The 137660-nt window shown below is 34.3% G+C and overlaps 20 protein-coding genes, 1 non-coding gene and 1 pseudogene across 22 annotated transcripts; 8 read left to right on the top strand and 14 right to left on the bottom strand.

The window, feature by feature from the left end:
- Nucleotides 1-11121: 11121 nt before the first annotated feature.
- On the bottom strand, nucleotides 11122-11955 carry LOC145562971 (uncharacterized). Its single transcript, XM_081623383.1, has one exon. The coding sequence runs from the start codon at nucleotides 11953-11955 to the stop codon at nucleotides 11122-11124; it is 834 nt and encodes a 277-aa protein (XP_081479509.1).
- Nucleotides 11956-15150: 3195 nt separating this feature from the next.
- LOC145561986 (uncharacterized) lies at nucleotides 15151-17740 on the top strand. 2 transcript variants are annotated; one of them, XM_081622129.1, is made up of 5 exons: nucleotides 15151-15307; nucleotides 16032-16280; nucleotides 16384-16480; nucleotides 16830-16934; nucleotides 17415-17740. In XM_081622129.1, the coding sequence occupies exons 1-5, from the start codon at nucleotides 15284-15286 to the stop codon at nucleotides 17432-17434; spliced, it is 495 nt and encodes a 164-aa protein (XP_081478255.1). In that variant the 5' UTR covers nucleotides 15151-15283; the 3' UTR covers nucleotides 17435-17740. The 2 variants fall into 2 exon arrangements, with proteins under 2 accessions (XP_081478255.1, XP_081478254.1); XM_081622128.1 differs by having other exon boundaries at nucleotides 16826-16934.
- Nucleotides 17741-17899: 159 nt separating this feature from the next.
- On the bottom strand, nucleotides 17900-21557 carry LOC145561985 (ras-related protein RABH1e). Its single transcript, XM_081622127.1, has 6 exons — nucleotides 21242-21557; nucleotides 19806-19876; nucleotides 19427-19515; nucleotides 19022-19133; nucleotides 18667-18757; nucleotides 17900-18356 (listed from the first exon to the last, which is right to left on the bottom strand). The coding sequence occupies exons 1-6, from the start codon at nucleotides 21356-21358 to the stop codon at nucleotides 18213-18215; spliced, it is 624 nt and encodes a 207-aa protein (XP_081478253.1). The 5' UTR covers nucleotides 21359-21557; the 3' UTR covers nucleotides 17900-18212.
- Nucleotides 21558-24085: 2528 nt separating this feature from the next.
- Nucleotides 24086-27944, top strand: LOC145563200 (BTB/POZ domain-containing protein DOT3-like). The gene is made up of 6 exons (XM_081623639.1): nucleotides 24086-24220; nucleotides 24423-24492; nucleotides 25053-25942; nucleotides 26313-26577; nucleotides 26658-26786; nucleotides 27158-27944. The coding sequence occupies exons 1-6, from the start codon at nucleotides 24093-24095 to the stop codon at nucleotides 27524-27526; spliced, it is 1851 nt and encodes a 616-aa protein (XP_081479765.1). The 5' UTR covers nucleotides 24086-24092; the 3' UTR covers nucleotides 27527-27944.
- A 462-nt stretch (nucleotides 27945-28406) lies between these two features.
- LOC145563199 (uncharacterized) lies at nucleotides 28407-29345 on the bottom strand. The gene is made up of 2 exons (XM_081623638.1): nucleotides 29173-29345; nucleotides 28407-29082 (listed from the first exon to the last, which is right to left on the bottom strand). The coding sequence occupies exons 1-2, from the start codon at nucleotides 29293-29295 to the stop codon at nucleotides 28654-28656; spliced, it is 552 nt and encodes a 183-aa protein (XP_081479764.1). The 5' UTR covers nucleotides 29296-29345; the 3' UTR covers nucleotides 28407-28653.
- A 731-nt stretch (nucleotides 29346-30076) lies between these two features.
- On the bottom strand, nucleotides 30077-35036 carry LOC145563198 (UDP-N-acetylglucosamine transporter ROCK1-like). The gene is made up of 7 exons (XM_081623636.1): nucleotides 34813-35036; nucleotides 33037-33085; nucleotides 32732-32958; nucleotides 31969-32167; nucleotides 31746-31889; nucleotides 31076-31150; nucleotides 30077-30601 (listed from the first exon to the last, which is right to left on the bottom strand). Exons 1-7 carry the CDS (start codon nucleotides 34953-34955, stop codon nucleotides 30440-30442), a joined length of 999 nt encoding a protein of 332 aa, XP_081479762.1. The 5' UTR covers nucleotides 34956-35036; the 3' UTR covers nucleotides 30077-30439.
- Nucleotides 35037-37540: 2504 nt separating this feature from the next.
- On the top strand, nucleotides 37541-44220 carry LOC145561983 (asparagine synthetase [glutamine-hydrolyzing] 2-like). The gene is made up of 14 exons (XM_081622126.1): nucleotides 37541-37874; nucleotides 39145-39283; nucleotides 39642-39743; nucleotides 39882-40023; nucleotides 40373-40468; nucleotides 40572-40666; nucleotides 40962-41123; nucleotides 41573-41653; nucleotides 41753-41974; nucleotides 42052-42186; nucleotides 42672-42752; nucleotides 42925-43011; nucleotides 43123-43230; nucleotides 43433-44220. The coding sequence occupies exons 1-14, from the start codon at nucleotides 37795-37797 to the stop codon at nucleotides 43571-43573; spliced, it is 1671 nt and encodes a 556-aa protein (XP_081478252.1). The 5' UTR covers nucleotides 37541-37794; the 3' UTR covers nucleotides 43574-44220.
- A 406-nt stretch (nucleotides 44221-44626) lies between these two features.
- Nucleotides 44627-48008, bottom strand: LOC145563197 (oxidation resistance protein 1-like). Its single transcript, XM_081623635.1, has 8 exons — nucleotides 47696-48008; nucleotides 46758-47332; nucleotides 46574-46646; nucleotides 45934-46014; nucleotides 45790-45853; nucleotides 45422-45509; nucleotides 45065-45149; nucleotides 44627-44933 (listed from the first exon to the last, which is right to left on the bottom strand). The coding sequence occupies exons 1-8, from the start codon at nucleotides 47807-47809 to the stop codon at nucleotides 44850-44852; spliced, it is 1164 nt and encodes a 387-aa protein (XP_081479761.1). The 5' UTR covers nucleotides 47810-48008; the 3' UTR covers nucleotides 44627-44849.
- Nucleotides 48009-48137: 129 nt separating this feature from the next.
- On the top strand, nucleotides 48138-48210 carry TRNAR-ACG (transfer RNA arginine (anticodon ACG)). The gene has a single exon. It is a non-coding gene; the product is annotated as a tRNA-Arg (tRNA).
- A 474-nt stretch (nucleotides 48211-48684) lies between these two features.
- On the top strand, nucleotides 48685-50865 carry LOC145563196 (annexin D2-like). The gene is made up of 5 exons (XM_081623634.1): nucleotides 48685-48831; nucleotides 49020-49165; nucleotides 49528-49746; nucleotides 50059-50271; nucleotides 50359-50865. Exons 1-5 carry the CDS (start codon nucleotides 48756-48758, stop codon nucleotides 50653-50655), a joined length of 951 nt encoding a protein of 316 aa, XP_081479760.1. The 5' UTR covers nucleotides 48685-48755; the 3' UTR covers nucleotides 50656-50865.
- A 312-nt stretch (nucleotides 50866-51177) lies between these two features.
- On the bottom strand, nucleotides 51178-57967 carry LOC145561982 (uncharacterized). The gene is made up of 5 exons (XM_081622125.1): nucleotides 57729-57967; nucleotides 57490-57563; nucleotides 55964-56096; nucleotides 55555-55866; nucleotides 51178-51741 (listed from the first exon to the last, which is right to left on the bottom strand). Exons 1-5 carry the CDS (start codon nucleotides 57846-57848, stop codon nucleotides 51466-51468), a joined length of 915 nt encoding a protein of 304 aa, XP_081478251.1. The 5' UTR covers nucleotides 57849-57967; the 3' UTR covers nucleotides 51178-51465.
- An 855-nt stretch (nucleotides 57968-58822) lies between these two features.
- On the bottom strand, nucleotides 58823-59461 carry LOC145562970 (uncharacterized). Its single transcript, XM_081623382.1, has one exon. The coding sequence runs from the start codon at nucleotides 59459-59461 to the stop codon at nucleotides 58823-58825; it is 639 nt and encodes a 212-aa protein (XP_081479508.1).
- Nucleotides 59462-71029: 11568 nt separating this feature from the next.
- Nucleotides 71030-72756, bottom strand: LOC145563195 (uncharacterized). The gene has a single exon (XM_081623633.1). It carries the CDS (start codon nucleotides 72606-72608, stop codon nucleotides 71328-71330), a length of 1281 nt encoding a protein of 426 aa, XP_081479759.1. The 5' UTR covers nucleotides 72609-72756; the 3' UTR covers nucleotides 71030-71327.
- A 1767-nt stretch (nucleotides 72757-74523) lies between these two features.
- LOC145562969 (uncharacterized) lies at nucleotides 74524-76596 on the bottom strand (annotated as a pseudogene).
- Nucleotides 76597-77331: 735 nt separating this feature from the next.
- LOC145563194 (uncharacterized) lies at nucleotides 77332-80235 on the bottom strand. The gene is made up of 3 exons (XM_081623632.1): nucleotides 79888-80235; nucleotides 78342-79093; nucleotides 77332-78234 (listed from the first exon to the last, which is right to left on the bottom strand). The coding sequence occupies exons 1-3, from the start codon at nucleotides 80173-80175 to the stop codon at nucleotides 77820-77822; spliced, it is 1455 nt and encodes a 484-aa protein (XP_081479758.1). The 5' UTR covers nucleotides 80176-80235; the 3' UTR covers nucleotides 77332-77819.
- A 7897-nt stretch (nucleotides 80236-88132) lies between these two features.
- On the bottom strand, nucleotides 88133-90158 carry LOC145563193 (uncharacterized). The gene is made up of 2 exons (XM_081623631.1): nucleotides 89827-90158; nucleotides 88133-89683 (listed from the first exon to the last, which is right to left on the bottom strand). The coding sequence occupies exons 1-2, from the start codon at nucleotides 89828-89830 to the stop codon at nucleotides 88380-88382; spliced, it is 1308 nt and encodes a 435-aa protein (XP_081479757.1). The 5' UTR covers nucleotides 89831-90158; the 3' UTR covers nucleotides 88133-88379.
- A 5362-nt stretch (nucleotides 90159-95520) lies between these two features.
- Nucleotides 95521-99284, bottom strand: LOC145563192 (mediator of RNA polymerase II transcription subunit 30-like). Its single transcript, XM_081623629.1, has 4 exons — nucleotides 99016-99284; nucleotides 97604-97976; nucleotides 96171-96251; nucleotides 95521-95822 (listed from the first exon to the last, which is right to left on the bottom strand). Exons 2-4 carry the CDS (start codon nucleotides 97967-97969, stop codon nucleotides 95718-95720), a joined length of 552 nt encoding a protein of 183 aa, XP_081479755.1. The 5' UTR covers nucleotides 97970-97976; nucleotides 99016-99284; the 3' UTR covers nucleotides 95521-95717.
- Nucleotides 99285-99855: 571 nt separating this feature from the next.
- Nucleotides 99856-101433, top strand: LOC145563191 (succinate dehydrogenase [ubiquinone] iron-sulfur subunit 3, mitochondrial-like). Its single transcript, XM_081623628.1, has 3 exons — nucleotides 99856-100191; nucleotides 100683-100921; nucleotides 101012-101433. The coding sequence occupies exons 1-3, from the start codon at nucleotides 99865-99867 to the stop codon at nucleotides 101394-101396; spliced, it is 951 nt and encodes a 316-aa protein (XP_081479754.1). The 5' UTR covers nucleotides 99856-99864; the 3' UTR covers nucleotides 101397-101433.
- Nucleotides 101434-102910: 1477 nt separating this feature from the next.
- On the top strand, nucleotides 102911-109200 carry LOC145563190 (protein HCC2-like). The gene is made up of 8 exons (XM_081623627.1): nucleotides 102911-103144; nucleotides 104905-105052; nucleotides 105218-105284; nucleotides 105959-106156; nucleotides 106242-106331; nucleotides 106451-106583; nucleotides 106667-106783; nucleotides 108763-109200. Exons 1-7 carry the CDS (start codon nucleotides 103080-103082, stop codon nucleotides 106779-106781), a joined length of 816 nt encoding a protein of 271 aa, XP_081479753.1. The 5' UTR covers nucleotides 102911-103079; the 3' UTR covers nucleotides 106782-106783; nucleotides 108763-109200.
- A 1833-nt stretch (nucleotides 109201-111033) lies between these two features.
- On the top strand, nucleotides 111034-115710 carry LOC145563189 (TPR repeat-containing thioredoxin TTL1-like). Its single transcript, XM_081623626.1, has 7 exons — nucleotides 111034-112188; nucleotides 112298-112493; nucleotides 112617-112789; nucleotides 113885-114218; nucleotides 114684-114891; nucleotides 114987-115087; nucleotides 115244-115710. The coding sequence occupies exons 1-7, from the start codon at nucleotides 111134-111136 to the stop codon at nucleotides 115394-115396; spliced, it is 2220 nt and encodes a 739-aa protein (XP_081479752.1). The 5' UTR covers nucleotides 111034-111133; the 3' UTR covers nucleotides 115397-115710.
- Nucleotides 115711-117103: 1393 nt separating this feature from the next.
- On the bottom strand, nucleotides 117104-117968 carry LOC145563188 (PLAT domain-containing protein 3-like). The gene is made up of 2 exons (XM_081623625.1): nucleotides 117769-117968; nucleotides 117104-117677 (listed from the first exon to the last, which is right to left on the bottom strand). The coding sequence occupies exons 1-2, from the start codon at nucleotides 117838-117840 to the stop codon at nucleotides 117213-117215; spliced, it is 537 nt and encodes a 178-aa protein (XP_081479751.1). The 5' UTR covers nucleotides 117841-117968; the 3' UTR covers nucleotides 117104-117212.
- Nucleotides 117969-133928: 15960 nt separating this feature from the next.
- On the bottom strand, nucleotides 133929-136683 carry LOC145563187 (putative trehalose-phosphate phosphatase J). The gene is made up of 10 exons (XM_081623624.1): nucleotides 136351-136683; nucleotides 136111-136251; nucleotides 135836-136000; nucleotides 135637-135693; nucleotides 135427-135528; nucleotides 135217-135294; nucleotides 134956-135025; nucleotides 134689-134759; nucleotides 134502-134594; nucleotides 133929-134377 (listed from the first exon to the last, which is right to left on the bottom strand). Exons 1-10 carry the CDS (start codon nucleotides 136573-136575, stop codon nucleotides 134309-134311), a joined length of 1071 nt encoding a protein of 356 aa, XP_081479750.1. The 5' UTR covers nucleotides 136576-136683; the 3' UTR covers nucleotides 133929-134308.
- Nucleotides 136684-137660: the final 977 nt, after the last annotated feature.

The following is a 137660-nucleotide window of genomic DNA, read 5'->3' as shown; positions in this document are numbered from 1 at the left end:
TTTATTTCGATCACCATTAGTGCATTGTCACCGCATTTTATAAATGGACCAAATCACTAGCCAACCAAAATGGACACACTAAAAGGAAAATAAAAATATAGAAAAAGTATGATCACTAAGGACATACACTAACTAAAGATAAAAGAGGTGTATTGTTTTCTCAATATATACTTTTAACATGTATGTATGGTATTAAAATCCATTTTGATCACTCATCATATATTATACGCAGTAGTTTTTATTCATATCATTTGAATTTGGCCTCTTTTATGATGCACGGGTTCTAGTAATTTTAGATTTTATTTATCTTTTTAGTTTATACAATTTCAATCATATCACACGTAGATGTAAAGTAATAAAATGTAAGTTTTGTTTCGTATTATCAGTAAATTCATATAAGTTAGTTGTCTTACATCGGAGAAAATGGAAAATTTTGAGATATAAGAAACATAATTTAAATGTGTAAACCGTAAATGATTCAACTTTTGTAAGTTTGATTACCACTTTTATTTTCTTGCATGAATAAATTTTGAGATAGTATAAATGTATAAAATGACAAATGATCAACTCTTTCCCTTATACAAACTACTCTCTCCTTGTTTTTTAAGTGTTATAGTTTGAGCGGCACATAATTTTAGGCAATTTAATTAACTTAAATAAAAAAGAGGTAAGTGGGGTAGTTGGAGTATTAAAAAATTGTAAAAGAAAGATAGTGGGGTTAATAGTTTATTGAAAAGTAATGAATGTGAGAGGAAAAATATAATAAAAAAGTAGTAGTGGCTTTGGATGGGGACCATGAGAGGAGAGATATATAATATTTTAATGTAGTTTTTTGCCAAAAAAGGAAGTGTAACACTTAAAAAAACACGGCCGAAAATGGAAAATGTAACACTTAAAAATACACGGACGGAGTATACACAAAAGTTTAGCCGCCCACCCCCAAAAAACCCACAAAAACCAAAAAGTTTGGGGGCTGCCATGGATGAAAAATTCCATGGTAATAAGCCCCAAATCTCCTTGTTAGTTTATTGTTAATGCAGTTTTTTAGTCCTATGTTGGTTAATAATTGAGTCTCTCATTATAAGAGTTAAAAAGTCTTTTTTTTGGGGTAACGAGTCCTTTTTTGAGGGTTTGTTGTGTTCTGTCTTTATGGCAGTTTTGTGATACTGTTTCTTTTTATAGGGTTAAAGTAGTAGAGAAGATGATGATGGTTCAAGAAGGTATAATTTATGGTACAATTCTCCGTTCAAGACAGCTATAGCACAGGTTGTGAAGATCTCTGCCCATAAATTAAAGATGCACAGACATCAATGTTAACGAGGATTTTCATCTTTGAATCCATCCTCTTGGAGTTGCGCTCGAGTAGGCTTTCATTTAATTGTATCTTGTTTCCGTTTTTTAGATCTTATTGATTTATGTACTCATATCCAATGTAGATACCGTATGACTACTTATTAATGAAAAGTCAAAAAAAAAAGAAAAACTATACACAAAAGTAAGAGGAAGACACATTTTAAAAACGTATGATAAAACTTAACCTCGACCATAACGACCATAAACAAAGCTAAGTAAACCAACAGTGTCATGCACCCCTTAACTTCCTAATAATACTCCATAACAATGAAACTCGACAAAGACAAACAATTGGTAATTTGATCGGTAGATTCCTGGTAGAAGAATCAACGGATTTAGGCGTTGGTAATCACACGACTGAAAGAAGGTGACAAAAGATATTCTCGAATAGAAACAACTCACGGATTAAAAGTAAGACAATAAACAGGTAATTGTGTTGGTGTTTTGTGCGTCTAGGAGGACAAAAAACAGTAGGCAACCCGTGAGTGTTGTTACTACTGCTAATTTACACATTTTTAAAACCTTAATGTCATATTCTATGATTCAAATGCAGCCCAAATACTACCTCCGTTAACGGTTATGTGCAACATTTGCCAAAAACAGGTGCTATCTATTATGTGCAACAAACTGATTTTTTTCCTCTTTTGGTAATTTTTTTTGTTTGAAATGACCAAACTGCCCTCACTCAACCAACTTACTCCTTTAATTATTTCACTAATTAACTATACTCTATTATAACCCTAACTTAACTCATCTAATCTTCTAAAGAAAAAAATCAAATCTGTAAAAAAACCAAACCTCTCAACATTCATCTAGTTCATCACATTTCTCACTCCTCATTCATCATCATATTCATCAAAATCTCACTCCCCCTTCGTGGTTCATCAACAGAATTTCTCTTTCCTCCTTCATCATCAAAATCTCTCTCCTCCACCATCAAAATCTCACTCCTCCTTCATCATCCCCATCTTCCATGGAGATCTAAAATTAGAGGTGGTTTTGGGCGGCACAAGTATCATGGATATGGTGGTCAAGGTTTTGTGGGTTTCGTGGGTGGTTCTAAGTGTCGAGGGTCTAGGTGGTGTTCAAGGTTTTGTGGGTGTTGTGGGTGGTCTAGGTGGTGTTGGGTTTTATGGTGGTAGTTGGGATTAATTCAATTCGTGGTGGTGGTGGTTGGGATTAATTCAATTCGTGGGGGGAAGGGGGTGGTTCGATTGGGGATTTTGTGGTTTTGGTGGTTGTTTTCAGTGGGTTTGGTGGTTGTTTTAGATAGGTTATAGTGGTGGTTTTCAGTGGTGGTATTTAGTGGATTTTGGTGGTTTTCAATGGGTTTTATGGTGGTTTTCTGGGTGTTGGTGGTATTCGGTGGTGGTGGTTTAAGTAGGTTTGTTGGTGGTGGTTTTCGGTGGGTTTTGGGCGTCGGTGGTGGTGGTTTTCGGCGGGTTTTGGGTTTCGGTGGTGGTGGTTTTTGGTGGGTTCTGGTTTCAGTGGTGGTGGTGAATTTGGGTTCTGAGTTTGGTGGTTTATTGATTTTGGTTAATTGTGGTTTTTCAAAAATTAGATTAATACTTAAGTACTACCCTTATATTTCAATAATCATGTTTTAAAACTTTTGCCTAGGAGTCCGCGCATGTCCCTTTCGTTGCAAATAACTGTTAACGGAGGTAGTATTTGTTGTTCTAGTTTAGCGTTCACATGGATTTAATAAAGCTTGAATGCAACATCTTATCAAAATGACAATTTCGTGTACTAGATTACCCCAATTTCAACAATGACTCTTGTTCGTTTTATAATGCATTAGCCATCAAGCTACGTAAGTTGATGTGGTTAGTAGGTCGGGACCAATCCCTCAAGTATGTGCAAATAAAATAATGGAAAATTGGAAACTAATCATCCCACCTTCACCGTTTCTGCTCAAAATAATCCCACCTTTTCGAATTCTCAGAATAATCCTATCTTTAATCTTCATCTGCTCAAAATGAGCCTTGTACCGATTTGTCAAATTAGTAACTTGTTTGCGAAGGTGACTTGACACGTGTCACCTTCTTATTGGCTTTCTTTTTTAAAATATTTTTTAAAAAAAGGATAATTAAAAAAAAAAAATTAAAAACCCCTTCCCACTTCCCACCTGATCACCTCCCCTTGCCGGAGCTCCTCTAGCCGCGGCACAAGCTCAACCAAACCAGCAACCCCTATGTCGCCGGAACCCTTCTTCACCGTTGATTTTAATGGTCGTCAGTCTCGTCACCCCCACCCCACCACAACTAACCAACAATGTCAACGACATCAGCAAGCAACAACACCAACGACATCAACAAGCAACAGCATCAACGACATCAGCAACACGACCTCCAAACAACAACCAAGTAGAGAAGTAACTTGCTCCGTCCACAAACCCACAACAACTACACCATCACTGAACCCACGACAGTCCACAAAACTCCATCGTACGTCTCCAGTCTCCGGACTTGAAGAAATTAAAAGGACATTAAGATCCCAACGGTGATGATTTGATGATGCCAATTTCGATGATTCAATTATAAAGATTGATGATGGATTTTGATGGTGTTTGAAGCAGGGGATCAAAGCCCAAGTTGGAGCAACCAATTCAAATTGAAAAGGAAATCGGGGGCAGGTTTCGTGGGTAGTTGGGGTACGGTGGTCGGGGTTTAGGATGGTTGGGGTGGTTAGTGTTAGGGGGTTTTGTGGGTGGATGAGGGTGGTCGGGTTTTAAGGTTAGCTATGGTGGGTGTTTAGGCAAATCTCAACAAGGACATATGAGAATCTGCTAGGTTTGAGGAGTAATAACAATCATACTACCAAAAGCATATAAATTAACAATAAAGCAATTGATAGGCAATGAACAAACAATAAACAAACAGAATGAACTCTATTGTGAAAAGAGAATAAGTTTAGAGATACAATACTGAATAAGGATAAGCCTCCTTCTTCAGTAGGGATGAAGCTCCGTAGGTAAATGCAGAGTAATTCTATTGTATTTAGAGTATATGTGCGTACATGAATGTTCAAAATGTCTAATTACACTTATTTATACCTAGGGATCTCTAGGGTTTACAAATATATTCGGAATATATTTAAAATGAGGAAGATCCTCTTGATTTATCTTCTTCCCTGTTCTGTAGGTGTATCTTTGGCAAGTATCTCCTTGATTGATATCCTTGATGCTGCCTTCCTTGTTTGCTCCAATCAAGCCGTTTGCTTATTTTTGCTGGATTATTGACCTTGGATTGATGCCCTAAATGTAATGGGTCGTATTATAATACGGGCCCAACAATTGCCCCTAATTTTTATTTCCAAGTATTGGAAGTGAAAATTACCTAAAGAAAAGCTTTAGAAAATATTTTGAATTTCAGAAATTATTCCAACGGTTAGCAAAATAGAAAGTGGTGGCGGTTTTAAGGCAACTTCCTCGACAACTGTGAAGGGCGGTTTATTTCCGTCTTTGGTATTTATTGGGTGTGCAGGCTCTTGTCTAATCACTTTAATTGTTTTGCCCCAATCAGGTACTTTCTCTCTCCTCTCTATTTGTTCTGTTTTTTACTTTGTATTTTTTCTCTTGTTTTTGCGATGGATGATCATGTGAGAGTGATGTTTGCTGGGGTGGATGAGGGTGCGAAAAGGCCAAACTTGGTGGCGCAGAACGTCTTTCCTACCAAAGATGTCTATCCTTCCACCATTACGAAGGAGGAGGTTCAGAACATCGCTGCAATTGCGCGGTTTCCTGATGGGGTTGTGGTGAAAATTCCATCTTCTAGGGAGAGGGCTGACTGGACTGCCCCTGGTTGGGTGTGTTTCTTTGAGTATCCCTTTGTAATTGGGCATAATTTTCCTTTTTCTGCTCTTGTTCGTCAATTTCTTTCTAGAGTTAGGGTTTCACCTTGTCAATTACTGCCCCAAACTTGGAGGGTGTTGAGAATTCTGGATTTACTGAGTGCAAAATTGGGTATAGAACTTGATGTGAGGGATTTGTATTACCCTTATACTATCAGGACCAGTGGTAAGGGTCGAGTTGGTCTTCGCCTGAAGGATGGTGTTGGTCCTTTGGTGACTGACTTGGAGAAGGCGTTTGACAAGAAGTGGTATCACAAGTTCTTCTTTGTGAGGATTGACTCGTTGGGTGATGATTGTGATTTTTTGATTGACACTGTTGAGGCTGAAGGTATTTTGTTTTCTTATTCTTTTATGTTCTTCTCTCCTTCTTTGTTGATTTGGGCTTATTTGCTTGTTGGTTGCAGTGAGTAAACTGAAGCAGCGCTCTCAGTCTCCATCCTTGATAGACAAGTTGTATGAGTTGAGTGCAGACGAGAGATCTTTCATCAAGTTGACACAGCCTGAAGCAGTTATTCAAATTAAGTCCTTGGACGAATCTGATTCTGAACAGAAAGTTGCCCCAACCATGTCTCAGGGTGTGTTTTCTTTCTTTCTTGTGTGTTTTGATGCTTTGTTGTACTAATAATTTTGTGGATGTGTGGTTGATGCCAGTTTGTTTCGCTTTTGATTGGCTTAGTTTTGTGGGTTTTTAATTTGTTTTGAATCAGCTGTATCCTTGTTGAATATACTTGTATACAATTGTTAATTTATTTGATTCAATTAGCATCCTTGCTGTATACATTTGTTGTGTTCCTTGTTGTGCTACCTTTGAATTCTTCTATGTTCCTTGTAGATACATCAAGGTCACTAAGGTCTCATGATCTTCTTAGTTCATCTTCCATCTTGTGTCGTCTCAAGTCTCGCTCGTCCCCCCAGGCTTCTGAAACTGTTCCCATCAAGATGGTTGCTCCCAAGGGTGTCCCTCCTCCACCTCCGCCTCGTTCTAGTCTCAAGAGGAAGTTGGAGATGCCTATTGATGTTGACGCTGCTGAGTTTTCTTTTGACTCTCTGGCTCCGCATGTAGATACCCTGCTGTTTCCTTCTTTCAAGGATCGCCAATCCTCGATGACTTTTGCTGACTTTTCACAAGAGGCGACCGTACAGTCTTTCCAGGTATAGTATACTCCGAAATTTTTTTAATAAAATCAACATTATTGAACTATGCTTCTTACACTTCATCTTTGCTTTGCAGAGCCTTCAATCTTGCCTTGGTGTCTTAGGCAAGGTGTCAGAGTTTACTCGGGTGTATGAGGCTATGAAGAAGGAGCGTGATGCTCTGTCTGACAAGTACAAGGCTGCTACTGAGGCTCTGAAGGCTGAACGGACTAAGCATCGGGACTGCATTTCTGAGCGGGATGGGCTGAAGGGTACCTTGAAGGAAGCTGCTGACGAGGCCATTGATGCTGCTACGTACTATTACGGGAAGGCACGTCTTGAGATGATGGAGGAGTTTCAGCAAGGGAAGCATAAGGCTTGGGACTATGATGGTGACAAGGCTTCTTTCGAGAAGGCGTTTCCTGAAGGGACTGCTGCTCCTGGCTCACTGCTGCTAAGCTTTGCTGATGAAGAAGTGAACTCTCCTCACAATGAAGAAGTCAAGGACGCTCCAGAAGTGATGGAGCCTGTTGCTGAAGAAGTGGCACCTGCTGACAACATAGGGGAGAATTAGTTTGGCTGGTGCTGCGTCACCTTTTAAAAATGTAAAACTTTTGAATGATGTTTCTGTTTACTGCCTTAGTGCAGTTTGGATAATTTGTTTTTTGTGCTACGCTTCTGTAGCTGGATGACTTGTTTAATTTTGTTGCAATGTAACTAAGTATTTCTGTCCTTCTTGCTGTGTGGATTATGTTTCTGTATAGTGTGTTGTGATTGTATTGTAGTTGTATCACGATTGTATTACAGTTGTATTACGATTGTATTACAGTTGTATTACAGTTGTATTACAGTTGTGATGCTACTTACATGTGTTTGTATGCCTTGTAAGGATAGCAGGTTTGTCCTGTTCAATAATGACTGGTCATCGTTCTGTGGTGAAGGGACTTGTTTCATTCTTGCTCAGTAATGTCAGTCGTGCTCCTTGCAAAACAGAAGAAGGTGAGGGGTGGCCGTGGGTTTCCCCAACGGCCCTCCGATGCCAAAGTTAGTACTCGTAATGATCATAAATCAAATTGACAAAGAATAGGGAGAGATGAGTACCTTTCGTGCTGATTTTGGCTGTTGGAGGTTTTTGTGTTTTTCTGTTTTCTTCTTTTTTTTTTTCTTTTTGTAAATTAAAAGACAAAATTGAAATAATAACTACGTACTTTTCTTCAGAAATGATATAGTTTTAAATGTGCTGCGTTCCAGCTTCGCTGCACGTCTTTTCCTTCTGCATTCCTGAGTCTGTATGCTCCATTACCTACTACCTTAGTGATTTCATAGGGTCCTTCCCAGTTGGGTGCTAGCTTTCCTGCATTGACTTCTCTGGTGTTTTCGTATACCTTCCTGAGAACCCAATCTCCTAGCTTGAAGACTTTGATTCTGACATTCTTGTTGAAGGATCTTGCCACTTCCTGCTGATATGCTGCCATTCTCATTTGTGCGTCTTCCCTGAGTTCCTCTACTGTGTCTAAGTTGTGAATTAGTTCTGCTTGGTTTCTTTCTTCTGTCATTAGCCCGTACCTTGCTGTAGGTACTTCTACCTCTGTTGGGATTACTGCTTCACATCCGTACACCAGTGAGAAAGGGGTATGACCAGTAGCGCCTTTAGGAGTTGTTCTGTCTTCCCACAATATGTTGGGTAGCTCATCTGCCCATTTTCCTTTGGCTCCTTCCAGCCTTTTCTTCATGTTGCCTATAAGAACTTTGTTGCTTGATTTCGCCTGTCCGTTTGCCTGTGGGTACCTTAGTGTAGATGTGATAAGGGAGATGTTCCATTCTTTACAGAACTTAGTGGTTTTGTTGCTGATGAATTGGGACCCATTGTCTGTAATGATCTCTGTTGGTACTCCGAACCTGCTTAGAATGTTCCTCTTTATGAATGAGATGACGTGCTTATCCTTGATTTCCTTGTATGCTTCTGCTTCAATCCACTTGGAGAAGTAGTCTGTCATTGCTAAGAAGTACACTCTCTATCCTGATGACGGGGGTAGCTTTACTATATCCATTTCCCACTTCATGAATGGCCAAGGTGTCAACGTTGGGTGTAATTCTTCTGATGGCTTGTGTGTCAAGGGTGCATGTTTTTGGCATGCTAGGCATTTCTTGGCGAACTCTGCTGCTTCCTTCCTCATGCTAGGCCAGTAGTATCCCATTCTAAGTGTTCTGTTGGCTAGATTCCTTCCTCCGGAGTGATTTCCGCATTCTCCACTGTGCAGGGATTGTAAGACTTGCTGGGCTTCTTTTCCTTCCAGGCATCTTAAGAAAGGTCCTGCTGCAGACTTCTTGAAGAGTACGTTGTTGATCAGGCAGTACTTGGAGGCTTTCTGAGCGAATGCTTGAGCTGCTACTTTCCCTGTTGGTTTCGTGTTGCCCAAGAGGTATTCTTTCAGAGGCGTTGTCCAACTGTTGTCTTCTTCTTCTGTAGGGCTTGCTTGAATTTCGTAGACACTCATGGTTGACTCTTTCTCTATGGCTGGTGAGAGTACGTGTACTAGTGGGATTGCTCCAAATTCCTCTGGATTGATGTTTGACCCCAAATTTGCCAGTGCGTCTGCTTCGGTGTTGGGTACTTGTTCTATCTTGAACTCTTTGATGAGCTTCTTTGTGACTTCTAGGTAGGCAATCATTCTAGTGTCTTTTGCTGCATACTGCCCGTTGACTTGGTTTACCATGAGTAAAGAATCAGAAATTACTTCCAGGTGTTGTATCTTCATGTCCTTTGCGTGATTAGTGCTTCATATTCAGCTTCATTGTTGGTAGCCTTGAAGTTACACCTTATCGCCTGTGCTATCTTGTCTCCTTGGGGTGATGTCAGTACCACTCCTAAGCCTACTCCGCGTATGTTTGCTGCACCATCTGTATGGAGTGTCCAGTTCTGCGCAGCTTTTGGTTCCTGTAGTGCCAGTACTTCTTTCTGCGCTTCTGCTTCAAGGGTAGGGCTGAAGTCTGCTACGAAGTCTGCCAAGGCTTGAGATTTGACCGCCGTCCTGGGTTCGTACTGTATGTCGTACCTGCTCAGATGTAGGGCCCATTTCTCCATCCTTCCTGACATTTCTGGCTTTCTCATGATAGCTCTGATGGGATAGTTGGTTCGTACTTGTATGGAATGGCTCTCGAAGTATGGACGTAACTTTACTGAAGCAGTGAACAAGGCTAAAATGATTTTTTCTAGTGATGCATACCTTGTTTTCGCACTGAGCAGGGTCTTGCTTACGTAGTAGATTGGAAATTGTTCCTTTTCTTCCTCTCTTGTGAGAACTGCACTGACCGTCCCTTCAGATACTGCAAGGTATAGCTGGAGCGGTTCTCCTTCTTTGGGCTTGGAGAGAATCAACGGGTTGGCTAGGTATTCTTTCAGCTTCTGGAATGCTTCATCGTGTTCTTGTTCCCACTTGAACTCCTTGTTCTTTTTCAGTACCTCGTAGAAAGCTCTGTTCTTTTCTGAAGACTTTGAGATGAACCTGTTCAGTGCTGCGATTTTTCCTGTTAAGCTCTGTACATCCTTCTTGGATTTTGGTCGCTCCAGATCTAGGATGGCTTTGACTTGTTCCGGACTGGCTTCTATTCCCCTTTGTGTAACCATGTATCCCAAGAACTTTCCTGATTGTACTCCAAATGTGCATTTTGTGGGATTTAGCTTCATACCGTATTGTTTCAGGATGGCGAATGCTTCTCTAAGGTCTCTGACATGATCTTCTGCTTTCTTGGATTTAACTACCATATCGTCTATGTAAACTTCTATTGTGTTTCCAATTTGTTCTTCAAACATCTTGTTTACCAACCTTTGGTACGTTGCTCCTGCATTCTTCAATCCAAAAGGCATCACCTTGTAGCAGTATATTCCTTGACTGGTAATGAAGGTTGTCTTCTCTTGATCATCCTTGTGCATGAGGATCTGGTTGTAACCACTGTAAGCGTCCATAAAGGATAGCAACTCGTGTCCTGCTGTGGCATCTACCATGGCATCGATATGCGGTAAAGGGAATGGGTCTTTTGGGCAAGCTTTGTTGATTTCTGTAAAGTCTATGCAGATTCGCCATTTCCCATTCTTCTTCCTTACTACCACCACGTTGGCAAGCCATTCTGGGTACTTTACCTCTCCGATCTTCCCCGTTTTCAGTAGATTTTGAATTTCTTCGTTGATGATCTTGTTCCTTTCTGGCGCGAATTTCCTTCTTTTTTGCTTCACTGGTGTATGCATTGGATCTACGTTTAACTTGTGGGTGATAACCTCTGGGGAAATGCCTTTCATGTCTTCATGGGTCCAAGCAAACACATCTTTCTCTTCTTCTAGGAAATTGTAAATTTGTTGTCTGAGTTCCGCTTTCAGCTCTGATCCTATTCTGACTTTCTGATCTGGATGTATGGGGTTCAGCTGGACTTCTGTAGCTTCTTGCTCCTCTGATATGCTTAGTTTCTCTTGGCCCAGCTGACCCTCTGGTTGCTATGCTGAACTTTTCTATGCAGATGTTGCCTTCAATGCTATCTTGTAACATTCTTTGGCTTCTTTAGGATCTCCTCTGATTTCTTGAATTCCCCACCTAGTAGGAAACTTAATGACTTGATGGTACGTAGAGGGGATGACTTTCATCTCATGTATCCAGGGTCTTCCCAAAATCATGTTGTATGAAGACAGAGTGTCGATTACTAGGAACTTGACTTGTAGGTTGATCCCTTTTGCGTATGTTGCCAATGTAATTTCTCCACTTGTCTTTTTGGTTTCCCCGCTGAATCCTACTAGCATTGTTGATTTGTGACGATATTTTTCTCATCTATGTTCATGTGCTTCAGGGTGTCTAGCATGATAATATTTGCAGAGCTTCCATTGTCAACTAGGATTCGCTTGATCATGCAATTTCCAACCGGGAGTGAGATCACTAGACCATCATGATGACCTTCAACTGCATCGCTCTCTTCAAACATGATAGGGATGTCTATCTTGGATTTTTCCCTTTTATCTGGCTGCTCTTTGTTGCTTTCTTTTGCATGTCGCTTCGCTGCTGAATATGTTAAACTGCATACTTCTGACCCTCCAGATATGAAGCAGATGGTTTTGACAATTGGAGGTGGGGGTGGAGGACCTCCTTGCTTGGACTCTCTATCCTTCCCTGAAGATTTAGATCTATCTGACAAGAGTTCTTTGAGGTAACCCTTCTTCAGCAAGTATGCAACTTCCTTTCTGAGCGCGACACATTCGTCCGTAGTGTGACCGATATCTGAATGGAAATCACACCATCTGGATGGATCCTTCTTCTCCCCAGGCCTATCACTCCTTCTGGGCCATTGAACGGTATCTCCCATCTTGTTTAAGGTCCTTATTACTCCTGCAGGGTTGACATTGAAGCAATACTCATGCAACTTGGGTGGGAGCTCAGGATCTTCCCTCCAATCAGAAAACTCTCCTTCGACGGCATTGACTGATCCTCCATCAAAGCGGGAACGCTGATATGGCTTGAATCGATGATCTCTCATGGGGAAGTTGTTGTTCCTTCTTGACGGACGATCTTCATCCTTTCTGAGCTCTGGAGTCTTTCTTGCATATGCATCTTCCTCAAATCTGACTTGGGCCATTGCTTTAGCTTATACATCTTCAAAGGTTGTGCATGGATATTTGGTTAATTCCTTGTAGAGCTCACTGTGATCTAGCAATCCTCTTCTGAACGCTTCAATGGTTGTAGGAGCATCGCACTTGTGTATTCCAATCTTTTCCCTGTTGAACCTGTTAAGATAATCCCTCAAGGATTCACCATGTCTTTGCACAACACGGTATAAATTCGATGACTGCTTCTCTATTTTCCTGCTGCTGGCGAACTGGACCTTGAATAGGTTTACCATTCCTGCAAAAGATCGAATTGTCCCATTATCTAAATTAATGAACCAAGTTAAAGCTGGACCTGATAATGTGGCTCCAAAGCCTTTGCACATGATGGCCTCTCTGATGTCTCTAGGGATTGAGCTGGTCATCATCTTCTGCTTGTAGAGGGACACGTGCTCATCAGGGTCTGTTTTTCCATCATACATGGCCATGTTGGGTGTGCTGAACCTCTTTGGCACTTCTACCATGGCGATCTCTTCTGAGAAAGGAGACTCTATATAGCCATCTGACGCCTCTTCCTCCATGGGTTTTGGCATTCCAGGGATCTTGGCGATCTTGGCTTCGATTGCTTTGAGGTACTCTTTGACTACCTTCTCTATCTTTCCCTCCTCGGATCCTTCTTGGCTACTCTGCTTAGGGGTTCCTGCATTCAAAGAGTCTAGATCTAGGGCTGTTTCCCTAGTGTTAGATCCTTTTTCCCCATTAGGGGTATGAAAAGTACCTGACATATCAAGCTGCATGGCTATACTTTCAGTGTTCTTTCTGGTATTAATGGTTTTAGAAGCGACTGATTGTATTTGGCTACGGAGGGCTTCATTTTGTTTGGTGAGACTGGTAAGCTTGGCTTCGGTTTGAACCTTTTGGGCCAACAGTGTTTCAATCTGGCTTTTTTGTTGGTCTAAGGTTTGACGGGATGCGTTCATTCCCTCATTGATTTCGGCCATGGTAAAGGGTACTTGGTGCCCAGACATGGTGTTTGTATTGGTTTTTGGCGAATTGGTAGGTTAATTGATTATCAGCCCCACGGTGGGCGCCAAGTTGTTTAGGCAAATCTCAACAAGGACATATGAGAATCTGCTAGGTTTGAGGGGTAATAACAATCATACTACCAAAAGCATATAAATTAACAATAAAGCAATAATAAAGCAATTGATAGGCAATGAACAAACAATAAACAAACAGAATGAACTCTATTGTGAAAAGAGAATAAGTTTAGAGATACAATACTGAATAAGGATAAGTCTCCTTCTTCAGTAGGGATGAAGCTCCGTAGGTAAATGCAGAGTAATTCTATTGTATTTAGAGTATATGTGCGTACATGAATGTTCAAAATGTCTAATTACACTTATTTATACCTAGGGATCTCTAGGGTTTACAAATATATTCGGAATATATTTAAAATGAGGAAGATCCTCTTGATTTATCTTCTTCCCTGTTCTGTAGGTGTATCTTTGGCAAGTATCTCCTTGATTGATATCCTTGATGCTGCTTTCCTTGTTTGCTCCAATCAAGCCGTTTGCTTATTTTTGCTGGATTATTGACCTTGGATTGATGCCCTAAATGTAATGGGTCGTATTATAATACGGGCCCAACAGTGGGGTGGTCGAGGTTAGGAGAGAGAAAGAAGGTGGTGGGGTTAGGTGGTGATGTGGTGGTGCTTATGGAAGGGTGATGGTGGTTATGGTGGGTAGTTTAGGTGGGAGATGAGAGATTGAATAAAAAAAAAATTACCTGTTAACAAGTTGTAAGTTAAAAGGCTCATTTTGAGCAGATCAAAAAAGAGTACAAGGTGGGATTATTGTTGAAATTCGAAAAGCTGAGATTACTTTGAGTAGAAAAGGTAAAGGTGGGATGATTAGTTTCCAATTTTCCTAAAATAATTCTTGTTGGAATTTGAAAAGGTGGGATTATTTTGTGCAGAAAAGGTAAAGGTGAGATGATTAGTTTTCAATTTTCCTAAAATAATAATAATTAATAAGTTAGATATGTTTAGATAAAATAAAGTATGGTTCGTTTACTAAGGGTCTGTTATTTTCAGCTTATTTTCAATTCAGTTCGATTCCAATTAGTTCAGTTCAATTCTTAATTTTCTTCTCTCATAAAATATTCAGTTCAGCTCCAATGAGTTCAGTTCAGTTAATCAGAACAGACCCTAAGTTTGTATAAAGGTTTATCAGTCCATATTACATAAAATAAAATGGATAAGAATTAAAATATGCATTTTAGAACTTCCAATAATAATTGTGCATAATTATATATATATATATATATATATATATATATATATATATATATATATATATATATATATATATATATATATATATATAGAAAACCTATTTCGTTCGTTTTATAATATATAACTAGTGTTTAACTCGGGCGATACCTCGGGTCATAAGTTATATATTATTGAATTATACTTTATAGTTTTCATGTATTATACTTATATAGATGAATTTGACATACCTTAGCTTTCGTCCTAGAGATGTATGAGTTAATAGTTACTAAGTACATTAAATACTCATTGAGTTTAATCTTTGAGTATCTTTTTTTTTAAAAAAAAAAAAAAATTGAACCTTGTGCTCTTCATTTACATTTTTTTTTTTTTTACATATTGATAACGTGGTTGGTAATTAACTTAGACACTTAAATAGTATTATATATAATAAGAGATTGAGTGTTCGAAACTCCTTAATTAAAAAGGATATACGTGGCACATTGATATCTTACTTACCTAATTATTAACATTTAATTTTTTATTACAACCAAAACAAAAAAACGATCAAAGTAATAAAAGTATGTCAATTATCAATGTACAAAACCTACGAAGGCTACAACTACAAGTCTACAGCAGAGGGAGTAGAAAAGAATTACAGTAAAATTGAAGCATCAAATCTAAAATGGAAGAAGACAAGAAGCAGTTGAAGTTTGTACATTAACCAAGTAATTAATATTTGTAATTTCACAAATGATTTGCTAAATACAGTCATGGTCATACAACACACCCACTTGATAATAATTATAATTAATAATAAAAAATAATAATATTTTAATTTTATATAAAAAGAAAGAGAGAGAATGAGAGTAAAATGTTTGTCGTGATCATCAACATCGTGATCAGGAGCCTTTCTGCTACTCTTATTATAAGCTGCACTTCACTTCATTTTTTTCAGAGTAGTAGTTGCTCTTCTAAGAATCCCAACGTAACGTTCACTTCATTTTTTTTTCCACCACTCCATTTTCTCTCTCCTCAATTTCCTTCTTTCTTTCTCAATTTCACCTTTTCTCTCTCCTCTCCCTTCAATGGCGACTGCTTCCGGCGACCAGGTCACATTTCTCAAACTATTTTCATTTTTTTTTTAAAATCTATTTTAATTACAACATTATAGGAGTTGATTTTATTTTATTTCATTTGAGAGAGGTTCAATTGGAAAAATAAAAAGCTTAATTTGGGTCTGTTAGTCTGTATCAATGTATTTGTGCATGGTACATTCGGGGGGTGTATAATAATGCACATCAATTGTATGATCATATCATGTTTGAATTTTGTTCTGTAAAGTTGAATTTTAGCCTTTTTAAGAATTACTCTGTAAATTTCCTGTTAAATTTGAATGTTTCAGATTTATGAATATGATTAAACATGCATTTTCCGGCATGAATTATAAAGAAATAAGTGTATTTTAAACAATTCATTAGATTAGTTTATGGAGGCGGAGTGCTCGATGATTGTGACTTTTGTGTTGTGATTTTCAACTTGCGTTAACAGCTTTTTTTTGAGTTGGACGGTTGGTGTTACAAATTGCAAAAAATGTCAACGCTGAATTTCTGACAACTAGCAATCAATTTTTCTTTTTACTTTATTGAAATATTTATTATTGATTCATTTAATAAAGTAGTAATTGATAGGATGAAATTGAGCTGTTATAATTCATCATCTTGATTGGGGAGTAAGAATTCTACCATAGAAACATTTAGAGACGAAAGGAGTATTATTGAATTATAATTTTATATTGAGTTTGTGAGATTGATTGATTATTGGATTGAATCACAGGATTTTTGTCGAATTTTAGTGCGGAGTGATAATGAGCAAGGCGGCAATGCAAACAGACAATGTGGGTTGCAATCAGATAGTCAGACATGTGTGGATGCTTCAGTGATATGCCACAAAACTGTTGATGATAAGAATTCAGGCTCGTTTCCTTCTTGCTTAGTTACAGTTGATATCGAAAAGGGTATTAACGATGTTTCGAAAATCGACCAAGAGACTTGTGGGAGCATCAAAACTGAGATTTCATTGACTGTAAGTAATCCACAGTCCCACAGACCACAGTGTGTGTGGATATTGGCACTGTTTTCCGCCTTTCGTAAAGGCTAACTATCCTGTATTTTGTCTTGTTTTTCAGAAACCGCTAAGGAGACAGAACAGCATACAGACAGGAGGAGAATCCATACCACCTTTAATGAACCACATCCTCATGTTGCTCAAGTTTAATGCCAAAGGTAAAACCCACATTTTAGCTCCCCACTATTTGTGCTCTGTTAATGATTGCAAAATGCTAATGGTTCGAAATAAGTTTTGATGATCCCTTTAATTATGAGTTTTAGAAATAGAAAACTGTAATTTAGTGGGTTTTTGTACTTCTCTTGTACGGAGCATATGAGTTTTGTAAAGGCAGATAAAGCTTAGGTGCCACTATTCAGGAACTTGTTTACTTTTACATAGCTTTGCTGTATTTTAGATTACGATTATGAGGTTTTGGCGCGTTAGTGTACGAATTCTTCAGCATGTCTAGGGGGTTAATTAAACTCGACTAACTCTTCTTCTTGCTTATTTTCGATATATAGACAGGCAACCAATGGAGAAGGCATACGATGCTACTCATAACCGATGGAGAAAGTATAAACGTCCAGGTTTATTTGATTCACGACGTATTGTCCTCCTGTTCTCCATTCTGTAAGCTCCAAGATCTTACTCTTCCCTTGATACATCGCTTCTAATTACAGTCTTAAATTTGAGTGCGGTTACTTCACATGTTTCTGCTGGCTGTCTGGCACCAACATACAGTATATGATATGATAATGAAGCCTAAAGCATTATGTTCTATTGACAAGCACCACCCATTAAAAATAAATAAAGAGATAAAAAAATAAATAAATAAATAAAAATTAAAAAAAAAAAAAAAGGGGGGGGGAAAGGAAGAATATAAATAGATAAATGAGCATCTTGATCTGCTATCTTTTCACTTTTGGAACAATTATATATTCTGCAAGAATGGAATAATATCTACTATTTGATCTGATCTAACTAAAAGCTATATCTCATACAAGTATAAATTATAAATATGTTTACCATTAAAACCTTAAACTATCTTACACTTGACCAAATACCATATATCTAATGATTTACTGAAGTGGGTTTCCATGTTTTTTCCAGGTCGAGTATGGGTACAATAGTCTTGATTTTTCTAACACTCCGAGTTAGACAAGTCGGTGAAGGCTATATTCATGGCTAAGCGACAGCAGATTTGTTTCCTTATCTTATTTTATATTAAAAAATCTCCTGTTCCTAGTTTTATTTGGAGATTATTGCTCTGTGGCATTTGTGTCTACTCTTGCTTGGGCATTTTCTCAATTTTTTCCTGTGTACATATACCGAGTTTAGTGTTTGCTGCAGACCTGCAGTTTCCTTTCGTTATTTTTGTTCCAATGTTCCACAAGTTGATGGTATAAATCATACTTGTATGTATTAAATTTCCGACATCTAATCGATTTGACAGTCTGTATAGACTATAGAGCACAGAAATACAATCCTATAGATCTTTAGCAGCATACAAATACGGATTCAAAGTGAAATTATGCAGTATAATTTCTATAACTAGAGTGATATATTAACAATCTCAAAGACTACATTACAAGAAATCCTCGAAACAAAACAACAAAATATATAGTTCAATAATGAATTGGTGTAAGTGAAACAATGGGAAAAAAGGAAGCTATAATGTTTACAAAAAGTGGGATAAATGAACGGCTGGCCTCGAAAAGTCAAAGCCAAACCTTTTACAAGATGTACCTTTTAAGTGTAGAACAAGTTGATAAGTATATAGGACATGAAATGGGGCCTGGTGCAACGAACTCAGACCCTTAATTGTCGAGCTTGGCCCTTTATGTTCACCTCCTCTTTCCCTTTTATGAACAGCTTCTTTTACTTCACAAAATCTTGATCTGTTACAAATTAACAAGCGCAACCACCTCCCTGTTGTTCTGATTGGGATGAACTACTGTTAGGTTTCAAATTCACATCAACCATATCTTCTTGTTTGGTGGATGACAGGGTTTCCATCCCTGGCAAGGATGAGGCAATCTTACGGAACAAAGGCTGTGACATATTTAGTCAATGCATTAGTTACGTGAAATTTCCATGCTCATCATTGCTGCAGATTTCTACCGTAATACAGAGTAAATAAAATGGAAACATTTCCTCTGAGCTTATAATCGAGAATATAACATGAGCGTACAAACTTAACTTTGTGATAGTTGAACCAATTCTATTCTCTTCCAATCACTTACATTTAAGTCGTGTATATTTGCTAATTTAGTCATAAATATATTATTCTACATAAGAAAAGATAACCCCTTGTCTGGACATCCTAGAATATTAAGCGACTCTGACTGAGTAATTAACATACCTTTATATTGAATCCTGCTTTTGCACTGGTCTCCAGAAAAATTACCCCAGCATCACGAGCCTTGTTATCTCCTTCCTCTATAGAGACTTGCCTGTTCAAATCTTCAATGTCAAAACATTCTAACATAAACACTTTAAAATGCTATGCAACCAAACCCTGGCCTTATCTTATTATTAGTAAAAAGAGATCCTATCATTCATGAAACCCAGGAAAATATTCTGGTTCTCCCATTTGCCTGATAGCAAGTAGAACTTTTGTGATAGCATTTCTCAAATAATCAATGGTGGATTAACATATAAAAGAGAGAACATAGATCATAGCAAATAGTATACACAGAAGTGAACAAAATCCCCACCTTTTATCGACCAAATCAGTTTTATTTCCAACTAGGACAATAATCACATCACTGCCACGTTCTGTCCGTACTTCATCAATCCACTTTGTAGTGCTGAGAAATGATTGCCTATCTGCATGAAGAAATTGGCTACAGGTTTATAATCAACAAAAAACCAAAGAGAATAACTTTGGTTCAAGAACAAGCAAGTTTCAGCAGAAACATTCCTTAAACAATCATCATAGAACTGATAGAAGTACATTACCAGTACATAGTTTCACCCATGTACGTGTGCATTAAGGAAATGTAGAAATGTAAGAATTTCAGTCAGAAAAATTACATCATAGGTAAATCTTTCATGCGTCCTTAAAGCATTGACGTGTAAAAATGATCAAGTTTGAAGTCATTAGCATACAAAGCACTTACTAGAAACATCATAGACAATAACAGCAACTGAAGAATCTCTTATGTAACTGGGAATAAGACTCCGAAATCTTTCCTGTCCAGCAGTATCCCTGGAATTGGCAATTAAAGGTTCAGAATATGGGATAGAATCATATAAATCATGTGTACAAGATAACAAATTATATTGGTAAATCAATATATCGTTACGACTTATGAGATGGGAAATCTGGATATGAATTTTTCTGCTAGTATAAGCAATGAGCTCAGGGTGCTTAAGAAATTTGTTTGTTACTGCTTTAGCATGAATATACATTATCAATATAAATTTGTTTGTTACTGCTTTAACATGAATACACATTGTCAATATAAGCAATGATATTTGTTTGTTACAGTATCATACCAAAGCTGCAAGCGCACTGTTCGGTCTTCAAGATACATGGTTTTTGACAAGAAGTCAATCCCAATAGTAGCCTGCCATTAAGTTGACAATATTAAAAAAATGTTAATAAGTCAAAACACATGTATTTCCTAGATTTCAATATATATCAAATACACATTAAACAATACCAAAAGCATAAGAGTTGCACATGCGGCTATACCAGCATGATTTCATAATGATGTAACCTGAAGTTTGAATGGCCAAAATTCTTTTGAAGTATTACTATATAGTTTATACTAGTAGGATATTAAGATCTCACTAATTTCCAATTCTAAACTTGTCCATTAAATATTAAGAAATCTGCACTATATATTCTATATATTAAACGGTCCAACTCTAGAATGAGAAAAATATACGGCATAAGTAAAGCATACAAATTTGACAAGGAACTGCAATTTTATTACAGGAAGTTGAACTCGTCTCCTATGACAATGTGGCAGATATCATCATAAAAAATCATGGCAACCTATAACTATATTGTTGGCAATGAAGTGCAAACTATCATTTAGTACAAGTCATGCCTCCCACAGAAGATTTTTTAAAAACAGAACTCATCGGTATCATGCATATTGGTTTCATCAAAGACGTCCTTATTTGACTTTAAACCTTCAAGTTCCTTGATGGTGCAATATACCAAATTACCAATTACTAGTATAATATATAATTACGGAAAAAAAAAATTCAATTTTGATGACCGGTATCTGTATCATACCCGAAACTAGATGATCCGTACCAAATTTATCCTGCCTAAAACTAAGGTTGGGATTGATCCCATTTAACACCTGAAATTAAAGTCACCAGACCAAAACAGAACAAAATGACCCCATTGTCACCTTTAAAAGCCCCTACTTGGAGTCATGCCTCTGATTCTATGATCAGTCAACAAATTACAGAACCATGCACTTGATTGAGGAATGACAATTCTCTTGATAAATTATAATTCTGCTCCATATTATAATAAAATTGCAATTGCATCTTAAATTAATGAAAATTCTCTTAAAAAATTTGTAATTCTAGCGTGAAACAGGGTAAGTTAGGCACAAATACACAATTCAATTAAAAAAAAAAAACAGCAAAATTAGGCATATAACATATCATATTATCATTTGAGAACAATTAGACAAACTATTATCAATTTCAAAAACCTCAAAACTGAAATTCAGCTACAATTCCAGCATGCATCAATCTCACTTTGAACCGATCACAAAGAATTAAAAAAATCAATGACGAAAAACCTAAAACCGACGTAAAATAAATGATCAACCGCGATTTACAATCCAACACGTTTCAATCAAAATGCAATAGAAATTGCAACAATATAAAATTATGATAATCACGATAAAATGATAATAAAGAAATTAAAAAAAAAAAAAAGAAAAGAAAAAAAAGAGGGAAACCTGGTAAGTGGTATCGAATTTGTCGTACATAAAACGAGTAATGATGCTGGTTTTTCCGACAGATTGATCACCTAAGAAGACGAGTTTGTATTTGGCTAATGGTGAGACGACCGCCATTGATGAGTCCTTGAAGCTAGAAATTCAATTTCAATTTCAATTTATTTTTTCTCTCTCCTCCTCTCTCTCTGAAAGGAAGATGGTAGATCTGAATCTGCCAAAAATGGTTGAGAAAGAGGGAAAAAGGTGGACGCGGTGTGCAAAACAAGGTTGGTTTAACGGGGGAATTTATACAGCGTGGGAGAAGAAACCGCCAACGGACGGCATTAACTTCAATTTTTTCAACTTTGACCCCCCTTTTTACATCCTTACTTAACTTAAGTAATAGGAAAATAGTGTGTTTTATGTGCAGCTTACTACATTGTGTAATCGCTTGTAAAAGAATAAAATAATCTCTTAAATACTGATCGAATAACCCCACATAAATATTTCCATCCACTTTTAATAATGGTAATATGGTGAATCGGTGGTGGTGGTGCATGTAAAATTATAGATATTAGGGTGATTAAAAGTGACTCTTGATCTTTCAAATCAAATAAATATTTTTTTTCTTTTAATAGGTTTTGAATCGGATTTTTATAACTCATAAAAGTATTTTTCTTTATCATACATACGAAGAGTATTACTTAAAAAATAACATAAGTTTAGCAAAAATAAATAAATTTGACCAATTTTATCCCTCCGTTTTTTTTATAAGTTAGAGTTGAGATTTTCCACTATTCATATGTCATTATTGACTTAATTTTGTTACTAATATATTATATATAAATATGATCTTATAATATGTTGTCGGATTTGTCATAATGTCTACTTTTATAAATTAATTTTTTCATAATTTTTACTAGGATCTTGCTAACGAACGCCCCCGGGGTGTTGGATAAGCATTTAAAATCTTACCTAAAGTGGTATTAATTTGGGAAAGCATGACAAAATCACGCGTCGATCGGTGTAATTAATGTTAAATTTAATTTAATCTTTCTACTTTTAACAATCTTATCCAATGCCCCCGGGGCATTCGTTAGCATTTTCCTTTTTATTAATCTTTCATTAAAATTGATGATCAAAGTTGTGTTTCGACAAATGTATAAATTTGACTCTAGCTTATAAAAAAAATAGAGGGAATAAGAAAAATCAAATTTTTAAGCAAAAGTCAAGCTTAACAAAAATAAGCTTAGGACAATAGAGCTTTATGCTCATATCCGGTTATTATACATCAAGTGTATGATTACATAAATGGAGAACGAATTGATACAATTGTATAAGTCTTTTCACCTTGGTTTAGGTTGTGATTCCTCTTTATTTTAAAGTCATACGAAGTGATGAAGTATTAAGGAAACTAATATGACTATATGAGTTCAGAATAATCTTCGAGAGCAATGCCAAATCTTTGTTGAGGCTAATAGAGATCATAAAGTATCATTAAAAGATCATACGATAGAATGCGAGATCATTGTAATTAAATAAACTAGTCCATTTTGATCAGTTAAGAAAGTTAAGACTCAACTTGGGAAAAAGCTTTTCTAACATGACGAAAGCAGCTCAAACAAGAGAAACTTGGAACAGTTCAGAAATTATGGATCACTTGGTACAAAATCTTAAATACAAAGTAACAAAATTAGTTTATGAATAATTGTAAAAATCAATTAGGAATGTTAAATGTATGTATCATTTGGTACAAATCTTGACGTGAAGTAACATAATTAGCTTATGAATAATTGTAATATTACAAGTTAGGTGTATTTAAGAAGGAACATCCTAAGCAATGCAACCACGCACACATTCACTACAGAGTAGTAATTGGCAATTAGCATACTATTGCATTATAATTAGACCTTGGATTAAACAAGCCTATATTGCTCTTTTGTTTTCTGCTGTTGTAAAACAAAAAAAAAAAAAAAGGAAATCAGATCGAGTGATTTCTACATAGAGGGAATGCAAAAGCAGCTCCTTGTTATATGCGTTCTTGCATTGCACATGCACACACCTTCAAGACATCTACCTACTTAAGCGCAGTACTAAACAGCAGTAATCTCCTACATGCCCCCCTAAGCTGTAATATAATTGCAATCTACCCCAACTTGTAACCATAACCTGCAAAAACACTCCGCTCAATACCATGCTTCATTTAAGTCACATTCGCAGCATTAGAAATGCCCCCATATCAATAACATTAGAAAACTTCTTCTGGGGTCTCTGAAGACACCAAACTCAAAAAGAACAAGAATCCATCTTACCTAAGCCAAAGCTGGTTTTTTGCTCAATCAGGCGATGTATGACTGTATGAGTCACTATGGACCATATTAATCAATAAATGCAAAGTTTATGACAAAAATGAAAGTTGAACCTTTGAAAGCAAATTTAGTAGAGACAGCATTATCCTATTGTCGACCAACAACCCCTTGCAACATTCTCTAATATTAATGCAGCTTCTATGTGACATTTGAACCACAGCATAATCTTCTGTTGGAACTGTAAATTGTGTGGTGCGCAGCAACAGATGTTCTAAGCAACAATCTACGTTGTAAGTATCAAGTTGATTGTTGTATAACCTCAAAGCCAATACTGACTATACCTAAACCCAAAGAATATTCAAGTTTTCTGTTACTGTCTGATCGTGATCCAATATCTGTGACAGATACAAGTCATTCAACTACCCTCAAGTTGTCTTCCCATCAAATAACCACAAACTCATCAGTCAGACATTTACTACAATCCTATCCCACCCCTGAATTTCGTTCAATAAGACCAGCAAAAATTCCTCATAGTTATAAACCTTCATTGTGAAAAGGTAACCATGAAGAGGCCAGTACCTGCAGTTGATGCAAAAAGCCAGGAGAATGACAGCAATGGCGCAAATCAAATCATACTTCCCACCAGAATCAACAATGTAGATTACACATTTGAGAAGAACAGTAATTCATGGTAAAGACAATAATTTGTTTACGTAACTTGTAGCAGCTGGTGAATTCCAACAATGGCTACAAGAGCAATTTTTCTCACATTTCACAGAACACCACCACCCCACCCCCCCCCCCCCCCCCCCAAATTTCTTCTACATACCATTGTTTTCCTATTGCATTGACTCCCTCCAACAAGTGCTTTTTTTATTTTTTGTTATATGCAGGTTCGTGACTTCTGATATCCCGACTGATCTATCAATTCAAATCGAGGAAAACACCTTTCACATGCATAAGGTAACTAAACATATTGAATGTTGTTTAGAGAAACCAAAAATTTTTATACTAACCAAAATAAATGATTCACAAAAGCTATTAAATCCCAAAATTTTCTTATATCCATAATTAAATGCTCTGTATTATTATCTCCAATCCCCAATTTGAGCTTTAGGAGTGCGCCTATAAAATTGTTGGCAACGTATAAAGCTGAGAGTTTTAAACCTTCCACATTTTGGGTATCTTTGGGGAAAAGGAGAGGGGGGGGGGGGGGGGGGGGGGGGATCTCAGCCAGTAATATTATACATCTCCACAAAGGGTCCACAAATTAAGGGTACAACTGTGATTTGGTATGACACTTAGATTAGGGATGCTAGGAGAGCAGAGTAGAAAAGGTTACCTTAACAGTTTTATATTGATACAGTATGCTAGGGGATGCAAGGGGAGATAAGATTTTCAATCAAGAAAAATAGCAGCACTTTCCAATCCCAGAGGTTCCATTAGATATACATAATCTCCTAATCTACTTCTGGTTTTGATATCAAATTATCACTTACCTTAACAGTTTTATATTGATACAGTATGCACTACTTACAAAGAGTGGTTACATAAGCCGGGTAGAATTTCAGCCCACAAGTTCAAGTTTAGAGCACAACATCAAACTTGACAACTTTCCAGGAGGACCGGCAGCTTTTGAAGAAGTAGCGAAATTCTGCTATGGACTTTCCATAGATCTAGGCCCCAACAATGTAGCCCCTTTGAGATGTGCATCAGAATATCTAGAAATGACAGAGGAATTTGAAGATGGAAATCTAATATCCAAAACAGAAGCTTTTCTGACATTTATAGTACTAGCTTCATGGAGAGACTCAGTTATAGTTCTCAAAGCTTGTGAGAAACTATCTCCCTGGGCAGAAAACCTCCAGATTGTAAGAAGATGTTGTGATTCAATTTCGTGGAAAGCATTTCAAGACAAGAATGAGTTAGTTGATGATGAGGCTTGGTGGTTTGATGACATAACAACCTTGCGGATTGACCACTTTGGCAGAATAATAGCAGCATTGAAATCCAAAGGTACTAAACCAGATATCATAGGTTCATGTATCAAGCATTATGCAGAAAAATGGTTGCCAAGCATGGATGGGAATGTAGAAGGGAAAGGACGGCATTGGTATGGAAAAAGTGAGCGGCACTTCAGTATTATAAGTGGGATGAACCAAGAAGGTGACATAAGCCAAAATAAGGAGCAAAAGATGATTATAGAAAGCATCATCAGTATATTGCCGCCTCAGAAAGAAGCTGTTTCCTGTAAGTTCCTGTTATGGATGCTGAATATGGCTATGATATACTCTGCAACGCCAGCTTTAATCTCAGAGCTTGAAAAGAGAGTAGGGTCAGTCTTGCAAGATGCCGATGTCCAAGACCTCCTAATTCCAAGATATCATAACAAAGATCGAGGGAAGCTGATAAAGTAAGTTCAAGGTTATACTTTATTTTAGAATCACCTTGAAAATTTTAATCTATTGGTAATAACTTAAGATCTTAGACACTTAACAAAAAAATCACCTAATTTAATCTTCATTTAGGCACCTTGATTACTTTTAGATGTCAAGTCATAGCTCAAATCATAATTGATAAAATAAAGACTTAAAAAGCCAAAATAACTCGATTGTCAGATTGAACTAAGAATTTATGATTTGATGTAAGAAATCTTATTTTCTTCAATAACACAGACATAAGACAATATAAGTCATAATATTGCCAGAAACTAGGTTATATGGAGAAGTAATTTGGTGGTTCAACAATTTACATTAAACTAACCATACCAGTGTTCGGCACAGTTCACCAGAGGAAAAGACAATACACAACATAGACACTGTGCAGCGAATAGTGGAATACTTTCTGATGCACGAACAGCAACAACAGCAGCAGCAGCAGAGGACTGAAGAACTAGAAGTCAGTAAGCTTCTAGACAACTATTTAGCTGAAATTGCAACAGACCCCAATCTCACTATCTCAAAGTTCCAAGTTCTGGCAGAAGCATTGCCAGCAAATACTAGACTATGTCATGACGGTCTATATAGATCAATTGACACCTATCTAAAGGTAAGCATTCCAGCCCAACTTCTATGCCAACTTCAATGAGAAGCAATTTATACAGTCTACTTATAAATTCACTGGATCAGAGCCACCCTTCACTAACAGAGCAAGAGCGTAGAAGGCTGTGCAGGATAATGAATTGTCAGAGGCTGTCACTTGATGCTTGCATGCATGTGGCACAGAATGATCGACTGCCCTTGAAAACTGTTATACAGGTACTACCTTCAGCTTTAGAAGCAGCTAGTCTTATCTTTCACACATCACAAGTCACAGGCAGAGAGAGAGAGAGAGTGGAATCCACTTAAGTCTTTGCATAAAACAAAGCCTTGCAATATAGAATGAAAATCAGATAAACTTGAGCGCAAGCTCTATGTTCCATCACTCATTCAACTCAAGCTTCCAAAGGGAGGGAAAAGAAGCAACAGCTTCCAATTTCAATGCCTTGGCAATTGTATGAGGAAAATTTTAAAATCTAGTGCTCTATACATATTTTTAATTTAAAAACTATATAAAGATGTAGGAAGCTCAAGACAATAGCCATGAAGAATCTCAAACATAATTAAGTTTCTATCCAAATCTTCAACAGGTTCTGTTCTCAGAGCAAGTGAAGATGAGGGCAGCTATGCAAAGCAAGGAACAAACAACTGATGGCAATGATCGTGAAAATGATGAAAGCTGGTCAACTACGAAGAAAGAGATGACGACTCTTAGAACTGAGCTTGAGATAGTAAAAGATAGGATGTCAGAACTGCAGAGAGACTACTCTGAGCTCCAACAAGAATATATAAAGCAAATCAACAAGCAACGGAGACACTCAGGCTGGATTTTTCGATGGAAGAAGATAAAGAATCTATCTCTTTTTACAGAAAAGGCCATGGAAGATATTGGAGACCAACAAATATCCAACCAAGAGAGAAGCACACCTAATACTGGGAGAAGACAATCCATTCACTGAGCAATTACCTACGTGAAGCCAGGAGATCAAAAATGTCACTAGAAAAATTATTTTCTCGTGATCATAGTTATCACCAAAAAGTCTTCTCCACATCACTTACAGCCAATGCGTTCATACTACAAAAGTATTTTATCTCCAAGAAGGGAAAGCACAATTTATGTATGATCTTGTAAGTGAACCAAAACAATAAGACAATGAAGAAATTGAGCACAAGATTTTAGTACCAAGCAGATGATGGAGCACTAACTATATCTTGAATACAAATTAAAAAAATTTATAAAAATGGTGTACAATAGTGTAATATCTAACATGCCTATTACAATAGTTTCAGTGACTGGTTTCACAATAAACATCTCATCTCCATGTCAATGATGAGATTGAGGTTTGTTTTTCCTTTAAAAAATAAAGAAATTCACAACACTCATTGCCATTTACACATTAAGCTTACTATTTAATTTTTCTAAAATATGAAAATGGGTTGGACAGTAGTCCCTTTTTCTATATCGAACAGTTCCTTATGACCATTTATATTAGCCAACCCCAAATCATTTTGGGACTAAGGCTTTGTTGTTGTTGTTGTTGTTGTTGTTGTTGTTTGGATAGCCCATCAGACCATGAAGAAAGAGGAGAGTGAATCCACTACATGCCCAAGTAAGCTTCTACCCCAAAACCATTTGATAAATTGCAAGATAAAGGGAGAATTAAGTCTGTAACTCCCAGAGTACAAGGTGGTAAGCTTCTTACCTTCTATCCAATGAGGATAATCTCACTCGTACAACTAGCACGCTTATATGGGATTCAACACTTACAAACTATGTCATAACTATGTACATACTATTAGTAATTCATAATGTAGATAGCATCAACAATTGAGAACAGATTATCAAAGAGAATCACATAGCTGTGAGAACATTATTACTGAACACCAACAATTTGGCAGTTTTTCAACAATCAATATAAGTCGCCACAATCCCAGTAAACCAAAACATCAATGGCAGCATAGCCACTGAAGCAGCAGCAAAAAAAATCTCAAATAACTCTAATAGATAATATCATGATAAAAAACAACCTTATCAAGTTCCTCATGCTTAAAACTAATCAGTAACAAAATATCAAAAGTAAAGCATCTACCTAGAAGCAGCAGGGGTCCTCTTCATACTAGTCCACGGGAATTTCGCCGTCTCGGGAGCACCTCCAGCAGTACGACGAGGGCGAGGAGGAGCAAATCCCCCAACACCACGGCGGTATCGTGGAGTGGCCTTATCGGGTCGGTTTCCATCGCCTTCAAGCCAATGAGACCTCTTCTGACCCTCAGCCTCAACAATGCTAGTCTTAGACTGTTTATTCAATTCCTTTTTATCATCCTCAATCACCTTAATAGGGAAAAGATCAGGCGAAATTGATAAAGGGGTTTTTAGGGTTACAAACGCTTTCTTGTAATCGGGTTTAGCAAGAAGAATACCACCTCTTTGCTTCTTCTTTCCTTCCATATTTAGGGTTTGAACTTTTTCGACTTCGAACCCATACAATGATTCCAAAACCCTCTTGATTTCGATCTGCAAAATTTGAAATTGATCAAATTAAAATCGATAAAATTGGGAAGAAATTAAGAGGAAAAAGAAATGAAGATGAAATTGTGAAAATACCTTGGAAGCAGAAGGGATGGTTTTGAGAGAGATTTCGGTGATGTTGGTGAAGGAAGAAGGCATAAGGAGCTTGATTGGGAGGTTGGCGAAGTGTACTACTCGTCTTCCTAATCTTCCCGCCATTGCTGCTGCTGCTGCTTCTTCTTCTTCGATGTTTTTTTGAGAGAGTTGATTTTAGAGAGAGTTGCAGATGAAGCTGCCAAAAACCCAGCTTAAACCCCAGAAAAATGAGTTTAGTCAGGAAAGATTGGGAATTTGGGAGAGTGACAGTGATGCTTTCAATTTTGATTTTTTTTTTTTAAAAAAAAAAAAAAATATTTTCTTTAGAAGAAAAAGGAAATAATACGGAATAATTAATTATCAATTGGAAATTCCAAAACTATTTGATTGAAATTTTGAATTGGGATTTCATATGATTCAACTCGATTCAATTTAAATTTGTTACAGAGGCAACCCAAATTTCGCTACTTCTTTCGTTCCTTAATTAGATGCTTATTTCTCTTTATTATGTATGTGAATAATAAATAATAGAAATATGTATCTAATAAAGGGATGGAAGGAGTAGATATTTATACAATCACAATCTTGTAATTAATCGTATTGGTTTTCGCACTAAGGGAGAATGATTAAATGTCATTACAAACAACAAAGGAATTAATCCTTAAGTATTCCCTTTCCCTTTTGTAATCACCCCATACCAAACCCCACCTAAAAGAGTAAATGTATATATACCCTATACCACAAGGTCCACGACTTTACTTAAAGAAAGTGAACATAAATTTTATGATGATTACTTGATTACGCTTTAGGCTGGCACTCCTTTGGTAACTTGGTAAGCTTGGCCTGACTTTCTTACCTCTCCCCAATAGTCCCCATAAACAGAGTAAATTGTTAGAGTGAAGACTTGAAACACAGACATACTTGATTCAGTCATATAGATGAGTAGTTACAATTTCCAGTTCTGACACCCAAATGAAGCCTAGATATCCAAAAAGTCATTCGAATGTCAGGTAAAAGACATTCAGCTATACATTCTAGTGAATGAATATTCATCATATAATGGTTCAGGCATGTCCAACAGACTTTAATACAAATTCTAATGAATAGAGAAAAAGAAACACAATGCTTGCATATTAGTTTTTTGCCTACAGCATTGACATCACGTGTCTGCCAGAGGAACTATATTCTGAACAGACCACCATACAAGACATACAGTTGAGGCAAGAAAAATAAAAAATGATCCTCCCCAACTTAGAACGATTTAGGTCTAAGCTTCCTTCTTTTTGGAGCGGTAAGGGTACTTTTGATACATTGAGATGCTTGTAATCACTAGGGGAAGAGCCACAAGGCAGTATGGTGAAGGTGGTATACCATCAAAAATGAATTGCAGCAAGGCTGTCACAAGAAGCGCAGAAACAATGACAAAACCCTGCAAAAACATAATATGAAGTGAGATGTTAAATCTTTTCAGTGGCAAGAGTCTGATACAAATTAGGCAACGAGGACCAGTTGATATAAAACCAGAAAGCTAATATAAAGCTGGGAATAGTGGAAAATAGTGCAGTCTATATGCAAATTAACAAAAGAACATTCTCCTTATTCATTATATTTTTAAGTTTTTTAATATGCAAATCTTACTAAAAACAAACTTCAAAATGGTTCACATGAAGCCGATGAAGGTATTCTTTCCATTAACAAGCCAATGGGAAGGTGGTAATTCAGAGCCTAAAGCTAAACAGAAGTCTTCCCAATTACCCATCTATTTTTTGCTCCAATGTGTCTCAGTAACTTCACAAACACAATAATATTTACTATCATGTAAATGAGAATACATTATTATTAAAAAAATAATAAAATAAAATACTGATTAAAAACAAGTTTTCTTCAATCTAAGCAAACTTGCCTTCCTGACACCACCAGCATAAGTTGTGACAAGCCCAACAAGAATTCCACCAAGGGCATTTGCTACTACAGGGACCTGAAAGAAATAAAAAGAGCAAAATTTCATGTCTAAAATGTTCATGTTCACAATGATACTGTGCCATTGAGCTTTGCACCCAAAAAAAAAAAAATTAATAATAATAATAATTTTGCCATTGAACTCTTAGCTCACACAACATCAAGGCCACCTTATGCAGCGCACCAGGATTCATATCCTGGCTGGCTGGCTGGCCTTACTTGTGATAAGAAAAGGAGAGTGTAATGGCCAACAGGGAATGGCCAAGTCTGCTCAGCCCAAGCCCTGGCCAGCAGGGAACAGGTAAGTGAGGGGAGACGTAAATTAAAGTATAACAGGTGAATACAAAAGGCGGAACCTTTTCATCTAATATCAACATGTGGTTACATCCATCCCAACATTGTAAACATATGAATTTGATGGACTTTGATCAAGTACATCTTAAGAGATGGGAATTGTTATTTTAAATTTAGTGAAGATTCAGGGCCAATGTCCTTAAAATAGATAACGTTGGTGAATTCAATTGTCATTTCACTTATTGCTACAATTTCAGAATGTAGGCAAAGAAGAAGCGTAACTGATAATACATTAAGTGGCCGAGGACAAAAGAAGATACCAGAGTTAAAGGAGTCCATCCATAAAAGAAGCCATGCTTTCTCATAGCATATCCATCAGGGGACTGGGACAAGCTGGCCAACAGGCACAGGCTTCCGAAAATTGACATCTCTATGGTCATCAAATATGAGGAGTGTTTCTTGACCTGAAAAGATTACACAAATATAAATCAAGATAAAAAAGAAGTTCAAGATACCTGAGTGACAAAGAGAAGCTCAAGATACCTGAGAAGCCCATTGACACAAAGAAGAAGCTAGACCTGAAAGCACAGAGGCTATCAAGACAGGAACAATTCCGTAAAATAGCACTTCTTCAGGATTCCGGCTTTTAGAAGCTTTGCTTGTGCCTTCACCAATGCTTAAAAGTACAGCAGCAAAGATCAAAAGGAATAGAGCTCCAATTTGTTGAATTGATTGTTTTTGCCTGTAAATGATTACAATCAGGAATTTGAGCTATCCAAAATAATCAAAGGTCCACGACACAAGGACTGCAATATATAATTTTAAGAGGTAGTATTATTTTATCTATCTCAACAAAATCTAAGCCTTTGTTACAAAGAACCTTTTGTGTAATAAGAGTACTTGTGCCTGATTTTCTTACACCAAATGAATTGACATTAAGAAGTTCAAAATTGACCAAAAAAGAAACAAATGCCCTTACAATAGCGAAGTCCAAGGATCAAACCCTTGGATCAACACCCCATTGCTCCAAAGCAACGTAAATCAAAACATCTAAGGGACTTCACAAATTATTTAAGGACTCAAAGAACAAGTGAGGGTGTTGTGGGCATACCAGAAATGACAAAACCACACAACTAGACCACTCTAATAGTCCAATATAACCAAAATCCTTTAGCTTGAAAAGTAAGCTGCCCCATAAATTACAACCACTCCAACTACAAGCCACAAAGTACCCATTGTACCCTTCTTTGACTCGAAAAAAATCAGAAAATAAGATAGGCACTAATATTGCTTACAGGAATTTTACCTTAGTATCATATACCCAAAGAAGGCTGTGAAAAATAATTTTGTCTGGTTTAGCATTGAAAATGTAAGGGAGTCAAGATTTTTGTAAGAAATCTGAAGTAAACTATTCTGCAGTGCATAAATCGCAGCTGGGAGTCCTGAAAAGGTCAATGCCCTGAGTAAAGACCAATCTTTGCATAATTTTTTCAAGCTACCATTGAATATGAGGACCGTGAAAGCACATATAACCTGAAGGACAAAAAGAATTCAGGATCATAAAATAATACAATGTCATGGTGGAAAGCTAAAAATACAGTAATTGATCACCTTTGCAACTTCACATGCCAAAACTGATGAAGTTACTATTACATCTCGCCTACAAGAAAAACCAACATTCAACAAGTTGATACAAGTGAAGAAAAAATTATGGAGACTGGTGAAACAACAATAGCTGCTTTAGAGTTTAGACAGAACTTTGTTAGCTGCATAATTTAAATTGCATACCAAACAGCACCAAGTGCTATGGTCATGACATGATACAGAGTCTGACTTAGAAATGGGATGTGATGTTTTCATCAAAATTTTGGGATTTGGGCCTTGGCTAGAATTTTTGAAAAATATGTGGGAAAATGACCAAACCAAACATAGACATCGATACATGACAATTACTAAAAATCATAAACTATAAACTGATATTGTGGAGAATGTATAAGTTAAGCCCTTTTTTTCGGCTTTTTTTTTTTTTTTTTTTTTTTTTTTTTTTTTTTTTTTTTGACAGAAGACCTTGTTTTGTTCATTTAGCTTTTGAACCTCAAGTATGAATAGGGGAAATGTTGAACCAATTTAGTCTTTTGAGTTTTGATTAGTTAAACTTCTATGGTCTATGATAATTTTATATAAATAAACGAAAAACGAAAATTAAGGTTTGTTGCTATTTGACAAAATGCCAGGCCGTAATATTATCTATAGGCTTATGTTTAACTCTGTAATTATCACTAAATCAGTCCCAACCACCCCCAACTTCAAAGTTTTTTCCTCCTTATTTGAAACATGCAAGCAAAAGCACATTTTGCACCAAACTTACATAGATTTGATTTAAGAGCATCATGTATATGAGCTAAATTGACCTATATCACACTGACAAAAGTAGAATATAAGACAGCACCCCAATTATGTAGTAATGGTGCCATCCATTACCCTACATGAAAACTTAGTCAAGATGAGTTAGCCTAGTGGCTAAATTTTATCCCTATCAATGTTAAGGTTTACTATGGCTATAGATAGAATTCACTGCAGAGCACAAGCCCACATAATAGGAAAGTCTGACCACATACAAGCTCAACCAAGTTCCATCCTTGAACAAATAGTTGGTTAACTAATAAGTGGAGAACCCTCCCAATCTTATATGTTAGTCAATCTTTCTCTCCTTTTTCAATAGTCTCAACTCACATTTGAATTATTTTCCTAACATAGATTGCACAATTCAAAATCATGTGGGTTATTTCGAGTAGCTATATTGCACATTTAAAATTTCCATTAATTACCATATATGTCTCACTTTGAATGCCAAAAAATGCCCATTAAAGGCATGCGTTGCACCCCAATCGCTATTTGGTGGTGTACCACCAACTAGTCAAAGTTCGGGGTTGGGGGTGCACCCAAGCTCTAGTTTAGGGTTTTGAAGCCAACTTTGCCTTTAAAATTCATGGTAGTATGATACATTGAACCAGATAGGACAGTATAATTGGATTGATGAAGAACATTCTCTGACATTCAACAAACAGCCTACCAACCCAGTACCTTTCATATGTTTATATCCATTCTCCAATGGATAATTCAACCAATTTCATACAAGTATGTTCCAATTGAGCCAACATTATATCAGCAGGTAAAATCATACAAACAGTTTTTAAAAAAACTGTAAAATTACCCATCAACTAATTCTAAAATGTGACACAAAATAAAATTCCAAATTAAGAATTCAGCCCCAAATCCCAGTTACCATCTACTATGGCATATAATTCCTAGATAAAAGACAGTATGTAATCAAACAAATACCATGAACAAAATAAAAAATAAAAAATCAAAGGAGGAGAGAGAAACCCGGTAAAGCGCTTGGAGATCAAAGGCTGGGAACCATACTGGAGAGTGAGCAAAGCAGAGAAAATCCATATTTTTTTGTCAGAGCTTTCTCTCTCTTCTCTTGCGGTTGCCGTGTTGGAGGTGTTTTCTTTGGTGGAATCCATCTGAGGGCCACCCGCGCCAAGTCCTGGAAATTCAGAATTGATGCGATTGGGTGCCGATGTACGCTTTTGCCTTCAATAGTTGGAGACCTTGAGTAAAGTAAAGGCACTCTAGGGACCTTTTCGGCATTAGCTTTTAAGGTACCTGTTAGCTTTTAGACCTAATTAAAACATTACCTTAAAATAATATTAGTGTTTGGTAAAGTAGCTGTTAAAGGTAGAGGTAGCTTTTAAGTAGTTGTTGTTGAAAACTAAAAAAGATAGCTTTTGAAATTGTAAAGTAGCGTTCAATCTTATTATTTTTTTTTGTTTTTTTTTTTTTTTAATTTTCTAATGAACTTTTTTTTTCTTTTCTTTTTGACTCAGTATTATTTGTTTCGGTCAACCATAATATCAAAATTTTTAATATCCTTTTTTCATTTTTTTTTCCCTTTCATTATGAGGAGTATTTTTTTTCTATCTTATTTTTTAAATTGATTATTTATTAGCAATATATGTTATACTATATAATATTTGAAATTATCAAATATATGATACATAACACGTCACACTAATAATATTAATAATAACTGTATTTTATAGTTTCAATCGCTACTTTTACCGAACACTTATAGTATGAACCGCTACCTTGGCAACTGACCTCTAACAGCTACTACTTGACAGCTCACAGCTATCTCTATAGCTCATAGCTACTCAAAAGCTAATAGCCAACAGCTACAGCTAATTTTACCGAACAGACCTTAGATTTGGAGCACGACCAATTTAGGCAAACTTATTGCAAGGCCATGCTTTCTTCCTTTAACATGTTTTTGGAGGTCTTTAATCTTTGAGTGCACTCTAGAAAAGCATGACAAAATCACGTGTCGATTGTTGTAATTAATATTCATTTTCATTTAATCTTTCTACTTTTATTTATCTTGTCCAACGCTCATAGGGAGTACATTAGTTTTGCCTAATTATAATTATGTTATTTGACTTACACTTTTTGTTTATCTTGGATCTATGAAGTTGTAGTTTCTCTTGGGTCTATCTAAAAATTCTTCATTTCTGATATCAACCAGATCAATATGTTATTCGATGAGACCAAATGTAATTTTACTAATGCCCCGATGCAATACACAAAAGTTGAGGGATTGTAGACTTGTGATTTGTAAATGCGGTTATGAAATTCAACTTGAGTCATTATGACAACCCATTCACCGAATAAAGCTTGATCTAGTGGTAAGGTTTGCATCTCCCAACTTTGAGGTGATGATTCCCTTTCCTCCTCTCCCATCCCCCAACCCCCCCCCCCCCCCCCCCGGGCGCTCCCAAAGTGTCTAGCCCAATAACCCAGGTTTGAATGACTTGTGAGAGGTTCCGGCTCAATAGAGTCATTTTCTTTATCAACCTCCTCCCTCCACCAAAAAAAAAGACCCATCATTAAGTCAATAATCATTCATCCAAACAATATAAAGCTAATCTAATACGAGTATACGAGGTATGTTGAGTGGTCACTCAAAATTGGTTTGTTTTGACTCACTTTGATAACTTTTTTTTTTAAACAACGAAACACAAAAAGCTAAAATGAAATGAAACCAATATAGGGTTGAGCCCGATCTCATAAACGAATAGATATCACCAAGGATTTATTAAGACTGTCAAAATTTGACCAACTGGAGTATTTTTTTAGTAATTAAAGTCCATTGATTTCTAAAAAAACCATTTGATGAATTTTCTTACAATCAAAATCTCTATTAGGCCCCGTTCTCTTCATCTTATTTTTGCTGAACTGAAATTATTTTTATTGAACTTAAATTAATTTTACTGAACTGAAATTATTTTTGCTGAATTGAAATTATTTTTACTGATTTTCTATTATAATTCTTCTTTAAGAAAACTGAATTTTACTGAACTGAACTTATTTTTACTGAACTGAAATTATTTCTACTGAACTGAAATTAATTTTACTGAACTGAACTTATTTTTACTGAATTGAAATTATTTTTTTAAGGTGATGAGAACAGGGCCTTACTCAATATAATTCAGATACTTGCAAGCTCACTTTATTATTCACATCAAATATTAATAAATAGATAGATAACTTATTTAAACCATAAATAAAACAAAAATCAACACGAAACTCCCACATAATTTGGCGTATTAAACAAACTATCTAAATGTCTACAGCTTTCAATCTCAACCAATACAACCATTGTTACGATGCATTTGTTTGAAAATAAAATAGGTTATGAGTAAGAAAAGATTTCTCGAAACAAGTAAGGGTTGACTCAACTGATAAGACTTATTATCTCATATGTTAAAGAAATTTAAAGTTTAAATCTTTCTATATAAAAGTATTTGAAGACGAGATTCCCTTACTTTTTTCCTATCCCTCCTACCAAACACCCCGATAAACTAGAGTACCTAGGTAATATTTTCCCCAAAGCTATAACCACTAGCAATGGTCAAGGTTAAGGGGCGCTCAGCCGCTCACTAATCACCAAATAAAAGACAAAATTTTCACATTTGAGAGTGGAGACAGAATCTAAACCCTCTCCTCATCCCAATTGCCTTTTTTTTAACGAAAAAAGGTCCCACAAAAAATTAGAGTTGCCAAAAAGGAAAAACCCTAGTTTTAGAGCAAAAATAAAAAATGAAATGAGAAATAAAAAAGTAGAATCTTTGTGATTCCAGTAGTCATCAACGGCTCCGATTGGCGGGGTTATATATCCTGCACCATTTTAGCATCAGAGTACCTTCATTTTTTCTGACTTGGTAATAAATTAAATAAAACGGCAGATTATTAAGAGAGAGAAAGTTAGAGAGAGAAAGTAAGTGAGAGAAAGAAGCCGCCATCATCATGTGTGGCATACTTGCCGTCTTCGGTTGTCTCGATACTTCTCATATTAAGAGGTCTAGAATCATCGAGCTTTCTCGGAGGTATTACATTGTTTTTTTCACCGCTTTTTTTATTCATTTTTATTAGTTTTTGTGGAGAATATTTTGTTTATTATGTTTGGGAATTATTCGTTTGATGATATGAAATTAGGCATTTTCTGTTAATAATGCTACCAGTAATAGACAATTAGTTTTTATTAATTGTGGTTTTTTTTTTTTTTTTTTTTTTTTTTTTAATGTATTTTTAATTGCAATGTATTGCACTAAGGATGATTTTGTTATCTTTTTACGTGGTAATGATGTTGAATGTATGTGACATTTTGTTAAATTGTTTCTTGGAGATTATTAAGAATTAGGATGTTCATGAATTATGAATTAGGAGTGAAATTGGATTGTTTTGAATTGGCATATATATCTATTCCGAATTGTGAAGTGTTTGGCAGTGAAGTTGATGAGATGAGATAGAAGTGAAATGGATCATGTCAATGAAAATGACTATGAGAGAGTTTTGTCGAAGTACAAGTACTTCACTCGTGAGACCGATTGAGAGTGTCTGCGGCTTGTTTTTATTCTTTTTAGCTTATTTCAGATAGTTCAGATAAGATAAGTTCGGTTTGTTGATTGAAATACACCTCTAGGGTGTGTTTGGTATGTTTAACAGAAATAGGATGGAATGGAATCCAGTGAAGGAGGGAAAGGGTAATGTTAACCATTACTTTTATACATCGTTTGCTATTACAATAGAATAGAATGGATTCAAATGAGTAATAGAGAAGGGAGATTGAGGGAAGTAACACAATTTGTCACTGGTGAGTTGGAGAGGGTAATAAGTGAGCTGACAAAATTATCTTTGGTCGGGAAATTGATACCATACCCCTTAAATCAATCAAACTATGCTAGAAATACTTAAGTTATTACGTTTCCAGCTCTTAAAATCTACATTCTACACATGATCAAATATACAGGGGTTAGAGGGCTTTGTTGATTCAAATGGTTAAAAACAGATATTAGTGGATGACAAATTTTACCCAAGTTGAGAAATGGGGCTTTTAAATGGGACAAGAGTTTTAGGAGAAATGAGGCTATCTAAGGGAGGGAATAGTACTCTTGGGTATCTGTTTTTTCGCACTAATGCCTGTTCTGTTTTATGCCTATTTTGTGCAAGATGCGATGGTTTAGTCAAGAAACTTTGGTGTTTGCACATAGTAAATCATGAACTTGTTTACCTATTCATCGTATCTTTCTTTGGGTGACAAGGACACTAAATTCAGTGTATAACTTTTCCTGATTGTTAGTCTTCTGTTGATGATAGGTTACGTCATAGAGGCCCTGACTGGAGTGGCATACACTGCTTTGAGAATTGTTACCTTGCTCATCAGCGGTTAGCTATTGTTGATCCCACTTCGGGAGATCAGCCACTTTATAACGAGGACAAGACCATTGTTGTCACAGTAATTTAACTTTCCATCCGATCTTTTTTTAAATAAATAAATTAATTAATATATAAATGTGTATCAGTGGTTATTTCACATATCATTGCCTTTTTGGAATGATGTGAACTTTATTACTAAGGGACAATATTTCTGTTTCATCATCTTCATCCGTAATCTGTATTTTGTAATATGTTGTAGCTTGTATATATTATTTACTGTTAGATGCAAAGTATGCACCCAAGCATATATATCTCCTTTGTTGTTAGTTTTCTGAAATCCAGCATCAGGATGCATGGATTATCAACTATTCGATGCAAAGTACACACTTAAGCATATTAAACTCAGCCTTTATACACGGATTATTTATCATTGTCAGGTCAATGGAGAGATATACAACCACAAGCAGTTACGAGAGGAGCTGAAGCTGAAGTCGCATCAGTTTCGCACTGGTAGTGATTGTGAAGTAATTGCTCACCTTGTAAGTACCTTAATGTTCTGTACTCTTTCTTGTTGTTTACCATCCTAACACTCACCAAATTTAATTTGAAGATACTTGGTTATGGGACATTGAATCCTGAAATGTGAGCTCTTTTTTTTTTCCTCTTTTCTTTGGCAGTATGAAGAATATGGAGAAGAGTTTGTGAATATGCTCGATGGGATGTTCTCCTTTGTTCTTCTTGATACACGCGATAAAAGCTTCATTGCTGCTCGTGATGGTATTGGAATTACCCCACTGTACATGGGTTGGGGTCCTGATGGTACGCCAAATTATAGTATATGTTTCATTGATTCATTATGGTGGTGATGCAATCTTATGATGCTTTGCTGATTGCTTTAATGTCTTTAAATATAAAGCTTTAACCTCCACTTTGTTATGATGTTTTAATTGTGTGATACTAGCTGTCAGTTATATACATTTATGGGCATGCTATCCTATAATTGCTTTTTCTCTCAAGAATATTGACTATTACGACTTTTTTGGGTTGACCTTTGTGTTCTTTTGTCCTCCCCCTTCCCTCCCAATTACAAAAATGTAGCAGTAGCTACAGATACTTTTATCTTTCATAGTCATGAGTTTTATTTACAATAAAAATGTTTTCTTTGCAGGGTCCATTTGGTTTGCTTCTGAGATGAAGGCCTTAAGTGATGATTGTGAACGATTTATCACTTTTCCCCCAGGACATATATATTCAAGCAAACAGGGTATGCTATTATCTATTTCATAGACTATCTTGGCTAAGATGTGATTCAAATTTAAAGACTAGGGATTAACGAATTTAATACTGTTTCATTTAACGTGTTGCAGGCGAGTTAAGAAGGTGGTACAACCCACCATGGTTCTCAGAGCAGATACCTTCAGCTCCATATGATCCAATAGTTTTACGTGAAGCTTTTGAAAAGGTATATTATAAATAATAATTGACTGTTCTCTATTTATCAGTACTTAATATTTCGACTTTTTTTTCCTTTGTCCCTCACTTTACTACACAGCCTTTTCTTTCCTTGCTCCTGACTTGACTTCGTTTTTTTTTTTTTAATACTTAAAAGAGAAGAAATTTTTTCTCTTGTTGCAGAATGCAAAATTGTAACTGTTTTATTTGTTAGATTTCTTTTTCCTGTCTGGTTTTTGATTTACTTAGATCTTTTAATAAATTTACATTCTGATTTGCTAACCTCCTCTTATAATTTTATGCAGTCTGTTCTTAAGAGATTAATGACAGATGTCCCATTTGGTGTACTTCTGTCGGGTGGACTGGATTCATCTCTTGTTGCTGCTGTCGCATCACGTCACTTGGAAGAAATGGAAGGAGCATACCAATGGGGTTCACAGTTGCATTCCTTTTGCATTGGTTTGAAGGTAGATATGCCTTTGTACTTTAGATATCAACAGTTCATCTCTTTCAGTAGTGCTTGTTGCAATCACTCGTATCGTAGCAATGTAGCATAAATTGCATAACTATTCATCTTGGGTCTTGTGAAATTGGCTTCCATGGGGGAGTCCAGATATTTGGTTCTCATAAAATTTGTTCTTCTGGATAGGAAAGAAGAAAGTTGACTGGTAACAATATTTCAAGTATCTATGATGTTATGCTCCTATATATACCTAGGTTTTTTCAGATAAATTGATTTAAATCCAATTATATTATGGGGACATTAAAATATTGAAGTAGTGACATTTGGTAGCATAGCATTTTATATTTGGATATGCATGACTGTGTCTATGCGTAGACCAGATGTGTAAATAAAGCTGATCTTTGCTTTAGTCAGTCTGGAATCTTGGAACTAAACTCATCTTTTGTTACTCAGGGCTCTCCGGATCTCGCAGCTGCCAGAGAGGTTGCTGATTATCTTAAAACTCGTCATCATGAGCTTACTTTCACGGTTCAGGTACTTTCTTCTTACGAATTCACTTGATTTAGATATAAGATTAATTCAAGTTTCACTCTATATACACTAGACAACTAAAGTTTTCCTTCTCAAATTTAGGAAGGCATAGATGCACTTGAAGAGGTTATATATCATATAGAAACCTATGACGTTACGACTATCAGAGCCAGCACCCCTATGTTTTTGATGTCTCGCAAAATCAAATCCCTTGGAGTAAAGATGGTTCTCTCTGGTGAAGGATCTGATGAAATTTTTGGTGGTTACTTGTACTTCCACAAGGCACCCAACAAGAAGGAACTCCATGAGGAAACATGCAGAAAGGTATTCCTTGGCTGTGTATATTTCTTTTCATTAAAATATTTTGATTGTGTCTTTGATCTGGTGTTTGTATTGTTCAGATTAAAGCTCTCCATCTGTATGATTGCCTGAGGGCCAATAAGTCAACATCAGCCTGGGGTGTTGAAGCACGTGTTCCCTTTCTGGATAAAGAATTTATTAATGTTGCAATGAGTATTGATCCAGAGTGGAAAATGGTAACTTAAAATTTCTTATACATATTTCTTAATGTTCTATGGAAACATCAACTAATGTCAATTTCTGCTGCCAATATACTTTACTAGTTCACTACTGCTCAAGTCTTCCTTGAGATTGATAATGAATTGCTCACTGTTGATGCACCTGTTGCATATTTGTTATTTTCCCTTTCTAACTTTTGGGGGTGGATTATGGGAAGGGGAAATGGGTATTGTGTTGAAACTATTTGCTTTTACTTATTACATATTGCTTTAGTAAAAAAAAAATTCCCCACTGACTGTTTTATACTTTTATCTGGCTAAAAATCTTTCTGTATGAACCAATCATAAGAGCAATGCATGTGCTTTTTAACATACATTGCACAATGAAACCTTGTATTGGATGGATATTTTAGGAATAAAAGGTTTCATTGTGTTATAATTGATGAAAATCTGTAAGGGTGGAATTTAGTATGCATTTTCATATATGTTAACAAAATTTGCAGATAAAACGTGATCAAGGTAGGATTGAGAAGTGGATTTTACGGAATGCTTTTGATGATGAAAAGAAACCGTACCTGCCCAAGGTGTGTTGCTACTTTGGCTATATTTATTGTACCTTTTGAGTCGATGGGTAGTAGGACATTCGTTCCAACTTCCAAGATTTTTATAGGGTCTTTTCTTGATAATTTCGTGAGGTTACTGATTTATGGGGCACCAAAGAGACTGATGATTATATTCTTGCAATTTTGGCTTTAGCACATATTGTACCGGCAGAAGGAACAGTTCAGTGATGGAGTGGGATACAGTTGGATTGATGGCTTGAAGGATCATGCTAGCAAACATGTATGAGTTTCGATTATGGTGATTAAAGCCTTCAATTTCATCAATTTGGGCCTCTGCCCACTCTATTAGATATCTCACTTGTTAATAAACTTTGACAACAAACCTTTACAGGTTACAGATTCAATGTTGGCAAATGCGAATTTTATTTACCCTGAAAATACTCCAACAACTAAAGAAGGGTATTATTACAGGGCGATTTTTGAAAAATTATTTCCGAAGGTAAGGATAATTAACCTCTTTTGGCCTTCTCTCAATTGTGGATATGGGCATTTTGTAATGTAATTACTATCTAGTGTTGATTGACTCCTCACTTCTATTTTCCCGTGTTGTTCTCATCCATGTTTAGCCCTGGTCTCTGTGATAATTATATATGTATATATATGAGCATTTTAAATGTCTTTTGATGGTTCTGTTTGAGCAGAATGCTGCTAGACAAACTGTTCCAGGTGGTCCAAGTGTTGCCTGCAGTACTGCTAAAGCAGTGGAGTGGGATGCTGCATGGTTGAAAAACCTTGATCCATCTGGTCGTGCTGCTCTTGGGGTTCATGAATCTGCTTACTAGCAAGAAGCTTTATACAAATGTTATTCCAGTCTTTTCGTCAACCGTTGAGATCAAGGAGTCATTAACAAAGACTGCCAAAGCTGTCAAATTGAGAACTCTGGTCGCTGGTGCATTTTCTCTTGAGAAGCAATCTCACGGCGCCTTGTTTCCAAAGGGATATTTTGCATGGACTTTGGGTTGCTCGGGAAGAAAGGGTGGAGCATTCCTTGTTTCTTTTAACTTTAAATGGCGTAAAAGATTAATTCTGATTTGAGAATGTTTTTCTTTGATAATTTGTTCTGCACTTTTGTTATAGTGGCCCTTTTATTTTGGCTGAATTTAGAATCCTCTTCCCCTCAGATCTCTTAGTTATAACATTTTTAGCTGCTTGTAACCTTGAATACAGCTCCTTGGAATTTGTTGTTGCTCTTCTACCAATTTTAGAAATAAGCCTCAGTAATTGAAACTTAAAGCACTTGTTTAAGATTTCTAAATGTGTTTAGATCATAGGTGCTTTCGTGTGTAGTGTTAACATTGTAAGTTCAAGTTTATTATCGAGTTAGACAAAGCAAGCAAGAAGTATATCACACTTCTTGATGGTACCAACTGTGGTTGAAATTTTGTATATGTTCACTCGAAAGTAGTTTTGTATATTTTTCTATGAACAATTTTTTCCCCATTTGTGTTTTGTATATTTTTCTATGAACAATTTCTTCCCATTTGTACTATATGATTACAAGGACTCGTTGCAATATATCCGTACAATCTGGATGTGATGCGAAAATGAAGTCTATCACAATGATAAGCTAGGGTATTAGGCATCCATTCCTTTAATGAATGTCTATAGGAGGGAGAGAATAGGGAGAGTAGAAAAGCAGTTGGTGCTACAGATATGAAATGAGTAGCATAAATTAAATTGTAGGGCAACAGAGTTTGTGCTAAATTAGAGGGAAAAGTAAGTGCATTGCAAACTTTTCACAACATGTAATAGCTAGCTTAATTCATTTGGAATCCTAGAGAAATGAGGACATTGGCTTTAATTTTACTAAACTAAATCAGTAATAAGTAATCCCACAGCAGTAAAGGTTCTTGGTACTCTATACAAACAACTTTATATTTATGTACATAAGCAGTAGCTTTAAAGTGTCTTCCCATTGTCATGGTAAAATAGTAGATGATACAGTTGAATATATACAATGTTGGGCATTAACGCGTTAGTTAAAAAACAACACCTACAACCTGGCAAAATCGTGATTCCAGAAGCTTAATCACTCCGGCATTATTAACTGTTTACAAGTCACCATCTACAAATACCAGGTAGCTCATTCTGACTTAAAGCAAGAATTTCCTCGTACCTCGAAGCATTTACAAAGCCCCATAACTGTAGAAGGTAGAAGCAGTTAGTCAAAGGTTTGGTTTCATTCCAAAACTCAAACTTCACTATGAAACTTGAACATATAACAAAGACATGAATGGGAATGATAAGATTATCCAGGAAAAATCAAATATTACCTCAACTTCTTTCACCACAAAGTCTTCGGAAAGAGCAAGGCAAGAATTCCCATAGGTGTCAGACGCTGCACTTGATCCATTTAATCTGTTCAAGTATAGCAAGAAATTGGAGTTATAACATATTCAGTATTCAATGGAATAATATCTTTTGACTAATATCAAGACATTTTTTTCCTCGTGTTTGAAGACCCTTGGCCGTTAGGTCCTCTACATTCTTTTTTACTTCAATACAAAATTACAAATACATCTTAACCATCTTTACCACCTCAAAATAAATAAAATTAAGTACTACGTATAATAAAATAAGAAATCTTGCAATCTAAGAAGAGATGGCTCTCAACATGAGATGTAACTTACAGGTCACTGTCAAGGTAGAGTGCAAAGTGACGACCACCGCCCATTGCTAGGAAATCAGGAGAACACACTGTATAATATCGATTTACACCTACAGACAAAATATTTCATCTGAATCCACTAAAAAGAAAATTGCATAAATTGACAAGTCGATAACCAGACAGATTTCTAATGCACAAGAACAGTGCTCCAAATCATAGGTACAACCTCACTTTAGTTTATAAGTAAAAGCAAGATAGCAGTGGACTTTTTCCAAAAGTTACTTAAACATAAGCCATCTCTCATGGTAACTTAGCACTAAATTCCTAAATACATACTGATATAGTCAAATGAAGTACTTTAAATATGCAGCACAGCTTCAATATTGGTACCTGTGGGGCGATATATAATCGGGTGGCCAGGTACATCGGTAAAAAGAAATGTGCTATTTGACCCCTGAGTATGCATAGAGGAATTAGACTAGCATTGAAGAAATCAAAACCACGAGCTTAAGAAAGTCTACCCGTCAAACTCACCTGATACCTCCTGCTTTTAGAAGGTTTAAGAGGCGCCTCAACCAATCCGCCAAAAACTGCACCACCTCGATCACCAACCACCTGTCCAATGCCACCAGATCATGATGAAAATAAAGTTTTCAAAGAGCAAGATGATAAGAAACATTCCTAAAGTTACATAAGATGCAACTGGCCAGTGAAAAAGTGTTTGTGAAGATGAGTTTGTGTCCTAATGCTCAATTGTTCACCAGAAACAGTTACTCAAATATAGTGAATGCAATTTCAGGAGCTAAAAGGCTGAAAAGCATCACCAGAAACATATTAAATTTCAACTGTCCAATCAATCTTTCACATAGATGAATCTTTCTTCCGATTTAAGGACTGTTCAAAAGCAAAACTACTCCCATTAAAAGGACACGGCACAGATGTGAAACAAAGCCAGACCGAAGTACTGAACTTTGTCCTTTATACACCAACACACACAATGCAAATTGTCAGATGAATATCTTTGGTGAACAATTAACTTTCTGCGGCATCGGAATGGATGAAAGAGTTTTAGGCTTGTATTGAAAAAAAAGGGGTATACAGGTTCTTCAGATCTTGTTCACTAATAGTATTCTTATAATAGAGATAGGTAAATATTAAGTGGAAAAGAAGATACCAGCAGGCTCAAGCCAGTGCAGAGCATGCTTTTCCGGTACAGGGTTGAGAGTGATATGCCATGCTTCCATGTGCTGCAGGACTCAATAGAACAGTCAGAAAACATATCAACAAACACTAGACAGTGAACCACACAAAATTTTCAGAAACCAAAATCTAAATGCATTAGGACAATGATCCTACACCTGTAGAGCAACACCCATTTCCTCCCTTTGACAAGTGATGGAAGGGAAGCATATAGTATGATCCGGGTTTTCTGCGAAAGAAGCAATGACTTATCAGACATGTCTGGGAGTTCAGCTACACTCTCCATCGGCCTTATATTTCCTCCATCCTGACTTCCATCATTACCATCAGTTTTAGCTTCAGACTTGGGCATTCTCTCCGATGCTTGATTTCGAAACCATGCTAATCTGGCAGCATAATTCATAGCTTTACCAATAGACTGTCTCCCTTTAGAAATCAACCCTCTCTTTCCACCACTCTCTCTCACAACACTCACATTTTCGGGTTCTGCCTTTACAGGTTCAAGTTTAATTTCAGCTCTAATTTCACTTTCAGGTTCAGATTCATCTTTTACAGGTGCGTTAATATTATTCTGCTGCCCGTCATCTCTTTCGGCACTAAAGTAATCATCTTTTAAAAGAGAATAAAGGAATGCAGGGAAAGATGAGGTATCAGGTCCATCAACTGAAGTTACAGAACCCTCTTCACAAATTGATTCAAGCTGACTTTCCTCTGAGTCAATATCATTATTCTCCTAAAAATAAAAACAAAATGGATTAATTAATGCACATTTAAACAAAAACCCACAATAATCCTAATTTCCATTAAGATAAACCCTAAAGCATAAAAAATTACAAAAATACAAGAATTTATGAAATGGGTAAATAGAAATTGCCTCAACTTCAGCTCAAGTACCATCAAACCCATTCAATTAATCTCAAATCAAACAATAAAACCCATGAAATTGCTTCAAATAAGCTCAAATAACAACAAACCCATGATATTGAATTGCAAAAAAATCATAAAAACCAAGAAATTGCAACACAAAACAAGAGAGAGAGAGAGAGAGAGAGAGAGAGAGAGAGAGAGAGAGAGAGAGAGAGAGAGAGAGACATACAGGAGGAGAAGGAGGATTCTTGGAGATTTTATCAGAAATGGGGTTAAGGAGGACAGTGGTGAGGTCTGAGACGAGATTTACTGCTTTACTACGAAAAGATCGTTGCTTTCCCATTTCATTTGTTCAACCCAGAAATTACCAATCATCAAATACCCAAAACAAACATCTCACAAGATCATCTAACAGCAAAGTGATGAGAAAAAAACAATGGATAAATTGTTCCCAAAATTGGAAAATTTGTCTATTATCTAATTGTCAAATGAGATTATCTGACCTTTCTATTTATTTAACTCGAATTTAAATGAGAAGCCCAAATCCAAACCCTGATTAGGTAGCTAGCTAGTCTTCATCAGATTTTCTGTATTGGCTTCATTATAAAGTTATCGAATACTTCGTAATAAAAATTATACTTAACTTAAATTGAGATGCGTGTCAACAACATGACTCCATGGCCCAATGGATAAGGCGCTGGTCTACGAAACCAGAGATTCTGGGTTCGATCCCCAGTGGAGTCGTTTTTATCTTTCGTGGCTCAATCAAATTTTTTAAAAACCATTTAAAAAAATACAAATTGCAATATTACACTCTTTAAAGTCATAAACAAGATATTTCTTTTCATGGTAACATCATAATGTACAATTATTTAGTAAAGCGAAAGTATATTATTGCTACTTATTAGTGATTAATACATTTATAAAAAGAAAAAAAAGAGGTGCCTAAAAAGGTGAATGATCTGTTAGCAGCGATCGCCACGTCAAGCCGTGCAATAAAAATGTAAAGACTTTAAGATGACAATTAGACAAACCCAAACCGAGTAAAGCAATCCCTGCGAAATTGCGGAGGTGTCTGATCGTTACAATTTTGTACTAAAAGTAATATCAATCGCATCATTCATTTTTTTTGTAATAAGTTATTATTCTTAAAAAATTGATTGAATATCCCTACATTCATCCCCTTTAGTTTCCCTATATATATCCCATATCAATAACAGTCAACATCTCAGGAGATCCACATTATTCCATAATTCAAATCACAAAAACAAACTAAGATCTCAACAAAAATGGCTACCCTCTCTGTTCCTGCTGCTCTCCCTGATGTTGCTGAGGATGTTGAGCAACTCCACAAAGCCTTTTCAGGTCTACATTCTTAATCTTTATTATTGATTATTATTTTCTATTCAACGTTTGAAAATTTGTCGTCGTTATTAATTAGCTTAGTTGGTTAAAGTGTTGGTGGTAATGCCTTTGATCAAATCCTTCTACGATTTTGTAGATGGATTATTCATTGATGGGAAATGTGAAATGAATTTGTTATATTGTTGCAGGATGGGGAACGAATGAGGAATTGATCATAACAATATTGGCTCATAGGAATGCTTACCAACGCAAGTTGATCCGTGAGTTTTACCAGGAAACCTACGGTGAAGATCTCCTTAAAACTCTCGACAAAGAGCTTACTAGTGACTTTGAGGTGATTTATTCATTTAAATTCTTTGATTTATATGACAATGATTGAATGATGATGATAAATTTGGGTTTTGCATAAAAATTAATGGTGAAATGTATATATGATCAATTGTTGTTTTGATCTCCTGTATTAGAGGATAGAACTATAAAATTCGATTTTGATCACGAAGAAATTGTTTAAAGTCTTAGGGTTGGCCTAGTCTGGTGTACTTGTGATCAAATCTCGTTTACATCATTATCTTTCATGTGAACTAAAAATCTTGAATAGTTGGTAATATTAGTTTCTCTTGTATGAGTTGGGTGACTTGGGTCTAAAAATCATGTTAGAAGAAAGTATGAAGTAAAATGTTTGTTTGAATGATACAGAGGGCAGTTCATTTGTTTACCCTGGATCCTCCTGAGCGCGATGCATTTTTGGCTAATGAAGCTACTAAGAAGTTCACTTCCAGCAATTGGGTTCTCATTGAAGTTGCTTGTACACGATCTTCAGAGGATCTCTTCAATGCTAGGCGAGCCTACCATGCTCGTTACAAGAAATCGATTGAAGAAGATGTGGCTCAACACACCGCTGGTGACTTCCGCAAGGTGCAGTTGATTACTAATTTTCCCTATATCCTGCATTTGATTGAGTCAGTTTTAAGGAATTGAACAAAATTGTCATATTAAGTTTTATATCATTGCCATTACATATTTACATGTTGTCTTTCTTAAACTTAAATCTCATGAACTACATTTGATGCTTGTATGTCGTAACCAGAAGTTATGGCTACAGTTGTTTAGGATGAAGTATTTCAAATTTGGATAGGAAATTAGACAAATTGATGGAATATTTGGCTGTAATCATGTTCTTATGAGTAAAGGTCTATTAAATTGAAGCATTTCAATTATCTTTTGCAGCTTCTGGTTGCTCTGCTGACCTCGTTCAGATACGAAGGGCCTGAGGTTAACACTCATCTGGCAAAATCAGAGGCTAAGATACTTCATGAGAAGATCTCAGACAAGGCTTATGCTGATGACGATCTCATCAGAATCATCGCTACAAGGAGCACAGCACAGCTCAGTGCCACACTCAACACCTACAATAATGAGTATGGTCACGCTATTACAAAGGTACTAATTAATGTCTTTCAGTGTGCTACTATTATGTTGTTAATGCTGTACTTAAATCTAAGACCGTTTTCTGACAACTATCTGCAGGATCTTAAGGAGGATCCTAAGGATGATTACTTGAAGTTGCTAAGGGCAACTGTCAAGTGCCTGACCTGTCCTGAGAAATACTTTGAGAAGCTTCTTCGTCTTGCTATAAACAAGATGGGAACAGATGAATCAGCTCTAACTAGAGTTGTGACCACCCGGGCTGAAGTGGACATGCAGCGCATCAAGGAAGAGTATCATCGCAGAAACAGTGTTCCTCTTGATCGTGCTATTGCTAAGGACACTCATGGAGATTATGAGAAAATGCTGATTGAGCTGGTTGGTTCTGAGAATGCTTAAACATCTACCTGAGGGCTGAGGATGGTCATTGCTATGGTTGATACTTTATGTTTTGTACTAGCCGCTGTTATGGTTGGATTTTGCTGTTTTATTGTACTTCCAAAATCAGGTTGAATAAAGTTTGAGTATATGGGTTTTATACTTCTAGTCCAATGGAGAATTTGAGACCAATGTACATCAGGCAAGAGAAGGTTAAGTTTTAGCTTACCTGCCTCTATGCATCGACCCAAATCAAACAGTAATATTTTGAAATACTAGGTCTATAAAATAGTACTAAGCTACTATAGACCGTTTTTTTAATTAAATTATAATTTATATTTTACCATAAAATTCTTTAATGGAACTCACAAGAAATTTTAATGAAACATAACATTGTTATTTTATTGTTGAATGACCATAAAATGCTTGTGATATTCAAAGCTAATTTCCTTTAAGATGACCAAAAATTAATTTGTATAACTGCATAGGTTATCACAGGGTTAGATGGTGAGCAACCATTTTGTAATCAGAATACAGCACTCAAACAGCAAGAACTCAAGGTAAACGCATAGTCATACATAAAATCTGATGAAGTCCTAAAATAACTGCAAAAAATGCAGAAATCCTAATAATTAACATAGTGCCATTACATGGCAAGTCTTAAGCTAATTTATTCAGGGTACAAAGTCAAAACCTACTACCGTGTTGGTTAGCTAGCTAGCTAACAAATCCCTCAAGGGGTGCTGCACAAAAGGCAGGAAGAGCTCTTGTCAGTCCTATCAGATAACAGTTGGTCAATATATAGCCATGATTACTGATTAACACAGGATTTTAAACTAAACTAATGCTGCTTTCTCCACCAGGAGGCTTGCGCACACCACCAAAATAATCTCGGGGTTCTACTTTCTCTCCCTCAGCAAATATATTGCTTCCACTCATCTCTCTCAGCTTAGCCTTGCTGAGATGCTTCTCTGCTGACTCTGCAGGAGCATCCCCCTTAAAGATGTCGTTACCTGTCAGCTCTTGGAACTTCTGGTTATGAAGCTTTCTTGTTGACTTGACAGCAGGATCGTCACCAAACATAATATTACTCTGTCCTCCAGCAGGCTACAAAAAGAGAAAATGTTAATGATCTACTTTGCAAGAAAACTTCTCAAATACTAAAATGGATGACAATACTTTAGACTTACAGCTATAAACTTTTATCCTTTGAAAATACTGTCAAGTTTATCAGTATAGTAGTCACTAATCAGGCAATTCAATTAACAATCAATCAATCAATCAATCAATCAATCAAAGCCTTAATCCCAAAAGTGGGGTCGGCTAACATGAACCAAATTTGATTATTCCGTGTAGTCATCAACATAAATCTTTCTCCTCCATCCCTTACGATCCAAAACTTCATCCTCACGTAAATCCATGCACTTCATATCCTTCCTCACTCCTTCCAACCAAGTCATCTTTGGTCTCCCTCTTCCTCGTTTAATCCCTCCATGGTCCCACTCTTCCACTCTTCGCACCGGTGCACCCTCGGGTCTCCGTCTTACATGTCCAAACCAACGCAGACGATTTTCCCTTAATTTATCTACAATGCCCGCCACACCTACTTTCTTGCGAATAACCTCATTTCTGATTCTATCTCTTAAAGTGTTTCCACACATCCACCTTAACATGCGCATTTCCGTAACCTCCATCTTTTTAATATGCTCTTTCTTAGAAGCCCAACATTCTGTACCATAGAGCAACACTGGTCTTATGGCAGTCCTGTAGAATTTTCCCTTCAACTTTAAGGGAATGCTGCGGTCGCATAGCACTCCCGTGGCCGCTCTCCATTTAAGCCACCCTGACTTAATCCTGTGGGTCACGTCTTGATCAATGTCACCATTCTTCTGGATGATCGACCCTAGGTACTTAAAACATTCACTCATGGTCAAATCCTTTCCATCCAAACTCACCACTTCATTGCTTGTCCCCCTCTGAGTGCCAAAACGACATACCAAATATTCAGTCTTACTCCGACTTAGCTTAAACCCTCTAGATTCCAACCTTTGCCTCCATTGCTCCAACTTGACATTAACCCCATCCTTAGTCTCATCCACCAAAACGATATCATCTGCGAACAGCATACACCATGGAACCTCATCTTGAATTGGTCTAGTTAATTCGTCTAGAACCGTTGCAAAAAGAAAAGGGCTTAATGCAGACCCTTGATGCAATCCGATTGTAATAGGGAAATCTTTTGTCAACCCTCCGCATGTCCTCACATTTGTTGACACATCCCGATACATATCCTTAACTAGGTCTACATACCTTCGTGGGATACCTTTCTTCAACATTGCCCACCAAAGTATCTCTCTTGGCACCTTGTCATATGCCTTCTCTAAATCAATAAAGACCATATGAAGATCTTTCTTCTTTACCCTATAAAACTCCATCATTTGTCTTATCAAATGGATTGCCTCCATAGTAGATCTCCCAGGCATAAAACCAAATTGGTTATCTGAAATGCTTGTGCATGCCCTCAACCTTTGTTCAATCACCCTTTCCCACAACTTCATAGTATGGCTCATAAGCTTAATTCCTCGATAGTTAGAACAATCTTGAGCGTCTCCTTTGTTTTTATAAACCGGGACCAAGGTGCTCTTCCTCCAATCTTGTGGGATCCTTGTAGCCGTCCATATCTTGTTGAAAAGGTTTGTTAACCAATCAATACCAATCTTACCCAAACACCTCCACACCTCTATCGGTACCCCATCAGGGCCAACCGCCTTCTTAGGTTTCATCTTCCTCAGTGCAATCTCCACCTCTACTCTCCTAATCCTTCGCACATACTCCATGTTGATTTCTTCATCACTCATAGAGGTATCTCCTATCACAACTCCATTACTTCCATTAAATAATTCATCGAAGTACCCCTTCCACCTGTCCTTGATGCCCTCCTCTTGCACTAGGACCATTTGGTTCTTATCTTTGACACACTTCACCATGCCAATATCCTTCCTTGCCTCTTGTCTTCTCTTTGCCATCTTATAAATGATCCTTTCTCCCTCCTTGGAATCAAGCTTTTCATAAACCTCCTGATATGCCTTTTCTTTTGCTTGGCGAACAGCTGCCTTTGCCTTACTCTTAGCCTCCTTATACGCTGCAAAGGTTTCATCACTCCTACATTTTCCTAAGGCTTGATAGCATTCCCTTTTTTGCTTAATTACTGCTTTCACCTCTTCATTCCACCACGAAGTATCTCTCTGTACCGAAGTTCTTCCCCTTACTTCCCCTAAGACCTCTTTGGCCACTCTTAGGAAACAGTTCTTCATTCGTAACCAGGTCATGTCCGGATCCACCTCTCCATCCCAATCCGCTTCTTCAATTACCTTTTCTGTAAAAACCTTAGCTTTTGCATCCCTTAGGGTCCACCATCTTATCCTTGGTTCTTCTTGTCTAACTTTTTTCTTCGCCTTCTCTTTCAGACGAATAGTCATTACCAATAGCCGGTGTTGGGTGACCACACTCTCCCCTGGGATAACCTTACAGTTTATGCAACTTTGTCTATCTATGCTCCTTGTGAGCAGGAAGTCTATTTGAGTTGCATTTGCTCCATTCCGAAAAGTTATCAAGTGTGAATCCCTCTTCTTAAACCAAGTATTAGCCAAAATTAAATCATATGATTGGGCAAAATCCATAATAGCTTCACCACCGGCGTCCCTCTGCCCATACCCAAAGCCTCCATGGACACTCTCATAGCCATCTCGGCTCGCCCCAACGTGCCCATTTAGATCCCCTCCAATATATAACTTCTCTGAGTGGTGGACACCCTGCACCACCTCGTCTAGGTCCTCCCAAAATTGTCGTTTCTCTTCTGCATCTAAACCCACTTGGGGAGCATAAGCACTGATAACATTCACAATCTCCTTGCCACATAGCAACTTCAGCCTTATCAACCTATCGTTCTTCCGATAGACCTCGATCACCTCTTTTGCCAACCTCTCATCGAGAACCACACCAACTCCGTTCCTAGCTCCACCATTCCTTGTTCTGTGGCTCGTTTCTTGCCCAACATACCATACCTTATACCCCAAAACCAAGCCTCGAGCTCCTTCTCCTGTCCATCTTGTCTCTTGGAGGCACATGATGTTCACGCGTCGTCTTTTCATTACTTCTACCAATTCTGCTGATTTTCCCGTAAGAGACCCCACATTCCAAGAACCAATCCGCAAACTAAATTCTTTTCTCCCACGCTCCCTCCTGATCCCAACTCCAAGTCCTTGATTATTTGACACCACAATTGGGCAATATGGCGCGTCGCTTCTGGGCGACGACCTAGCAACCCTTACATACTTATCACTGCACCCGGGTCTGGGAAGTGCAGCGCGTCGCTCAGTAGGGAACGCCCCAATGGCACGCCCTTGCTCATTTGACACCACACTCGGGCAATGTGGCGCGTCGCTTCTGGGCGACGACCTAGCAACCCTTGCATACTTATCACTACACCCGGGTCTAGGAAGTGCAGCGCGTCGCTGAGTAGGGAACGCCCCCACGAAAATATCTGTTTGGCTCATGTCATGGGATGTGACGAAGTTTTATACTGGCTGTCACTGGCCTACCGTAACCCTCCTCCTTTATCCAGGCTTGGGACTGGCAGCGGGAAACCCACTGGCGGAGTTAGGCAATTCAATTAACATGCATATAAATTTCATATTCAAATGTTCTCTGTTACAGTCCTCTAGAGCCTACCTTCCTACAATCATTGTCCTCCAAACACAGATAGCAAACTCAAGGCAATATGCACAATAAAGGTTATATTTAAACAAGTGATCCCGGATTGCTGACCACACAAACAGAACAACATAAGGGGGAAACCAACTTAGTACAGCCAGAGAATAGAAAAGATTGAATCACGCTCTTAAAACTAAATATACTCACATTAGAAACTCTAACAGATGTCCGGACAGTTCGTGGTGCTGGCTCACCCATGTCCTTTTCTTTTGACTCCAATGAACGTGCAACAGCCAATGATCGAGGAAGATTTTCCGGAGGTGGGCCAAAAATGTCATTTCCACTGAGTTCCTTGCACTTGGCATCTGACAGTCCCTTTTTGATCTTTGAGTCTGCCTCAGCTTCCAGAGTGCCACTCAATTCACGTTGCTTTGCAACCTCTGGCAGAGACGTAGGCTTCTTGGGGGTCACACTTTCATCGACACTAAAAGAAATCTGGCTAATTCCATTGACAGCTTGCTGCAATTGGCAGTTACAAGAGAAAGGGTTAAGAGTTGATCCAGTGTGTCATTACAAGAAAATATACTTTGTATGAAGTATATTAATGAAAATAAACCTGATAAACTCTCAATCCAGTTTTATTCGAATTGGGATTGGCACTCCCAGATTCTGCTGTAGTATCATCTTCAGATCCAGCAAATATTCCACTTCCAGTCATCTCCTTCATTTTATATCCAGAACAAGGCTTCCTGAAGTAGCAAATGAATAGGTCAGTTATGCAGAGAACTAAATGATGCAGAGGTCTCAAGAACCTAATGTCTAATAAAAACAATTAGTCCAGCACTAATATGAAAAGGGCAAGGCTTATTTTGTAAAAATATGAAAAAGAAAAGAGCTGCTGAATTCGGATCATACAAGATAATGAACACAACCAGAATAATGTAGCTGGGTCAGCATAAAGTCCATGTGATGAACTAATAAGGTTTGGGCTGGGCATTCTCTAATGTGAAGTCAATGTCTTTATTGACATATAGTTATTCAGCAAAACAAGATTGCTGTAGGTCATGTAGCTAGATCTACATAGCCAAAATGATGAACAGCTAAAATTACAATTCATGGATTATCATCTAGCTTCACTTACTAACCAATGAGTAATTGTAACACCTATCAATTAGCTTTTGGATGCAATTTGAGCGCCAATATCACATTGCAGTTAGTCCTCTTTGGAAGACATATTGGGTAAACCAAAAACGGAGGTATCAAGAAACTTAGATACATGCATGGCAGGGTTTTGTCTATACGAACAGAAAGGCCTGGTATGGGATGTAACTAACACACATTATAGATTTATAGCCAGCTGGGAGCAATGTAATCGAGTCTTGAATCATTCATACTACTTAGCACCATTATATAAAAAGTAGGAGTTTCCAGTTTCCACAGGTTAATGAACTAGAGCATAGGTTCTATCATACATGCAAGAGGCTTATAGAAGATGGACTTTTATGCTAGATGGACTTCTATGCTAACAGCAACGGCCATGGTCATGAAGCTTCTTAATAAAAGCAACTTTAAATCTATGGAGTTCTATGCTTCCATTCCATGTATTAATAATTAAGTGTGTTCTAGAATTTCAAGTTGTAAATTGAACTTAGGTAGCCCTTATCGGCTAACTTAACTTATCAAAACTTATTAGCCCTCATTTGAATTTGATTTTCACGACATTGACATCTTTTACTCGGGTATCCATCAAAAGGTACAGATGAATCATGCCTTATGCTTTACATAGTTGGCTTACAATAAAAAATAAAAAATAAATTAACTCGAACATCAACTAAGCCATTTTTCAAATCCATTAATTTATATAATTTGGTAGGGTTTATGGAGGCATTACTACATCTAAACAAAATCAAATTTAAATCCAATTCAAGAATTAATAATCCGTCACAACAAGATGTAATGTCCACAAATAAATCCACATTTGTACTGGTTAGAACCTTTTTTTATTTTATTTTAAAATGTATTTTTCAACTATAGTTTTGTTTAAGATTAAACTAATATTAAAAGGAATCTAAGCAAAGAATATAGCAAATAAAAGGAAAAAAAAAAGTAATAAATCTGGAGAAAAACAAGCAGATCGTATACCTCTTAGCAAGACTCTCAGCTTCCTCCTCACTGATCTGACCACCAAACAACACCTTACTCACCGCATCCGACGGCTGAAATTAAAAATTCAAACAACACATTCAATCAATTAATCAATAAAACCCTAAATCAGGTGCAAATTAGATCTTACACTCGAGAGCATGATACGATATCACGAAAAAACATAAAGTTGAAATTAAATGAACAAAAAGTTAAAAAGAAAATTAAAAAAATGGTACCTGGTGAGAACGAGGAGCAGAGGAAGGAGCATGAGAATGAGGAAGAGGAGTTTCAGTCCAAGTAAGGAGATCAGCTGTTGAAGTGTGAGATTTTTTACCAGCTGTTGCTCTTTCCGCCATTTTTTTCTATCTTCTTCGACTTTATCTCTCCTCTGTTTTTTTTTTTTTTTTTTTTTTTTTGAGCTAGGACTGAATGAGTGAAGAAGGTGAGATCATATGAGTTTTATTCTCTCTCCTGGGTTTTATCATTTGATTTTTCAAATGAATTTGAAATTTGTAATGTACTCTAAGGAGCTGCTACTGTATTTTTAAAATATTTAAATTATGGATTGCTTTATTAATCAACTTCAAATTTTATTCTGTAAAGATTTTCTTAGTCAATCAGTCACAAGCTTTTGGTGAATGAAGGAGCTAGTGTACTCTTATCATTTTATTTATTTATTTTTTTTTTCGAAACAAGCTAGTGTACTCTATCTACTTGTTCAAACCAAGTCATTAATGTGATGGTTAGGAATCTTAGGATTTTTACAATTACCTTCCCAATAAAAAAGAAGTTATTTTACGAATTACTCCGTACTTTTTACAAATTTACAACGGAGTAATACTTCCTCTGTTTTTTTTAAAGCCCACCTCGGAAAAGAATTAGGAAGTACAGCGTACTAGATAGACTCCTAATTACTCTACACCATAACAGGCTTTGGTCTCCATTTCTAGCATCATAATGTGGCCCAACATGGTCTTGATAGCTAGCCCAATGGCCCAACTTCTTACTGAGGTACATGCTAAATGGGCAGTCCTAAAATCTAATCAATCTTGTAGTCGAAGAATATTGAGTAGTTGTAATGTTGTAGTAGTGGTATCACCAATAAATTTACAGAGTTGTCAAATATTCAAATCCAATATTGCAAAAGATATTACTCCGTAGTTAGCTTTCCACAAGTACAAGAAGTATATGCAAATCAGAGCCATGACATACATAATAACAGAATTGCATTGATTGATTGCTTCCTAATCAACATCTAAATTAGTGCACTAGTAATTCTATACATGTACTCACTAATCACCTAAACCAAAAATAACAAAGTGTACAATAGCTAAAAGCCATCTAAAGTTGCACCAATCAAAATCAGCTCATTATCAACACAAGAAGAGCAACACCCTTCATTAGATTTGCACCCACACTCTTTCCATCCATTCATACGCTCTCTTCTTCTCATCTTCCTCATCTCTTCCTTCGAAACCACGCTCACCACCGGAACTTCTACCTTCATTGCTATCTGTAACGCCGGTGGCTTAACTCCGTCTTCAAAAGTTTTAAGCAACTTATTACCATCATGATTGACAGTCATAACAGCCCACCTCTGAAATTCCATTTTCGGCGCATCAAAGACATTCTTCCAAGGCATCTCGGCAGTTGCTAGGAGCTGAGACCCACCAATCTTCCCTAGAAAAGCCTTGGTGTTTCGCCACCTAAGCTCGAATAACACACTTGCTTCCTTGAGATTATTGATTGAATCCTCTGAACCATTGCACTCTAGTGAAAAAGTGTCATCCCAAAAGATGTAATCATCTTTTTGATGAGCAGAACTTATTTCTTTTGTGTTAACCTGAATTTTTCTATTGTTGCTTCCTACTGAAAGGTAGCATCTAATGAATAGATTACCTTTGTGTTTTGCTTGTATGTTTTTCGCTCCTATGATCTTTAACTCGCATTTAAGGGAGGAGGAAGCCATTAGACAAGACGAAGATGTAGAACGATAATAATACTCGAAATAATGAAATAGGCTTGGATTGATATGTTTTTGTGTTTAGTTTGAGTTGAGGCTAATAATGCAAAACGATGTATATATATATGGGAAAATAAAGGTGCTTTTAAAGTGATGAGAAGGCAATCAACTTTGAAGTGGGAGGGAGATACACTTGACAAAAAACTAGTGGCAAAGTATACTTCTTTGAATCTTCCAACTTTAATATGATTGAAATAGAGTGGATTTGTGATTTAGGAGATTTTTAGGAGGGATTATATAATCATATAGTTTATAACAGTAATTCACCCCTTCTATCACATGAAGGGATCCAATTTTTATATTGACCCTTGCATTTTGTTGTTAGCTTTTTCATCATACTCCCTATTTGAGTTGTTGAAAGTATGACAGTTTCTTTGTTAGTGGTGGTGGTGGTTTGTGTTAGTTGAGTTAAATCCACCCTGACAGAAAAATAATAAACCCACATGTGAGGGCCTGTTCAGTTCAGTTCAGCTCCAATCAGTTCAGTTCAGCTTCTAATTTCCTTCACTCATAAAATATTCATTTCAGCTCAGTTCAGCTCAATTCAGTTCAGTTCAGCTCAGCTCAGTTCAGTAAATGTGAACAGGCCCTGAGTTGGTAGCACTTATCTAAAATATAAAACCTAATATAAAATTAATTGAAAATGGTTTTGTATTATGTGGTCATATTCTTTTTTGAAATAGGTATGCATATGAATATAGATTACTCAATCCATTACTTTGAAGAAATTGAAGTATACAAAACATGAGATTAACTCTCATTTACAAATCATCGATCACTTTTTAAATCTCTTTTTAAATCAAAAATTATACTTGTATATAAACTTTTAAACGTGTTAAAGTTAAAATTGATAATTCAAATTTGTACTGGATCACGAAAAAAAATGTGGTGTTAATGACCAAAGTAACAAATTTACTAACTAGAACTAGAAATAGAAGGTTTTTGAAATCGAAAAATCTATTTCCATGCAACTATGTCCCTACATAATGAAGAACAAACTTTTTTTTGTGTCTAGCCGAGCACAAACCTCTCCACCAAATTAGAATATCAACATATGCACATGTTGGGTTCAATTCTATATTGATAATTGACTACTTAAGGGGACCAATTTTGAAAACTTTTTTTAGCAATATCATTAGTGATTGGTGAGTATACTCTATACAGGGCGGCGAGTGCAATTGAGGCCAATTATACTTTCTTCATGACATAAATTTTCAAATAATACGTGTAAAAAAATTAACATCCTCCATTTAATAGGTTTTTTTTTTTTTTTCCTACATAAAGAGAACAATTGACCCCAAATAATAGATATAATACCACTATAAATCTATAATCAATGTTGAAGTTTTTTTTTTTTTTTTTATATATATATATATTTTTAATTTAATTATTTTATTTTTGAGGAGTCACAGACTTCACAGTTCAAGTTTATTGCTGATTCTAAGTTATTGAGAAATATATAGCTTTTAAAAGATTCATGACCGATTGAGTCAAGTTTGACCGTACCATTTGTTCTAGTCAATTAGTCATACTCCCTCCGCTTTTTTTAAGTGACATACTTTCCTTAAATGGCCGTTTTTTTTAAGTGACACACTTCTTCTTTTAGAAATTCCTTACATTTTAATAATATATCTTCACCCCACTATCTCTTACTTTATCATTTCTTACTCCTTTCATGGTCCCCACTTCCTCTCACATTCTTTTACTTTATCATTTCTCACTCCTCCAACCTACCCCACTAACATCTTATTTTATTAAAATCAATAAAATCTCCTAAAACTACGTACCGGTCAAACTGTGTCACTTAAAAAAAAAACGGAGGGAGTATACAAAACAAAACTTATTACGTGATATCTTGTACTGTTAAATACAAGCAAGTGAATAGAACAAAAAAGAACATAGAGTGTACTTGTAATAACTTGTATAATTAAAATTTATCCAATTATTATTAATAAAATTATAAATATTCAATATCATATAGTATAAAACATACACCCAAGTGATACCTTGTATGTCACTCTAGACAAGGCTTTTGGCTCACTTAGTTAGTAAGGTCTTTTCTCAAATTTTAAAGGTATAAAGTCTTATCTTGTTAAGTGAACGTGTTTAATTTGGTGTTACTCTCAAAGTCTCAAGTACCTGGATCACACATACTAGATCAAAGAGTTGTAAAAGTAAAGGTCTAGCTTAGTTAGGGTTCTCCTTAATCCTTAACTTATTATCACTAAAATAAAATTATAAAATAAATAAATAAATAAATAAATCTAGCTTGTCATATGTGCACCTTGCTGCGTAGATGAATTATTGAATTATGAGTACATGATCCACGAATCTGAAAGCACCATATAAAATTTATGTAATACGGAGTATATTTTTATTTATTTTTTTTTTTCAAAAATAAAATAAATAAATAAATGAGTAATATATTCCCATGTACTGTATGTAACTTCACAATTTGCTCGATCTTATCAAATCATGCTCAACAGTCACTAGTCATAAACTAACTTGTTGGTCCTCTTTTAAAACACCTAGCTAACCAACGAGCTTAAAACAAACATAATATAAAATCACAACCACTTTACTTTTTGAAATAAGAATATACGCTTTATGTCTCATATGAAGAATGTCCATCTGCTATAGGAACGTAAAAATCCGCCTTGATTACACAATATATCATAAAATCGTTGGGATAACAAAGAATTATACTCCACTATATAGTTTAGTAATATACAAGTACAAATTATGCCATTAATTAAAATGCATGATAATGGAGACTAAGTTGGATCATACAAGGCTCAGCTAAGGACGGGGCGGCTGCAAGAAATGCTGAAATTCAAAAATACTACACGTAGTACAGTCAGGTATATACGAATATTGTATGCAATTGAACATATTTCTCAGTTTTGGATTAAATACAACAGTTTGATTGACATATAATTACTTAGATATTATTTAATACATATATTTATAAAAAAAATTGATGTATGGAGATAAATCTAAAAACATTTTACAAAGTATCTACTACCGTTTGTCTTTGTGTATTAGTAAAATGTATAGTCAAATAAAAAAGGTTATCTGAAATAAAAAAGCGAGTATATTATATGGTCATTAAATTAGTATTGGTTAATCATGCAAGTTAAAATTAAGGCGGCAAACACTTTATTTACTATTAGATTAGAGGCATATTAAAGTAATTAAACACAGAATTTAGATAACTACAATGACGAAGAACACATCACTTTAGTCCTCAGCCATATATATATAGTTGTTATTTATTAACATGTACTTCGTATTATATCATTTTTACTACTAAAATGCATACTTTTAGGGGGTTCAAATGGATTAGGCTCCCTTTCTACGGGCAGCCGTAACTTTCCCATTTTCTTTTATCTCTTCAACTTTTCTTATCCATGTTGGAGTATTATTATATGCCAAATTATAGAGAGAATATGATAAATAGAATAAACTCAATCACTTGATTCATAATGATGATGGCCATGGCCAATAAATAATACACCGTTTTCCTAACCCGATAGAATTAGGAAATAATAAAAAATATCAAAAAGATATTATGCTAAGCATAAAATATATACTAAGCATAAAATATGGAAACTAAATATATCCAATTAATTTCCTAAAATATATCCTCCAATACCCCCCCTCAAGTTGGAGCATGGGGATTGTAAATGCCCAACTTGGAAAGAAGATGATCAAACTGAGACTTCCCAAGCGCCTTAGTAAAAATATCTGCAAGTTGCTCCTTAGTGGAAACATAGGAAGGAGCAATTAAGCCCTCTGTAATAGCATCACGAACAATGTGACAATCAATCTCAATGTGCTTTGTACGTTCATGAAAAACTGGATTTCGAGCTATATGTAAAGCAGATTGATTATCACAAAATAACTTGATCGCCTTAGGGTGTTGGACACCCAAACTCAAAAGCAAGGCCTTCAACCATTTCAACTCATGTGTGGTTGAAGCCATGCAACGATACTCAGCCTCGGAAGAAGAGAAAGAGACCGTGGGTTGCTTCTTGGTTTTCCACGAAATAGGAGATTTACCAAGAAAAACTAGCCAACCAGTCAACGAACGACGAGTAAGAGGACATGCCGCCCAATCTGAATCACACCAACCCTGCAATGCAAAGTCAGGTCACTATCTGCACTCAACAAAATACCCTGTCCCGGAGTACCCTTTAAATAACGAACCACCCTAAGAGCTGCTTCCCAATGCTCAATCCGAGGTTCGTGCATAAACTGTGAAAGAATATGAACCGAATATGCCAAATCTGGTCTAGTCACTGAGAGATAAATCAACCGCCCTACTAGTCTACGATAAGACTCAGGATCCTTAAGTAACTCACCACTAGCAAGACTTAGCTTGTGGTTCTGCTCCATCGGAAAACCACTTGGTTTCGCACCTAATAGCCCTGCTTCAGAAACAATATCCAAGGTGTATTTTCGTTGACACAAAAACAAACCTGATTTACTACGAGCAACTTCAATGCCCAAAAAATATTTCAAAGGACCAAGGTCTTTCATCTTAAAACAATCACCAAGATAAGCTTTGAACACATTTAATGCAGCGGAATCATTCCCAGAAATAATAAGATCATCAACATAAACTGAGACATTAATTTGAACATTGCCTTTAGTGTATGTGAAAAGAGAATAATCAGAGTAAGATTGAATAAAACCGTACCCTTTCAGAGCCGTAGTGAGCTTTGCAAACCAACATCTTGGAGCTTGTTTCAACCCATACAAAGACTTTCTCAAACGACACACCAAACTCGAATCCGAGCTCTCAAAACCAGGAGGTAATTTCATGTACACCTCCTCTTCTAGATCACCATGTAGGAAAGCATTATGAACATCCATCTGCTGAATCTCCCAGTTTTTTGAAACTGCTATAGCAAGAAAAGCGCGAATAGTAGTCATTTTTGCAACCGGAGCAAAGGTCTCACCATAATCAATGCCTTCTCTTTGATGATTACCAAAAACAACCAAACGCGACTTGAGACGTTCAATATCACCATTAGACAAAAATTTCGTCTTATACACCCATTGACAACCTAGAGCTTTCTTGCCGGGAGGAAGATGCTCCAATGTCCAAGTCCCATTATCTTCCAATGCCCTTATTTCTTCTTTCATAGAATTTCGCCAACCTTCGGATTTCATCGCTTCTTTAAAGGATTTTGGATCCTTTCCCAAAACAACAGCTGCAAGAAATTTGCGATAATTCACAGAAAACATGTCACAATTTATATAGTGTGCTAGAGGGTAAGGCGTACCTGAAGGAGGGATTGGAGACGTAGTGGACGGAGACGGACTTTTAGCAAAAACCGTATGTGTCACAAAATCACGATGCTTAACATTTGGAAACTTTTGGCGGAAACCACGACCCAATTGTTGATTATTAGAGCCATTAAAATCATCTTGCTCAAGAGGACCGGATTGAATAGTGGACTGATCTGAAATAGCTGAATCGGGCTGCCCAAGAGGCCCAACATGCGCTGAAGACTCAGCATGAGCAGTGGGCTGCTTGCCCGTGGACCCATCGGGCGATGGAAATCCATCGGTCTGGTCAGAAAGTAAACCGGGCTGATGGAAAGGAGGCCCAACGTGCGATGGGTAGTCCGTGGCTGCTGAAACTGGGATTGGGCTTGGTGAGTGAACTGCTTGCTCATCCAGTAAATCCCCAACCTCTAATTCGTCATAGATAATTTGTGAAAAATCATCATGAATATTATGTTCTTCATACTCATTATTTGCAATGTTCACAACCTCGGGACTCACAAAAGGGAAGACTTCTTCAACAAATTTCACATCCCTTGAAACAAAAAATTCTTTTGTAGCCAAATCAAACAACCTCCATCCCTTTTTACCAAACGGATATCCTACAAACACACATTTTCTACTGCGACTAGCAAATTTGTCTCCATTTGTTTTCTGATTATGAGCAAAGCATAGACATCCAAAAGTACGAAGTGCATCAAATAAGGGTGGTTTATTGAACAAAATTTCAAATGGAGTTTTATTTTGTAACAAGGGAGTGGGTATACGATTAATTGGGTGAGCAGCGGCAAGAACACATTCCCCCCAAAAATAAATAGGCAAATTAGCTTGAAACCTCAAAGCTTTCCCAACTTCAAGAATGTGTTTATGTTTTCTCTCGACCCTTCCATTTTGTTGTGGAGTCCCCACACAAGAGGTTTGAAAAATAATTCCAGTAGCACTAAAATAATCACGCAAGCAATTAAATTCAGTGCCATTATCACTTTGCACAACCTTAATGGTTTGAGAAAATTGTCTATCAACCATTGCAACAAATGCTAAAAACATTCGAAAAACCTCAGTTTTATCAACCAACAAGTAAATCCAAACAGCTCGAGAATAATCATCAACAATAGTCAAAAAATAACGAGCTCCACATGAAGAAACATGTCGATACGGACCCCACAAATCACAATGTATTTTCTCAAAAATCCTAGAAGCTCTACCATCACTCAAAGGAAATTTATCTCTAGGATGTTTAGCACGCATACATACCTCACACCCTTTAGAAAGATTATGTTTATTGCCATTAACATGAGGAAGTAACTTAACCACTTTTTCGGAAGGATGACCCATTCGACGATGCCACAACTCCAAGGTCGACTTTGCATTGTTCACATCAACATGATTCACCGAATCTGAATTGCTAAAATAGTATAGTCCGTCTCTCCTAGCTCCCATTCCAATCAACTCCTTCGTTTGATCCTGTACAACACACATATAAGAATTAAATTGGACAATACAATTAAGGTTATCTGTAATTTGTGACACAGAAAGCAAATTGCAACTCAAATTAGGAACATAAAGAACCCCGGTTAGGATGAGCTTGTCCGACAAACGGACAGAACCAATTAAAGAAGTCAATACGGTGTCACCATTGGGAAGACCAACGGGACACTCAAAACTCTGCGTATCAAACAACCAAGATTTGTCTCCGGTTACATGATGAGTTGCCCCTGTGTCAATAATCCAAGAAGTAACGTCAAATTTTCCATTCAAACAATTGTTTGGAACATTAACATTACCAACACAATCCCGTAATTGCATTAACGTCAGAAACCGAATACTTCCCCCCCTGGACGCAAAAATCCTCACGGCCGTATTTGATAAGGGGTGATAAAAATGATGTTTCATCATCTCCAGTCATTGTATGAGTTTGTAAAAAAAAATTTAACCTGCTCTTGATACCATGCCAAATTATAGAGAGAATATGATAAATAGAATAAACTCAATCACTTGATTCATAATGATGATGGCCATGGCCAATAAATAATACACCGTTTCCCTAACCCGATAGAATTAGGAAATAATAAAAGATATCAAAAAGATATTATGCTAAGCATAAAATATATACTAAGCATAAAATATGGAAACTAAATATATCCAATTAATTTCCTAAAATATATCCTCCAATATTATATAATGCTCATTAAAAGCTACACCAAGTAAACTATTTTTCATTACTTATTATGTTGTTGAGGTGCTCTATAATTGTTGAAACTCATTATACCCTACTTGTGAGTGTCCTACATTAGAGAAAAAGGAGAGATGCTTCCACTTTATAAGGTAGAACACTACCTCCTACTATTGTCAATTGGTTTTAGTATGGAAGTTTCTAAGCCTTGTTTGTAGATCAAACTCTCCTCCTCCTTATTTCGAGTTGCTTGGCCCATTTCATATTATCTCGAAATTTAACAAAATTAATTAAATACTTCCTCCGTTTCTCTAACTAAAGAGAACATATGTAACTAGTTTAAATTACGGACTCCGTTTATTCTATCTATTTATCAATCAATCAATAACTTAATACTATAACAGACACCGGGAGTGACACATGTCACATCCTGGTGCTGTTTTTTCCCTCCAAAACTCCCCTTTTCTTTTTACATTTTTTTTTTGTTAACATTTGATTCTATAATAATATCATTCCAAATATTTTATGTTATTTTTATGATATTTTTTTTTTTTTGTAAATATTTGATTTTGTTTCTATATTAATACCATTCCAAATCATTTATGTTGCCTTTATGACAAATATATTCCTTTATTTTACTTGGTGTTCATAATTTTTTTTTATACACAATCCTTTTTAAATGTCTTTCAAATGGAGTATTATTAAATTTTGAAAAAAAAAAGTAATAATAAATTGATTCATATAAGATGTTAAAGAAATTACTTTAAAAAATACTTAATTTTTTTTTTCCAATTCCGCAAGCTAATATTTTATTTCTATTTCAATTTCAATATGACTATAAATTCAAATTAATTATAATTTTGTTTCTGAGATTTTACTACTACGTATATATTATTACAAATTAAGGACTTATAGAGTATAATATAACTATAAAATAAATGTTATGTTTGACAATTATATCATATGTCTAATTGTAGGAAAAGGTAAAATATCAATTAATTGTAGTCTAATTATAGGAAAAGGTAAAATATCATATGTTGTTTGATTAATTTTTGATGTTTATTAAAAATTTATTTATAAAAAAGTATTTACTAATATAGCCACTAGCTAGACTAGATCAAGCCAAGCCTCACCTGAAAAAATACTCGGGTTTAGGCAGCCCAAAAAATCCATTTTTGTTTAATTTTTTGCTTGCTTATTAATATAGATAGATTATGACACTATAATTTCTATATTTGATGTGTATGTTTTATCAAATTTTATTTGTTTGATATTCTTACAAAAACTAGATTTACCGTGCATGGCACAGGCCTTAAGCTGGTAACTATATACTAAAAGGCACACCAATGTCCTTAGTATATATATATATATTTTTAAAAAAAATTGATAGAGAATATACGCAAATATTTTTTTTCCTAAAACTTAGGTAAAAAAATCATAAAATAATATATCTACCAACTTTGAAATCTCACCATATCTTTATATTAATTCCTTGATTCTTTCAAACATTATATTAATTCCTTGATAAACAATTACTTTTTAATGTATAATGATTATTTATAGCAAAAAATCATGAATATATATCTTTCAAACTAACATAATTAGTGAATGAAAAATTATCAAATACTCCGTATGAAATGAAAAAACAATATTCCATCATGGTTCAAAAGAAAGCTTGAACAAAAAATACAATATGTAGTCATAAAGGATAAATAAATTTTTTTTTTTTTTAAAAAAAAAAAAGTTGCTTGATTGGGGATAAAATAAGAAATAAATTTTGGACCAAATTATTTATTATATTTAAATATAATTTTAAATTTACACTCCGTATAAAGAGTGAAAACCCGTGTATAGCACGGGATCTAACTTAGTATCTAGACTAAAATAATAACCACTTAACTCATCTTTTCCCTCCGTAACAACCGTATTATCTCGCCCAAATTATTTCTTTTTTCATGTAGATTTCCACCAGCAATTTAGGGTTTTTTTTTCTTCATTTCTTCCTTTCTCCTTCCCTGTAGTCAAAGAAATTTTTGAGTTGTTCTACCTTAAACTTGGCGGATACGAATGGTTTGTTATATTTAATTTTCTACTTTTTGCATTATAAAAAAAAAAAATGTTCTCAATATTCATACCAAATTTATGTTAAAAATTACTCCTTCATATTCAATAAAAAATAATTTTTCTTATATTAGTTCAGAAAGCCAAAACATCGCTTGGGGATTAACTAGTTTCGAGGACTGAATTATTCCGTATAATTTTTTTTTTAGAGTTTAATACCAAGGGTAAAAGACATTTATTTTTATTTATTTTACATAACTATTCTGTATAATTAAACCTTGAAAAAAAAGGTCCAAAAAAGATTGTGCAAGACATACGGAGTAAATTTTTTGGTAGCATGCAAAATTGGGCTAAGCCCAAAGAATAAAAAAAAAAAAGGGACCAAAGCTTATTAATATTGGATTTGTACACTAGTGCATAATACATATGCACATACTGGACGTCACTGGATTCATTACATCAAGAGACCAGCATTAGCGGATCGGTGAAGCGGTACTCAAAGCAGAACAATCATGTATGTAAGCCACGATTTATGCCTTGTTTAGTTTATCTTATTTTTACTTATTTGATCTGGTCTGGTCTAGTCTGATTTGATCAAACTTTGATGTTAAGTGTACGATCTTGTTAGATTCATAATAATGTATATTTTATTAATATGTATTTTTCATAATATTTTTCATTACAAAATTTAAGATATTTAGCTATAAAAAATTGCACATAAAATGATGATCTGATCTGAACTTATTTTTTCTAAAATAGGTAAAAATAAGGTGAACTAAACAAGGCCTTAAAGTAAGAAGAATTGGGGCGTTAACTTTGGGCTAAATTGTTATACGGAGTACTTCATTATACACTTTATTTTTGCTTGAGATAATATCTATTGATTTGTTCAGAAGAATTTAAAACTATCTAATTGATTAAAAAAAAATTGAAAAGACACAAAAAAAAAGAAAAAAAAAAAACAGTTATCTTTTTTTTTTTTTTTTAATTAATCTTTTTTGAAAAGTTTATGTCAAGCCAACTTTTCAATCAGAAATATTTCCTTTTTTATTTAGGAACTAGAAATACTTCCTTTGTTCTATGATTATTGCACCATTTACAAATTTACGATACATTTTAAAAGCTACCTCTAACTTGAAAACCTGATATTTCTACCTTTTGATAAAAGTTACTTCAGCCACTAAAAGCTATCCCAATCACTGTATTGTCAAACACTCATATTTTTTATTAAGTTGTGGTTTGACTTGTTCAAACCATTAAAAACTACCTTAAGTCCTAAACATTACTTAAAAGCTACTGCCGAATACGACCATAGTCATATGGAGTCTCATACTCTCATTATATTTGTCTCGATATATAATTATATTTTTGTAATAATATAAATCTCCTCATGATGCACTAGTAGTAGAACAGAGGAAGAAAAAGTTTTCAAAAGTTATATCCAACTTTTTTCTAAAATGATATAATTATGTTGTTTGTAATTATTTAGAACTAATACGAGTAATATTGTTGAGCGTTACAATAAACATTCAGAATTAATTATTACTTTTTGTAACAAACATATTTCTCACCTGTGGACAAGTTCCAAAAAAGAAAAAAATGCACATAAAACAAATAATTAGGTGCTCTTAATAAATCAATCAAATGTATCCAAATTCCAAAATGGACAAGATGAAAGTGATGGATCTAAACAGCACTTTTAAACTACTTGATAGGTTATTAATCAAGTGCTATTTATTATCTTGCTACAATTACTTTATAAAGAGCTTGTATAAAGAATACTTCATATTTATGAAGCCTTTATAGAATCAGGACTACATTTTTTAGTTACAACGTTTAAAATATACTTTCTTTAAGACTTCGTCCTTTTAATCATTGATTAAGTTGGTGGATCAAATATAATAAATAGCGGTGGTCTTTTATTCACGGTCATAAATTTTTGTAAACTTAAACAATCGAACTAGCCAAAAAAGGAATTGAAGAAAGTAAAATCATTTATGCATGACATTTATTAAAAATACTATACAATACAGTTGGCAAAGGTATGATCTAAGTACAATTGTAAGATCTTAATACTAAGAAGCTACAACAATAATTTATAATATTACTCAATAGACCATAGTAGTAAATTATTAAAAATTAAATTCTAACAAAGAAAGTAAGGAAAGCGAATTTTTTTCCCTCACTTTTATAAGACCCAAAAAAAAAAAAAACACTATTTGACTTTATAAATTATGAGTAAAAAAAAAAAAAAAAAAAAAAAAAGAGTGTAATAGTAAATTTCTAATTAATTTTGCCTTCTTCAACACCCTCTTCATCAAGGTAAGCTTTCTTCGTGCGATCAGCACGTGCAAACAGACAAATAACAAGAAAACACGTGGCATAGATCCCATGAACTTTCCAACTAGTCTTAGGGGGTTGATGCAACACCGCACGATGAAACACCGTCATATAATAATGAAACCCAACAGCAAAGCCCACAAAAGTCTGGGCCAAGCCCAAGAACTTCTGGCCCAACCCAGATTCAGTAGAAAACACAAGAATCAAGTACATCATCAACATCAACAAATACATTACATATCCAAGAGTCTGCAACACTTGCAACCAAACATAGGTTGATTGCGAAGTAGCGTAAAAAAACCTCAACGGCTCTAACCCAGTAATTAAACTAGAGAAGCATAAGATTGAGAAGTAAATTGAGAGGTAAATTTGGATAAAAATGATGAGTTTTTGGAGGGAGAAATACGCAGTAATGCGGTTAAAAAGTAGAGATACCAGTAAAAATGGAAGAATGATAAAAGCGAATGAAATAGCGGTTGATGCTGAAGAATGATATTGTTTACCTACATATGGTTTGATGTAATTGTTTGTGATCTCATTGTTTGCTTTTGCTAAGTAGATTTTGGAAGTTGTTGAGAATTTGTGTAAATCTGGGATGAATGTTTTATGGAATTTGTTTGTGAAATCTCGGAATTCTGCCATGAAATCGTAGTCGTCTTCATCGTTGTTGTTATTTAACATTGATGGAGGTTTCTGGGTTTTTTGTTTTTGGTTTTTTTTGGAAGGATCGGATGAGGGTGTTTTGGTAATTTGGGTTGATGAAGTTTTAGGTTTGGGTAGATCTACTGGTTTGGGTTTGGATTTGGATTTGGAGGAGTTAAGGTTGAGTTTAGTGAGAGTAGGTGAAGCACCGACATTTTTGGAGGAGGTTTTATTTTTGGAAGAAGACGAGGTTTTTTGTGTTGTATTTAAAATGGGTTTAGTTTGGTTTTTTTTGGAAGAATTATTAGTGACTAGGTTTTTAGAGGAAGAAGAAGAAGAAGGAGGAGGAGGTTTGATGATTGGTTTAGTTTGGTTTTTAGTAGAAGAAGAAGTGGGAGTTTTCTTGATTTTGATTTTGGGAATTTCATCTTCATCATCTTGGATTAGTGTTTTTTCTAGCAAAGCTCTTCGAGGTAGAATTTGATTTTGAGAAGTGGCAAAAACTAGAAATGAAGATGAAATAAATAGTAAGTAGAAGAAGAAGACATTTTTGAAGAAATGAGGAAGTGGAGACATAATCATAGAAATGATTATGGATCAAATGGTGATGAAATAGTACTGTAGTAGAGTGTACTATGAAATAAGGAGTGATAGTTTAGAATTGGATCTTAGGTTAGAGAGAGAGAGAGAGAGGGGAAGAGGAAGGAATGAGTGATGAAAGAAGGGTGGATTTAAGCTAAGTAGGGAATCAGGAGAGAGAAAGAAGGGAGTGACGGCAAAGATTTTAATGCAGAGAGAGTGGCAGAGGAGAAACTGAGATGGGGTCACACATGGTATACATACGCGGTTTTATGGGGAGTGTGGGCTAATCTTTAGCTAAAGTGCTTGTGTAAAGTCCATAATTATGTCATTCAATCACTTAAATTTAGGGTTGTAAAGTCGGGATGAATCTAACTACGCTTTTATTTATTTTGATTTATTTGAACTTATCTTAATTTAATTTGTTAAATTTTTGAGTTGTTGTAAATTCATTGTTATTTATTACGAAATATATTTTAGCTTCTTTGTTTTGATTGTTTAACATACAATGCGATTTTTTTACTCGTTGTACATCTTTTGCGTTTCACAAAGCATGATTTTTATGTACACTATTTGTTGATGTTACTGAACAAGATTTCTATGCTTATGCCTAACTTTCATTGTTTTGTTGTAGGTGAACTAAAAAATGGAGACTAGGCCTCTTTGTATTATCAGTCAAAAAAAAAAACATTATTCGTATTACATAACAATATAGTTTTATAGTTTTATGAGGTTAGATATGCAAACTAAGGGCGTGTTCGACGCTAGCTTTTGAGTAGCTTTTAGTGGTTTGACTTGGTCAAACCACCCTACTTAACAAAAAATGTGAGTGTTTGGCAAAGTAATGGTTAGGGTAGCTTTTAATGGTAGATGTTGCTTTTATAAAAAGTTAGAAATATTAGCTTTTGAAATTAAAGGTAGCTTTTGAGGTAACTGTTGAAAATTTAATCTACAGTTTTAAAAATAAAATATTGATTTTTATATGTAACAGCTAGTCAACCGCTACTTTACCGAACATTCATATCTAAATTATTTATCTTCACAGCTAACAGCTTGTTAACAGCTAACAACTACCTACACAGCTAACAGCTACCTCCACAGCTACATCAACCTTCACAGCTATATTTTACCGAACACGCCCTAAGGTAATTAAGAACATTAGTAAGTTATGCAGATTAGTCAAAAGTCAATAGACTCTTTAAAACTCCATACTCGAGTATCAAGGGAGTGAGAACTTTGGTTAACTTAAAGTGTTAAACACTTAAACTCCACAGTTGTATGCTGCGTCTGGTGGTAACAATAAAGGGTAGACATTAGACAGTCAAGTAATGACGGTGTTGACTGATGAGTGTGGACAAACACTAATAATAGTCCAATCTATTGACTTTTTATTCACTTATTATTAGACCCAATAAGTGCTTAAGCCAGATCTTTCCTAGTATCTTCTGCTTTATTGATCTTCAGTTAATCAATTCCATAATCTTTGTTATCAACACTAATGACTTAACCTTCTTTTTTAATTCTTTTAATCCAAACTTTACTCATACTCCAAATCATCTACTGTATATAATTAAGCTAACCTAGATTTGTTTGTTAAATTAATTAAAATAAATAATTCAGTAGTGTTTCCCATTACAAGTAGATGCATGTTATAATAACAGAAAGAATCAGTAGTATATTAAATGAAAACACATGTGAGTATGTGACATGATGACAGCAAGTGAAGGGAGCTACTCAAAGATATGCTTAGCTACCACATGAATAAAGAAAGAAAGGTTGAAGAACGTTTTCACATTTCCCTTTCTTCATATATGATAGTCTTTACACACGGCATCTATTATATGACGAAGCCAGGCTTATTTAATTTACTCGATTAATTACGATAGTTATGTTGCAAGGGCTTATTTATTACCGCTTATCAAATAAGTCGTGATTGTACCGAGATATTTACACTTGGCCTGAAACTTGTGATAAAAAGCAAAGATGCCTAGAATTAGAATTAATGAGTTAGCTTAATAAATAGTGATAGTATTTGCACTTTACATTGCCTGATATAGTGATTTTCATACATGTACCTGTGTTGCTAGAAGGGTCTTTTCATCCTTTGAATCATCATCATAATCTTGCTTTTCTAGTTTTGAAAATTGAAGCCTGTTAGAATGACTGCCATCTATTAGTTGTGTTTCGTATTCTATTAAACTCTGCATCCTTGCTCGTTCTCTGTCTCTAGGATAAGTGCAGTAAAGGAAGGAATAGATAGCACAGCAAACTGTCATTGTGATTGTGAAATTGATGTTAAGAGCTTTTGCAAGCGCGGTAGCATTCTCCCTGTCAGTTTCTTTCACTGCAGACTCTGATGATCCTTCTGGGACAGGCTTGTAGCCGTATACATGCTGAGCTAGTACACCAACTAGAGGTGGAGCAAACGAGTTGAGTACCGACTCAAAGGAACAATCCAATGCATAAATGCTCGTTCGATGTTTCTCAGGTACTATTTCTGCAAAAATTGGACTGACAATAGGCAGTAACACATTCAGTTTTTTATGTTCAAATTTCATATTATTTACTCAAAATATGAAATTCGTAACAAAAACATACTTGTTTGTGGCTGGTGCGTTCCATGAAGTGGTGAGTCCCATGATGAACAATACCAAACCATACTTAAAAGAGCTTGCAGGATCATCTGGTAGTCCTAAGAACAAAATTGCTGCCAAAGGAATTGCAGACCCAGAACTTATCTGAGACAGAATAATTCTCCCAGAGTTTGGTAATCTATTAGATAAGATATCTCCCATTTTCCCACCAAATAAACCTCCAAGAGAATTACCAATCACATACATGGTTATGAGGAACGCGGTTGTTTCATGGGAGAAGCCAATGAGTTCTAACCACATGGGAGCGAATGAGAATAGCCCTGACCAAGGAAACGTTCCAGCAACACCCTGAGCTACAATTATCTGAAAAGATGGAATTCGGATAACAGATTTTGCTTCCAAGAGTACCTCCTTAAGTTCTGAGGAGAAGGACATGTCTGAAGTACTGTCACTTCTAGTTTTATTTGCAAAGCGCGGATCAGTGGCAAAAACTTGGACTAATATGCCAACTGCTACGCTTATGATTCCGACTAAATGGAAGGCTAGCCTCCATCCTGGTATTCCCATGAAAGATGTAGAGGCTATTATGACAGAGAAAACACTTCCTAGGATGGCTCCCATGTTTCCTGTTAGTTGCAACCATCCAAATGCCATACCGCGGGTGCTCTCTTCTGTAGAGTCTGCAACAAGTGACTGAATTGCAGGTATTACAATGTCCTATACCATTTAGTGCTCTTGATACCGCCACCTATGTAATTAGCAAATCTTAATTAATACTTTCTGTAGGCTGCTATATCAGTTATGTGGGACTAATTATGATTATGAATGGCAAAAGTGCAGCTTATTAAAGATTTTTCTATTGATCATTTGAAGGCTAATGGATAGATCACATTTGACATTGAATTAATGATACTATAAAAACAGTAACAAAATTTGTGCTCCCTATTTCATTTCAATTCAATTTTAGCAAATTATTTCTACTACTAACCACCAGCATCAGTCAGATTTCAGAGATAATTGCAAAAGAAAAAGAAAAGAAAAAGTCAACGCAAGCAACATAACCACAAAACTTGAAAATTAACACCAAGAAGGAAGAAAAGGAGGTAGACCTGGAAGAAGGTGGAGGAGAAGGCGACTAGAAAGGTGGCAGCAGCCCAAAGATATGCACCAAGAGCAATGACAAAGGTTCGATCATGGCGTGTAGCAAGGTAAGCAGCAAGAGGATAGCAAGAAGACTGCACTATGCATCTGAAGAGTGTGAGGGAGCCGAGACCGGTAGGATCAATATTCAGGGCTGCTCCGACTTCTTTGTATACACCTGGCATTAATGACTCGTCTGCTCTCTCTAGTATACCTGCTATATTTGCCAGCAGCAGTGTTACTGCCTCAGGACTCATTTTTGTAACACTTTTTCTTTTGCCTCTCTTATGACTTATGGGAGTAATATAATTTCTTGTTCTAGTGTTAGCAACAAGTTGGACTTACACGAGGTTTGCCAATCGGTAACTTGGGAATCTATAGGACTTGTAGGTAGTGATTTGGCCCATTTTTGGGAATAATACCATTATTTTTACATGAAAAAACACTATAATAACTTTTGAGTTCCAGGCTTTTCACTGTCTTTTAGGCTCTGATGAGAGCCTAAAATAGTTTCTTCCGGAGCTGAAGCAACGGGTCAACAGAGAAAATTCGCGCCTTTTGACATTTAATAAACCAAGAATGGAAATAGCATTCAGATGAAGGCATTCACTCTTAGTTGTCTAGTAAAAAGACCAAGTTTAAGCATTAATTTAAGGAACCAGTTGCGCTTATAATATGTTAGTATTGAAAAAATAAATACTCATTACTTCTTTCATGCGTGGACTATACTCCAGTATTTAACTGGAAAATTACATTAGCATGTGAAAATATTCCACAAAGCTTGTCTAAGAGGTTAATGTTAATTATTTCTTAACAGTATATTAAGCTTTAATTTATATATTTGCTCAACTATGCTATCTAACAAGTTAAAAGTTGTAACTTTGAACAGATCTTACATGAATTTGCCAGACAAGTTACATCTTTCAAGGCTTTGCTACACATAAACGAACAAAAAAAAAATCCCCAGTTTATAATTAAATACTGAATAATATAATTGCCATCTTGGTGAAGACAAGTCCATTGGATTAATCACGTCTTAATTAAGCATTAACTGATGCCTTTAGATAATAAAGGATACAGAAGAAGCATCATCCTTAGATTATCTCGGAATCTATTTATCTGTATCAGAGTTTGACTTGCATCCTAACTATAGTATTGCTGCTAATGGAATGACAGAACAGATGGCTTTTAAGAAACAATGTTTCTAGAGTTACAAATTTGCAACACCCTTACAAAAATGATAGAAGTAGAGAAGCATCTAATATGAGTAATGAATAATCTCAAAGATATGTATATACATTTTCGAGTAGTAAAACTGTAAAAGTTTTTTTTTATAAGAACATGATGACCTTACAAGTATCACATTGGCTTTCTAGAATTTGACAGAGGTACCTGGGGTGGAAGCCGGGTCTTTTGATCATTTTCATCAAATTCAAGACCATCATCACCCCCATATCCAGTACTTTTCGAGTTTCTACCATTAAAACTTTGATAATCTGATTCTGAAAATTGAAGTGGGGAGTCTTCTGATAGTGCAGGAGAAACACCATCTTCCCATTAACTGCATCTCTGATTCTATCAAAGCTTGCATCTTCGCTCGCTCTCTATCTCTGGGGTATGTGCAGTAAAGGAAGGAGTAAATAAAGCAGCAAATTGTAAAAGGGATTCCAATCGCGGTGTAGAGTGCCTTGGCAAGTGATGCACCGTTTTCTATATCTGTTTCTATTGCTGCAGCATTTGATGAGCCTACTGTGGCTGGCTTATATCCATAAACATGTTGAGCTAGGATTCCCACTACCGGAGGGGCAAATGAGGCTAGTGTAGTCTCAAAAGAGCGATCCAATGCATATATGCTTGTTCGATGTTTCTCTGGTACTATTTCTGCAAAGATTGGGCTGATAAACCATAAACATCAGTGACTGTACAAGCCAAAAGGTAAGTTCAGATAATGGTTTTGCAATTAAAAGGAAAAAAAAGGGCCTAAATGAGGAACAGGACATACTTGTTTGTGGCTGCTGCATTCCAAGTTATGATAAGTCCCATAATACAGAAAACTAAACCGTGCCAAAAGGCAGTGGAAGGTTCATCCGGTAATCCTAACAACAGTATTGCTGCTAACGGAATGGCAGAACCAGAGCTTATCTGGGACAGAATGATTCGTCCAGAGTTAGGCAAACGTCTTGAAAGGATATCCCCCATCCTACCTCCAAAAAACCCCCCTATAGCACCGGCAATAGCAAATATAGTCATAAGGAGCGCGGTAGTCTTATGGGAAAAGCCAATAAGCTCCAACCACATTGGTACAAATGACAATGCTGACCATGGAAATGAACCAGCAACACCCTGAGCAACAAATATCTGAAAGGATGGTATTCGCACTACTGATTTTGCTACCTCTAAAACCTCCTTCATTTCTTCCCAAAAAGACACTCGCGGATTCCCCTCTTTTGCCTTCTCACTCTCATCTACAAAGCGAGGATCACTGGCAAACAACCGTACTAGAATGCCAACTATAACACTAACTATTCCGACTAAATGAAAAGCAACCCTCCAGCCAGGGATTCCCATGAATGTTGTTGATGCTATCAAGACCGAGCAGATGTTTCCAAGGATTGAGCCTAGGCCACTTGTGAGATGTAACCACCCAAACGCCGTGCCACGATTACTGTCATCAGTGGAGTATGCAACTAGGGATTGTACTGAAGGTATAACAATAGCAAGTCCAATACCATTCAATGCCCTTGATACTGCCACCTGATCATTAATTAGAACTCAGAAGATTCATAATAGTGATCCAGCAATTGGGTTATGCATGAGAGCTGTCCATAAATAGCAAAAGATTAGAATATTTGATTTTCAGAACTTTACTGGCCTGGTACAATGCCCCCAATTGATACAGTTAAATTTGTCTTTAAAATAATTCCAATAGAAATATATCTCATCACTGTTACGGAGTACTAATGTAATTTAGATCTGCAACTAACATATATACTTCTTAATTCTATACCTTAGTAAAAAAACAAATCTCAATTGTAAAATTTTGTTAATAATTGTGGATAAAACACTCGAGAATCGACAAAAAAAAAATGCATTAATCAAATTTAATACAAGAAATTAAAAATATTAAGTAGTAAAAATAATATCAGTATAATAAAATTCAGGCCGAGAAGAGGACTAATGTATTATGGAGAATATAAATTTTTCTAACACATACCAATGTAACAGTTATGGTTGAAAATATGATGACTCTTTTTTCATTTTAAATCATTTATAAAATGTTAGCATCCAATCCAACACCTTTAGAAGAAATCTTATGTCCTAAGAATCCCTGAATTATACAAACTACTAACATTATGCACTACTTAAACACTTGGTAGTAAACAATACACATATATATATAAATTGGACTCTTAATTAGAACGAAATTCGTGAATTAGGCTCAAAATTTTGGTTAAAAGAAGTCAACGTGAGGTAGATCAATTATCTATTCAAATTGAATCAGAAGATAATCAAAAACAGAAAAGTCAATGGAAAAAAAAAACAGAGACCTGGAAAAAAGTGGAGGAGAAAGCGACGAGAAAAGTAGCAGCAGACCAAAGAAAAGCGCCGAGAGCAATAACATGGGTCCGATTATGGCGGATAGCAAGATAACCAGCAAGTGGATAACATGAGGTTTGAACAATGGATCGGAATAGGGTTAGTGAGCCCAGCCCAGTTGGGTCTGTATGAAGTGCTGCTCCAACTTCTTTGTAAACACCTGGTAGTAATGATTCATCTGCTCTCTCCATTATTCCTGCTAAGTTTACTAGCACCAGTGTTATTGTCTCTGCTCGCATTTTTCTGGCTTTTGGGTATTAGTTCACTTTGTTAAGTTTCTCAGTTTTAGAGTTGATTTCTGTTTGTTGACTTGGAGTTGAATCATGAGTTTTTTAATTGGTCATTGATTCTTCCTTGGTATTGCCGTATTGGTAATGCTTCCAATGGAATGGGGTCCTTTTTCGTCTTTAATTTCACAAATTTTTATATGCGGCCTGTTGTACCGTGTGGTAGGAGTTACTTGAGTTTTTCGGTTAAGGGTTATTTGAGTTTTCCGGGGTTACTTGAGTTTCTCGGTTTGAGATTACTCGAGTTTCCGGGGTTATTTGAGTTTCTTGGTCAGGGATTATTTGAGTTTTTCGGTCAGGGGTTACTCGAGGCACAAATTTTTATATACGGCCTGATCGAGAAACTCGAGTAATCTCTTAACCCTTAACTGAGTGAACCCCTCAAGTAACCTCTGTCCGAACCCCTCAAGTAACCCCTGAGTGAAAAACTCAAGTAACCTCTAGCAAAATAACTCGGGTAATCCCTACCGCATGGTGTGCCTTGTTGCACCAAAAAGATGGTATTTTAGTTTTTAGGTGACATTTTTAAAACTGAAAAAAAAAAAAAAAAAAAAATTAAAATTGTTAGGGGAGAAAAAGTTGTATCAGTAGACATCTATCTCAACTGCGAGAATTATTAAGTACAGAGTAATTTATAACTAATCATAAACTAATTGGCAATAAATTTGTATGGAATTGTTTAAATGAGTAAAAGCTGAAATTGATTGTATTAGCTGTTGTAATAAAGTGTTTGATAAATACGAAGTAGTTATTTGTTTGTTTGTAGCAAATGGGATTACACTGACAACAAGCTCATGCAGGAAACGATCTTAAAGTCACGTTAACTAAACTCACATAAATAAAACTTGCTATTATAATTACACATACATCTCATAACTATATAGAAACTTTAAAATTGCTTAAAACTTGAGTTGAGTGAAGCTCTTGAAAGTTAGAGATTCAGGTCTGCTACTAACCGCTTGAGTTATCTTAAGCAAAGGTCGCTTAGATTTTAGCTGATAAATCCAGTCCAATTGGGCTCTGCATTGGATAATAATCAATGTGGGCCTTGGTCTAATGAAAAAACAGAATATGGGCCTTTTTTGCTTCTACATGGGCCAGTTGCACTGCAATTCTCCAATGTGCTACGTAGTTGGTACTCCAGAAGACAAAAGCTTTACCAACAACAACGTACGTGTAACATATTAAAACAACAAATTGTAATTATCAAAATGATGAAAAAAATATCACCTAATGTAATTGACAATGACTTCAAATTGATCAAATATTACCACATAAACCTCTGTTGACAAAGTTCCTATCTTCAATTCATGAAAGTATTGATTCAAGTATTGGAATAATGACGATATCAGGTCCATTCTACTCTCTTTGTTCATTGATCAACAAGAGTATCTAAATTGATATTATCTTTAAAGTGACAACGTTAGTCAAATATTGAAAGGCTCCCTAACAATTGTACTCCGTAGCATTATGTTTAATGTTAGAATGTGCTAGGATTTAGTTGTTAATTGAATTTATATGTTACAAATCAAAATTGTTAGGGTTAAACAAAAGGTGTGTGAGAGGCTAATTCATAGATATCATTATAATTAATTGCTTCATCAAAAAATTATACTTCGCAGTCTTGCAGATAATACTAATTTGTTATGGAAATAAAAATAAAAACAATTTCTGTACTGTGTCCCATCTTAGCAATACAAACTGGATTTAACAAAGTTTTATGACTATTAAAGTGTTCAATTAGATACACAAAGATTTCATAATTAGGATGAAAATGGCCCCATCAAAGAGACAGATTAAGAAGAAGATCCCAATATTGCTTGCTGTAAGGATGGCGTAGTGGCAGGCAATGTTGGTTCGTGAAATTCACTTCTGACCCACCATGCTACTATGCTATATTGCTAATTGCTATATATGGGTTATCATGTACGAAATACAATTGTTTTTCATAAAAAGCAAATGTTCTACATGTGTAGATTAATTTAAATGTGTGTATAAATTTTTTAGAATTATAACCGGCTTATAAAATATTTAGCAATGGTTGTGTCTTGTGTTGAGCCAACGTATTAAAGGTTAACTAATGAAGGTACATCTGTGCATGTGCCCATTATGTCCAGCATATGTGTTTAAGTGTAATTTTAATTTATTTTTAGTGCCTATCATGTCTGGATTATCCAACGAAAAACTCAATGAAGATTTATCGTAACATGGCTTGTCGAGCAGGCATGTCGCATGTGCGGCCATATCTAATCCGTACTATAACTAGAGCCATGTTTAGGGAAGACTGGAATAATAGTGCCAATATTAATTTAGCAACATCTCTTTCAAACTGTACTCCCATAAAGCCACTTTGGGAGGGAGGTGAAAAGGTGAGGAGAACCTTCTTCATAACGGCTGAAATACTGTACTCGTATAAGTCGTATAACATAAATCAAATTAAAGTTGTTTCTCTCTATACTACTACTTATGGAGTATAATATATATACTTCCTGTTTATACTTTATATTGACCTTGTGCTAATTTTGATTATTAATGAAATTAATATATTTGAAATCAATATAGCCAGTTTCCTTTACACCCACCACTTCAAAGATTTCAGTGGGGATTGTGCTATCATTACTATACAATATTATTCAGAAATGAGGCTTTTTAAGATCTCACTACCTTGAATAAAGGTAATGTGTAAATGTGCAATCATAGCAATATAGCATATATTTTTCCTAACTAGTGTCATTGTCTCCAGGGCCCTATCAAAACAAGGAGAATATAAATTATCTAAAATGTAAAATTTTCATCAAATTATAACCTTGCTTTTTGAATATAAATGAAATATTATGATGCTAATATACATGAATTAATCCTAATATTAGACCGAAGATATAAGCATATAACCATAGTACCTTTTTTATTTTTAAAAATATAACCATATATTGTTCCTTTAGTAGAGAAATAATCTATATATATACTAAAATAACAGCAACTGATGTAATCATTGTCTACGTGTCACTTTTTTATTTAATTTATTCCCTCCAAAATGCAAGGATGATGTCATATATTTTTTTTTTCCTTTTTAAGCTACCCTATTTAACATAGCTTTGAAAATATATTCCATTTGAATTTTTAAATTTTAAATTTTGGGTATTCAACACATATTATGCATTTATGCGTGCTATTTAGTTATTTACGAGTTGTTAACAATAGTTAATAATATAATTTAATTGAAATTTCTTAATTAAATATGAAAATTATGCACTTTCGGAAATTGTATATTCATATTTAATTAGTTTTAGTTAGGGAAAATGAGGAAGTTATTTTCTTTCAGTATGTGTTAAAAGTCGATAATTCAATTCTTATTTTAAAACCGTGCATCGTACGGGGTTAATCTAGTAGGCTAATAAATTCATGGATTAGCTATGACTGTTGTTCGTTGACTCAAAGCTATTGTTTTTAGAAATGGAATAAAAAAAAAGGTTTAGAAAAGTAGAGAAAATACATAAAAAGTTTAGTGCAATTGAAAAAAATGTTAAAGAAAATTTTCAAAAAAAAAAAAAAAAAAATGTTAAAGAAAACAAAACTCTCAAAAGATATCGAAAATGAATAGACACATGATAAGTAAGAGTACTACTCAATCAACTTTTCTTTTCCTCCCTATCTGTATTCTGTATAACATTAAAACTTTAAAAGACCACACACTATAAGAGAAGCTCTTTAACCTAAAGAATATTTTAATTTTATTTTAAAAGAATTATAACTAGTTATTAGTTATATGCATGCTCCATACTTATACGAGTACTATTTTTACATCAATTTTTAGAAGCTATGTTCGAGCAAACCTATAATGATGCAAAAAGAAGTCGCATACTCCCCTTGAGGGAGAAAAAAAAAATGAAGAAAAGAAGAATAAAAAGTAGGTCATAGATTTCCTTTTTTTTTTCATGATTACTTAAAGCAAATTACTCCATCCTATACTGTAGGAGTTTATTCATTGTTATATTAAATCCATGTGACCATGTCAATTATGAATTATCTGTTTACTATTTTTTTTAAAAAAAAAAAAAAAAAATTTAAGCTCTCTTTACCTACTTCTAAAAAAAAACGCTCAATTTACTTTTTTTAACTCAACGATTCAAATCTTTGCTTTCTCTATCCATTATACTAAATCTTTATGTCAACTATCAATAGATTACTAGACGAACATGAAAAATAATGAGACGGAAAAAACATAAAATAACATTATACTGTACGTAATATACGTAGTATTTAATTTCTCCGCCTTTATTTTTTGAAAACGGTCCTTTTTATATCATACATTCTTTGTCATCTAATGTTGAGAATTTGAATATATGCATCCAGCTTCACCCTGATGAACAATGATGCCATTCGTTTCAACTTTCAAGCAAGAGAAAATATTTTTTGCCAGCCTTTTTGATGCGAATCGTTGATGCCTAAAGCCAAAAGGCTCCTTCTTCTCCTCCTTGTTATTGCTCTACACTACTCATTTGTTGCCTATATAGTAATATTTATTGGGTTGTAAACTTGTAATGTTATAAAAGAGGGATAGATATAATTGCACTTTTGCCAGTTAACCATACTATTCCAGCTTTTTACAGATATTGCAAATTGGAATTACACAACCTCTTGGTAAAAGTAAAAATGTAAAATCAAATAAGCTAAAAATAAAGAGCTTGTGTTCTTCTTTTCTCTGAGTAGAGAGATGGATTTAGAATATTAGCCATCATTGCTACCAACAATAGCTTGGCCCAATTCTTCTAGCATCTAGATATTAATCATACAATGTCAAGGGCTAATTCTTGTATGTGGCAGAGTGAGAAATTTAAAATTTACAATGATGTATTATGAGATCAAGGGCCTATTCTTATTGACTGAACTGAACTGAATTGAATTGAACTGAACTTATTGATTAGTGATTTTTAACTACGAATTAATGATCTTTGATATATGTGTATATACATATATACATATTAAAATATTTATGAAAAATATATTAAAAACATGGAACCCCAAAACATTTTAAAAACATTATTATTATTATTATTATTGTCGTTGTTGTAATATAAGCTTAAAAGTATTAAATTTAGCTTTAAATCATTAGCAATATCATTAGACATAAACTTATTAGAGGTGAAGTGAACTGAATTGAACTGAATATAATCTAATGAGAACAGGTCCTAAGAGTTGTAATGTATTGTAACAAAATTTCACCATAAGTCTTGTTAATTTTTGTAGTTTAGCATTAGAGGCTTTTAAGTGCTTAAGGGAGTGTTTGTCCACTTCAACTTGTTTCACTTTATTTGAATTTATGTGAACTTGTCCGTTGTTTTTTCAACGTATATTGTTTAATCTAAATAAACCTTATTTTGTATTTTGAATTAACTTATCCAAATATATATTAGTTGCACAAACTTATTATTATGTACTTACCTATAAAAAAAATAATTAAAATAAGCTAAACATAACATCAATCACAACACTTGGCCAATCAATAATAATCATTTGTTAGGGGGACAAATAATTCTGAGGTAGCCTGGTGATTTAACAGGGATGATTATTAAAAGGGAAGAAAAGCAAATTAAAGGAAAAAAGAATAACTTACTATTTTACTACTGTGCAAATTTTTACTACAGTTAGAACTTAGAAGTCTGCTGAGTACATTTTGTTTTCACTAGCATAGCTATAATTAATACCCAAATTTTAAATGAAAGGTGCCGGGAAGATTTATAATTGGGGTATAAATAAAAATAGATCATCATCTTTTAATCGATGATACAAAAAGGAAAACAACTTTTCTATGCATTGGGTTGGACCACATCACTATTTCATGTAGAAATGGACACTTCTTGCTATACAAATTAAAATTAGATCTTGTTTAATTTACCTTATTTTTACTTATTTCAGAAAAAATAAGTTCAGATCAAATCAGATAAAATAAGTTCAGATTAGATTAGATCAGAAAAAATAAGTTCAGATCAGATCATCGTTTTATGTGCAGGTTTTTATCGCTAAATATCTTTAATTTCGTGATGATTTTTTTTTTTTAAAATCACATATTAATAAAATACACATTAGTATGATTCTAACAAGACCCCACTTGATATATTTTTTCCGTATAGGTTATCGTATATTTAAGGTCAAAGTTTGGTCAAATCTGACATACAGATCAAATCAGATCATATCAGACTAGATCAAATCAAACCAGACCAAATCAGATCAGATAAGCAAATATAAGACAAACTAAACCGGGCTTTAGTTAATTACTCATGCAACGGAAATACAATTGGGCAACAAGTCTCATATTTTAGTTTTCGAATTCTAAACAATGAATCTCGATCACTTATTACATTATAATTCTCAGATTATCACCTCAAACACAGAGTACCTAACAGTCCGTCGCACTTAATACTTTATGTCCAGCATTAATTTTATTTTCAAGAACATATATATCACAGAATTAGCAAATTAATTAGTTGAGCTGAATACCAATATTAAACAAGTACCTACAGTATAAACAGTACCCTGTAATGCAACATACCACTAATTAACAAGTTACATGATTGTCAATTACTATAATAATTGTAGTATTAATAACAAGAGCAACAACTAAATTATACGCTAATGTGTCTAATTGTACCTAACCTTATCCAGAAAAAAAGATGGTTAGTTTGATAAGAGAGGTAAATCTTTGCATAAGATTGTGGCGGCCAATAATTTCCCCAATTTTCGCCACCATTCACTCCGTGACAACGGCGTATCTTTGCTTGATTTGCTTCTTACCATTGCTCTAAACCACCCCTTCAATTTAATTTAATTTTATGTATTGTTATTTTTTTGTTTGTTTGAGGAAGTTAAATAATTTAAATTTACTAAAAGAAAAATTAAAATCATAGGACACAAATACGGGTACGAGGAAGAAATCTTGGGTTCGTTATTGGCTGTATTGGCTGCTGCACAATCTCCTAGCAGTAAGGGCCAGTTACTCCTCCTAGAACCCAACAATAACTACTTCACTTCACTACCTTAAATACAAGGAAGTTTCTGTGATTTTGTCAAAATTTTACAACGGAATACTCTATCAATTAATTAATATGAAAGGACAAAAAAAAAAGGGACAACCACAAAGTACTCCGAATTAGCTTTAAAGGTTGCTCTATTTTTCAATTTGATGTTTCCATTTAAGATTGCGTTATTAGAATTTTGAACAAAATAAAATAGTAGCACTGCTAATTGAAAATTTTCAAAAAATAAAATAAAATTACAAAGGAAGTCTAACTCTGAACTATCATGGACAGAAATGAAATATTGGGTATGTATTAGAATTTTGAAAAATGGGGTAGTATAACAATACTCATTGTTGTGAGTACTTTAGGTATTGTTTTGACTTTCTACAAATATGTTTAATAAATTTGAATATTTTGTAATTACTCCGTTATATTAGAGTGAAGATATTAATTTGAAAATTAGTAGCACTGCTAATTGAATTGAATATGAAGCTAATGTTTAAAAATAAAAAATTATAAATAAAAATGTGTTTTTAGAAAAACAACAGTAATTGAATAAAATTAGCTAGGTACGTAATCCTTTCGACTTTCTTACAAATAGATTTTTACCTGTGTTTACTCGAATAAATTAGACAAAAAGTTGATAAACTTTAACGCTTATGATCTAAGAGTTAAGTGTAAAACACAGTCATACAAAAGTATAGAGTATGTGTTTCTTTAACGCTTATGATCTAAGAGTTAAGTGTAAAACACAGTAAACAAATATGCATATAACCCCTAATTTCCTACCACTAATTATGTGATTAAATATAACCTAAGCTAGTGATGTGTGTTTTGAGCTCAAATAATTTAGCAAATAAAATTGAGATAGAATTCATATAATAGTATAACAAATGAAGCAGAACTCATGTATATTAGCAAAATATACACAGTACAGATGATTGTAGATCCTCAAATGGTTAATAAGTTACATACAATACTATACTTCAATTCGTACTAGCTTAGTTAGCTAAAAACTATTAACCCGCCCCAATTAGTGCTAGTTAATAATCATTTTTTTAAACTTACATTTTAATTTGCTACATATATAATCAATTAAATACACAAAATATAACAAAGATCGACTAATTAATTAATAAATTAATCAGATGAACAAATCCATGAATCTATCATACCTTCACCCTTAGTGGCACCTACATTATTATCCGAGGCGCCATTGACAGCAGCAGCAGCAGCAGCAGTAATAGCACTGATGCCGCGGTAGTTTCCAGCTGCAGGATTAACAGAGCAGCTAGTCTGAAGAGGTGTGACAGTAGTACACCCGAGACTCATGCTCGAATCTTGGTGATGATGATCAGTTAATGCAGAAGAAGTTTGTTCGAGGAGAGACTGGAAGCTGAGCTGAGGGTTGGTGCTAAGAAACTGTTGAGGATCACACATATGGAAATTAGCAGATGCTGGTGCTGCTGCTATACCACTGGTGCTAATACTAGTGCTAGCCGTAGTAGAACTTGGAGTCGCGGACAATCCTAGACCATCAATAGTATTAGTATTATTAGTAGTATTATTGGCTAAATACGGTGGTTGTTGAAGAGGAGGTATCTTTTGTGGAAAAGGCCTTAAAAGGTAACTAGGGGGAGGCACTGCGGAGCTAGTAAGACCACCTAAGCCACCAAAAAGATCGAATCGACCTCGAGTTGAGAAGGCGGTGAAGGGAGGTGAAGGGATGCCAGTAAACTCCTGGACCATTTGTCTGAAATTGTTGGTGTCGGTAGTCAACACAGTAGTAGGCGCCCTCCTAGAAGCCCTGGACCTCTTCTTGGGGTTTCGACCTGATCCGGTAATAGTTGGTGCTGTTGAGGACAGTGGCGAGGTCACGGGCGGGGATGGTATAGGTAAAGGAAGTGGGCGAGGTGGGTTTTGTTGTTGTTGTTGGTGGTTGTTGTTGGGTATGGTGTAGCCAAAAGGACCCTCAGTGCAATTGGCATCATCGGTTGACAAAGACGGTCGAATTGAAGAGAATTTGTTGGGCCACACCATGTCTAGCTGATTATTATTATTATCATTATTATTTGTACCATTATTATTATTAGTAGTAGTAGTAGTATTATGGTTAATCATAAAGTTTGGACACTCAAGTGAAGAAGATTGTGATAAAGTAGGTGGTTGATCAAAATAGTTGGATACTTGATTGTTGTTGTTATTAGTAAACGGAGATAATCCATTACTCAAAGAGTAAAGTTGAAGCGGAACACCACCACCACCACCACCAGGAGCACCACCACCACCACCATCCATATTGCTGAAGGAGTTAAAAAACGCGGAGATCGACTCACCGCCGCCGCGTGAGTCGTACTCTTGATCATCTCCACAACCGCCACCGCCACCGCCACCGCCCGTGCTCGAAGACTGCATACTTCCACTATTCCCTGAATCCATGTCTCCTGATATATAATTTCAGATAGATGAGTAAATTATTCAAAAAATATAGTACTAGAAATATAGTATATCATCAACAGCACAAGATTCGTTGACTCGATAAGTAGAAAGTAAGGAGACAGAGAAATCAGGGGTTAGAGAAAGTTACCCATGAAGCTTTTAACGAAGATCTGGAAAAAGACGATCTGGGTGATCGAGTAAAGTGGGTATTGATCGAGTAATTAAGCTTTTTATTTTTAAAGAAGCAAAAAGGGTGGTTGTAAAAGCAGCAGATGATATATGTCCAAGTTGAGCTTTTCAGGTAGCAAAAATTCTGAAGAAAAAAAATAATAAAGAATAGATAGAAATAATGGGTTTGGTTAGTTTGGGGAGGTGATAGTGGTGGCTTTAGAGTGGAAAAACCAGGTCCATTGGCAATGGCCTGAATTAGGGATTTCGTATTCCGAAAGAAAAGAAGATGAATATTAAGAGAGAGAAACTAACAAAGGGATGAAAAAGGAGAAAAGGAAAGGATTTGAGTAGACAAGGGACTACTTATTGACTTATTTTTCCTTTCTTTTCCTTTTTAATTTTTTTTTAACCATGATGAAAGGTAAATTAATAACAATACATAAAAGTTGAAAACATAGAAAGTGAGGAGGAGACTCTTTCCCACGTTTCAACTTAATAATTTTTTTTAGCGAATGACGACACTACTCTTTACTCTCTCTCTTCAATTACAAAGTTTTATGTAGTTGAATTGAATTTGTTAAAATAAAGTTGAACTTATTGAATAATTAAAAAAAAAAATCTCCCCTATTTCTTTTTAGTTGACACGTTTTTTTAGTCACATTTGTCAATGCACAAATTCAATCGTTAATATCTTTAATTACCGATAAGCAAAAATTATAAAAAGTTGATATTTTGAAAATATATGTTATGACGAATCTAACAAGATGGTACTTGACTATATTTTTCTTCACATAAAAATAATAAAACATGGTCAAAGAATGGTGTGTAAATAGTGCTAAAGTCAAAACGTGGCAACTAATAAAAAACAGAGGTAGTAGTAAATAGTTTATGTAACAATAAGCATTGTAATAGAATAGAAATAATAAAAAAAAGTGTGAGTAAAATTACGTGATTAGTAGAGATATATAATAAAATATTATTGAATATTTTCAATGAAGTGAGTGCTGCAATAAAAAAATGATTGATTATAAAAAGAAAATATTGTAAATTAAATAAATAAAAACTGAAGAAGTACTCTTTTTTTTCCCATGCACTTTAAAGTTAATTTTTGTAAAGTTTTAAGAAAATTGTGATGACTAAAATATTTAGTTTAATTTGATAAAAAGTGAAATATGTGTGGTGAGAAAGAAATACTGGATTTACTAGTTTGTTAATGGAGGAGAGATGTAATTTAAAATATTACAGTAGTATGTTTTCCATATCTTGAAAGTGTTTTAAGAAAGTGTGTCAATTAAAAATTGAAGGGGGTATTTTTACGACTTTAACTGATCCCTCAAAGCCTCAACGGTTTCTGCGTTTATAGATGGAAAAGGTTGACTTGACTTGTTGACTCGAATCGAACTTTAATATTGTAACTCTTGGAAAGTAACATGAAAGAGAGCTTCACTTATTAAGGTTAAAGGATTAATTTTTCTATTGTCATATACTCGTATGATGTTGAGATATAAAATTATAATTTCCTTTGGTCAAACGAACTAATCACTCTATTAATGCCTGGTGTGGCTCAGATGACTTTTATAATATCCTCATAAAAGCCAGAAGTTAGTAGTTCTAATTTGCTAGGTAGAAAGCAGCAAAAGAGCCACAAATAAACATGTAATTTCATCGCAATAATAGCTAATATTTGAATTTCTAGTCAGACTAACAAACAAATAAATACTCAATTCTAGTTATTTTTCACTCATAACTACTATTGAAAATTAGGTAAAACCGTTTTTCTACTTTTAGTCACAATGTTAAACTATACGAAGTAACATTCCAAGGCTATTCTCATAAACTAGTTAGCGACTTAGCATAAAAGATTCCTGAACTTTAGTAATCCTCAATTTTGCAACTTTATTTGGCAGAACGACCTCCACCAATAGGTTACTTTATATGGAAGCATAGAGAATAACGACGTTATATTTCAATACAATAGATTAAATCGAATTTCGGAGTAAGAATAAATTTTAATTTAAAGAGTATATCTAATACCTTTTAGAATTTTCGATTAGATGAGATGATCAAACAAGCAAAACACAGGTAATTTGGTAATCAAATTAGGAACTAACAAGTTGAGATCAGATTCCCGAACGACATCTTCAAATTCTCTCTCCAACTATTCTAACCTATTTCAATTGAAAGATCAATATCACAAGCCTCTTATTAGCCGTCTTTTAAGGTTATGTACAAGTTTTTTGAATTCAAGTTTACATAGTATAATGTAAGATTTACAAGCTTATAAGATTTTTTCGATATAGATTAAAAAAAAAAAAAAAAAAAAAAAAAAAGAGCACTTTAAAATGTTATGCATACAGCTCATTAATATTAATGGCAAGGCATGACTTGACATATTTGAACACTTAATGATCTGAAATTCTCTATTACCATTGGAGATCCTTCAAAACCCGTCCCCTCTCCATTTAAATATCTTAATTGATAAAACATAAATAATAAATAAATAAATAAATAAATAAATAAATAAAAAAAAACCTTATAACTTATGGTTGATAATTAGTAATTGCTCCACTTTTGACTTATTCAAAATAGTTAATAGTAGCATAGTGCCATAGTAGGGTGTAGTAGATATGAGTCAATATCAAGAACTTCAGTTTTGACATTAATTATACTTAATTAATCTAATGTGATTAGGTTCTACATCTCTCACTGAACAGGAAAATAAAATTACCTCAATATCTAATATTGACAAAGCAAAGAATTCAGCTTAACAAATCCTTATAGTGATCTAGTCATGCCTTTGAGCTCGAATCTTTGTTTTCCATGCACATTAATCACTTAATCACTCATCTTTAATTGACATCATCACCTGTCATGTGTACATATATACTCATCAATTTTAGAGGAATTTATGTGGTCACTAACTCAAATTATATATCAAAGTAGGAGAAAATAAACTTATTCTTGACAACATAAGGTCCTTTTAGGGATCTATATGCCTTTTTTGTTCTTATGGGCAATTAAGAATGAGAATTGCATTTTTATGAATTCCAAAGATTTATTAGTAATTTATTGTAGGATGAGGCTAAACAAGATACTCTGTAACTTTTCATGTAAGTGATGAAAGATAGATAAATATCAAAGTTTTTTTTTTTCATATAACTCTACATTTTCGTAAGGCAAAATCTTGTATGAGACGGTCTCATAATATATGATCGTAAGGAGGAACTGACCTCTTATGAATAACATATTTAAAGACAACTTTCAATACCTCTTACCATCTCATCAGTAGAACAAGAAGCAATCTAAAGTTGGGTGCACCTATTATCAACCAAAGGAAAACGCTTTACTATTACTTGTGTAAGCAATGTACGAGTGTACCACCTAGAAGTGTTTGATGCACGCTCGCACCAAAATTATTGACTTAAGCCGTATATGGGCTTTGCTACACAATGGGCTGGTAAGTGGGCCTACTCATCATTATTTTATTTCCGTAATGCAATGTATCCCATAAATTCATAATTATATTCCTTTTCAACTTCTTTTAGTTTAGGCTTCACAACATTATTTCGTTTGTTTGTGTTTTTGTTTTGTCATTTTTTATGTAAAGATAAAACGCGTTATGAAGACAGGTGTAATTCAAACTGTATCCAATTTCCCTAAAAAAGAAAAACTGTTTTTTTTTTTTTTAAAAGAGAAAAACTGTATCCAATTAATAATCCTAAAATTTGATTCTAAGCTAATAAAGTTAGTCAAGTACTAGAATCCATAATGAGCTAAATGTAGGCAAAAGAACAAAAAATTCTCTTGGTTAATCCTAATTCTAGAGGTAAGTACTTTATGTTAAAATTTATAATCTTGAGCATTACATGAGTTTACATTTAATAATTTACAAAAATTATCTAAAAAGAAACACATAAAACAATAATGTGGACAAAATTTTATCTCATCTCGGGTTTAAACCATTTTTGTTAAATGCTTAGATCTCTTGGAAACAAGGAGGATCTTCTACATTAAGATTTGTTGCCAAAAGTTAAGTACCCCGAGTATTTATTATTTTAGTTAGAGGTTGATTGTTTAGATCTTGACCCCGTCTATTATTTTGAAAGTGGAGACTAGTGAGTGGAGCAAATGATTTAGGGCCTGTTTTGATTTACTGAAAACACTTAATTGAACTAATTGGAACTGAATTGAATTGAACTGAATGGAGCTAATATGAATTGTTTATGAGAGAAAGAAATTAAGAGAACTAAACTGATTGAAGGTGAATTGAAGTGAATTGAACTAATTAGAGCTGAACTAAGCTGAATTAAATTGAAATTAAGCTTAACAGAACAGGCCCTTAGTCATTTAACTAAAAAGTAAAGGGTCGGTAATTTACGGGAAATGGAGTAGATAGCAGATCTTTAATCTCAAGTATTCGTGGGGTGCATGTGTAAAAAGAAAGATTGTCCTAAGCACTATGATATTGAATGATCATTGAAAAAGGAATTCATAATAATTCTCTCCAAATTGATTGGGGGATTCAAAACCCGAGCAAGATTTGCTTAATTATGAATTTATGATATACTTATCTTGATTAAGTGCTTATTAAACCTTATGCAAGAAACGATTGCCCATTATAATTGCAACTTTAAAAAATATTCTTCAAATCAGAATATATATATATATATATATATATATATATATATATATATATATATATATATATATATATATATATATATATATATATATATATATATATATATATATTTGTTTTCTCTTTCATTATGTTTGTTTTTTCTTTGCCGTTATTCCCTACTTCCATTCGGAATCGATATATGTAGTATATATACAATGAGTATAATAATTATAGAGAACCAAGTCATGTTGGATAAATACTTATAAATAATACGAAATAATAAATTGACATAGGTAGGTAGCATTGTCATGAAATGCATTTTAAAAGAGAAGCTGGGATGGCATACTAATAAAAAAACCTAAACATGCCATTTCTCTATCAACCCGTGTCGGTGTGTAGGGTTCGATTCTCATTAACTCCTTAAAAGCTCAACACATTGCATATCATCCTAATTTAATCTTAAATAAGTAAAAGTACACATTATATTGAATTAAGTTGTTCACTTAACTTCAATGGCAAGAGTTTATTATCTTAGTATAGTACTTAGTTGCAAGAATAGGAAAGCGTCACAATCTGTGGTAGTTTTTTTTTTTTTTTTTTTTTTTTTTTTTTTTTTTTTAACAAAAGCCACTCAATTTTCATGCTGTTGGTGATGTTACAGTTCAATTTATTGTCGGGGACACCGGCAATTGGTGCTTGTAGCAGTAACCGTGTTGTGATGATTATTGGTCGGTAGATGGAGCAACTTTTTGAGTTTTTTCTCCCCCCTTTATTACTTTTCATTCTCATTGAATTTCTGAGTAATGTCAACGATTCAAAACAGTTACCTGAGTCGAAACAATTTATGAACAGACCCCTTAAACAACTTGGTTACCAGAGTCCACAGTCCAGTTAGTTCGACTTCAGTGGACATCGGTACGTGTCATTTTGAGCCAAACCATCTACCATCTACCCCTTAAGGGATCAGATTTTGCTTTGGGTTTGGTAAATTTTCCCAAGCCTGGTGTCAAACCAACAAAATGCAATAGAATGTAAGCTCTGCTGCTATGATAAGGGGTTTCTGTGATCAAAATTATTGCCGACAAAAAATAACAAATGCATCAATCACCATATCCCGTCAATAGATGGCTATGAAGTTGACAGGCGAAGTCTATTTCCTCTAATTACTGCCAAGATTATGATGGAGGCTCTCTTTAGACAGAACAAGTACGGAACTTGCTGGTGCATTTCCATTGCTTCAAAACAAGCTATCTTGCAACAGAACAAGGACTTTGCCATGTTGATATATCCGTTATAAGATCTCGAAATTGATCTATCAGATGTTTGAGGTGCTTATTCTTATTAGCAAGATCCTGCAATTACAAAAGTAGAAAATAAATACAGATTTTTCCTCTTCCAAACCAGCACAATCATCTGCAAACCAAAATAGCTAAAAAGGACTCCCTCTTTAACAAATCCCATCCTCCCATCCCATCAGCCACATTAGTCGCTAGCCATTGAACAACAATCACGAGGACTGATTGTGCACCGATTGTGCTATTTTAACACTCTTCTTTACTACACCACAATAAACTCCTAGACCTCACACAAGCACTCAGCATCCATGCATCCATAAAATTGGAAATAATTCACAAGAGATGGACTTGTAACAATATTTTTTTTCCAAAATAAAAACAAAAGTAATTTAGCTTTAACATTACCATCTTTAAATTAGATACTTGCTCTTCTAACTTCCCGATTTCAGCCTCATCTTCAACTGAGGCAGAATCATCCATGTCTTCCTGAACAAAAGGAAAACAGTTAAACAAATCAGACACCTACAGACGGCAGCAGTAACCCTATTGTTCGAAAATCCAATAATTGAATTTTGATTGAAGGGGCAAAATATTAAGCAAACAAGAATAAATGATAACTACGATCGACATCAAAGTCAACCCCTATGAGCTATGGCCTACGAAGTAACTCCTAACAACAGAACCACTCCCCTCATAATGTGAAGGAAAATGCATCATATCTTTTTATAGCCACCGAAGAAAATTGGAAAAATTGATTCTAATAATCCCACCTTTGGCCGGTTCGCCGATAATAATCCCACCTATCGATTATTATTTTCTTTTCCTCTCCCTCTTTCCTTTACCCCTTCCCCTCCATTGATTCCGATTACCCAAACAGCCAAACCAGCCACCTGCCCACCTCCTACATGCGGCCTGGCAGCCACCTCCTCTATGAAACAGACAACCTCACCCACAGTCAGCCACCCCCACCTAAGGACCAGCCATCCCCATCCAAGAAAAACCCCACCCACGTCTGGCCAGTCCCACCCACATAACAGCCGCCCCACCCACGAAAAACCCCACCCAAGGTCGACCACCCCACCCACACCCTATGTATGAAACCCCTACCCTCAAAACCCTCACCTAAAAAAATTGTCCTTTCCCCTCCCACAAACCACCCAAACTTACACATCCCCCAATTTCCCCTACTGCTGCTACTGTTACCTTGTGATAGGAAGAGAAAGAAAGTGAGGTGGGAATTTGGAAAGTCATGGAAAGGGAAAAGGAGGAGAGAGAATGGGCTGACTTGTGATGGAGGATGACTTGGATGAGGGAGAATAGGAGAAAGAAAGATAAAAGAAAAAAAAAAAACTTACCCATTCTTCAAGTTACCGGTCATAAGGGACCAATAAGAGAATATACCCCCCAAAGGTGGGATTATTAAATAAGAATTGATAGGTGGGATTATTATCAGCGAACCGATTAAAGGTGGGATTATTAAAATCAATTTTTCCAAGAAAATATTTAACTTGCATTATTTTCTGCTTTAACAAACCAACCGAAGACATTTTGAAAACGTGAATACCTGGGATTGATACTACTTTCATCTAAACCTTTGTCCAGTACAAATAGAGTTTCAAACTCGATTCCATTTATAGCTCTCACATTCTGAAAATACTTGATACAAAATTCACAATCCTAAGATTCTTATTAAACAATTGTCATTCACTTTTCAGAATAAACAATGTAAGAAAAAAACTTCAATCATCAGCTAGGGGGTGGTGCACATCAGATTAATAGAAAAACTAACTGCCAAATTCTATAGATGAATAGATACTTGCAATAAAAGAGGAAATTACCTTGTTTCCCTGAGGCAAGGCATTGAGAACAGCACGAAGAGAAGCAACAGAGGACTTATAACGAAGACGAGATTCTTCAAGAGCACCACCACCCATATCGAAGTGGTGGGCTGAATCTAATGAAACATCACCATTTGAATCCTCATTATGCCCATTAGCACTGATAGTAGCAGCAGTACTAGTATCAGGAATGGCAACAGGAGAAGAGGTAGTTGTAGACCACAAGGTTGGGTTGCAAAGCTCATCATTCATTGCAGACAATATCTGAAATGCTGCCTCAACTGTCTCTTCTAGATGCTTCTGACCTTCTGCTGCAAGCTCCTTTGCTGATTTCACGGTTTCATCGCTCATTATTTGGTCTTCCATTGTTGTACTGTTGATGATTTCAGAGATAAGACAAACCCTATCAAGTTCTGAAAATTCCGTAATTGCCTAATATGCTGTTTACTTTCTATCAATTATCACAAGGGAGGAGCACAATAACCATGGATTCATTGAGGCTGCCCCAATTAATCTCCGTGATACTTGTTTTATCACGGAGCAAAAGTTTTGTCTATTTTTGCCCCTCAGATTTGTTTATCACAAAGATAAACTTGTATTTTCTCAGATTCATGAATAAATATCTTAAATTACAAGCTTTAAAACGTTCAAGTTAACGCCTTAGTATTTCTCCAATGTGACCATTTTTTTTTTGACAAATTCAGTCCCAAAAATTCCCACACATTAATCCCATGAACCACACAAATCAGATGTACTGCACATATATCAAGATTATTAACAACAGTTTCAAAAGAATGCAGCAGCATTAGCCCTAATTCAATTAAAGATATATCGTACAGAGTACATTATACAGAGTAACTAGCAACAAAATCGTCAAATTAGCCCCTTAGTTGGCCTCTAAAGCGATAGACTCTTGACATAATGAGTAAATTATCTCATGAATTACCAAGAATCCTCACCAAAACCTCATACAGCAACTTCAGATTCCTTACAATGACATGTAAACTGGCAATTAATGGACATTTGGGAGGACCAAAGCAGAATGAAATCGCGGTTTACAAGTTATAATACTCTTGATTTGTCTTCGAAATGAAACAGCCCCAAACATAATAGCTCAATGCAATCGCAGCAGCATCAAGTATGTCAACAACTCGTAAGAGCCTCCAAAACTAAATACACCACTATACTATACTATACTAAAACACACCCAATTCTCTAATTTACTGGACGAAAAAGTGCAGAAACATGAAGAAAATAGAAGATGTAATTGGAAAAATAGAAGAGAAATTACTACTCCACCAAATTAACTAGGTTACGCCCTAATCTTTAATTAGACAAAGATTCAACATTTTCTACACATTTGCCATTCCATTGAGCATTAAAACTAATTAGAAATTGAGTAAATCACCTACCGTAAATGACGAGTAAGAGATGTTTGAAAGTTTCAGCGTCCGATTAGTAGTAGCGGCTAATTGAAAGAACTAAAGTGCAACCATCATTGTGTATTATTATTCCCTTCAAATTAGGGATCTGATCTGGAGAGTTCCAGACCGCAGAATACAGCTCAACAACCAGCGCCTGCTCTCTCTCTCCTTCTGATGCTCCCGTTCGATGTTACTGTTGTTGCTGCGGTTGTTCTGCTTTCTCCAATCCTTCGTTTTTTTTTTTCTTTTTTTTTGAAGACTCGTTTTACTCTTACTTGAGACCCAATTTAAGTTATGGCTTATGAGTCATAAAAGTATGGTCAAAAGACTCAAAACTGGTTAGCCTTTATTTACCCTTGTTTTATATATCCAATTTAAGTTATAGTCGGTTCAATTCATTCCGTACTTCAGAAATAGATCTTATTCGACAATTAATTGTTTGCGATTTTTTGTGGCTAATCAAACTTGCTATATGTCACTATATTCGTTCCTTGAAGTTATTAAATTTTACCAAACTTAACTATGTCTTTTTGTTTTGATAAATATAAGAAACACCTATACATTTTTTTTTTTCCAAAGAGCTTGCTCTTCTTACCACAAGTAGTGCAATGAGAAATGGATTGAAGAGCGGCCAAAATTGTACACGGAGGCTTCACTTAAGCATGCAACAAACCATGTGTCACATACTCACATACATATCATGATCAAATCAACCGCATACATGCTTTATCCTTGAGTATCTTTGAATCCTTTCATTACAAAATATATCAAACGGCCGTGAAAAAGATCATACACAACTTTCACGGCCGTGTGAGTTTGGATAGAAAGAAATTAAAGATGTGGAAAAGGTGGATTATTGGAGGGAATCAAGGGCTGAAGAGATTAGCAATAGGGCGAGTACAGAAAGTAAGAGCATACTCTACTAAAAGGGACGATTTTCCTACACTTGAAGGCCACCCTGCTGCCCAAACTCATGCAGAGGAAGCCGCAACATCACAAAGGAGAGTGCAGCAACATGTAACGGCGACAACGACAACGACGACGACGACTCAGGCTCAACCGCTGACGAAAGAGTTCCAAATATACCGTTGGAACCCTGACTTGCCCAACCAAAAACCCTTTCTTCAGTCTTTCTTCGTCGACCTCTCTACCTGTGGCCCCATGGTACATACATTTTTTTTATTTGCAATAATTTGATTTTTGTATTGAAATCTACTTTAAATTTTGACTATATTTAACTAATAATTGATATTTTAGAAAAAATATAGTCATGCGACATATCTAGCTTCATCACATCATTTATTTTCAATAAACAACTTTTTATACCTTTAATTAATGATAATAAAAAAATACATCTATGGTGAAAGTTATAAATTCACAAACGCAAAAAATCAAAATGTTAACAACTACTCATGAAGTATGTATTCATGATCAATTTAGTGTCTGTTCTGATTTATTGAGCTGAGCTGCCCTGTTCATGAGAGAATGAAATTAGAAACTGAACTTAAATTAATTATGTTGAAGAGAACAGGTCCTTAGTCGTATCATTCATATGATCATCTGTTCGTTGATTTATCTTTTCTTCAGTTGTCCTTTTTAAACTTAATTAGTAAGAAAGTTATACTAATTATCTTGCATTGAGCTAATGTGGATAGGTATTGGATGCATTGCAAAAGATAAAGGCAGAGGATGACTCAAGTTTGAGCTATAGAAGATCATGCAGGGAAGGAATTTGTGGGTCCTGTTCTATGAATATTGATGGCCTTAACACTGTGGCTTGCCTTAAGCCCATTGATTCTGATATAACTAAGCCTACCACAATCACTCCCCTTCCTCATATGTTCGTCATCAAGGATCTCGTCGTCGATCTCACCAATTTCTATAATCAATACAAGTATATATATTATTAACACATTCCGATTTTTTGTACAAGTACAATGTTCTTGATGAGCTTAATAACTAGTTAAAACATGAAATTGTGTAGGTCGATTGAGCCGTGGCTAAAGACGAAGAAGGGACCGGAGGATGGGCGTGAACATAGGCAATCGCCTAAAGATAGGAAGAAGCTTGATGGATTGTATGAGTGCATATTGTGTGCATGTTGCACCACTTCATGCCCTGCATATTGGTGGAATCCAGAGAAGTACTTGGGTCCAGCAGCTTTGATTAATGCATATCGATGGATTTCGGACAGTCGAGACGATTATACCAAGGAGAGATTACAGGCTATAACAGATGATGATATGAAATTGTACAGCTGCAGGATTATCAAGAATTGCACTGCAGCATGTCCTAAGAGCTTAGATCCTGCTTCTGCCATTGACAAAATGAAGATAATGGATAGGTTTTCTAAGTATGAAAACAAGTAGCAAAATTATGTATGTCCATTTGCTATTGTACCATCTTTCTCTAAGGCTCTAAGCTACTCTCTAAGTTTAGCCGTTCATTTAGAAATCATCAAGTTTTTTCTTGCAATTGTAATTAACTTGGTAATTGGTAAGATAGAGTTCGATTGTACAATGATGTTCACCATACAATCATGAAAGGTACATAATCAAATTACTTGAATTGAGATCAATGACTAAATGACTTGGGGTGCAAGGATAAAATAATTTTGTAGGACGGAGAAATAATCAAATGAAGGGGACAGATCTAGTAGGTATCATATTTTTGTGATGTGGTTTTCTTCTTATTCAATAAGTTATCAGAAGCTTTTAAAGCTAAAATTTCATTAGAAATGCAACAAGAACGATAAATAATGTACTGGAGTACTCCGTAGTATGTTAACGAAATTATTAAAAGGCACCTCATTATCTTATCTGAATTTTAAGGTGTCCTTTGGGAAGTTAAAATTTCTAGTGGAAGTAGGATTTTTCATAAATTTTTACTTCCCATAAAATAGAGGTATTTAACTACGTAAAAAGACCTGGGTAAGTGGAACTTTTCATAAAATTTTCCACTTTCTACGATTAACCAAATACTCCTCCGTTCCTATTTGATAGTCACTTATTCAATTTTTGGTGCCTTAAAATGTTAGTTACATTTACTTTTTTCAAGTACCATTAATATTAATTTTTTTACCAAAATTCACTCCAATTTGCAAAAATATTTGTGCAAATTTAACTTTTTCATGTAAATTTTACTTTCCCATGTACTTTAATTACTTTCTCTCTCTACTTTTTTGCATACCTAATGTAAATTTACGTTTTCAATGTACTTTTGCTACTTCTTATTCATGTTTATTGATTCCCGTGAAAATTGCGCAAAAGTGACTATCAAATAGGAACGAAGGGAGTACAATTTAGTATTTCCTAAAAATTCCAATTATATAAAAATACTGTATAAATTTCCAAGAAATTTACATTTACTACGGACTTGTTCTCTTCAACTTATTTAAGATACTTATTATTTATTCCTTAATAAATTCAAATCAAATCAGAAAGATTCAGTCAGACCAGTCAGAACTTTTAATCAACATTTACTTACCGTCAAATATCGTTAATTGTGTATTAAAAAAATTTATAAAAATTACATATTTAAAAAGTTCATGACGAGGCGAATCTAACAAGATTCATTTTGATAATGTTTTTCTCTATAGATTGGTATTAAAATGCGGTCAAAGTTTAGTCAAATTGCTAAATAAGATTAAATCAGACCAGATCAGAAAAATTAAGACTAGATCAAACCTTAAAAAATTTAGACCAAATTTACTTATTTCAGATAAACAAAACAAGTCCATACCCAAATTAATGAAAACAACGGGAGAAATTTTTAACTACAATCCTAAAGGGGGTTATTATCAAATTGATAAAAGGAAATTGCCGCCAAATCATGAGGTGACTCCTTTCTCAAGAAAAATCCAACAAAACACGCCTAAATTGCAGTTTCTTCAACACAGCAAACAAGTGAGCCAACTAAAACGAAGCTCAGCGAATTGAGCACTCCAATTAGCTGCCAACAATTTTTCCATGAAAATTCCAATTTCTTCACATTTTCTTCTGTAAAACCCTATTCAATCGATTCAAAATTTCGTGCGACTAGTTCGTTGATCAATGTTTAGGTCAGCATTTCTCTCTCTTCGAGGACGCTCTAAGCCGGCGGTCAATCAACTTCAACGGTTTGTCATTGTTATATCTTTCTCCTTTTGTTTTTTTCAGTTCAGTTTTTTGTTCAAATTCTTAAATAGTTATGATAATATGCAGCATTATTCTTCAATTTCGTAATCGAATTAATATTTTCAAGTTTTTTGATACTAGGGTTGAGTTACTGATGCTTATTTACATGTTTTTATGCTACAATTTAAGGTAATTTTTGTGTAAATTGGGTTCAGAATTAGGGTTTATGATTGATTGAAGTTTCTAAGAGAGTAATTCGTTGATGTGATTAATTCGGAAAGCCGATTCCACGAGTTTGGTCAATATTGTAGAGGTTTTGATATTGTTGTTGATTATTCCATTTTTTCGTTGTTTAAGTGTTGAGGTAATTATTTTGCAATGGATTAGCTATGATCAATTAGTATGTAGTAAGAAGTAATCGGCCTAATATTGCGGTTTTAAAAATAGCTGGAATCATACTATGATGTAGGAGTAAATAATTTGGAACGTTGTGCTTGTTTCTGTTGCTAATATAGGCTGAAGAAATAGATAATGAGCATAAATCGACCTTGGCTCAACTCGCTGAAGTGCATACATGTCCAAGTAGGGCTCCATCTTCAACCATATAGTTGCTATTTGCTAGTGGCTAGTGTAACTCACAAGTCCTATGTGTTCTAGGCTGTATCATCATTCAATGTGGGATGAACTCTCTCCATTGTACTTCTACGTGATCACTTAATGGTTTAGTTTTTAATTTTGACTGTAATATGGATATTTGGCGAGGTAGTCGACAAATCAACAACATTATGCTCATAATCTATAGTTATTATAAATCATAAGTTTACAATGGCCGTATATGTGAAAATACTTGTCTACTACATAATCTCCCTTCAGGCCTTCAAGTAGACTAGAGGGAACCCTGTATTTTTTGGTCTATGAAAGAGATTGGAATATTTTCTCACCTTCGAGATTTAGGGGTCTTGCAGAGGAACGATTTAGGTGTCTTGTAGAGGACATTGCACTTTTTTGCATTAGTTAATATTGTGCCTGCAGAACAGCAGAAACCATCTACTCTGGTTTGGTTGTATACTTGTATACAGTTTAATTCCTTTATCAAGCCATTAATAATTTTTGCACTGGAAGCCCAACTTCAGGGTTTGGGTGTTTTCCTAATCTTCTATCTTATCATGTCAATGTGCATCCTTTGCCATTGACAGACAATGAATGCACACTCTAGATAATTCTATGACAAAGAATATGTATACCTTCTTATTGGTGATTTAAGTTGCAGATCTTTGTTAGAGATTTTTTTCTTTTTTTTTTTTTTTCTTTTTTTTTCAGACTAACAAGAAATTTGTGCATGACCAATTATTAATGTTCTAGAAGGTTGTTAGGTGGTGCCTGCTCTGTTACTAGACTAACTGCTCTCTATTTATCGAATTTCTGCTTTATTAGTTGAACTTACTCTATGTATCAAGGTTATCTTTTGGTCCAGGCATCAGAACTTTTAATTTTTCCCTTCAATATAGAGCAAACTCATGAGAGCTCATCAATATCAAACGACATGTCCTGTATCTGTGGCCTTTCTGAATTTCACTAAAGCCACAGATTCTTCCTTGGTGTTGATATCATCTTAAGTTCTTATGTCTGATGCTGTGATTCAAAATATCAAAAGATTGAATTTTTTTTTTGAACGGATCAGAAGATTGAATTTAGCTATGTATTTAATGCTCTACTTCTGAATATATCTTCAATTAACTAGGATGTTTCCTTTTCCTCTTAGGCTCGATCCATCAAAAAGGTGCCTGTATCGTGGTTATGCTAAATCAACAAGACAGTCATCTGAGAGATCAAATAGCCATGAATTACAGTCAGAGATGCATCCAAGTACCAAGACTACTAATTATAAGCCATTGATGGCTCTTGCTATTGTATGTATCTTAAACTCCAATATCCAGTCCAAAACATGGGTGTTATTTTTCGCGGATCTTTATCATTCTAATTATTTCTGTTAGATTGCTTTATTTTGCTGTCTTTTTTTTTACTTCTTGTGTTTAAAGGTTTCTCATCCTGCCCAAATTAATTAAAATATTCAGCCTGTTGCTTTGCTTGGACTGGCTGGTTATGCTCGTTACAATGATGAGAGAAGAGCCATCCAGAAAGGTACTCTGATTCACACGCAAGCACTTGCTTTAATTGTATTTTATTTTGATGAATACTCTATTTCTTATATTTATGCTGGAAAACCTAATCACTCAATGTTTGAGGCCAGTAAATTTCATTGAATTATGCTTCTTTGATATCTTTGGGATATAGAGAATTCCTTTGTTAAAACCTTAGCCTGATAATGAAAGAGGATTTAAGCTTGTCCCTGGATTTCCTGGTCAATTTAATAGTACTTTGGATTTGTTCGACTTGAAAATAATTTGAATCCCACAAATTATGCACTTTGCGTATCCTTTTTTTTTTTTCCTCTCTTCATGGATTTAGCTTATTTATTTATGATTTTTTAGTACTCGACTACTCGTCATTTTTTAATACTAATGCAGTTTTCCTTAGTGGAATCGAATTTGCTATTTAGAATTCAAAAGGAATATTGATGATCACATTTGGATACTGGTGCAATAATTGTCAAGTTTCTAATTTTTAATAGATGTGCGGTGACCTAAAACCTATCCTCTTTGAGAGTCTGTAAGTTAGCTCGAGTGGCTTAACACTTTTGATAATTGACCAATCCCTTTCTTCAAGCAATGAGTTATACAATCACGATAGCTGGAGCAGTGAAATTATATGTTTTTGATTGACATGTCTGTCATTTCCCTCTTCCAATTCATCAGGTGAAGGATCAAGGGAAGGAATGACTGTCAAGGGGCCTACTATTGGTGGCCCTTTTGAATTGATTAATACTGATCACCAAATAGTTACTGAGCGGGATCTTCATGGACACTGGGTACTCTTATACTTTGGTTATACATCATCACCTGATATTGGGCCAGAGGAAGTGCAGAAAATGGCAAAGGCCATTGACATATTAGGTTCAATGCATTCACCTTAATTCATCAATGCTTTTTTGTTCTTGATTGTGATAAATCTCTGACATTTTCGATTTGTTGTCACTAGAGTCAAAATATAATGTTAAGCTTCTACCTGTTTTTGTTACAATTGATCCCCAGCGTGACTCTCCTCAACAGCTAAAAAGGTATCTTGGAGGTGGGTTTCATATTACATATAAGTGTCTTCGTCTTTACTTATTAATTTATTATATTATGTGTTGAGAGCTGAAATTAACTTACAATTGATGCCTCATTTCGACTCCTTCAAGAATGCAGAGTTTGATCCAAGAATAGTGGGGTTAACTGGATCTGTTAACTCTATCAGGCAAATAGCACAAGAATATCGGGTTTTTTTTAAGAAGGTTGAAGAGGACGGGAGTGACTATCTAATTGAATCATCCCATAATATGTAAACCTTATTCCCTCTGAAACCTTTTATTCCACTTTCTGTCCAGTGAGTTTGCATTTTCATGGATGTGATGGATTGTGTAGGTACTTGATAAGCCCAAATATGGAAATAATGAGATGTTTTGGGGTAGAGTATAATGCAACAGAGCTGGCAGATGCTATAGGCAAAGAGTTGAAGATGCGATCTGGATCTTCCTAGAGGTAAGAGAGATGCTATATTTTTTTTGTTTGGGTGGGGGGGGGGGGGGTATTTGATTCATCTTTCATTGTAGCGTAAGCCTGCCCATTTCCAATATTCTCTATTATATGCATTTTGTGGTATAGGTACATCCATACATGTGTCTTGTAACTTTAAGATTCACGAAATTTTAGGTTACCCATTTCAATTTTGTGATACTAAAGATCTTAATATAACCTTTGAGTTTACATGTGTGAGAGACATGTTATTTAACCTACTAGTATCTTGGATCAAGGAAATGTAGGAGTATTTATTCTGGATTAGAAATTAGACTAAAGCTGAACTCGAAGCATAATTGAACCCACATAGCAAGTTTTATAACGAGAGATACATCACAATTATTAGGATTATCTAGTATCAAATGATATTTCTATTTTACTTTTGTTGTACAGGGTGGGAGGACGGAGTAAGGAGGTATATATTAGGTGGACGGGTGATTGAAGTCCTTAGGAACAGTCATAAATAGCACGTCACTTTTCTTTTCTTCCCATCATATTCTATATGCAAAAATATAAAACAAATAATGTCATCCGTTACCTAGCCAGTTACCATTCCTTGAGAGTGACTTTAGAGGGGGGATGGGGAATCAAAGCTAGAGGACTATCCCAGCTTTCTGTAGTTTTGGTTTAATTTATATACAAAATCGTACTATTTATATAAGTTGCAACTATATAACTTTCACACTATTTATATGCAACAATTTGACTATATTTGGTGATTTATGCTTAGTAAAATATATAGCAATGTGAGATCTTTTTGGATTTGTCAAAGTACATATCTTTTTAGTATCAACTTTTAATGTTTGACCAAAAAATAATTTTTATTATATTAGTGGTTCTTTTAAATATTAGTGGTTCAAGTCCTGCATTTGCAAAATTGTTGCAACTAATGATGCACAAAGGAAGTATGAAGGATGAAAGCTTTGTAGGCTAGTGATTTCATTATTTTCACAAGACTTGGAACTATGTCACATAAATATATGGCCTGGGAGCAGTAAAATGATTTGGTAGGTAGCAAGCAGATCTAGATTATGAAATCCAAAATATATAAAACAAAATACTACTTCTAATTACCAATTAATATGGAAATTGATTTCAGCAACATTTTCATTTTTCACTATTGATGACGTGAGGCAGGCTTGTTGGCTATCATGACATTTTCATTTCTGTAGGAATAATTTTTAGAAAGCATAGCCAGCTATGGGAAAGTAAAGATCTTACGGATGAAAGAACTCTAGGTCTGATGCTATGATTCAATTACTTGAAGAATTTTACAGAGTTTTAGTAAAAAAACGTGTTTCCAGACTCGGAAAAATGCAACCCATGTAAAGCAGGTTGGCATTTTCTTATGATGACAGTTGAGGAGCTGCAAGTCATTTACTAGAATTACAAAAGTATAATAGCCTATAAACATCCGTACTATTGTTCTCTGGCATGAATCCTTTCTGGATATTAGGGCAGCAACTATATATGGCGAACTGCCGATGCAATTGACCTTACCATAAAGGATGTTTGTTTGTGTGTCTCAATCATTTCCAGAATAAAGTTCTGGGGCATCTTGGTGTCGGAATGCAAGTTGGAACTTTTTTCAACACAATGTAGGTAACTAGATATCTCTGTACTTTCTTTAAAGTATGGATTATCTGCTTATGGTATAGTGTTGACCTGCACGTTGTTGCAAAATAGTGTACGACCTGGTCCTGAATTAATTCTCATCATTATTGTGATACAAAGTCAATTTTGGTAAGATGTCTTTTCAGCCTAGGGATGGATGACAAAGGTATATAATGAGGAATAATTTATTTACTAGTATATAGTTATTAAGTATTATATATACCTTCCCTAATTGTATAATACTCTTCTTGTTATGTAATGATTATAAAGTATATAAACACATTCAATTTATTTTTTTCTTTTAATCTACTTATTCCTTGTTGGTTTAGGATGCAAAGATCCCATTTCTGATGGAATCAAGTATTTTGGATATCTCAGGCTCGTAGTTAGGTGGAAGATACACGACGCCAAATTACCTTATGATTTTTAGCTTCTTGGAAACTTCTCAGATTAGACCTACTTTGGAGGACATGGCTCAGTCTTCTGGATTGTGTGTTCCTGCTATCTGGATTTTAAGACTGATTGTTACCCAAGCTGGCATTTTTTATTTTGCCATTTCATTAACGTAGGTTGAGCTTTGAATAAGTAGCCTAAGACAAATCAAATGTGATTTGATTTGCTATAATATTATAGAGAACTTCCCTTTACGTCATTGACTCAATTGTAGAGTTTTTTAATCCTCGTGGTTTTACCAATTTTTGTGTATTCACTTACTTGACTACTCTCTAGTCTTTATCAGATGGAGTAATGTTTAATTGCAAATGAAATGATTGATGTTGTCAAATACAAATGGTTATCTTTTTATGAAAATTTAAATTTAGACATTTCTAATTGTCAAGAGTTCTTAGAAGTAGAGGCGATTGTAGGTTGAATTGATGCAATGTGAATCGGTATTTAAACTATAGGCTTGTTTTGATAGCATGAGTAGCAACAGGTTTGAACCGTTGTCTGAACCAATCTCCTACCTAAGTCGAGTTCAGCGAGCTAGGCTGATTTATTTTCAGGCTTGTTAAAGTGATATACAAAGTACTTTATTTTATTTATTTATTTATTTATTTTAAAGCTTGGTGAGGTTTTCATCCAAGTGAGCCAACCCCTCTTATGGGATTAAGGCTTTGATTGGTTGATTGAGGTATCCATCCAAGTGAGCCAACATTTTGTTGCCGATTGTTGATAGTTTAAACTTACATAACTTTAGATGTGTATTTTATACACTTTACCTTGACAATGTTAGGATGTAAGGTACATCATTTATGTCTTGTAAATAGGGAGTAATTTTTTTAGCATTGGTGTTTTCTTACCTTATGGCATATACAACTGAAAGAGAATTATTCTCGTGAGCAAATGATGTTAATGGTAAGAAATCATATTGCACTAATTGCGCAGATACTCTCAATAGTGTGAAATCTCGTGTGCTCTAATCTTGAAATTGTTAAGTATGTGGCCAGGTGAAGATAATTATCAGATTAGCTGACAATAATTACACGTCATATGTGATTAATTTTGGAAAGAAATTTTTGTATAAGGTAATACACGTCATATTTGATTGGGAATTGAATTTCCAGCTGGAAAATAAAAATAGAACATTAACTAGGATTTTATTGCCTTTTAATGAAGTAGTACAGTCTGAAACTGCTATGTGTCCTCAAAAAAAAAAAAAAAAAAAAAAACTGCTATGTTCTTGCACATTAATTTATGGTTCAAAAATAACTAATGACTTTACTATACTTTGTATTACGGCAAAAATTATTACGAAGTTTGGAGTATATTTTTTTTATCGAAAATGAGCCACAAAAAAAAAAAAATTCTGTTGTAGGATTTTTAAAAATTATTTTTACTACTTGTATTTGACAGCTCTTTGAGAGAAATCAGATAGTAAAGGAGCTAGTAATCATACCTGGAGTTAATATAAAATTTACGTAATTACGTCGTCCTTTTCCTCCCTCCAATCTTTTTTAATAAAGTATTTTACTATATTTTCTGTGTGTAATTTGAGGACAACAAGGACTCAACGCCAAAAATTATGGGGCTGTTTTTCCTTAATTTGTTTATTAGATTTAAAAGAAATATAAATTGGTTTCTAAAAATCTAGAGATCCTGATTATCCCCAACTGACCTGGTCTCCTAGCTTTTCTCCTTCCCATCCACCAACCCCAATTTTTTTTTTTTTTTCCTTTTCCAAATGGAAATCAAGTTGACAAGTGAGGAAAAATAATTTGGAAAAAAAGGAAAAATAAAATAAACATTTTATATTAAAAAAAATCCTTCAAGTAAAAAACTTTTTTGAGCAAAATCTTTGAAACAATTATTTTATTATTTATTCAAAACATAAGTTGGCTCCCACCTTCTTTTCCCCCTCCTCTTTCTTTCTCTCTCCTGCATTGCATTGTCAATATTTGGTTGAATATCTTGAACAAAGAATAAAAAGGGTGATCAAATTAGGAGAAAATCAAAGGTTGGCATTTTTGGTCTCATCTCTTTTTTGTATGATAAAATGAGATGATTGATGATAACATAAGATGAACAGCCCTGCTTTGTAAGGGAGGGTTGTTTTTTTTTTTCTCATCCTTTTCATTTTTGAAACTTTCAATTTCGTTTTTACAATTTCGCATGCATGGATGCTGGAAATTCTTCCTGGAGTAGGCTGAAATAGATGGTGTTTGATTCGGAAAATCGTTGGGAATAAGTCATCGTTGTTACATGTTGTTTGGTAAAAAATCAAAGGAAAACATGAGCAGTGGCGCGTCATCACCAGATCAGAAGAAATCAGGGTGTGGGCTGCTGGGGGCTGTTTTTGGAGGAACAAAAAAGTTTTGGCCTAGAAGAACTACGTCAACGGGTTCCCTTCCTAGCCAACATGGTAGCCTTAATGACGTAGACAGCCCCAAGAGAATTCCGAGTGTTGGCCGCAATTCCAAGAAGAGACGAGGCAGTTTTGATGACCTTGATGCTAACAGCAGCGTCTCTTCTCAGCCTTCCTCTAGCCGCGGTGGCCCTAAACCTCAACAGAAATGCCCTCCTGTTCGATCGCAACATCAGCAGCAACAGCAACAGCAACATCATGTTAGAAGACCGTCCTCAAATGACACAACTGTAGTGCAAGCTTCAAGAAGCCTGACACCAGCACAGAATCAGAATCGAAGTAATGGTCATAATACAAAGAAGATGCCTCCGAAGGAAGCATTGGGTATATCCGGTGAGTTAGAGATGATGATAGCCGAGCACCAGAAGGGTAGAGGAGGAATTAATCTTGTCCGAGCTTCATCTGGCAATGTGATGGTCCATAGTAGTTTAGGTAACTTGAGGCAGCCTGGGGGATCCCCTTATACATATACAAAACCAGCCTCCAATGGCAAGCCAGAAGAACAACAAGCACCTAAAAATGTTATAAACTTTTCATCAAAATATTCGAATAGTGGGATGGGGAACATTGTGAACAAGAAGCACATAGAAAATGGGGAGAAAGCAACAGGTGGGACTTCTCTATGTCGAGCATTGTCTTGTAGGATGGACCCTGAGGAGTTGAAGATATTGGGGAATGAAGATTATAAGAATGGCAACTTTGCTGAAGCCTTGGCATTGTATGAGCGAGCCATTGATTTGGACCCCTCCAAGGCTTCCTACAGGAGTAATAAGAGTGCTGCTTTGACAGCTCTAGGGCGGCTTCTTGAGGCTGTTTTTGAGTGCAGAGAAGCCATTGTTATAGAGCCCAATTACCACAGGGCTCACCATCGTTTGGCTAATCTTTATCTAAGGTACATAATTACGATGTCACTTTATTCACTGAACTACATCAGCCATAAGATTGGTTCTATTCTACTCTTGGATATGTTTTCATGTAAAAATCTGTACAATTTTTTTCAGATTAGGAGAAGCAGAAAAGGCTACTTATCACTTCAAACGAGCAGGGCCAGAAGCCGACCCAGATACAATGAGTAGAGCAAAGCTTGTTCTTGGACACATGAAGAAGTTTGAGGAGGCTAAGAGGTTGAAGGATTGGCACACCGTGCTCAGAGAATCTGGGAATACCATAGCTGCCGGAGCAGATTCTGCACCTATGGTTAGTATCTTTTGCATTGTGTGACTAGTTATTTGTTCAACATAAGCGTAATAGATACAAATTTCAAATACTGCTATGTAAGTTATTGACATTGCTGATGTTTTTTTGTTTACTTGAACAAAGATATTTGCATTACAAGCTGAGGCATATCTAAAGCTCCATCGGCCTCAAGATGCCGTAACAACATGGGAAAACAGTCCAGATTTTGATATGGATCAGTGTACTAAGTTCTACGGCTCTGCAGGGAATGCTATGTTATTGTTGATCAGGGCTCAGGTTGACATGGCTGCAGGAAGGTTAGTCTGTCCCATTAAAAAATATTGTCAAATCTTGATTGTCGTTCGTTGTTTCCCTCTTCAGGCATTGCTAGTATATAAGTAATGTAATTACAAACGAGGGGTAAAAGAATGATTTAATTTAACCATAAAAGTCAATTAGTAGCATTAATTAGTTGATAGCATGATGATTTTGCTAAAAATGTACTGTAAGACAGCTCAAAATGTTGGTTGAAGATAGGGGGTTAACTGTACATTAATCTAGTAATTTCAACCAATTACACCAACTATGCTTTTAAAAACTGCTCTAGGTGAATTCGTCGTGTGCATTATTTCTTATTTAATGTGTTCTACTTACAAACTTGTCTACCAAGATTAGCAAGCTTCTAATTCAAAATAAATATGTCGTTGTCAAATCATTTTTTTCTTTTGATACTGCTGTAGAACTTTCTGTCATACTGAGGGTGGTTAATCTTTGTTACTATTGTTTTAATCTAACATTCACTCCTGTCCTAATCTTAGATACTGTTAATTTAAATAAACATCCAGTCATGTCTTACCATTTGCGTGCTGATATACTATTATTTTGCTTTTCTTTTTTTGAGATGATTCATTCCGATTCTCCTAATTACTCTGATTATTTACTCTCTAGTCCACCACTATACCAAGAAGTTAATTTCGTTGATTCTTTTCTAAGTTATGTAAAAAGTCTAATAGTGTGCCATTTTTATGATATATAAGCAGGGCCTACAATCATGCTTGACTATGGTTAATGGACTCTTTGCAAATTAATCTTAATTGACTATTCTTACTGAACACTTGTTATAGAATGGCTCTCATGTTATGTGACATGTATGATCTAAGATCTCCTGATAACCTTGAAGGATCAAACTTTTAGTTATAATGTCATATTTGGTTGTGGGCACAAACTCAAAATTTCTCATTTCTGTGGAGTGTTGTCACATTTAATGTTTCATAATACGGCCTAATTTGGCTGTTAATATAGGCACACGACAAGTTTTTCTTCATTTCTGGATTCAGACTGTATTTGTGGGAAATTCTTAATCTTAATAATGTAAGAAAGAGTAATTTTTAAACTCTTAAAGGGGATTGCAGGTTTGATGATGCAATGGAAGCAATTCAACATGCAGGTAGATTAGACCCGTCCAACAGAGAGGTGGGTGTAGTGACTCGAAGGGCTCGAGCTGTGTCCAATGCTCGAGCTCGTGGGAATGACTTGTTCAAAGAGGGCAGGTTCTTAGAAGCTTGTGTTGCTTATGGTCAAGGACTTGAGCATGACCCACAAAATTCGGTCTTGCTTTGCAACCGAGCAGCTTGTCGTGTCAAACTCAGGCAGTTTGAGAAAGCAATAGAGGACTGTACTGCTGCACTTAACGCACGTCCCTCTTATACCAAGGCTAGACTAAGAAGAGCCGACTGTAATGTCAAGGTATATGGTTTTTCTTTTCTGATGCAATCCCATTAGAGTGCTAGTTAGCTATGCTTCCTTTTTTTATTTTGTTTTAAATGTTATGTTCAAGAATAATGAAAAAGTAGCAAATATTTGCATACTTTCGTCCACTTTTTACTTTCAGCAATCCTTTTTATTGATCGTCTCCTTTGGGCATAAAAATTGTTCTAGATTAGTTTAGGAAAGGCTCTTTCCTGGCAATCCCTTAACTGGTTGCTATTGTCGTTTATCCCTAATAGATGATGCATACTACCTGTTTTGTTTTAACACTTGCCTGATTAGTTGAATAATTGACACATTGAAGAAGGATAATGCTCACGTAATCCAGTCATATGGAATTTACTATGTTTCATTCCAACACAAGAAGACATCTTTTTGGTGTTGAGGGTTACATATGAAATGCTGTGTATACATGATTAAATTGTTTCCTGGAAATATTGTCAGTTGCAAAAATGGGAAGCTGCTGTAAGAGATTATGAAATATTATTTCAAGAATCACCAGGAGACGAGGACATGGCAAAGGCGTTTTTTAAGGTAGAGGTGCAGCTCAAGAAGCAGCAGGGAGAAGATGTGTCAAACTTGAAATTTGGAAATGACAGTCTTGTTAAAATCCAAAGTGACGAACACTTCAAAAGTGTGACATCCTGGCCTGGTTGGTAAACTAATTATTATTTAGTGTTCCTGATTATATATTGAAGTTCATAATATATGCTTAGCAATTTGTATATATGATGGATCATTATGCAGGTCTTTCAGTGGCCTTGTTCTGTAATAAGCCAGGCGAGAGACAAACACTGCAATTCATTGAACAACTTTGCAAGAGATACCAAACCGTAAAATTTCTCAAGGTCGGTCTCAAATTTTGATTGGTTGATGTTACCACTTTTGAAACTTAGGGCCAAGTCAGACACTCAGTCTTTATTAGTTAAAGTATGCGCCCATATAGGCCATATTGCACAAACTGCCAATGATCATCTGAATTTCAATCTTTGCGTTACATTCAGGTCGAAGTTGAAGATTACCAAAGCTTGGTGAAATCCGAGGGTGTTGGCTCATTGCCAGCCTTCAAGATATACCAAAGTGGTTCGAGGGTTAAAGAAATTCGTGGAGAAGAGCATGAGTCCTTAGAGTGCTCAATCAAAGAGTATACAAGCTAGCATACATGAGAAAAGCATTGTAGAGAAAGTTCGTCATTCTTTCATTAATTTATAATTTTTCTTTTTTTTTCTGGCTATATTATAGTGCCTGGTTGGAGTGTCAAGAAAAGTTTAGTTTCTTAAGATACAGCTTTCCATGACTAGGGTTACAAATATGGCGGAAAGGAAAAGAAAGGAGGGAACTGCAGGGCAATCTGAATCATTTTGTTTCAATTTAGATTTGATCCTGTTAATTTGCCAGCTTACACAGCAAATCTCTGTATCAGTTCATTTTGTGGGATGACTTTTGCAGAAAATTAAAAGATATACTTTGTGAACTCCATATGTTTTGTAAGATGAAGTTTAGGGTAAAGTGTAAAACCATCTTATAATAATCATATTGCGAGACACAGAATGTCACGAGTGCTCTTATAAAAAATAATTCCTAAAGGAATTAGAAGGTGGGATTAGTCTGATTTAAAAACGGCAAAACTTAGTATGAAGCGGTCTTATAAAAACCTAACATGAGACATGTCAACAAAAGAATAATAATTTTTTTCCACAAAAATTTGTATAGAACTTACCCATGGGCCATGGTCTTCAATCTTCATTGAGAGTCTCTATTGTCATTTTCTAATGGGTCTGGACTCTGGGCTAGAGCAACCCATAGGCCATAAGAATGTTGGATAGTGAAGTTTTTGATGGTTATGTAGATATTGTAATGCCAAGAAAAGATTGAAGGATTTCATATATACTACTAATACAAGTATAAATTATGACATTATGTCCTTTACTTGGATAATATCCTGGATTTGATGTGAAATTTCATCCTTTTCAGTCAGTTTTTTTGTAAAAAATCATGGATCGTTGCTCATTAAAAATTTTAGATGGATACTGATATCAATAATCATCTTGAATTCTTGATTGTGATAGGCTGATTGCTTACTTGCCTAATTTCGAAACAGAATTTGATTACATTATATTGGACTAAATTACTTTGTTCTGTAGTTGAATTGCACTCTTCATGTAATAACTTGAGATATTGTAAAGCTTACCACTTCTCGCACTCTAATGTGTTCCTTCGTATGACTGGTATGATGCGTATCCATTTATCTAATTATTACTCGTAGATTACAAGAGTTGTTCTTTGTTCAGAGTTGAGACTACAAATTAGTTCACCAGTTCATACTCTTAAGTCATTATAGATGAAACAACGATGGCATCCTCACTGTTGAACAAGAATTCGTAAAAAGGACTTAAAAACTTTATTACGGAGTATATTTATTAGTCCCACCATTATACTTGAATTAAAGTTTTGTCCGACCCATTATCCGCTTCTCTTCAAGCTAACAAAGATTACCTCAGACAATTGATCATGTTTTTCAATGGACCCATTCCTATTAAACTATTAGTCAAAGATACATTATGATTAACCTGAGTTGTCACTTGAGATGATCCACCTCATTTTATTTATATTTGCCAGATTTATCATTGTTGTTGATAGTTGACCTGATTTCAGATGTGAAATGTCAATACTCAATTACTCCGTTTTAACTTGCTTAATTACATATTGTCTAATCAAGTTTGGTTGTTCAATCTTAAAGATAAAATCAATTATCTTAAGAATACATCAAAATAAACGACAAATTTGAATAGAAGCAGCAAGTAACATGGTAAGTCTTTCCAACTATACAACATTACAATGAAATCAAGCAAATAATCAACAAATTCACACAAAAACCCCTCAACAAAACTTTTATTAATATCACAAATAACTTACAAAGCCAAGTTAATCTTACCTCAAACTCTCAATCTCATCACAAATCACAAATCTTATTCAAGATGAAGCAACAGACCTCAAAGCAGGAACAGCTTGCTTAGACAAAGAAACAGGACAATAATTTCTAGTAGCAGAAAGTTCATAAGGATAAGAATCAGATTTAAGCCATTGTTCAACATTAAACTTCTGTTGTGCGCACTTAACATGGGGCCCAGTAGTTGTGACCTCAACATAGTTACAGTACCAACCATGGTGTGGGCCCGACCCATCGGAGATGACCCTCATGCCGCAAACTGGTGCGTTTAGACATGGGCCGCGCCCACTAAACACGTCCAAGTTACCCCTCTCGAAGTAGTCGTAGTTTTGGCCCATTAGCCCGCCCCAGCTTTCGATGTCGGTAATTCTAACTCCGTCGCCTTTTTGACCCCACAATTCGAGGCTGATCTTAGAGTCCGTCCCTGCTTTAACGACGGACCCTGTCCTGACGTATATGGTGTACACGCATTCTGACTCGTCGCCTGCCTGTTGTGCAAACAAATGAATTTAATTTTTGATTAGAAATATTTTGGAGAAATTTGTCAAATGTAAAATGTGTGATTGGAATTAGACTTACAAATACAGATCGAGCAATCAGAGCCAAGGATAAGAAGATTATTGCGTTTAACAATGCAGGGTTTCTCGCCATTGTTGCTGATGAGTGTTGGCTGTTAATTTCTCTCTCTTCGTTGGTAGGAGTGGTGGGAATAGAGGTGCGATTGATGTTATTTTGATAGATCAGTTTTAGCTCCGGTTGTGATATGGATACTGACGGGAATTATAGCACCTTTTATTATCTTGTGGGAACGGAAATATTGTGTTTTCACCGTAATTGCAACACTTTAATAAGAAAATAGATCTTTTTTATTTTAATTATTTTTTTAATGTTAGATCTAGTTAATTGGAGGGAATCGATCCAAATAATACCACAAATTTTGTTTATCTCAAAGATTAATTGGGAGTTTCTCATTTTATACCTTTGAAAATAAAAGTCACATTATTTTCGCACCTCATAATTAAATATGATATTTTGTATCCATTTTACTTTTAAAACATTTACTCCCTCTATTCCTTATTGATAGTTTCTTTTGGCTAAATTTTAGTCCCAAAATGTTCACCTCATTTGCATTTTCCAACAATCATTAATATTACTTTTTTTTTACCAAAATTTTCTTTAATTTGCAACAATATTTGTGCAAATTTAATTTTTTCATGTAAATTTTGTTTTTTTACGTACTTTTATTACTTTCTCTCTCTACTTCTCTTTACTTTTCTATATACCCAATGTAAATTTATCTTTCTAATGTACTTTTACTATTTCTTATTTATATTTATTAATTCTAGTGAAAATTACTTATAAGGGACAATCAATAAGGAAGAGAGGGAGTATTATTTTTTAATTATTTTCTTGTTTTAACATGTGCATAGGTATCAACGCATTTTATTTTAATACTCCGTAACTTTTATTTGAGGACAAAAGAACTACATAATTGGCAAATAACAAAAGAAACTTCTATTACAATTCTCCGAACCACAATTTGGTGGGTTAAAATAAGTGTAAATGATACTCTTTCCGTTCCTAATATAATACACCATTTGTAGAAATACACAAATGGCAAGTCAAAAAGTACACAAAGAAAGATATGTCTATTACAGTTTTCCACTATTTGGGCGATTAAGTGTAAATAATACTCCCTCCGTCCCTATTTAACTTTTTACGATTTCAAAGCACATTTAAAAACAATTTTATAACAATAATATTAGTAGAGATGGTAAACGACGAAGAAGGGAATCTGAACAAATCTGTAGAAAGGCCGGCATCATCATGTGAGAGCTGACACGAGTATTACAATTATTATTTGAGACTATCCTCTAATTATAATTAGTACTCGTATCAACATAGTCATGCTCACCATGATTATTTACTCTATCTATAAGAAAGATCTGGATACAAATGGGATCATGTGGATCACACGTAGAGAATTGTCTAAATGAAAGAAGACAAGTCTACTACATTTAGCATCCAAACAAACAATGGAAACCATTCAAACCAATTACCAAGTCAATAAGTCATACATCGTGCTTTAGAAATTAGAATTGTACGTAACTTTGATTAGGCAACATTGTCAAACTTTAATTTGGCCTCAGCCTTAGGAGGCATTGAAAAAACTATTATCATTTATCAAGCAATATATGACTAAATCCAGATGGATGGTTTAATAGAGTAAAAATGGAGAGGCATAGGAGGATGGTTAAGTTGGAGAGGATGTGTTTGGTTGTCATATTGGTATTGTGGATCTTGATACGAAAGTTGAAGAATGACTTATTTAAGGAAAACGCTTTGATTACTACTGTTTTTATCTGTTGGATACGTCGTATTACTCATTTTTTATACTGCCTTAATAATATATTAAGAAGGCAGTTGAGACCTGAGATGTTAATTTTCATTTTATTATTTTTTTAAGAAAAAGAGTTATACTGAACATTGTTGAGTACTTCACCCTCAAAATTTTAAAGTATTGTTCATGGGAATTGGAGAAATGTAACCAAAAATTGCATGGGCCTATCTCGCTGTAAAAGCCCAAATTAATACTATAAATAGCTATGATTGAGGCCCATTAGCCCTCTTTCAGATAGGAATATTTCAATAACTGTCTACATCTAGCAGTAGATACTCCTTATTAAAGTCTTGCTGTGATATGCATTAAATAGTTGGTGGTAAACATCTAGTTACTGGACTGCCTCAGCCCAATGGGCTTCTAATACAAGGTATCCTGTGCTTAATTAGATAATGGACCTTATCATGCAACTTTGAAAGTTTATGGCTGGTTAATTGGGCTTTCATCTAATTTACAAAATTAACATTGCATATGCACAACTTCATGTTCAATACATAATTCTACAATATTTTATACCGAGTATATGTTGTTTAACTGGAAAAAAAATGAATAGATAAAGTGATACTCCGTAACAAAGCTAAACTTAGCCTAGTGACAATCTCAACTAGTGACAATCTAGGGGGTGGGATTCCCTTACTTTTCTCCCACTCTCCCAAATTGTCTAGTCTGTTAAACCTGAGATGGGTCGAAGCATGAGGGGTTTCGACTCATTAGTGCCCTTCATCTTACCTACCAAAAAAAAAAAAAAAAAAAAAAAAAGTGGTACTCTATACTAATTTTGTGTGAGAATGAATTGACATGAATTACAACATTATTAATACCATTTAGGGATGATAACTCCATTAATGGCTTTTAGCCTTTTGCTTTCTTGATAAACATAACGAAATAATTAAGAATATATATATATATATATAATGTAAAATGCTACTATTAGTAATTTTGTTATTGATAGTATGTTTCGTATCTTTAAAAAACTTGAAATAAGACTTTTCCTTCTCAATAATTAAAAAAAATGAAAACTTTAATTTCTCCATTCCATATTCTTCATTATTTTGCTAATTTTTATTTCACAAAAAGATTTTTAAGTAGGAAAAACAACATAAAACAAATGGAATACAGTATAAAGTTTTGAGCTCAATCCTCAAAGCTAAGTGAGGACAAATTACTTTTGCTTCGTATCATTTATTTAGTATTGTGAGGCCGAAGTGGAAGATTTATGTTATGGAGTATTAATTTTATTACCGGTGTTTTATTGTTCGAACCCTTTGGTTTTATTTCAGGCTGTACTAATTTAATCACAAATTAATTTTTTTTTTAATGCAATGTTGAATATTAGTTTAAAGTTGACTATCAATTTGAGAATAATCATTTAATTTGTACATTAGATGGTGAAAACCGAAAAGAATTGATTGATGAGTTACAATTTGTAACCACCATATGTGTTATGTGAAATAATGATATATACTAAATACTAGTAACTTGCAAACTAATAATATATCATCTCATATATAGATGGCACATGTACGACTATTCGATTTCTAGCTATGTTATGGAATACGTTATATTTCCTTCAAATTTAGTAACTTTTGTCTTTGACAATATTTTGCCATAATGACTCTATTACAATACTGATTGTATATCAATATTATGTTTCTTGATTTTGGTAATTATGTTAAATGAGTTGATAGATGAATCATTATTTGTCTTATTGCAAGTTGATAGCCTATAATCCAATGACATGGATATGATCTAGAAATGTCTTCTAGTCGGTATTATATATTGGCCAGATATTCACCTTTGATAATTCTAATGTGTTTCTATATACACAATGTTATTTGGAAAGTTAAAGGATTCTAAATAGCTTATATATTGTCTTTTGGGTGGATATTTTTGATACCAAAGTGTGGGGTGAAAATTGGTATTTAATAGCTTGCTAGCTCATTTCCAGACATGAATGAGGATGGCAGATATGTTTACTTGTTGATATTTTACTATATAATTCATGAAAAGTTCATATGAATTGCAAATATGATTACATATCATTTGAGTAAAAATATTGTTTATGAGGTTGAGATAAAGATAAAGCCTTACTTACATGAAATTTCAAGATAAAGATTAATATAATTTAGCAAAAGTTTCATATAAGAAGCCTATCCAAATAATTTACTTCGTGTGATAAATGATTTTGCCAAAAGAATTTATGGCTTAAAAGTGCAAAAGATTTTAAAAGGTTGTTGGACTAATTTCATACCCGCCATATGCAAGGATTAGGGGGAGATATTATTTTATCCTTGCACATGAATAATAAAATATATTGATGGTCAGTTTGGTACATAGATTAGCTCAAATGTCAATGACTTATTTAATAGAATGGCCACATGACAGATTAAATATTTAGTTAATACCATCATGAAGATAGATATTGATAAATGTCATTGACTATATATTAGTAGTAAATGCTCCAATTAAGTTTGATGTCATTAGTTGTTAATGAACATAAAGCACGCATGAAGCGTATTAAACCTATAGGTTCTAAAGAGAAGGAATAGAGTAACTTTTGACAATGACAAATTCGAGAAAATGATAAATTTTGACGGATCTCCATAAGAGATTATGTCCAATAAAATTAATATGTGATGTAATTATATAAAGTACTGCAAATGAGTATGAAATGTCCAACAACATTAGTATATATCAAGATTATAATCAATGCTCCAGCAGAGTTTGAGTTATTATTGGATTATGAATTAGTTATTTGTCTTGCCAATTATAGAAAGACACATGTTGGTGTTCTTATATCACATCATACTAAATATGTCTAATAAAGTGATCACTAGTTGAATTGGAAAACTGACCACATATAATTTAAATTTTGGAAAATGTGATTGGATGTGATAATAATATTAGGTCATCCGGGTTTAATGATCACCCGTTATGGAAACCTGAAGTTTCATTTGACATGAAAAAATAATGTGTTGACGCTTTCTCATGTTAGATGTATTAAATGAAATGAATGGGAAGACATAACAATGAGATTGAGCTATATTTGAATTGTGATTTTTAGTAGTTTGTTTTGAAAAAAAATCAAGAGATTAACTATTATTAGTTTTTAATAGCTTTGTATGGGTATAACTATATATGCAATAGGTGACCGAAAGTTCACCAGAACAACTTATATGCTTTTTCAATATTAGGTGACTAGAAGCTCGCCAAAACTACCTGTATATGGAAATTTGAGGAACTAGTGTTTATTTAACAATCTCATCGGTCAGCACAAGAATAAAGGAAAGAAATGATGAACAACTGCACAATATACTCCTCTCCATAGATAATAATTTTTAGAAGAGATCATTTTTATTGAAGTGATCCTCTTAATGAAATGAATTTTAGTACAAATTTATATACTAAGTTGGTTAAGAATTTTGATTCCCCTATATTTGAAATATATAATTTACCAACTTAGGGGGAGAAGATATATAGGAAGTTGGCAAAATTGCAAAGATTAAATTGATGATAATTTGAAAAGATAGAAGCCAACTTTTGTCTATATATTATCAAGATATGTTGCACACCTATGAATTGATTTGTATCGAGTTATGACACATGTTGCATAAAGTTAAAGATACATTTTGGTCATGGTGATATTATATGTGTACATTGAAATAAAATCTTGCCAATTATACTTGAATTACTACACCTGAAGTTAGATTGTGGTTCCGATATAAAGATATGATATATGGCAAGATAGTGCAGTTGACACTTTTACGTGTAACGGTATTAATACCATAGCGTATGAAATACCCCATAAGTGGTATAGATATCTGAATTATAATAGATGGCTTATGATATGAGAAAAATTATGATGGTACCAATTAAAATGTATTCAGGTATCATGATAAAATAGCATGCTGAATGTAATTTTAAGAATGTTATGATACCAGTATATGAACCGTTGAATATCATGCATATGCAAAATGAGTGGGCTTGATAAAAGGGGATCTGAAATAAGTGTCCACTTTTGATGTCGACATATTGATAGAGTTTAAATGCTTATTATGGACCAGAAGTCCAACAAGATATGAATTATGATGATCAAAGGATTATTACGGCCATAATTAAGTCTGATGAAAAACATGGATTTTTAAATCTGCACTGTACAGTGTCTTGCATTATGAGTCTTACATTTATGTGCATGTATGAGTCGTAGATAAATAATTTACTCATTGCATGTGTACAAAGTTTTTAGGTGCATTACTTATTATATATTTTTGTGTTTAATGTTTTATCATGATTATTACATTTCATATTGCATTCACTAGTTCTATTTAATAATTGTGGTGTTTGTAAATGTTCGTCCAAAGTATAGTGAGACGTAATTGATAAGTTTGTGTAAACTTACAGCAAGGAGATATATGTACAACAAATATATATATATATATATATATATATATATATATATATATATATATATATATATATATATATATATATATATATATATATATATATATATATATATATATATATATATATATATATATATATATATATATATATATATATATATATGACACCAATATCATAGCATGTTATGAATCATGCAAGAAGAGTTCCTGAGAACTTATACAACATAAAACCTATCCTTGCAAGTTTTATACTTTTTAATATTGTGATGCTGATATTACAATCGAACTCTTGAAGAGTCCATGTGAATAAATAATTGGCATCTCAATCCGAAATTTGAGCATACGAGAGTTAACTAGTTTTTTTTGTATCCATTGGAGAACTCTCAAATATAAAATGACTAAAGAATATAATTGAACCATCTTCTAGTGAGAATAATTTTTATGGTCCAGAAGAACCATGAGTAATGTATGTTTAGACAACGATAATTGATTGTATCAAGTGTTGCCATAATATTATGATTGGAGAATGTATGAGTTATTAATCATGAATATTTATTTTATATGACCTTCAGAAGAAGGCATCAATTTAGTGGTTAAGGCAACTTGATGCAGGATTATTGAATGAGATAACAATAAACTCGTGTATTATCTTCATAAGTATGGGAAAATGAAGACGTCTCACTCAATCCAAGTGAAGATCAGATTTGAAGATTTAAGTCCAATTTGGGAGGATCTACCATCGAGGAATGACATTCTGCTACAAATATGATGTTCATTACTCAATGACAGTGGATTCATCACACTGGAAGATCTCAAGTTATGTATTATATTTATCAGGGAGAGAAAATACGCGATGTACTCTTTTTCCCTTGACCATGATTTTGTCCCATATTGGATTTTCCAGACAAGGTTTTTAATGAGGCAGCATCATGAAGTGTATTACGAAGGCGTTGTACTCTTTTTCCTTCACTAAATTTTTGTCCCATGGACTTTTTTTTAGTAAGGTTTTAACGAGGCAAACTCTTCAATAATGGACATCCAAGAGGGAGTGTTATGTAATATTATTTAATAGCGTATAAATGTCCATTCTAGAATGTGAAGGATTAGATAAATGTCCAAACCTTTTTGTATTACTAAGTCTTTTCACATTCTATATTTTTTTCATGTAACTAGCTAGACCTTTCATTCGCCTAGCATTGTGTATATATATAGATGTACTCCCCATCAAAGTGTGTAGAAAATAATAAGAATAATATACAATATCTTCTCCCTAATATTCTCTCTATAATTTCTCCCTTACACTCTCTTTATACCATTAGTTTTATAACACATTCCATATTCTTCTTTATTTTGCTAATTTTTATTTCACAAAAAGATTTTTAAGTAGGAAAAACAACATAAAACAAATGGAATACAGTATAAAGTTTTGAGCTCAATCCTCAAAGCTAAGTGGGGCCAAATTCCTCAAAGGCTCAAACTAAGTCCCATTTAAATTATTTTCCTTTGTCATTCTATTTAGTTATTCATACAAGTATTTATAGAGTTATTCGACACGTATGGTTGGTGAAGGACCATTTGTTTGAGTATGTACTAACTTTCCAACATATAAACATAAACTAGAGGTCCCATATTCGATTAATTCCAAATACCATAAAACCCAAATAATACTGGAGTAGTATATTAATAACTAATAAGCAGATCTTAAATTTGAAAATGTTAATCATTTACAAAGGCGTCCAATCGACCATGATGAAGAATAATTGGTGATGAAAAAAAGAAAGATAAATGTGGTAAAAAAAATAGTCAAGATACTATTTGATCCATGAATAAATATCTGGTGGATAGGGAAAATTGGCAAGTTGCCCGTGGGTTAGTTTTTTAAGCTCACAAAATCTGAATTTATTTAAACCATAGAACTAGACAAGAATTGGCACTTGGTATTTTCATATACAAATATATTCGGTCACACTATTTTTTAAATGAAAAAGTAGATTCCAATCCCTCTTTCAAGTATAGATTCTATTCATTCATGTCTTTAAGTGATGGAATTCTATTTTGTGCTTCTTTCATTCTATTAATATTGTAACAATAGACTTTTTACGCTATTCGTCATTCTTATTTGACCATATAATATAATTTATAGGTTAAGCAAAATATAGTCATGTGGGATCTTGTTGGATTCGTCTTATAAAATACTTTCACAATATATATCAACTTTTTATAATTTTTACTCTTACACAATTATAGATATTTAGCATATATAATGTGCTTTGAAATGCGTAATTTCATCCTTGTTGCAATATTAATAGAACGGAGGAAGTAACATTTTCTTCAAGTATGGAGTCTATTCATTCATGCCTTGATTACTGGTCGACTTCTACTTCATAATACTTGTATTCTCTTGGGTTATCATTTAAATTTTATACACATACTAATTGAGGGAGAAAAAAAATTATAAATCTACATAAAAACTTAAATTTTCTAACCCTTTGTTCTTTAAAATTTAATTTAACTCAATTATTATAGTCACAAGTTATTAACCAAGAGAAAGTATGTTCATCTTATTTCCACTTATTTCAGATAAGGGTTAATAAATTCAGATAAGATATGTTCATGAAAAATAAGTTCAGATAAGTTGTAATAAGGGTTAATCAAGGCTACCCAAGTTCAATTTATGATTAAAATAAGTTGATATTTCACACTAACCATTGATATTTCACACTAACCAATCAAATATTTGATTTTAGCTTCATAAATAGACACATGAGACGCCCATTATTGTAGGCAGTTTTAAACAGTAATTTAATTCCCTTATACAGGAGTACCATGTTTTTAACTCATCGACAAATAGTCACTGTTTTTACTTCCTTTGATTTTCTTCCTCGATTTTAATTTGCCTCTTTATTTTGACCAAAATCACAGTCAACCAATTACAAATAATTCAGCAATTCTGCCATTTTATTGGCAGGCGGCAAGCATTCGCATTCGCATTCGCATTCGCATTCACATTCACTCTTTTTTCTTTTACTTAATAAAAATATTATTATGGCCACATTCACTTTTTTTTTTTTTTTAAAGAGAGTTGCTAATTACTGTAGGTAAAGAATTTACCCTTGAAACAGACTCATCTGGTCATCAATCAACCATCATTAACCTATAGATCGAGAGCTTATCATCCAAACCAAATTTTAATATAAAGCTAGTTGGAATTATTGTATCTAGACAATTTGTTGGGACTTCTAATGTCGTATAAATAAATATTAAATATAATACTTTAGTAAGTAATTTAATTTATAACATCCTACCAATTGGTTTGTAAATAAACTCTGAATCAACAAAGGAGGTTAGGAGCTGATGAGATAAGCATAGGATAATAATTGGTGGCTAATTCAAGGCATATCTTCAAATTCCATGCGCATTAAATAAGCCTAAAATTATACGGAGTAACAAATATCAACTAGACAATATATAGTATTAGGTTACCTCACATTAGTGGATGCCAATCATAAAGATTCGTCTTACTGTATTAAACCATTTTGTTAATTGATATCAAGTACATTTGATCCATGTATATTTAGTTTTGAATTTATCACTAACTAGCATCTTGGATATAGCCGACTTCATAATTAGGATAATTCTATGATGTTCCATAATATAAATTATTAGTAATAAAGAAAAAATATAATTAATAAAAAATGCAATAGTATTTGTATATTATTATTGACACAAGGAAACAATAAATATACACTATTCTTTCAAAGCTTTGAGCAATCAATCAAGCTCCACTAAGTTTGAATTCACCAATAATTGATCCAAAAAAAATATCATAGAAAACAGCTACTTGCAAGAAAGAGAAATGGATCTATCGGTCTAACATGTGTGCAGTGGGCGCGCGCATGCATTATGATTGATATTTATGCCTATGGTGGAGGAAAATACCTTAGCTTTCAACTAAATGTCAAATAAATGACCTTAATGTAAGCATGTATGTCCCAATAATGTAGGAGATACCTTATTCATAGATTCCTTTTTAAATGATGTGCAATAAATAATTTGAGGAATAACTAATTTAATAAGTAACCCATTGATCTTAGCTTCAATTCATATACAAGCTTTAGTAGTAGAATAATATCTCAAATAAATTATTGAACACTCCATGATAAGCGGTAATAAATACATTATAAATAATGAAAATGAATTTAAATATGTAGTACAACTTTACAAAGGAGACCCTGTTCTTTTGAGCTTCTTCATAAATACCTTATTCATAGATTTCATAAATACTTTATTCATAATAAATACATTATAAATAGCTTATTCATAAATTTCAGCATATCAAAGCAGGTTTCAGCAGAATAGAACATGTGTCAGTAGAGCAGCTCAAAAGAACATAGCATAAGTATTGCTAGTTTATGACCACGGTGATGTAACTCATCCTTAAACATGAGTTAACTTTGAAAATTAAAATGTTTTGTTTAATTAAGTTATTTTTTTTTTTTTTTTTTAGAAAATTGAGCTACAAAATAGTTATGAAGCTCAATAATTAATTTCACCACATAGGTTATTAATCTCATATCCATATCTTACAATGAAATCCATGGACAAAGGTTGGTATCATCCATGATAATATCTTAATAAGTTATGAAGCTCAATTATATATTAATTTCACCACATATGTTATTAATCTCAGATATATCCATATCTTACAATGAAATTCATGGACAAAGGTTGATATCATCCATGATAATATCAAAAAGTCGTTCATCTTATTACATTCTTTAATATTGCGTACTTACACTATATTTTATTTTCAGACAGCTTTAAATTGAATGTGATATATTGTGCAGTACAGTATTGTTTATGAACGTGGAAACATATCATATGTTTAGACGTTAGATATTTAATAATCATGATCGATGTCAAAACACTTAAAACTTTTTGTAATGACTATTGAGTGACTAGATAAGGCAATATATATACAGTATTAATTTTTGTGAAAAAACACTTCATATAATTTCTCCTTTAAACCCAACTAAAAGGCAAAAGAGGTGATGAATAGTAATTTTCTTTTTGAAAGAAAAAGACAATGAATAGCTAGCAATCAATTAATTAAAATTTAAAGATCAGGTGAGAAGCATATAGATAATTATAATCCAAGAATAGAATACATTTAAGCAAATATAGATCGGACAAAGAAGTTAAAAACAGTTGTATTGGAAAATGAAGAAGGGAAAAAAAAAAAGATGATAAAAAGTCATAAGAAAAAGAGAGATTATTGAGAATAAAAACAAATTACCCGTAATTGAAAAATCCATTAAATATGTCAAAAAAGAGTCCTTTTGACTCAGCATGCATGGGAGATAACAATGCTGAGGAGAATAAGGTTGAAGATTATTATTGAAAGAAACCATGCATTGCCATATTATGATCATGATTTTGATAGAAAAGCCATGCAACTGGGGTCCTCAACTCCTAACACGTTAACTTCAACTTTATATTATACAATTATTTTTCTATATATTAAGGTGGCCCTCCAATTATATATCAACGTTACCTTCTCAGTTTTTTGGATGGATTTGAAATTGTCTGGGAAAACTATAGATTATATTATGTATTTGTCTATATTTGTCGTCGTATAATATGATATGCCCACCAATTATATGTCATTTTTGCACTAGATATAACAGCTTTTCATCCAGTGAATATGATGGAACTGTTTCAATTCAGTGATCTTTGGTTTTTTGTAGAAGTTAGCTAGAGATCGAGATCAGTCAATAATGATTGATAGTTATTTTACAAACGGTCTTACCATATTAGAGACTCGAATTGATGAATCATTTGATACGTGTGTTTTAGTGATTACATGCGGGCATGTGACGAGGAACTTCGTTGAGATTCAGTACAATAATGTATAGTTGATTGTTTGAATTTTTTTTTATTTTTTATTTACTTATTTTTTTTACATCAGAGGTTTATTATCGTCTCATAAAACGTAAGAAATTATTTATACAAGTATTATCTATTCGTTTCAAATTAAATGGAACTTTCATAAGAGTGATAGGACCACATTTAATTCCATCAAAAAACAATTTAGTTAAAGTAAACTTGATTTATAAAGTAAATTAATTAAAGAAAATTATTTATAAAAAATTTTGCTCCTTAAGTGTGCATATTAGACAAAACTCAATAATCTTCCAAATTAAAGGTGTGTCACTGTTTGTATTGAATCTAAAGTTAGTGATCACATGGCCAAATTTAAGAGTTTAAAAGTAGTAGTTGAGTTCCATCTTATAAGAAAGACAGATCGGTCAAGAATTGATAGATCTTTTGCCACGCAAAACTTTCGCATGAATATTATTTTGTTTGTTTAAATCTGTGATCAATTGTTATTTTGGTTTTATCATGAACTTGTAACTTCGTTGGATTTTTTTTTTGAAGAAAAACTTCGTTGGATGTAGATTATTGTAAATTTGAATTCTTTGATTGATAAAAGCATGATTTATGGCGCATTTATTTCTTCATTAAAAATTTAATTCAACTTTCTATAAAACAAAAGAAATTATGCTTATATAATTAGTCTCTCTATATATTACATGAGCAAGTGAAACTTTACGTATAAATTGCATTTATAATCACATGTTATCTGTTTAGGTATTTACCGAAGATTAAAAAAATACACTATATGAAATAATAAGCTAATAAGGATTTAGATTGTATAGTTACCATTATATAAAATCATTACTAAAAAAAAAAAATTAAATAAAAAAAATCATTACTAATATGATATGGAACCTTAAAGTACATATATTGATTCTTAGGCCCCGTTCTTTAAAGCTGCTCTGCTCTGCTGAAATCTGCTCTGCTCTGCTCTGCTCTGCTGAAATCTGCTCTGCTCTGCCCTGCTCTGCTCTGCTTAAAATTAATACTTAATATTGAATTATTATAATAATAATGTATATTTAATAATAATAATAATAAATAATTAATACTTAATGATAATAATAATAAATATTTAATAATAATAATAAATAAATAATATTTAATAATAATAATAAATATTTAATAATAATAATATATAATTAATATTTAATAATAATATATAAATAATATTTAATAATAATAATAAATATTTAATAATAATAATATATAATTAATATTTAATAATAATAATATATAAATAATATTTAATAATAATAATAAATATTTAATAATAATAATATATAATTAATATTTAATAATAATAATAATATATAATTAATATTTAATAATAATAATAATATATAATTAATATTTAATAATAATAATAATATATAATTAATATTTAATAATAATAATATATAATATTTAATAATAATAATAATAATAATATTATTATTAAATATTAATATTTAATAATAATAATAATAATTAATATTTAATAATAATAATATAATTAATATTTAATAATAATAATATTAATAATAACATAATTAATATTTGATAATAATAATAATATTAATAATAATAATATAATTAATATTTAATAATATAAATATTATTAATTATAATTAATATTTAATAATAAAATTTAATGATTATAATAGTAGTAGTAGTAGTAGTAGTAGTAGTAGTAGTAGTAGTAGTAGTAGTAGTAGTAGTAATAATAATAATAATAATAATAATAGTAATAATAATAATAATAGTAAAAATAATAATAATAATAGTAATAATAATAATAATAGTAATAATAATAATAATAATAATAATAGTAATAGTATTAGTAATTATAATAATATTAGTAATAATAATAATATTAATATTAATGAAATCTGCTCTGCTCTGCTCGGCTCTGCTTTGCTCTGCTCTGCTCTGCTTCAATCTGCTCTGCTCTGCTCTGCTTTGCTCTGCTCTGCTGAAATCTGCTCTGCTTTGCCCAGAAGCTCAAAAGAACAGGGCCTTAATTTGACACCAACTCATGCATCATTCTTCCAAATTAAAGTTGTGTCCATTAATCTGAATGGAATTTGTCATCTATCTACAGTCTACAATCACATGGTATGTCCAAATTCTAATTATGTAAGGAAGGTTTCAATGCTCCATTACTAAAAGGCAGGTTATATTCATTTACCATAGAAAAAAAAGAGAATTGGGTGAAAAAAGTGATCGGAATATGCATGTTAGGTGTTGATAATTTGGCATTATATCTTATGTTTGATTGTTTATATGGGAGTAGAATCATTCAATTTATTAGTGTGTTCATGTGAGATAATATAGTACTATTGTACTTGTAAAAGTATTGACAAAAAGATTAGGGTTTGAATTCATACCTAATGCATGCGTGAACTACATTTATGACCTTTCAAACCCATCCCAGGTGATAGGACAAGTGTATGTTGTTTTTTGGGGCATTTTCAAAGTTAACATACCCTTTTGAATCATGGAATCAAAGATTTAGCACGTAAATATTGTGGTTGTTTATTCACAAGTTTATTTTAAAAATAAATTGTATGATTGTGTCTCACTCCACATAGCCCGATCTCCCTCATTATTTGTAATTATTGTAAAGCATAGTAAAACCTAATCGTATCACAAAATTGTTAATTGTGCACAACAAACATTTCCATCTTACTTGAAGTAAAGAGTTTGACTACATTTTGATGAAATTGCTACTTCGTTATAAATGAGTTTGTTTTATAACTCTTCTTAATTAAATTATCATAAATTTCGTATTAATTAAGACGTGTATAGTGCATCGTAACTTTTTAACAAACTACACATATCAACGATCTTGCGAATCTACAAAGTAGCAATAAAACAGAAGGTAATCTCAAAATTTAAAGAATAATACATAAAGAATAATAATTTTTTGAAGTTCCTTTTGAAGCTTAATATTAATATAAATCATCTAATCTATATTAGTAAAAGTAAAATCAAATCCATGCATACATCTCTCTAATAGAAAGTAGGAATTAAGCATAAAAGATGCATTGAAAAATTAAGATGGAATGTCCTCTTGAAAGAAGGCAAGTGTTACGAGGAACATTGAACAAGGTTGTTGCCTTCCCTAGTAAAATCAGTTATCCATCCAAAAGCACTTTCTTCATTTATTCAACACTTTTTTATCTTCATTTCATCAAACACTTGTCTTATTACCAATTATATAATTGAAGGAGTAGTTTTGTTTCATGCATCTTCTTCTTACTTTTAGCTTACCTTTTTATCCTCTGCTTGATCTTCATCCTTTGCTTATTTCTCTAGGGAACTTTACCATAAAAAAGAGCTTACTACAAGTGGCAAGGGTGCTTAGAATCAGAACATGTCAGTTCTTCTTGTCCACTGATCTGATTGATGAGTCCTCTCACAAGTCCAAATTAAACCCCCCAAAAAAAATTGAAAAAAAAGAAGAAATTTGATTAACAAATTATGCAAACTATTTCGTACATAGTTAGACAGTTTAGACTCACACAAACAAACAAATTAAACCAATTGGATACTTTTTATAAACCATTTGGTGTGCATACATTTGACCATTTCTCAAACAACCAACAGGCGCCGCCCATACTTATTTAACTATTTATAAAATTTCACAATGTGAGTCGTATGTGAGTGAAATATAATGAAGAGTGGTGATTTTCCATAAACAAATTATATGTGAGTACGTGTAACTGTTGTCCCATATTAACGAAATATACTAGTGTTTCTTTGTAAGTGAGAAGTTACTTCTTAAAATATTATTTGATTATGTCAGCAGATTGTCCTCTATTATTGGCTTATGATTGACCTAATTAAGTTCAAACCTTTTTAGTTCTAAACTAAACTCTGAAAATTCCACACAATTTAGCTACTATGGCTACAAAATAAATAATTGAACTTTGAATTAGTGATTGCAAGAGAAACAAGGGGGAATGCAACTTGACAGAGCATTTAGTACTTTACTAGTAATATAATTGGTGGAAATTAAAGCAATGCTCACAAATTAAAGAGGAGCTAGATTTCAAATTAGTACTAATTGACAACAAGTTACAACTTACATTCCTTAGCAAAGCTTTATACACTTAAGCTTGCAAGTACTTTCTAGTTACAAGATTGATTATGTATGTACAAGCTTAACTAATCCTTCCTTCCAATAGTTATGCATGCTTCATAGTTTTGGGGCCCTCATTTCTTAGGCCTTTTTTTTATACAACTTAAATTAACTTCTACTTAATCTTGCTTAGTGCCTACCAAATTATCCTAAGCAAAGGGATAATGCATATATAGCAAATCCTCATTCCCTATTCTTTACAAATTTCAGATTGGGAAGAGCCAAATGGTCAGAAATCCACAAGGCTTTTTATAGCCTAAACTGCCTTCTCAAGGACACGCGCCTCCACTTGACTAATCGTTGTAGAAAGTTCATCACCTACACCCAAAATAGAAGCGCGTTTAAAATAAATTTTTGTACATACATACGGAGTAAAATACAAGATGGAATAATATGGAAATTAGTTATTGTAAGGAGAGTCTAGTATTGGGTAATTAGTTACCTCGGATGGTTCTTGTAAATAGTAAGACGCATTTGTTTCCTTGGCAATTTTGGAGACGAGTATGCCAAAACCTTGACCTCGGTCTCTCAATACCTATAAATAAGTACATTCGAAAAAGTTTAATTAGTACATGATCATAAAGTATGTGTAAAAGTTGATTAAGGATTAGTTAAGGAGCATAGGATACCTTAAATGCATCTTCATCCGTGCGATCATCACCGATATAAACAGGGAAAACATCAGTGCAATTGGCCAATCCTGTATCAAGTTATCAATAAGAAATTTTAATAATGGACTTTGTAAAATGACAAAATCTCATTATGATAGTGATAAATAACTACCCAACAAAGGTCAGCTTCTTTAACACCAATGAAATTATATCAAAAGAATATTGTTATTTTTTTTAATAATAAAAAGTTAAAAAATGATAGTGATATATACAGAAATAACTTACCAAGTGATTCCAAAAGAAATTCTAGAGCCTTTCCTTTATCCCACTTAATGGTCGGTCGGATCTCAAACACCTGTTTTACGTTAGAGAACATAACATTAGATCTTTTCGCCCAGTCCTTTTCTTCTTTTTGTTTTAGATAAATTTATATTCTTTTTACCAAAAAAGCAATCAAGTTGATGCAAAAGCGAAAATAAAATAATACTTCATACGTAGTAATAATACTCTCTCTATCTCGTATAATAAATTAACTTGTTAGTTTACCTTACGACCCTGAGTGAGTTTGAGCTTTGGGTATTCCTTGACCACTGACCTTACTTCATGAGACAGTTCGTTCCATTTCTGCATTGTTTGATTAATCAAATATTATTACAACTTTTATGAGTTTCTTATTAATTGATACTCCGCATATTATTACGAGAAAAAAAAAAAAAGAAAATAGATTGATCATGGATAAAAAAAAAATGAACATACCTTTTCATCCACACAACGAAAATGAACAGACAGACAGAATTTGTTGTGCTCCACCTTAGCTCCAAGTATTGTTTTAGTTTTATCCAAAAGTGTCTTATAAACCTGTAATATTATCCATTTTCATAATATGTCAATATTTATATATTTTTCTTCATTTGAAAAACTCATCATAAATGAACAACAACAAAATAAAAAAAAAAAAAAACTAACCTCATCGATCATAGGTAGGAATTCACTAGCCGGTTGAAATAGTACAGCTTGACTTTTCTGAACATGAAAAGAAAAGAAAACAAACCCACATTAATACTAATACTAATACTAATACTACATGGAGTATAAAGTATTCTTGTTGGAAATTAATAGTGACATATATATAATTAAAAGACGAGGAGAAAATTAAAGTAATGACCTTAACATGTTTGGAGCCTTTAGCGGGGCCTTTAATATCCATGCCGTGACTACCAGCGTAGTACAGCTCAGTCAATTTGACAAAGTTGTAAACTTTGTCTCGGCACCTCCCACTCACAATTGCCGTTGGAAAATATCTACCCAACTTTCTCACTGTCCTCCTCATCTATATCATCATTAATACAATTAATATGTTACAAACTCAACTTGACAACTTATTTGTATTCTAGTAATGCCGTGTTAAAAGGTTTTTAATAATATATTATATAAACATACAGCATCGGACATATAAGCTCGATCAGGGTCTTCAACGATTGGAGACAGAGTTCCATCATAATCCAAGAACATCACAATTTGTTTCCCCTTTGACGCCTTTATAATTTGCTCGAACATGTCCAACGCCGAGGGCTGGTCCAACTATAATCAAAACAACCAATAGATTTAATTAATTTCGGGGTAGAAAATATACGCACTGTAAAAAATAATAATTAATAATAATAATCGAGGAGGACTTACGAGTCCAAGAGAAGGAGTGGATTTGAGGTGAGTAGGGGAAGAAGCCCTCATAGAATCGACCCAACAAGTGGAACTATTGATGTCGAGGTCTTTCAAAAGTTGCCTATCACACAATGGTAAGGAAATGTATTTACCAGGAATGGGAGGAGGTTTATGAGATAGTATGGTAGAAGATGAATTGTTTTGCTTTGATTCCGAATTCGACGCAATACTTAGCCTCGTCATTTTGTTTGTGTTACAATTAAATTGAAACCCAATAAAACGAGTATTGTTGTTGTTTCTAGAGAGAGAAAATAAGATGGAGTAAAGGGGATAGAGAGAGAGAGAGAGAGACGGGAGATGAGAAAGACGGGAGGATAAATGGGGTTGCATTTATAGGCAGCAAAAAATGAAGGAAGGAAGACAAAGTATAGAGTAGTTATTGGTATTTGTTATTGTTGGGGTAGGGGGTGTGACTGGGGCCCACAGTAGTCAAAAAAAATGAAGGGGATCCCACGTGGTCCCGGTAACGGGAGAGCTCCGCCGTTTTCGCCGTCACAGGAACAGCCGTGGGACAGCTGTAGTCTTGTGGATGTCAACAGATGTCAAACATTCTATAGCTCTCTTTCCTTCCCACGTGCCACCCATGCTTCATCACTCACTCCCATTTTACCCTCTATTATTTGGCCCCCACCACAACCCCCTTCTTCTCATTACTCTTTTTATTCTATATATATTTTGCTCAGTCAATACAACAAGTATTTTAATTAATATGATGAGAGTATTACATTATTTTTAATATAAGCAATCTAATGTTGTAATTGGTCAAGTAATCAATGATACAAATCATACAATACAAGTTCCCCCCCTCAGGGCAGCATGAGGGAGGGGGGAAGGAATCATTTGCATTAATGCATGCATGATTTATTTAGTAATCAATTTATTTTAAACCAATGAAATTACATGTTCTCTTTAATTACTTACGTATTTGTTTTATCTTGATCGATCCTAATTAAATTGTCATTTTGTTAGTCTTAACTTGATTTTTTCAATTACAACGCATTTGAAAATCATAAAATGAGCAATTAAATAAATAAAAGTTGTTCAAGTTTATATATTGTTCACAAAAATAGTATGGATTATTTAATCTATTAAGGGTCTGTTTTCGTTGACTGAACTGAGCTGAACTGAACTGAACTCAACTTATTAGACTTGAACTGAACTGAACTGAAATGAAATGAATATTTTATCAGAGAAGGAAATTAGAAACTGAACTGAACTTATTAGAACTGAACTGAACTCAACTTATTAGAGTTGAACTGAACTGAAAT

Source organism: Chenopodium album, chromosome 10 (assembly GCF_948465745.1).
Source record: "Chenopodium album chromosome 10, dcCheAlbu1.1, whole genome shotgun sequence".
In the NCBI taxonomy this organism is placed as follows: domain Eukaryota; kingdom Viridiplantae; phylum Streptophyta; class Magnoliopsida; order Caryophyllales; family Amaranthaceae; genus Chenopodium; species Chenopodium album.
The sequence above is the reverse complement of the archived record's forward strand: the minus strand, read 5'-3'. Positions and strand labels throughout refer to the sequence as shown.

Excerpts from the sequence above, each read along its gene's own strand:
- LOC145562971 (XM_081623383.1), bottom strand. The coding sequence starts at position 11,955 with ATGGCCCAAGTCAGATTTGAGGAAGATGCATATGCAAGAAAGACTCCA.
- LOC145561986 (XM_081622128.1), top strand. The coding sequence starts at position 15,284 with ATGGCGACTGCTTCCGGCGACCAG. Across the intron at positions 15,308-16,031 it reads CGACTGCTTCCGGCGACCAG|GATTTTTGTCGAATTTTAGT; the intron begins GTCACATTTCTC and ends ATTGAATCACAG. Across the intron at positions 16,935-17,414 it reads GTCCTCCTGTTCTCCATTCT|GTCGAGTATGGGTACAATAG; the intron begins GTAAGCTCCAAG and ends TGTTTTTTCCAG.
- LOC145561985 (XM_081622127.1), bottom strand. The coding sequence starts at position 21,358 with ATGGCGGTCGTCTCACCATTAGCCAAATACAAACTCGTCTTCTTAGGT. Across the intron at positions 19,877-21,241 it reads AATTCGATACCACTTACCAG|GCTACTATTGGGATTGACTT; the intron begins GTTTCCCTCTTT and ends ACTTAATGGCAG. Across the intron at positions 18,357-18,666 it reads AAGCAGGATTCAATATAAAG|CCTTTGTTCCGTAAGATTGC; the intron begins GTATGTTAATTA and ends AATATGTCACAG.
- LOC145563200 (XM_081623639.1), top strand. The coding sequence starts at position 24,093 with ATGAAGAGGCCAGTACCTGCAGTTGATGCAAAAAGCCAGGAGAATGAC. Across the intron at positions 26,578-26,657 it reads CAATTGACACCTATCTAAAG|AGCCACCCTTCACTAACAGA; the intron begins GTAAGCATTCCA and ends TCACTGGATCAG. Across the intron at positions 26,787-27,157 it reads CCTTGAAAACTGTTATACAG|GTTCTGTTCTCAGAGCAAGT; the intron begins GTACTACCTTCA and ends AATCTTCAACAG.
- LOC145563199 (XM_081623638.1), bottom strand. The coding sequence starts at position 29,295 with ATGGCGGGAAGATTAGGAAGACGAGTAGTACACTTCGCCAACCTCCCA. Across the intron at positions 29,083-29,172 it reads CCATCCCTTCTGCTTCCAAG|ATCGAAATCAAGAGGGTTTT; the intron begins GTATTTTCACAA and ends CAAATTTTGCAG.
- LOC145563198 (XM_081623636.1), bottom strand. The coding sequence starts at position 34,955 with ATGGATTCCACCAAAGAAAACACCTCCAACACGGCAACCGCAAGAGAA. Across the intron at positions 33,086-34,812 it reads ATCTCCAAGCGCTTTACCGG|GCGAGATGTAATAGTAACTT; the intron begins GTTTCTCTCTCC and ends TTTTTCTTGTAG. Across the intron at positions 31,151-31,745 it reads GATGGACTCCTTTAACTCTG|GTCCCTGTAGTAGCAAATGC; the intron begins GTATCTTCTTTT and ends TATTTCTTTCAG.
- LOC145561983 (XM_081622126.1), top strand. The coding sequence starts at position 37,795 with ATGTGTGGCATACTTGCCGTCTTCGGTTGTCTCGATACTTCTCATATT. Across the intron at positions 39,744-39,881 it reads GTGAAGTAATTGCTCACCTT|TATGAAGAATATGGAGAAGA; the intron begins GTAAGTACCTTA and ends TTTCTTTGGCAG. Across the intron at positions 40,024-40,372 it reads CATGGGTTGGGGTCCTGATG|GGTCCATTTGGTTTGCTTCT; the intron begins GTACGCCAAATT and ends TTTTCTTTGCAG.
- LOC145563197 (XM_081623635.1), bottom strand. The coding sequence starts at position 47,809 with ATGGGAAAGCAACGATCTTTTCGTAGTAAAGCAGTAAATCTCGTCTCA. Across the intron at positions 46,015-46,573 it reads GCACTGGCTTGAGCCTGCTG|GTGGTTGGTGATCGAGGTGG; the intron begins GTATCTTCTTTT and ends GGCATTGGACAG. Across the intron at positions 45,854-45,933 it reads CTAAAAGCAGGAGGTATCAG|GGGTCAAATAGCACATTTCT; the intron begins GTGAGTTTGACG and ends ATGCATACTCAG.
- LOC145563196 (XM_081623634.1), top strand. The coding sequence starts at position 48,756 with ATGGCTACCCTCTCTGTTCCTGCTGCTCTCCCTGATGTTGCTGAGGAT. Across the intron at positions 49,166-49,527 it reads AGCTTACTAGTGACTTTGAG|AGGGCAGTTCATTTGTTTAC; the intron begins GTGATTTATTCA and ends TGAATGATACAG. Across the intron at positions 50,272-50,358 it reads ATGGTCACGCTATTACAAAG|GATCTTAAGGAGGATCCTAA; the intron begins GTACTAATTAAT and ends AACTATCTGCAG.
- LOC145561982 (XM_081622125.1), bottom strand. The coding sequence starts at position 57,848 with ATGGCGGAAAGAGCAACAGCTGGTAAAAAATCTCACACTTCAACAGCT. Across the intron at positions 57,564-57,728 it reads CTGCTCCTCGTTCTCACCAG|CCGTCGGATGCGGTGAGTAA; the intron begins GTACCATTTTTT and ends TTTTAATTTCAG. Across the intron at positions 55,867-55,963 it reads CTGGATTGAGAGTTTATCAG|CAAGCTGTCAATGGAATTAG; the intron begins GTTTATTTTCAT and ends TGCCAATTGCAG.
- LOC145562970 (XM_081623382.1), bottom strand. The coding sequence starts at position 59,461 with ATGGCTTCCTCCTCCCTTAAATGCGAGTTAAAGATCATAGGAGCGAAA.
- LOC145563195 (XM_081623633.1), bottom strand. The coding sequence starts at position 72,608 with ATGATTATGTCTCCACTTCCTCATTTCTTCAAAAATGTCTTCTTCTTC.
- LOC145563194 (XM_081623632.1), bottom strand. The coding sequence starts at position 80,175 with ATGCGAGCAGAGACAATAACACTGGTGCTAGTAAACTTAGCAGGAATA. Across the intron at positions 79,094-79,887 it reads TCTCCTCCACTTTTTTCCAG|GTGGCAGTATCAAGGGCATT; the intron begins GTCTCTGTTTTT and ends ATTAATGATCAG. Across the intron at positions 78,235-78,341 it reads AATGCAGCAGCCACAAACAA|CCCAATCTTTGCAGAAATAG; the intron begins GTATGTCCTGTT and ends ATGGTTTATCAG.
- LOC145563192 (XM_081623629.1), bottom strand. The coding sequence starts at position 97,969 with ATGGAAGACCAAATAATGAGCGATGAAACCGTGAAATCAGCAAAGGAG. Across the intron at positions 96,252-97,603 it reads CCTTGCCTCAGGGAAACAAG|GAAGACATGGATGATTCTGC; the intron begins GTAATTTCCTCT and ends CCTTTTGTTCAG. Across the intron at positions 95,823-96,170 it reads AAGTATCTAATTTAAAGATG|GATCTTGCTAATAAGAATAA; the intron begins GTAATGTTAAAG and ends TTGTAATTGCAG.
- LOC145563191 (XM_081623628.1), top strand. The coding sequence starts at position 99,865 with ATGTGGAAAAGGTGGATTATTGGAGGGAATCAAGGGCTGAAGAGATTA. Across the intron at positions 100,192-100,682 it reads TCTCTACCTGTGGCCCCATG|GTATTGGATGCATTGCAAAA; the intron begins GTACATACATTT and ends TAATGTGGATAG. Across the intron at positions 100,922-101,011 it reads AATTTCTATAATCAATACAA|GTCGATTGAGCCGTGGCTAA; the intron begins GTATATATATTA and ends GAAATTGTGTAG.
- LOC145563190 (XM_081623627.1), top strand. The coding sequence starts at position 103,080 with ATGTTTAGGTCAGCATTTCTCTCTCTTCGAGGACGCTCTAAGCCGGCG. Across the intron at positions 105,285-105,958 it reads GAGAAGAGCCATCCAGAAAG|GTGAAGGATCAAGGGAAGGA; the intron begins GTACTCTGATTC and ends CCAATTCATCAG. Across the intron at positions 106,332-106,450 it reads GCTAAAAAGGTATCTTGGAG|AGTTTGATCCAAGAATAGTG; the intron begins GTGGGTTTCATA and ends TCAAGAATGCAG.
- LOC145563189 (XM_081623626.1), top strand. The coding sequence starts at position 111,134 with ATGTTGTTTGGTAAAAAATCAAAGGAAAACATGAGCAGTGGCGCGTCA. Across the intron at positions 112,790-113,884 it reads GTTGACATGGCTGCAGGAAG|GTTTGATGATGCAATGGAAG; the intron begins GTTAGTCTGTCC and ends AGGGGATTGCAG. Across the intron at positions 114,892-114,986 it reads AAGTGTGACATCCTGGCCTG|GTCTTTCAGTGGCCTTGTTC; the intron begins GTTGGTAAACTA and ends ATCATTATGCAG.
- LOC145563188 (XM_081623625.1), bottom strand. The coding sequence starts at position 117,840 with ATGGCGAGAAACCCTGCATTGTTAAACGCAATAATCTTCTTATCCTTG. Across the intron at positions 117,678-117,768 it reads TGATTGCTCGATCTGTATTT|GCAGGCGACGAGTCAGAATG; the intron begins GTAAGTCTAATT and ends TTTGCACAACAG.
- LOC145563187 (XM_081623624.1), bottom strand. The coding sequence starts at position 136,575 with ATGACGAGGCTAAGTATTGCGTCGAATTCGGAATCAAAGCAAAACAAT. Across the intron at positions 136,252-136,350 it reads CCACTCCTTCTCTTGGACTC|TTGGACCAGCCCTCGGCGTT; the intron begins GTAAGTCCTCCT and ends TTTTGATTATAG. Across the intron at positions 135,694-135,835 it reads AAGGCTCCAAACATGTTAAG|AAAAGTCAAGCTGTACTATT; the intron begins GTCATTACTTTA and ends TTTCATGTTCAG.